The sequence below is a fragment of the Lemur catta genome, chromosome 11 (assembly GCF_020740605.2).
Source record: "Lemur catta isolate mLemCat1 chromosome 11, mLemCat1.pri, whole genome shotgun sequence".
Taxonomy (NCBI): Eukaryota; Metazoa; Chordata; class Mammalia; order Primates; family Lemuridae; genus Lemur; species Lemur catta.
In genome coordinates, this window is record NC_059138.1 from 76,442,900 (window position 1) to 76,584,085 (window position 141,186).

Here is a 141,186-nt window from a genome sequence, read left to right on the forward strand (position 1 = left end):
ATTTGGCCAGTAGGAGCCCTTATAAGTTGGGTAGTGTGTTCTTTTGACAGGTCCTCATCATTTTTTGAGCACTTCCTTATTAAATTATTCTTATTTGAATTTTTATTTTATTTCTTTTTTGTCACTCTCAACTGAACCTAATGCTAACCAGTATAATCATGAATGAGAGTAAAAGAAAAGGACAAGGGCTCTAAGGCTGCCTTCTTCAGCTCTGGCCCCAGGGGCCCAGCACTTTGCTTGCCAGGGGCCTGAAGTGGTCCGTGAAACAACCACCCCTAAGCCAGAGTTGAACTGGGAAGGCACAGGTTATTGCCTGCTCCAAATAGCCTTGTCTTTGCAAAGGACTTAGGCCAGGAAACCTGGGAGAAAAGAAATCCTATGACTGTTCTCAAGCCCTGCCTTAAGGCTGAGGGTACATCATGGTCTCTTTAGGGAGATTGAAACAGAAGGGAAAACCTCTAGGACCATCAGCTCAGGTGCATGGAGTCTGAACATTCACACAGCCAACCTGGAGAAAGGCACCCAAATCAAGCCATTGGAGCAAAGGACCCAGGTTTGTTCAGAGCTATGGACTAAGAGATCAGAGAACAAGGGGAGACGAAGAGCAAGTGGCAAAAGATTGAAAATTGTGAGCAGTAGGAGGCCTCCTTGGGGAGCACATAGAAAATGATAGTATTTGTGCAGCAGCTGGGGTGGATGGAGAAGACTGCCCATGGCAGTGACGGCCTGTGGTCTCTGGCCAGACAGGCTCCATTTAGCCACCCTGAGGCTTGAGAAGATTGAGATCCTACCATCAATTTGCAAGACGTCACTGTGGACTCTCTTGCTGGGAATCTCTAGTCCAGCAAACCCTGGAAGGAGAGACCACTGTCCTACAGTTGGGCTTTCACTGGGCACTGGTCCTCCTCACTCTGCCCTCCTCACTCTACACATATTCACCGTCTCACACAGCACTAAGTGCCCAAAAGAGGTTTCTCAGAGAAACACTGGGGATTAGAGAGGGAAATGCCTAGAGATTATGATGCAATCTGCCACGTTACACTGATGTCCTAAGGAGACTGCATAGTGTGGCACAATCGCTTCCCAAACATGATACTTGTGCTACTGGTGGTTGTAAGATGATTTTAGATGAATGCATACCTTTCAGGTTTGTGTTTGTTTTAATGTGTATTAGAGATTTAATAAGCACATCAAACCCAAGATTTTATGGATGTTACTGCTTGGGAATACTTTCCTTTTAAAATAAATTTTAAAACACGCATGTCTGTTTAAGAAAAATAGTACATAAGTAATAGTATAGGTGTTTGGGCTGAATTGTGTTCCCCTAAATTCCTATGTTGCAGTCCTAATGCCTAGTGCTTCAGAATGTGACTGTATTGGAGAAAGGTTCTTCAAAAAGGTAGTAAAGTTAAAATGAGGTCATTAGGGTGGGCCCTAATCCAATGTGACTGGTGTCCTTATAAGAAGAGACTAGGACACGGACAAATCTGGAGGGAAGGCCTTGTGAAGACACACGGCGAAGGTGGCCATCTATAAGCCAGGGAGAAAGGTCTAAGAAGATACAACCCTGCTGACACCTTGATCTTGGACTTCTAGCCTCCAGAACTGTGAGATAATAAATTTATTGTTTAAGCCACCCAGTCTGTGGTACTTTGTAAGCAGCCTTAGAAAACTAAGTGATGTGTGCGGATGTGGCATATTGTGAAGGCAGTACCCAGGCGACTGAGTATGGGAAAAGTGGTGCCGGGCAAAGACTGGGCCTGGCTAGAACCCCGGCGTTCCCAGTTCCTGGCTGTGTGGGCTTCAGCAACATCTTAGCCTTTCTGAATCTCAATATCCTGTTTTTAAGGCCAATAGTAACCGCCTTGCCAGGAAGTTGTAAGGATTAAAGGTGTGATAATGTGTGTAAAGCTCTTGAGCTCAATAAATGGCAGTCTCATTATGGGAAAGCAGGTACCGAGGGCACTTGTCCTTGAATTTCGGCACTCAGGAGACCGTCCTGGGCTTCCCTGCTCACAAAGCCCAGGCCAGACAAGGTCAGTCGGCCTTAGTGAGCCCAGAGGGGCTGTGGTGGTGCTAAGAGTTTAGCCTCTCCAAACAGGAGCATTCTTCTTTTATGTCTAGGGAAATGGAGACTTGGATTGGAGCAGTGACTAGTCCCAGGCCGCCCAGACGGCCAGGGCCCGAGACAGGCCCCGAGCCGGGAGCCCACCGCCAGGCCCCTGGGCTGCGCCGGCCCCTCGGCACCGCCTCCCGCTGGGAGGAGTCTGAAGCTGACTCCGCCCCGCTCCTGCCGCCGCGCAGCTCCTGGGAAGGGGCGGAGCTCCTGGAAAGGGGCGGAGCTCCCGAGGCAGAGCGCCGTCGCCACGGCAACGCGGCCATACTGGGCCAACCGACCGCAGGGCCCGGGGCTGCGTCCCAGCGTGGCCTCCTCGCGGCAGAGCTGGCGGCATGGACAACCTGTACGTGGAGGAGGTGGCCGCCTCCCTGGTCAGGGAGTTCCTCAGCAGAAAGGTAACGGATCGCCCCTTCCGAAGCCCGGCAGTCGCTGTAATTTTGGGGGTCCGTCTGCGGAGGGTTCCCCGGGAATCTTGTCACCTTCGGGGAGGGAGCCCTTTCCCTGCCTGTTCCAGAGATGCCCCAGAAGAGCGCCGCTTTCCCAGGGCAGGGGACTACGTTTCCCAGGAGCCATTTCTGCCCTCGTCATCGGCGCTTCCTCAGAGCGGGGCCGCGGCGCGGGGCCCGCCCTCCCCAGGGTGGCTCTCCCGGGCGGCGGCGCGGGGCGGGAGGGCGCGGGCCGGCCGGCCGGGCTGTTCCCGCGCGGGCGCACGGCGGGCGGGCCTCAGCCCAGCAACCCGAGACAGACGTCCCGCTAGGAAGGCACTGTCCCCAGGTGGAACCCGCAAGGCCCAGAGAAGTTTTTGACAGTCAGTCCCTTCAGTCATTTTAATCAAGTGGGGGTTCCAGTTGCATTAATTTTTGTTAGTAAGTTCTGTCGTCTTGTCCCAGGAGACGTTTCAAAGTGTTCACAAGTTGGAGAGGTACTTAGCTGTCATCTGGGGACGCGGTGAGAGAGGAGCTGGCTGGAGGTCCTGGGCATGATAGTTCAGGGGGAGCAGCCATGTGTTCATTCTGCACATAGTGACTGAGGGCTGTGCCCTGTGTGTCCTTGCCTTGTCATACTGGGCTGGGGCGATGGGCACTTGTCTGGGATGAAATCATACACAATTTTTTGAATGGAGGAGAAGGGAAGAACTTTAAAGTCAGATAGAGGGGGTTCAAATACTTGCTGTGAGTTTGCAGTGTGAGCTTGTGTATGTTACCCACTACCTCAATTTCCTTATCTGTAAAACAGGAAAAGTAAGACATACCCTTTGCAGATTTATAGTGAGGGTTAATAATAATATTCGGGCAGCTCCCAAGCATTGCGTCTGGCAGATAGACACAATGTGCACCTAGGTGTTTGACTTGTTACTGTTTTGAAAGTGTCTTTGTGTGCTTTTTATAATTTATTTTTATTCAACAAAATTTTAATACATCTGGCTTTGTCCTGTCTGCTCTATTTTTATGACTAATTGACCTTCCATCACCAAGTCCTGGCTGCATGTTGGATATCAGTGACACTTGGGAGGCTGACCAACACTATCATTTCTTTTAAGTCTGGGCCACTGAGGATGAGGGTTTCCTCATGCCCCTCCTGTCTTGAGTACAAATGAAATCCGAAGTCCTCACTGACATCCAAGGCTGTCCTATAGCTGGACCCCAGCTTACTATCCCAATCTCATTTCTAGCTTCTTCTACCTTTGCCCTGATTTATCCAGGCTTACCCCAAGTCTGTTTTCTACAAGAGATCTTCTGAGGTAACTCCTTTTGTCTGTGGTTCACTCATTGGAGCCTATGTTACAGTTCATACATCTGTGTGTCTCACCTACTAGACAAGGCCACAGAGCTGACCCCTAAACTGGGCGGCACCTTGGAGATGGCCTAGTTGTCCTGGCCACCTTTCCCTCCCATGTTTTATCTGAGCACACTAAGTTCCTGAGAGTAGAAAGGGGAGTTGCCCACAGTTACTGAGAAAGTCATGAAGAGCTGGGACTGTAGCCCAGGGTTACTGCTTTTCTCCTCACCATCTGTTCCAGGGCAGAGGCCATGTGCTCCCCACAGAACTTTGCACAGGCAGGTACCCAGCAGTCATAAGCAAGAGAGTTCTCACCATGGTGCTAGGAACCTTCTAGGTGCCTGTCCATTGTCTCAGATCCTCATAACAGTCTCAAAAGATAGGTACAAGTATTCCCTTAAGTGTAAAAAGGGAGACAAAGATCAAATATATGTATTTATTACAATGTCTAAAACTCAATTTCTGATGTCCTCTTCCTCCTACAACTTTCCCTACCTCAGTAAGTGGCATGTCTATTCTAATTGCTTGGGCCAAAAACTTCAGGTTCATTCTTGGCTTTTTTCCTTCTAGTGTACCCCATATCCGGTCCATCAGCAAATCTGTTGGTTTTACCATCAGAACACATAGAGAATGTAGCCACTTCTTACCACTTTTGTTGCAAGCATCCTGGTCCAAGCCAACCCTATTTTCATGTGAATTGTGAATTATTCAATAGTTTCCTAAATGGTTTCCAGGTGATCCTATAAAAATATGCAATCCAAGATGTTCCTCTTTTCAAATCCTCCAGTAGCCTCTCTCCCTCATTTCATTTTCCTTATCAGACTCTGTGTGACTTCTCTGACCTCCTCTTATGCTGTTTTCCCCTGGCCATGTGGCTCTAGATACACTGTCATCTTGCAGCTGCCACAGGGCTTTTGCACTTGCTGTTCCTTGCCTAGAATAGTTTTCCCCCAAGTGTCTGCAGGGCCTATTCCTTGGTTTCCCTCATGTCTGTGCTCCAATGTTACCTAATCAATGAAGCCTTTTCTGATCACCTTTTATAAAGTAGCAGCCCTTCCCTGCACCCCTCCTGGCTCTCTCTGTCTTCTTACCCTACTATGTATATTTTTTCCTGATAGCATGTTATACTTGTTGTCTTTTCCCCTATAGAATGTAAGCTTCATGGTGACTGGAACTTTGATCTCTTCATTCCTCTGCCTCTAGCAGCTGGGCTAGCGGACTAGTGGTTCTGTCCCTTCATTTCACAGATGGGGAAACCAGAAGACAGGAACAAGCACATGGATGATGCTCAACAAATAGCTGACTATCCAAAATGGTGCCCTTCCTCTTTGTTGTTGCTCTCCCCATTGTGTCTCCATAGTAGTGCATATTAGCAGCTGCCATACTATGTGCTTACGGATTCATTTATGATCTGCTTTCCCAACAAAATATCAACTCTTATTCCTTCTGTGTCTCCTGCATCTAGAACAGAGCCTGGCACATAGGAGGTGCATGACAAATGCTTGTTGAGTGAATGAAGTTTGAGTGCGCTGCATGGGGCTGAGGCCTGGCTGACTCTGGAGGGCATCCTTGTTCTCTATCCAAGTGGTTTTCAAATGCTGGTGTGCATTACACTCTTGGGGGGACATTGTTAAATGCACCAAGGCTTGCTAATTTGAACTATTGAGAGACATAAAGAGTTATCCATCAGAGAGGGACCCTCATTATACAGTGTTCCACATCACTTTGATTGTGGGAGAGCTTGGTTAAGTCCAGATGAAATGCAGATGGCTGCTTTTGAGCTCCTCTTCTCCTTCCAGTCTATGCTCCCTAATGCATCTAGTCTACCTTTTCTCCAACACACATGCGCATTTCTTTCTGTTCCTCTTTCCTAAGGCCTCCTTTTTCCTTTCTTTGATTCAAGACTGTGTTTATACTTTTTGTTTCCTAAATTGACTTTCTTACCTAAATTCAAACCCATAGGCAGTGGGTTTGTCTTATTTCCCCAGCAGTTGGAGCCTCCATAAAATTCTGAACACAAGGTTAGGGGAGAAGTTGAGGCCTGTCAAGGACTGGGGGTCTGGGATCCATCAAGAGCAAGGGACTCCCCCCACCAAGCTGAGCTGTTTGTGAGGCATCATCTCATCCTCCAGCCATTTGATGATCGCAGTGGCCTGGAGAGGTGGGCAGGCAGCACCTGCTGTGGTTGTTTTTCAAAGGAAGAAGCCAGGCTCTTGGGAATAGGAGCCTCCCCTACCCCACCTCATGTTGCATTGCCAGAGCATGTCTCCACTGGGCCTTGAACCTCAGTCTTTTGGCAGTTCAAGGTGGGATGATGGAAGGTGGCTTTGCTAGCAACTCAGCAAACAGTAAAACTAAGAGCTCCTGCGGGCCTGGGTCCTAGAGTCATGTACTCACAGGCTGGGATGGTTGGAAGCCCTTGCCCACTATGATTCCACTGTGTTACCTTGGGAAAGTCAACCCTCTCTCCTGGTTTCCCCATCTGAGAAATGAGAGGAATGAATATTGGCCTTTAGTTTACATTTTTTCTTTTATTTATTTTTAAAGCTTCCTATTCTGTGGCCAAACCCAGGGCTTTGTGTTGGCCTTGGGTGAGTCAATTACCTGAATTCACTCCATCTCTATGAAATGGGCTGACAACTATAGCTTAGCTCACAGGGTCATTGTTAGAATCAGAATAATAGTTGTGAAGGTGATGTCAAGTGTAAAGATTATGTAAAAATGAATTCTTAAGTCAGATCTTAAGCCTCAAAATATCCTTGTGAGGAAGACAGGGTAAGAATTATCATAATGAACATCAGTAACTTTTGTTTGTACTCTGCCTCAGAGAACAGAAGGTTTTGATTTAAACTGGTAAACAATGAGTCAGATTTCTCCCCTCAGGGCTTAAAGAAGACATGTGTGACCATGGACCAGGAACGCCCACGCTCTGATCTCAGCATAAACAGCAGAAATGATCTTCGCAAGGTTTTGCATCTTGAATTTCTGTACAAGGAGAACAAGGTACATGCTTTTTATGGTGTGGTGTGGAGTCCTGGAACTGAGTTTGGCAATGCCAAAGCAGTCATGGACTCTACCAGTGGCGGCAAGAGGCTTGGGGAGTGCCTGTGGTCAGAGAAAAGCAGACCCAGCCAAGTGCTGACAAATCCCAAGTGTGAGCTGGTTTTCAGCCTCAGTCAGCCGGTGCCGCCCATTGGTGTATGGCATGTGTGCGTGTGTGTGTGTGTGTGTGTGTGTGTGTGTGTGTGTGTGTGTGTGTGTGTGGTCCTTAGGCTCGTTTTGAACCAGAGCATGTGGCTGTGCTCAGCCTCTGATGGTTCTTCCCTGTGCTCCCTCCTCTGTACACAGGCTATTTTTAGTAAGGCCGTGCTTAAGAATATAGTATTCAGTTATAGTAAAATTTTCCATTCCCTGCCTACGTAAGATTTTCCTTCTTCAGTTCTGAGTAATACCTTAGTCTTGAGTCTACTGTGGCATATAATTCAGGCAGAAGTGGGAATTGGGTTCAGCTAACCCAGGTGCATTCATTGAAGTTGAGAAAACAATGGAACGGCACTTCCTCAAGTGGGAAAGGGAACTTCCCCGATCCCCCAGACCCCATCGCTCCTTACCTGCTCTTACAGGCTTTTGTGACATGCTGTAGTTTTCGTTTTTTTGTCTTTATCACATTGGCAGTAGGATATTTATGTGATTGTTTAATTATAGTATCTGCCTCCCCCACTACTTCGGATGTACAGAAGGCCAGGAATGGAGTCTTTTTTGTTCACTATTATATCCCCATACCTAATGTGTTGTCTGATGATATAGTGAGTAGTTAGTGTGTATTTGTGGAATAAATGAATGTATGACAGAATGAATGAATATATGAATGAATGAAGGTACAATTCTGACTTAATTGCTCTTTCCTTTATGAAAACAGAATCCTCTGATTTGACTAAAGAATGGGTTCTCCAGCAGATGTTGCTTTGTGGTTGGGCACAGTGTCAGAGCCAGAAAGAAAATGATCGATCATGTAGTTCAGCACTTATCACAATGCTAAAGTTAATAAAATGATATCTCAGGTAGAAGTTCAAAAATATGCAAAGCAGAGAAGGGGAGTTGCCCTGTTGCCGTGTTTGAAGTGGGAAAGAGGCAGTCCTACCTCAGTGCCCAGTTAAGCAGCTTTGATACTACTGATCTATCCCCCCCCACCAGACTCCCACACACTGGGGAGCGGGAAGCTGTGAGCCAGAGAAAACTGGGTATCCAAGGTATCATAGTCAGTTACAGGGTAGGGAGGAGGCTAGAACCAGGTGTTTCGAGTCTCAATCCTATTGCAGGAACAGTGGTCAAGCATATTTTAGGTGTAACCCATTTTCAAAATGAGATCTTTGAAGATTGAATTGGTATGGGGGTGGGACCAAGGCTATTTTTGAGACACCGGGAGGAACCTCATGGAAAACCATGCAAATGTGTGTCATAGGCTAGGGAGGAACTCAGGCTAGGCTTCCTTCAATGAAGTAAAGGATGGAATTTCTGGCAAACCTATAAACTTAAACCACCTGGCACCTGCAGGAGCACTCAGGTTGCCAGAAATTCTCATGCTCCCCTTTGAGGAGAAGCAGGCAGTGGCAGCCCGGTTAAATCCAATCAGAGGCTCACTAAAGACATCAAATAGATGACCTTTGTCTTCTGGGTCCTGGGGTGACTGTCAGGCACCTCCCTCTCCTGTGTGCACTCAGCTGAAGTCCTGTAGGAGGAAGACTCTTGACCCAGGCAGCAGATATTCTGTAATCCTCCATTTGCTGTATTTTAAGGCAGAAGAGTGGACTGTACATTTTAGGAAGATTTTGCGCAGAAAATAAGACAGCTACCCAGAAAATTCAATTAACTATTCTGGTTATATTGGGATTTTTATGGAAATTGTACCGTATCCAATTTCCCTGAAGTTCAAGTTATTTTTATTCCTTCATTGTAATACAGTCTCTCTAAGGTAACTGTCATCTTAAGATACTTAAGACATTTTCATTTTAATATGAAAATATAATTTGATTTATATAGTAGTTATTAGCTGTTATACAATGAATTCGAGCCTATATTTTATAGAAAAATGTACTTATTAGTCTATGATTGCATAGTAATTTTATCATTCACTCAGTACAAGGCTAGCGTGATTCTAGGAACGCCCTGCAATTTAATGTTAATATTTCTAGTAACTTGTTTTTCCCTCTTAGATATACAATAGATAAAAATGCCTATGTAAAATTGAAGTTTTGAAAAATGATATGTAGATTCATGTAAAGGCTGTGTCTATTGTGAGCCAAGTGATGTGAAAAGCACAAAATACAAATCAGCAACCCCGGGCCCTGCATCTCTCTTATTGAGAGAAAAAGCAAGAAGGCTGAAATAAATCATATTAATTATGTAATATTTCCCCCCCAACTCTCTTCATTGTAAATTTCACTTGGTCATAGACAAAATAGTTTTTGTTTTAGTCTCATTCTAAAAAAATAATAAAACCGTCCCTGATTTTGACTGTCTGATAAATCTGTTGAATTTGGTTATAGTCCATTGGCTGTGGGTCTTAGTCCTAGAGTTCTGTTGTAGATGAGGAGACTTGGCATGTCCTGAGGGCCTCCTCCGCCAGACTCCTTGTCAGATGCTTTGCTACTCTGATTGCAAAAGCATTGAATGCCCCACGTCTGGCTAGCCACAGCCCAGCAGAACCTAGGTGTTTCTGGGTGAGTTGGTTGGGGACTAACACATGGCTTGCTTGGTTCCTAAGGATTGCCTGTGGTTCATTGCTTGGATAGCTGTGTCGGTCCAAATTACTTGGGGGAATTTTAAAAGAAATCAGGGCTCCGATCTTTGCTATTTTGGCTTAGTAAGTCTCATGGAGTGTGAGAATCCGTATTTTAAAAAACCTCCAAAGGGAATATTTGGTGCAGGCAAGGCTGGAAAATACTGATACCATTTATTTCCAAAATGTGCTACTGAAGAATTCCACTTACCGTTTTTTTAAGGTTGGGCTGTAAGCTGCGTCACTCCTGACTGCCTCTCTATGCTCTTCACATGAACCTGCTGCCTCAGTTGTTTCTATAATTGTTGATGTCCAGTGTTGAATGCAGAGTCCTTAAACTACGAAAATATTCAGGCCCCAAATACTTATGAATCTGTAGGGTTAGTGTTCCCTACAAACTTAATTTTTTTTTAAATGAAAGGATATGTATTTTATAAAGTTATTCCTAGGAGCAAAAAGCCAGGAGGAAATTTGCTTGGGTGTTCCTCTGTTCATATCACATTTTATTTTATTATTTTATTTTATTGAAACAGGGTCTTGCTCTGTTGCTTGGGCTAGAGTGCAGTGACATCATCATAGCTCACTGCAACCTCAAACTCCTGGGCTCAAGCGATCCTCCTGCCTCAGCCTCCTGAGTAGGTGGGACTACAGGCACATGCCACCACGCCAGGCTAATTTTTATTTTTTGTACAGTCAGGGTCTTGTTATGTTGCTCAGGCTGTGTATAGCATTTTATAATAATTGTTTTTTGAATTACCTAACTCATGCATTGGATGCTAATTCTTTTAGGGTACAGATTTTGTCTGATCTCTCTGTCCCTACTCAGGATAGTACCTGACATATAACAGGCAGCCAGTGAACATTTGCTGAAAGCAGGTGTGAATGAGTAAGAAGTTGATAAGCTTATGTCAAAGATGTGGGGTAGCTGTCTTTTCTACCTTTCTCCTAAAGCTGTGTATAAGTTAATGATTTTGTTTTTCTCTCCTAATGATAGGCAAAGGAAAATCCTCTAAAAACAAACCTTGAACTCATTACAAGATATTTTCTGGATCACTTTGGAAATACAGCTAACAATTTTACTCCAGAAACCCCAATCCCTGCACTCTCAGTTCCAAAAAGAAATAACAAATTACCATTGAGATGTTCAGAGACCACGCTGGTAAATATATATGACCTTTCAGATGAAGATGCAGGATGGAGAATGTCATTGTCAGAAACAAGCAAAGCCAGGTATCTTTTCCCATTTACTCTGTGTATTAGTTTCCTATTGCTGACATAACAAATTACTATAAATTTAGTGGCTTATCAGCGCTTATCAGCCAGTGTTCTCTATGTGTGTGTGTACGTATATGTATACGTACATGTATGTGTATATAAAGAGGTTTATTTTAACGAGTTGGCTCATGTGATTATGAGGGTTTGCAAGTCTAAAATCTGTAGGGCAGGCTGGGAGCTCAGATAGGATTTTAATGTTACAATTGTGAAGAATAGTTCTTTGGGGAACCTCTTAAGGCCTTTAACTGATAAGATGAGGGCCACCCACGTCATTGAGGATAATCTGCCTTAGTTAAAGTCAACCGATTCTAAATGTTAATCACATTAACAAAATACCTTCATAGCAACATCTAGACTGATATTTGACTAAGCAACTGGGCACCATAGCCTAGCCAGGTTGACACGGAAAATGTAACCATCACAGTGGTGTAAAGCAACACGAATTTATTCTCTTACAGTTCTGGAGGTCAGAAGTCTAAAATCAGTCTCAGTGTGCTAAAGGCAAGACGTCAGCAGGGCCACGTCCTTCTGGAGGTTCTGAGGGGAAAGTCTACTTCCTTTCCTTTTTTAACTTCTAGAGACCACCTATGTTCCCTGTCTTATAGCCCTTTCTTCCATCCTAAAGCACATCACTTCAGCTCTGCTTGTGTCCTTACATCTCCTAACTTTACCACTAACTTTGATTCTCACGTCTCCTATTATAATAAGGACCCTTGTGATTACATTGGGCCCATCAGAGAATCCAGGATGATCTCCTCGTCTCAAGATTCTTGTTTAATCTCATCTACAAAATCCCTTTTACCATATAAGGTAACATTTTCACAGATCCCAGGTATCAGGGTGTGGACAACTTTGGGGCAGTCATTATTCGGCTTCTCACACTCTGTGTTTTCAAAATCTCTGTTGTGGAGCACTGTTACTTTCCTATAGGGGCCATGAGAACGGACTACTTTAGTGATGGAGAATACTTGTGATTAAAAACGTTTATTTTAAATTCCATGATTTGTAAGGTTCAGGGGCTTGCTTTATTTGATTTTCTTTAAAAGAGGGGTATAGTAATCTAAAAGGCAACAAAACACTGTAGAGATGGGAAAAATCTGAAAAATAAGGTCTTTTGAAATCTCAGGAAGAAAATGAATTGGCATTCTTGATTGAACATCTGTTATCTGGAGAACATTAAATTACAACTTTAATACACTGCATGTAGTCACCAATAGTGTGTTTAACTTCCTGGGAATGAGTATTTTCTTTGAGTTCTGTTAAAAAGCATTTCCTTTTCTGAGGGTAGCTGAAGCTCAGGGGAAGGGTGTCGAGCTGCCAAAAGGTGGGACCATTGCAACAGCTCAAGGCTTAAGCTGTGAAAGGTCTTAAGGGTGGTATGAAGAAGCTCCTCTTCCAGAGGTGCTTACTGCCTGGCTGGGAAATGAAATTATTCTGATACAATTAAAAAAGCAGCAAGGAAGCACTGGAAGCTCCTGAGTCCCACCCAGTTACTCCAGCCAAAAGCTTGGGGGTTCTCCTTGACTCCTCCTCACCTGTCATTTTCTGTGTCTGTGAGCTCTTCATCCCTAGTGATGCTAGACCCTTTCCCTATTTCCCTGCCCCAGTGGCAAGGGCCTCAGTTCACACTCCATCCTTTTTTCCTGGATAACTCCCATGGGCTCTTCCCTGCTCTTCAGGCCTCTGGTGATCTTCTCCTCGAATCTACCCTCGACCTAAGATAGTGTAAGCTTTCCACAAAACAAGTCTGGCCGTGCCGCTCTCCTGCTGAAAGACCTTCAGATGCTCCCTGTAGCTTTCAGGATAAAATCCAAACTCCTTAGGATAACCTGCAGACTCCCATGTGTGACAGCTCTCAGGTGTAACAGCTCCTGCTGTTCACCTGAGCATGTCCTGCCTTGCAGGCCTGTATGCTGGTGCCTGGGCCCTCACCTGGGTACCTCCTGCTTACTGATTCTCTCAGGCTCAAGTGCTGTCTTCACTGAGAGCCCTTCCAGATTTCCCCAGGCTGGCTTCCTTGACATGCCCCAATCACAGCATGCAGACTTCTTTCCCACACGTGACCTAGTGCTCGGTGAGCAGCTTGTCATAGAGTAGGTGTCAGTTCCCATTTATGCCAGAGCCCAGTGGTAGAAAATACCTGAGCCTGTGTCAGAGGAGTGCTGGCTTCTGAGCCATCACAGGTAAGATTCCCCTTCACCTGGGTCTCTTGCTTTGTCTCTTGTGCTCTCTTTTGCTTTCTCACTCCTTGCTTGCTCTCACTATTTCTCACCTTCTTTTGCCCTTTCTTGCTCTCTTACTTCCTCTCTTTCTCTCTCTCATACACACACATGCACTCCCCTCCCTCTCCAGGAAAAAAAGCCATTGGCACACCTGACACCAGCTTTACCCGAACAGTCAGGGAATGCCAAGCTTGCCACGAGTTTTATCCACCTCTCTCAGTGGTGTGCAGTAAGACTGGACTCAACGTATCCCATGATGGTACTGAGGGGTTATAGTTTTCCTTAATTGCTCTGGTCTGGATGCTCTTTAGACTTAAGGACTTAGATCCTCTGATTTTGTTTGCTTGTTTACTGGTATTATTTTGTAGGCTGGACCTACTCTGATACCAAAGTATTCTTTTCCTTTCATGATGAAGCACTGGCTGATTAGAAATCATCATATATGTATTAATGAGCTTGCTATGAATGCCTGTTTTATGAGGAATTTATTGTTGTGACTGATTCCTTTTGGGGATTTTGTTTTAATGGAAATATTCCTTTTTTTACAGACGTGACAGTCTTGATGGGGATGTACTTGGTAATTTTGTATCATCCAAAAAACCCTCACACAAAAGTAAGCCCATGCAGACAGCACCAGCTGGAAGCCCCACGGTGGCTTCTGCACGGGAGAAGACGGAAAGGCATCACTTGTCGGAGCCTTCCTTGGTTGTAAAGAGGATCGGAGAGAAGACCAGGCCAAAGTCTGGCCTGATTGTGCGAGGCATGATGGCCGGGCCAACCGCCAGCTCCTCACAGGTGGGGCTGATTCTCCTTCTGCTGTTCTGAGACTGGAGGGAGAGGACTGGGCCAGGCTTCAAGCACCCCTGGATTTATTTGGGGTGCCCCACAGCACAGCCCAAGAAGGGGGTATGTGTGGGGGGATGGGACCCCTGCCTCTGTCTTCTCCCTGGCTCTACTATAGTCAGTGACCCGTGGGGCCTGAAGCAGGCCTCATCTCCCTGCCCTCCATTTACCCATCTTGTCTATGAATTGGATGTCATGGTTTTATATACTTTTGCTGAGTGAGAACACACCTACCTAGCTTTGTCTTTGCAATTCAAGAGTGAAGGACCTATCCAAGTTTAGAGAATAACTTTTTTAAAAATTAAAATTATGATAGTTAAAAGGAAAGAGAAATCCCAATCCCTGTAGTTTTATTTGTTCTGCCTTTATTTTTTCTCTTTCAACAAAAAGCATTCTAAAAATTTAACATTGTTGATTTATAGTTTCTCCTAAACAAGGATCATGGTAGGGTTCCATCAGGCAGGAGGACTAAACCAAAGGAGAGGAAAAATGAAAAGGAGTTTGCAAAACAACAAACAAGCAGAAGAACAAAGCAAAATCTAACACCAAACTTAAAATGTAGTTAGTATTAGTCAAATCAGGGAGCCTAAGCAAACCAAAAATAGATTGTCTGTGTCCACAGCCAGCCACCTGCGCTCTCGCTTATCTGCCATATGTTTACCTGTGGGGGTAGTTGCTGGCACTGTTCTCTCAATTCATTCAGAGTTAGGACAGAAAGAAGTGGATTCTCTCCCTGCCTCTGCCTCCATCTTGTGGGATCTTTGGTCAAGGTTTTTATTTCTCTTGGCTGTGGTCTCTTGTTAGACCAGCTGTGTAAGACCCCTTGGGGCTCCAGGATTTCACTGTTCTTAAGATCATAGAGTCTTGGTGTCCAGATCAAGGAAGAAAGAGTCTGCTTGCCTCTGTGTGGCTTAGGCCACACCTTGATGTCATGTCCCATCCCAGATGTCTTGTTGTTGAAGGCGGACATTCATAAACAGTACTCTGTCCAGAAGAAAGGGCTAGAAAGGTGAAGAGTTTGGAGGAAATTAAAAGATTTGGAGATGTTTAATCTTGATAGAGGTTGGCAGAATGTAAGAGATCTCACATATGCAGGTAAGAATAGCCTACTTCCATATACAGACTAGCAATCTTGAGCTTAGTCTGTAAGCCCCCTGAGAACAGGGACTCTGTTGTGTTTATGTGTGGCATGTAGGTTGTGCTTTCTGGCCCTTCGCTGGATTGAGTGGTGTAGACTTGGCTCCATAGAGCACAACTGGCACCAGTGGGGGGAGGTTGGTATAGGAGCCCTCAGTTAATCAGAGCTACCCCAGCGGTGGAACAGGTGGTTTTGGAAGGGACTAGGCTAGTTGTACTAAGGAGAAGCTAGTACCGTATCTGCTGGGGACACTCTCAAGGGGCCCCTGGCTGATTGAGAGACTATATCAGCGGTTCTCAGACTTTTAAGTCTGAGGATCTCTTTGTACTCTTGAAATTATTGAAGAGCCCAGAGAACTTTTGTTTATGTGGGTTATATCTATTGATATTTACTGTATTAGAAATTAAAACTGAGAAATTAAAAAATATTTACTTACTAAATAATTAAAAATTATAGTAGTAAGCTCATTACATTTAACACAACATTTAAGTTTTTTTTTATCTTTTTAGAGATGAGGTCTTGCTGTGTCTCCCCAGCTGGCCTCAAACTTCCGGGCTCAAGCAACCTTCCTGCCTCAGCCTTCTGAGTAGCTGGGACTACAGGCATGTGCCACCACACCCGGCCTTACTACAACATATTTTTAATTAAAAATTAACTATATTTTCCAAAACAAAATATTAGTGGGATGAGTAGCATCGTTTTATATATTTTTTGCAAATCTCTTTAATGTCTGGCTTAGTAGAACACGGTTCAAACCTCATATTTGCTTCTGCATTCTGTCTACTACGATGTGGTGTTTTGGTTGAAGTGTATGAAGAAAATCTGTCTCATATAGCTAAGCAGTTGGAAAAGGGAAAAGTATTTTAATAGCCTTTTCAGAAAATTGTGGTGTTCTTTTTGATCCTAAGCCGACACTAGACAAGTTATAGTTTCTTAATGTAGGATCTTAAACCGTATCAATGAACTTTCTGTATTTTGCCAGTGTCCATTGGTTTGTATTGCACTCTGAATTTTTTACCTTGCGTGATTCAGTAACATGATGCATGGTCATTTGGAAAATATTGGTTACTGAGTTATATATTAATAGATCTTTCCAATGTGGATACATTTTATTATATAAAAAAAATCACATGAAAAAACTACATTCATTGATGTTACCACCCAATTCATCAGGAAAGTTTCTCAGCATTGCAGAGCCCTCTGGCTCATGGTAGCAGATACAAGTTTTCCAAAACTCTAAATTTACCTGACAGCTTGTATTTTATCACTGCAACTATATATCATCTGTTTTGCTTGAAGTGACAGGCTCAGTTGATTTTCAAGAAAACGCCTGCCAGATGCTCAAGCGTGAATAACTGCAGTTTGTCTGTCAGTGGTTCCATGGAGAACCCAGCAAGTTCACTCACAGCTGAGATGGTCGCATGCTGCCAGCCGCGTCCTCTGCACTCAGCACAGGCTTATGTGTACCCCCCCATGTGGTCACACACAGTATTGAAAGATGTGTGGAGTCTAGATTGAATAAAATCAATAATTTTCATGCTTTAGTATGGATATTGTTCAGTGAAATTAGCATTTTATTCATTTATTTTTATTGCAAGAATACCCCAAATACTAGTAAAGTTTGGTGCCACTGCCTTGATTCATGCCCAGGGCCAGCAGTTTTTCCCACTATTACTTTGCAAGCAAAGTAAACACAGTGAAAAAAGGCAAATCATGTCATTTTTATTACTATGAAAATAATTTCAAGTTCCCAAACAGGGCCTGGAAATTCCTAGGGATCAGTGGATCATCCTTTGAGAAGTGATGGACCAGATGATGCCAGGGTCCTCCCTACCATGACATCCTAATCATCAAGTGTGTGCAATTGAGACCCCCTTTGTAATCGTGGTATGAGGGAGGTGACTTGAACCTATTTTGCTGCCAAGGGCATTGCTGCAAACTGCTCCTTTTGGGTAATTGTTTTGGGAGGTAGGGTTTTTCCCTGGAGTATCTGAATTCTGTGAAGGATATTGAAGGATGAGTTGCTGTAGAATTTTGCTGTATTTTCTGGAAGGCATTTTGTAGGCCTTTGAGTATCTTGGCCATACTTATTGGTTGCTCAAGAGAAAAGTGCCAAGGATTGCTGGGTAGTTCATCATTTTTATTGCTAGATTAGCTCTTAAGGATGACTTAAGAGGCTGGACTCCCTGCAGCAGCTCTAGCTCCTCTAGCCAGAAGTTTGCGTCTCCTTGGGAATGGTGACTAATGTCTTCCTCATTCTGTGCAGGGGATGCCCTGGGTGGCCTTTGGAGGAGGTTTATAGTGCCCAGTAATTTCCTCTAGGCCGGAACACTACAAAATTAGCTTTCCTTATTTTAGACCAGGCTTTACTATTTGGTCCTGAATTATTTCTGAAAATGTTGAGAGGTCCAGAATTTTAAACCAAGGAAAAGCCCAGTAGGTCTGTTTTTGTTCCTCTTTCCACCCTCCACCCACCACTGATTAGTAACCATATGAGTTTCCATTTCGTCAACTAATCATTGAGCATAAGAGGCTATTTCGGTTGATTTCTTCTGGAATTACTTTATTTAAAAAATTAAGCAAATCTTGAGCGCTCACTAGTTATAGGCCCCTGGGATGGGAGTTGTGTGGACACCAGATATGAGTAAAGAATGGCTTCTGCCATTCCTGGTCTACCATCAGGAGGGGCTTAAGACCACATGTAAGTGGGGGCAGGGCAGACAAGTGCAGGAGTAGTGAGTGTTTGTTGACTGCTGCGACATGCCTGGCTCTGCGCTAGTGCCTTACTAGTGTCTAGTAAGGTGCTAGTGTCTCATTTAACCCTTACACAGCCTTGTGGGAGATAAGTACCACTGCCCCATTCTTCATCTGAAACCTTGGGGCCAGATGTGTTTTGGAATTTAGAATTCTTTTTTTTTTTTTTTGAGAAAGGAAGTACAGTGCGTGAACCACACATTATATAATGACTATAGTAGGGTTTGTGGTAGCATCCCGTAAGCAAAAGATATTACTATTTCTGCAGCTAAACATATGAATACTCACACTTTAAAGAGACTATAAGTAACCTTATAATAGTTAAAAAGAATTTGCCACGGGATTTCAAACGATACTTTCATTTTCAGAGGTTTTGGGATTTAGAAATGATAGTATTGGATTGTGGACTGGTTATATTACAGGTGAGGAAGTGAGGGGTAGAGCAGTTAAATCATTTGCCACAGGTGACACAGCTGGTGGGGTGCTGCAGGAATTAGAAACTGGAGTTTCTAACGTCTTTATCTGCCATGTGAACCTGCTGTCTGTGAAGGGTGTGAGGGAACGGCCGAGGCCCACTCCGGGGTTCACGCAGGGGGGTTGGTATCAGCTAAAGCTTCACAGAGGAGGGAGCATTTGAGTAGCACCTCAAAGAATAGGTAGCATTTTAAGGTAAGGAATTAGAGATGAGAAAAGCCATTCCTGGGGGAGGGAACATCATAGACAAATGCTTGAAGTGGGATCAAGTATTTTCCAGCTCCCCTAGAAGGGTCCTCACTGCCTTTGTCCTCGCCCTTTTAGGATTCTTTCCGCAGACGCTCTCTGAAGAGGTCCCCAGCCTTGAGCATGCAGCCCCAGGAGGAAGAGAGCCAGAAGGTGCCCGAGCTTGCCACCTGCACCTCAGCCTGTCCAGCCCCCCAGGACATCCCAGCTTCGAGCAATGGCTCCACCTCCAAGAGCCTCCTGGGTCAGCTAAGTGAACTGATCATAGAAAAGCAGAAAACCCCTCCCAGCAGCCCTTCCCGCCTGCCCAGCAGACAGCCGCCCCAGGGGGAGACGGCCAGGTGGAAAGGTCTTTCAGAGGACAGCCCAGCAGTGGACAGCACCACAGACACAGACAGGGCACCCTTGAAGTTCTACTTGCCTGGCGGGAGCTCCAGGATGACCCAGGAGAGGCTGGAGAGAGCGTTCAAACGGCAGGGCAGCCAGCCCCCGCCTGTCAGGTGAGCATGCTGTGCAAAACTGATGGCTTTTCTAAAAGAAGCGCCACCTCTCACATGTTGACCAGTTGCTAATAGCTTCCCCAGGGACTTCTTAGGTGCCTTGGTCTCTCATAGCAAGCCTGTGAGGTAGGCAACGTAGGGTTGATTATGGCCATCCGTGAAGAAAACTACCCAGGAAGAGCTGCAGGGGAGGTTTCCTTGCCCCATCTCACTTCCCAAAGCCAAGGAAAGCTTTAGCAGATAGTCGGAAACAAACCTGCAGGGACATGGCCAGGCAGCTGTGAATAAGAGATGTTCCCTATGGGGGGCCAGGGATACACTGATGAATCAGCTCCCACAAGGCTCCTTTTGGGCATATTTTTATTTATTTATTTTTTACCTTATCCTTGCTTTTATTCCTTCACAGTAGGCATTGATGATTCCTTAGTTGATTCATTTTTGAATATTAAACCAACCTTATGTTCCCGGAATAAACCCACCTTTGTTGTGATGTTTTTATATATCATTGCATTTGATTTATTAAAATTTCATGTATGGTTTCTGTGTAAAAGTTCATGAAGGAGATTGGCCGGCATATTTCCTTTCTTGCAACACACAGCCTGTCAGATTCTGGTACCTAGGTTATAACAAAAGTGCTCCCTCTTTCTCTATTCTCTTGAAGAGTTAGTGTAAGATTGGTGTTACTTCTTCCTTAAGTATTTGGAAGAATTTACTGGAGAAAACTTCTGAGCATTGAGCTGAAAGATTTCAAATTATATATTACAATGAAAAAATTATTTTAATTCAAATTTTCTATTTTTGTATCAGTTTTGGCAAGTTTTATTTGGAGTTTGACCATTTTATTTATATTTTGTTTGTCAGTATAAAATTGTGTAATTACATTATCCTTTTATCACTTTAACGTTTATAAGCTCTGCAGTGATGTCTCTGTTTCATTCCTGGTGTTGGTAATTTGTGTTCTCTCTCTCTCTCACTCTCTCTGTCTCTTGACTAGACTTGCTGGGAGTATATCAATTGTATAATATTTTCAAAGAACCAATATTTGGCTTTATATGTTTCCTATTTCATTGATTCTGCTCTTATTGTTTTCATTCTACTTGAGTTTAATTTGTTATTATTTTCTGGTTTATTGATATGGATCTTAACCTATTCTCAACTTTCTTCTTTGTTTTTTTTTTTTTTTTTTGAGACAGAGTCTCACTCTGTTGCCCCGGCTACAGTGAGTGCCGTGGCGTCAGCCTAGCTCACAGCAACCTCAAACTCCTGGACTCAAGCGATCCTTCTGCCTCAGCCTCCCGAGGAGTAGCTGGGACTACAAGCATGCACCACCATGCCCGGCTAATTTTTTCTATGTATATATTTTTAGCTGTCCATATAATTTCTTTATATTTTTTTTTTAGTAGAGACAGGGTTTCGCTCTTGCTCAGGCTGGTCTCGAACTCCTGAGCTCAAACAATCTGCCCAACTCAGCCTCCCAGAGTGCTAGGATTACAGGCATGAGCCACCACGCCCGGCCAACTTTCTTCTTTTTTAACACCTTTTAAAGCTACAGATTTCCTTCTAAGTAGTGCTTTGTCTGTATTCCGCAGGTTAATATGTTATATAATCGTATAATTTAGTTAAAATATTTTCTAATTCCATTGTGGTTTTTTTTTTTTTGACCCATGAGTTATTTAGCCATATATTGACTAATTCAAAACATTTGGGGTACATTTCTGATTGATTACCTTTTTGTTTTTGATTTCTAGCTTATTTCTACTCTGGTGATATATATGCTCTTTGTGATTTCAAACTCTTGATGTTTGTTGAAATTTTCTTATGGCCCAGTACATACTTAAAGCTTATCTCTTATAATCAGCATGTATTTGGAGTTTTTAATCTGATATTTTTTTTTATTTTAGTTACAGTAATTATGGTATTCACATTTTTCTTTTACTTGAAGAATTCCCTTTAGTATTTCTTCAGTAGGTGTGTTAAAATTTTTTTTCTAGTTTTTGTTTGGAAAGGTCTTTATTTTGCCGTTATTTTTAAAGGTATTTTTAATGGGTATAGAATTCTAAATTGGTGGCTTATCTTTTAGCACTTTAGACATGTCATTCCATTGCCTTAGGCTTTCAGCATCTTTGTTGGTAAGTCAGCTGACAGTTTTATTGTTACTCTTTTGAAGATAATGTATCTTTTTTTTTTTTTTTTAAATCTCTGGCTACATCCCTCTCACTCCCTAACCCTGCTAGCTTTTTAAAAGATTTTTTTTCTTCTTTGATAATGGTTTCACTACGATGTGCCTAAGTGTGGTTTTCTTTGATGATTCTGCTTGGGATATGTAGAGCTTTCTCTGGTGGTAGACTGATACCTTTTATCAGTTTTGAAAATTATTGTCTATTATCTTTTTAAGTATTGCTTTTGTCCCCATCTATTTTTTTGTCTCCTGGGACTCCAGTTACACATATTAATATAATAGATTTTTCATTATATTTGTGTTCTATAGTTTTTTGTATTTTTTTTTTCCTATTTTTTCCATCTTTCTCTTTCTCTGCTTCTATCTGGATATTTTCTCTTGGTCTGTCTTCCAGTTCGTGTTTTTTCTCTTCTATCATGACTAGTATGCTATTAAACCTATCTAATAAATTCTTAATTTCACTTATTTTGTTTTACCATTTTAGAATTTCTATTCCTTTTTAAAAATAGATTTTTTTGAATTCTTTATCTTTTTCTTAATTTTCTTAAGCATATTATCCACTGTCATTTTAAAGTCCCCATCTAGTAACTCTGATATCTGTATTACCTGTGAGTCGGTTGCTATTGTCTATTTTTCTTTTGAATTTTGATAATTTTGTCCTATTTCTTTGTATTTCTGGTAATTTCGATTGAATCCCAGGCATTGTATAATATGTAAATAATTGAATAGGTTCTGGTTAATGTTACCTTCCTCCAAATAGGATTTAATTTCCTTTTGATAGATATTAATCTCTTATTAGTTTTAGATTATGTAATTATCTTCTCTCATTCTGTTATTTATGTATCTAATAACTTTGTCCATTATGATCTTTGTTAAACTGATGTGCTTAATTTGGGTATAATCAAGCTTTTGTTTGGCACATGATTTATAGTTTTATAGTTCTTTTTATTAAGTTCTTTCTTCCTTTTGTTTCAATGACATTCTCCTATGTTTTTTTCCATTAACTTTGTAGGCTTAGCTTTCATATTTAGGTATTTAATCTTCTGTATTTTGGGGGATGAAAATATCTACTTTTGTTTTTCTGTGTATGGTAAGACAGTTTTCTTAGCACCATCTACTTTACAATCTGTTTTTTCCCCATTGATTTGTGAAGCTACCTTTTACTTTCTATTAAGTTCTCATATAGACATGGGCCTGTCTCTCAGCTCTCTACTGTGTTTCATTGGTATTTTTATCTATTTATTTATTTAATTAGTTTTTCCCCCCCTAAAACCACATGATCACACTTTTGATTATTATGGCCATCTCATTCTAGCTTAGTGTCTTGATAGGGCCAGTCTTCCTCCTTCCCTGTTCTTTTAGGGTTGGCATAGCTACATAAAGGTCTTTATTCTTTCTACAGGCCTTTTTCCTTGTTCACCCAACATGTCTAGCTTGTTTCTACATGAAGGATAATTGGCTTGTCCCCTTGCTGTAAAGGCACTGCTCCCAAATAATCTTAGGACCGTCTCTTTCTTGTCAGTCAGGCGTTCTGTACTCAGAGTAGTTTTCTTTGACTAACTTTACCTCTGCTCCCTCATGTCTATCCTGTTTTGTTATTTTCACTGCACCTATCATTACCTGAAATTCTTTTATTTATTCACTTATCTATTATTTGTCTTCCACAATAGATTATGAATCTCATGAGAGCAGGGAACTGTAGCTAGAATAGTACCAGCATACAGAAGACACTCAATGAATATTTGCTTAGTACTACTATTACTATTAAAAACAACCACAATAGCAATAGGAAGATCAATAAGCTTTTGATATTGGCCTTTTTTTGTGCAAAACATTATTCTAAGTATTTTGGGTAAAAGTTTGAAGCAGGAAATACTATTGTAACTCCCATTTTACAGATGAAGAAACTCACTCAGAGAAGTTACTTTCTTTACTCAAGTTTATGCATCTAGTAAGAGCCAGGGCAGGGATTTGAACCCAGGAAACTATCTCCAGAGTCTAGTGATGGAGCTTACCCTTCTATTGGGAAGAGGCAGCCCACAACAAAACAAGTAAATATATAACATATCTGAGGGTTATAAGTGCTATAAGGAAAAACAAATCATGAAAGGGTGATAGGGAGCCCTGTGGACAAGGCTGCTATTTTATAAAGGGATAGCCAGAGAAAACCTTTTAGGGAAGATGGAACTTCAGAGGAAATAGGGAACAAGCCCTTTGATCCTTGGGGGCAAATGCAAAGAGAGCAGCCGTGCACAGGCCCTGCAGAGGAAGCATGTTGCTGGCTGAGGCTGGAGTGGATGAGGGAGAAGAGGGAGTGAGAGAGGAAGAAAGAGCTCAGTCATGTAGGGTCTGGGAGGCTGCTGAATGCACTGGCTTTTACTCTAGAGATATGGGAGCCTTTGGAGGTTGAGCAGAGGTATACTGTGATCTCAGTTATGTTTTAACGGGATCCCTCTAGCTGCTGTTTTGAGAATAGATTCAAGGAAGCAAGTGCAGAAGCAGGGAGACCAGTTAGGAGGTGACTGCAGTAGTCTAGAAGAAAGCTGATGGTGGCTTGAATCATGGGCAATGAAGGTGGTGAGACATGATTTAGAATATATGCGTATGTAAATATATACAAACACACATATACAGTCATGAGTCACTTAACAATGGGGTATGTTCTGAGAAATGCATCATTAGGTGATTGCATCATTGTGGGAACATTGTAGAGTGTACTTACACAAACCTAAATGGTACAGCCTACTACACACCTAGCCTATGTGGTATAGCCCATTGCTCCTAGTATACAAACCTGTGCAGCATCTTACTGTACAGAATACTGTGGGTATTTGTAACAATAGTATTTGTGTATATAAACACATCTAAATGTAGAAAAGATACAGTAAAAATATGGTATTATGGTATTATAATCTTATGGGACCACCATTGTAGATGTGGTTCATCATTGACCAAAGCTGTATGACTGTATCTCACTGGGATTTGCCCATGGATTAGTTGTGCTGTATTAGAGAAAGAAAGGAGGCAAGGATAACTCCAAAGTTTTTTGGTTGAACAACTGTGAGAAGGGGGTTGCCTGTCCCTTAAATGAGGGAGACTGTGAGAGAAGCAGGTTTACTGTCGTCATTGGGCCACAGTTCATACCTCTGGTCTGCCGTAATGTTTTCCTTTAGTCTGTTGGTGTTACTTTGTTGACTGGCCTCCCTGTGACTGGTCAGGGATCATGTGCTTGGAGTCCACACATGTGAGCACTGAGCTGTCCTGTTGCTGTTGTTGTGATAGGACAATTCTCTTCAGGCCTGGGGGTCTTATTGAAGCTGTTAAGGGACTGTCTTTCACAGGGCTATTACTAGAGCTCAAGTTAGTAGGATTGCTCTAGCTACTGTTTGATGATAATAAAAGCAAGTTCCTGTCTTGCCTTTAAGTAGAGCACTTATATGTCCTATGCTTGCAGGTTGAATTCTGTCTTGATCAGATCTCTAGCCCTCTCTCGGCCTCTATGCTCTTGTCTGTAAGTGAAAGGGCTGGGTGTGCTACTCTTTAAGGGCTCTCCAGCCCTCCCTTCTACACATGGACTGGGGCATGCCTAGACCAGACTTCTAACTTATTTTGTGATCCAAGAATCACAGTCAATGCAGCTGACCTCTGAGGCTCATTTTGTGTAAATGATGAACATATGAACCAGGGCCCTGTGACTTTGGTGTCCCTCCTAGACTGTGGGCTCCTCTGAGCTCCTATAGACCATAGTAAAAGGATTTAGCAATCTGGAATCACCCCCAGCCCAGAGTATAAGGGTCTGCCATTAGAGGCCTGATGTCTGCTGTTCTTGGCTGCAGGGTTTTTTTTTTGTTTGTTTGTTTTGTTTTTGAGACAGAGTATTGCTCTGTTGCCCGGGCTAGAGTGCTGTGGCATCAGCCTAGCTCACAGCAACCTCAAACTTGTGGGTTCAAGCAATCCTTCTGCCGCAGCCTCCCGAGTAGCTGGGACTACAGGCATGTGCCACCATGCCCGGTTAATCTTTTTCTATATATATATTTTAGCTGTCCAGATCATTTCTTTCTATTTTTAGTAGAGATGGGGGGTGGGGAGGGGGGGGGTCTTGCTCTTGCTCAGGCTGGTCTTGAACTCCTGACCTTGAGCAATACTCCTGCCTCGGCCTCCCAGAGTGCTAGGATTATAGGCGTGAACCACCACGCCTGGCTGGCTGCAGGGTTTTGAACTGGAAGGTAGGCTGACTGGGGCAAAGTTAAAACCTGCCCCAGGTTAAACCCCTTTGCCTATTACTTGTTGCATGGTTTCTGTCTTAAGGTAGGTTCTCAGGAACAGTGGTTCTCAATCTGTGATCACTGGACCAGCAACATCCGCATCACCTGGGAACTTGTTAGAAACATAACTTGTCTGACCTGCTGAGTCAGAACTTTGGCAATGAAGCCCAGAAATCTGTATTTTAACAAGCCCTCCAGGTGATGTGATGCATGCCAGGGGTTGGGAGCCAGTGCCCTAGAAGCCAAGCCTAAGATAGAGATTCAGGTGTATGTAATTTATTGGGCCATGCTCTCAGGAGAAGGAGAGTGAGAAAGGTACAGGTGGACAGGGGAAGGAGCCAAAGGACATGGGGTCTCAGCCTGAATCCATGGGGAGATCTGGAGCATGAATTAACTCAGAGTTAGTCTCAAGCAAGGGGGTGGGCTTTTTGTACCTCTCTGTCAGTCACAGGCTATGAACTGCCCGTTCTGGAGTGGGGCTGTCAGTGTGCAACCTCCTAGGTGAGTTTGGTGTACAGCATTTCTCCAGAAAAGGGTGTATCTGTGAGCCCTTAGGAGCCAACATGGGTGCAACTGTCCAGGGTATCTGGAAGGGAGAATAGTGGCTTCCCTGCCAGTTCTCATGGCTCCTTCACACTCACCCAGCTCCCAGGTGCTACAGTAAAAATAAACAAGCTGCAAAGCCTGTCCATGGACATCACCTTTGGTGCCTAGGATCACTGGTAAGGCAGGCCAGGCAGGGATCTTTTACAGGTGGGGGCAGGAACAAAGCTGTCTTTAGGCTCACAGCCAGCCTCCGCATCGGGACACCTGCAGCCCTGTTGGCAGGGGCACCACGTTGACCCATCACTGGCTTCGCAGCTGCTGGGTCATGTCCCATCGTATCAATCAGATAGGAGGTGTCTCTTGATACCCTCTTGGTGTCCCAGCCCTGCTAGGTAGGGCCTGGGGATGCCCATGAATGAGACAGCTCCCTGCTTCTGGAAGCCCAGGGCCTCCTGGGAGGCCCTGTGTAGTTGGGTGCTAGGTTGTGGCCCTGATAGAGGAATGGAAATTCAGGGAGAAGTTAAGGGATGCTGTTGAGAGGGCAGGAGGGCCCTGGGCTTGAAGAGGCAATGTTTAATGCAAAAGACTTCATGGTGAACCAGTGACATTGGGTGGAGGCAGGATGGCTGTGATTTTAGATCCAGGGGATGATTAACCGGCCTTGTTCTGCTGTTGGTCTCTGCAGCCTCCAGACAGCCATGGCTCCAAAGCCTTGGTGACTCTGCCTTTATGTTGACACCAGTAGTCTCCTCTGACATTGGAGCTGCCTGGCAGAGTGTTTTGGGTTTTACAGAAGAAAGAACAGTAGGTGGCAGCAGATCACAACTCTGTTGTCAGTGCTCACAACTCCAGCTATACTGTTTGGTTGCCCTCTTTGGGCGTTCAGCAGACACTCACCAGGCCCTTACTGACAGTGTTTCATAAACACTCTAGGGGAGAGAGATGAGTGCATCTTAAACCCTCCCGAGGGCTCCAATTCCTTTGGGGCCCCCACCTCAGGAGCAGAGGCCGCCAACACACAGATGCCTGTCTGTATCCTGAGAGGGAATGAATAATGCCAGCTGGGGCTTGGTGGAGGCTTAGCGGAGGATGGGGCATTTGTGGCTTATTGACTGTTCCCCATATCTGAGCATCCTGGGCCTGACAACATCTGCATTTCAGGTGACGAATAATGGGTAGAATTTTCATTTTAACTTGACTTTGCACATTATTTGGACTTTACATCAGACACTCGAAGTTCACAATTGGCTGGCTCTTGAGACATACACATACCCAGTTGCTTTCCAGCATTCCGGTCGTCCTACATGAATAGGTGGCCTCCCTAGGGCTCTTGCACTGGTTTGGCCTCACATTCATAACCTATTCTGGGGACCCCTCTCCTGTGGTGGGTGTGGCTGCCCTCCACACCTGCCAGTGATGCCCTGTGCTCAGCCAGTTCTCTTCCCCAACTCTCAGCCTGGTGGTCAAATTTTACCCTATATGTGTGCCCACAGTCCACAGAAGAACACCATTTCTCTCTGCTTCTGAATGCTGGCCTCCCTATAGTAGGCACAGGACATCACATGAGAAGCAGCTCCAGTGCATCTTACATTACAGGCCATCCCAAGCCCTCCAAAAATGGGGTTGGATGGCCTACACCTGTGTGGTTATTAAAGCTCCCAGGTACCTTCAGTTCCAGGGTTTCAAAGTCTTTGATCTGATTCATCTCCTAGGGAAAATAGACTTCCCCGTGACTTGGATTTCCTTTGAGATCAAGAAAGTGTAGCTAAAGAGGGGAGAGTGTGTCTACACATCTCCTTGGAAGGGAAGATGAATGATTTCATCTTGTCAATCTGTGGACATCAGTGTGGCAGCTCTGAGATCGCCTTTGGACCACACCTGGGCCCTTGCCAGCTCCACCCTAGGTCCTGAGTCCTGGCATTCAGGCTGGGAGGCTGTTCCATGCAGGGAAGGGGCATCTGTTGGATGGAAGGAAGCTGTTGAGGCTCTGAGATAATTTTTGGAGATGAGTGTGAGAGAGCAGGAGTGGTATTATGGAGATTCTCTTCTTTTCTGGATACCTTTTGTCTCACTCCAAGATGCTTGTCTATTGCTCTGCTAGCTATATTTTAGCAGGTCCTGGCTTCCAAAACCCAAAGAAAGTCCTAGACAGAGGTCAACAGGACCAGGACAAAGGTGAGGAAGGTGAGGCATCTAGGATGCAAAATTTAAGGAGCTACTCACTTTTTAGGCTGTTCTACTGCATGAACCTGAAAAAGAGTGCCTCCTGAAATTTTGCACCCTGTGTTCCTTGCTCACTTCACCCTAGTCCTGGCCTGGTCAGCAGAGTCTGGCTGCTTCTCTTCTGTTCCCTCAGTATCATGAACAATCCTCAATATAGAATAATGATTTCATAACTCATCTTTACGTCTGTGAACTCCTTGGGGACTGGAATGGGGCCTTGCTTCTTTGTCTTTACCCAGCTGTATCCCTGGACCTGGCAATAATAAATGTTGAGCAAATGAGAGAATGCACTTAGCAGGGAGAATGGAAGGGAAAATTATGCTAATCTGTCTGGGATAGTATCACGAAACTTAAACTGATAATCTTTAATAGAACTGGAACAGTTCAAACTTTATCTTCAATTTGGTTGTTGGCATTCATTAACTCACTCAGTATTTTTTTTGTTGATACATTAATTTAACCAACTAATCAACCAACCAATCATCTATCTAGCCAGCCAATCAACCAACCAACCAACCAACCAACCAATCAACCAACCAACCAACCAGCCATCTGACTGACTGACCAACCAACCAACTAACCAGACAATCAATTGACTGACTAATTGACCAACCAACCAACCAGCCAACCCAGCCAACTAACTAGCCATCTGACTAATTGACCAACCAACCAACTAACCAGTCATTTAACCAACCAATCAACCAACCAACCAAACCAAGTAACTCACCCACCCAACTATGATGCCACATGTTTAAGTCATCTGGAATGTTGCCTTCCTCAGAAAGTCTTTCCTGATCTCTTCCCTGTACTTATACTTGGACATGATCCCCTTCTCATATGTCTCATGTGTATGTCACACTGGAGAGAGTGAGAGACAGGCTACCTTGTTCCTCCTGCTGGACTGTCAGCTGCCTGAGTATGGGGGTGAGTTGTCTGTGACCCTACTTCCTTCAATTTTGTTCAGAATTGTTCCAATAAATAGTAGTGGAAGTGAATTATTGGCTTTGCTGGGAGTTGGGTGGGAGGGGGGGAAGAGTAAAGTCTGGGGTCTTTCCTTCACTCCAGAAATTCATAGAAGAGCAGAATTAGTGATTTAGCAAATAGGAAAAGTTGCCTAAAAATATCAGGTCATATCTGCCCCAGGGGCCAGGTGGATGGTGCTAAATGAGATCCATAGCATCTTAGAGGAGAGGAAGGGGCTTCTGGATGAGGCTGGGCTGAGCTAAGCCTTGAAGGCTAAGTGGGTTTGAATAGCCCAATCCGGGGCCATTCTTATTCTTCAGATCTTATTGCTGTGCTTGGAACATACTCATCACTCTTCTCTACCTTCTTCCAAGCCTGAGATTTTTTTGGGAAAAGTTTGCTGGTGTCCCTAGGGTCTCTCTCATTCCTAAAGACTGAAGCAGCTCTTTTGTTTTTCCTCAGCCTTTTTTTTCTAGGGCCTGCATTGGATTCTGCTGCCTCTGTAGACATTTTTAGATGATAATGCACTTATGGTGGGTCATGGAGAGAAAGCCTAAGTGCATAGCTCCCCTAAGGATTGGAAAAGGGCATTGATTTAGGGAAAAGAGGGACGTCCTTATTCTACCCTGAGTTAACTGATAGGCTGGATGCCTTGGGGCCTGAGGTAGAGAGAGCTGAAGTTTGGAGTGGACGGACACCTACCCTCATGATTCTCTGTCTGGTTTTCTCAGATGGTGGCTGTGGGATGGAATTATGCGTGACTTTCAGAGCTGATGTCTCTACCTTGGAAAGATGGCCTTTGATGCTGAGTTCTGTTAGGGATATTTTGGGCAGAGTTCTTCAAATCACAAAGATGACCTGCCAGTGTGGCTTCCTGTAAAGCTAGATTCCATGTGTGCCTCATTCCAGAAAATTCTACTTTGTTTTCTCTGTTCATTCCACAAGAAGTTACTAAAGCCATGGGATTTCTTTCATTTCCTGTTGAGGCCGGTTTTGCGGTCATAGGTCCCTCAGAAGTGGAGCTTTTTCCCAATAGAGTAAACAGTTTTTGATCTCAATCTAAATACCTGGTATTTAGTTTTATTCAATTCAACAAAGCATTTTTAGAGTGCCTCTTGCTTGCTTGAATGGTGTTGGGGAGAGAGATGCTGAAGATGAGGTTCTTGCCCCCAAGAGGCTGAGACATCCCTACATATGTGTACAACAAGATTAAAAAGAAAAAAAGACAAACGTGACAAGGGGACCTGGCAGAGTGCCATAGAGATGGAGTCTATTGTTTCAGCTGTTGATATTTATTGAGTACTTACTATCTGATAGGCCCCATTGTAGGAGCTTTAGACATAGTACCTCATTTAATCCTGATGACAACACCAGGAGGGTTATTGGATCCATTTATAGGTGGGGAAACTGAGGTACAGAATGACCAACTGGTCTAAGTTCATGTAGGCCATCTGCTTCTAGGGGCCCTAGTCCTAAGCATTATCCTTGGCTGCTGTTGGGGGAAGAGGACTGCTGAGGAGCTGGCATTAGCAAGGACTTAGCAGTTTGATTTGATAATCCAGGGAGTGGAAGAATCCCAAGCCAAGGAACTGGTGTAAGCAATGGCAAAGAGGCAGGCAAATTGGTGTAGCTGGAATGTAGGGAATGTGTGAGGGCCAGGAGGAGAGGGACTGAAGGCCCAGACAGGTGCCTTGAGAGCCAAACTTTCTCCTCTGGGCAATAGAGAGGGACGGAAAGTTTTCTTGCATTTTGTTTATGTGGTTTTTTTTTAACCAGGTGGAGCTGTGTTTCAGGAAGCTTAGTCCAGGGGCCCAACAGGACTGAGCAAGGTGATTGGCAGCAGCCCTGGCCTAGGAGGCAGTGGGCTCTGGCCTGACTGTGCCAGAGGGGCAAGGAGCCAGGGGTCTGAGGAGTAGGTAGGATCCACCGGACATGGTGTGCAAGGAGGGCTGGGGACTGCAGGGCTGGGAACTGGAGGCTGGGGAAGCTAGGCATGCAGTTAGCAAGGATGGGGCCATGTGACGGGGGAGGTGCTGGCTGGGTCAGGAAGCAGATGGGCAGTCTGTTTCTGGACACATCCCATGGAGTTGTGGTTTCAACAGTCCAGAGTGGGGCAGAAATGCAGGCCCTGGAGAATGTGCGCCAAGAGGTTGGGAGGAAAGGTGTTTGGGAGGGGCTGGCATGGGCCAAAAGCTGAAGTCCTTGGAGGGGTGGACATTGCCAAGAGGGTCTGGAAAGGCACCAAGATCTGAACCCTGCAGTGAGAGACCCATGTTTGTGGTATGGGGTGGGGCAGGGAAGGGAGTAGTCAGAGCAGAAGGAGGACTGGGGTGCCCAGCCCCACCCAGATGAGGGAGGAGACCGTCTCCAGGAGGCAGGAGGGTGGCAGCTTTGGACCCTTAGGAGAGGCTGGGAAGGTGACTGGGCCTGGTGAGGGGGCTTCCCCAGGTGGCTTTGGAGAGAGCTCCCTGCACAGAGTGCTCAGGACAGCAAGTCGACTGTAATGTGTTGAGGAGTGGAAAGGGTGAGGACACATGCCGAGCAGGGAGCGTTTTGAAAGAAATTTAGAGGTAAAGGGTGCATAGGGACAGGGTGGCAGCTCAGGAGGGTAGAGTGTTAAGGATTAGGGTCCTTTTTTTCAGGATGCCCGAGATGCAAGCATGTTTGCAAGCCAAGGGCTGGGTGCCAGCGGCAGAGAGGAAGAATTCATCATTCATGGAGCCTTGGCGGTGGGGGGCGGGGTGTGCTTGGGTGGGGCCCAGGAGGGGGGGCAGCTCCAACAATAACCAGAGTCATTTTCTGCCATACTCCATGACGAGAACTGATGTCTGTAATGATGGGCCTGGGGCATTACAAGTTCCCAACGTGCCTTTTAAATCTCCAGTGAAAGAGTCAATTCTGCTCAGCAAAGTTTGTGAGTAACTTGAAATTTATTCCAATTAAGCAAAGCTTTGTTAAGTTACTGAGAACTGCTATTTGGGAAACATTGCATTTTATTGTATTCTGAGACTTTGAAACTTGGCTCACCATCTGTAACACATTTAGTAACTCTTAGCATGGTGAGGTTGAAAGTGCCTCAGATTTAGAATTGAACAGATTTTGGGTTCAAATCCCAGCTCTGCCATATACTCACAGAGTGACCTTGAGCAAAAAAATTTTTAACCTCTTTGCAGCTTAGTTTCTTCATCTAAAACATGGGATGATAATACTACCTTTATAAGGTTGTTATGAGGAATAAATAAAATAACGTATATAAAATATTTGGTCTACAATGTTTACTTTAATAAATATTAGCTTTTCTCTTCTGCCATTTGGTTAGCCCAAACACCTGTTTCTTAAAAAATAGATGGATATATTCCTGAATAGATAGGAATTTTGTGAGATGGATGGGAAGTCAGGTTAGAGTCAGATTATGGAAGATTGTGACAAAGAGAAATGTTCAGGTGCATTGTAAGGTCCGTGGCCAAGGGAAGTGAAGAGGGAGTGTGCCCTGAGTTGCTGGGCTCCTCTGACCCTGGGCAAGTCGTTCCCATGGAGCTAGGCATATAGTAGGCCCTCCGGAACATCTGTGGATTGAATGAATTTCAAGCATTCAATTTGAAGCATTCCTCCTTTTTGCAGGAGTCTAGGTCCATTTGAAAGCTCTGGTGCTTGATGCAGATATGCCCTCTCACCCTCTTCTCTTCCAGACGTTCTTTCCGGGCCAGGCCTGGACAGTGGGTTGGCACGATGGCCTGCCATTGCCTGGGCCCATGTGGCTGTGGTCCTCCATCTCACTACTTCAGCCTTGGGCCCAGGGTTTTATTAGATTCTGTGAAGCATAAAGACAAATGGAAAGTCTAAGAGAAGAGGATGGCATTCCTATAAGAGATGATGTTGCTTCCTTTGGTCCCAGTGTCACTTTGTTCAGCCTTTCTCCCTTCGAATAAAATTTCTATTGCATGAGAAGAAAAGAAAAGCAAGCAAACTGAAAAAGTCCTGGGTAGAAACCAAGACCAAGTACTCTGCCACCTTCTGAGGACTGGAGGCTGTTGTGTAAGGCTTAGAGCCAAGTTTATCATTTCATGTCCACCTCCTCACAGAGCAATGACACATGGAGTGATTATGTTCCAAAAGCTGCTATAGGAAGGGCATATGAACTTATAAGGGCACTTTGACAGTTGTCTAGGATTAACCCCTGGAGCTGCTTAGGAAATTCCTTCACACCACAGACTTGTACCACCCAGTGTCTCCCCAACTCCCCCTCAGCTCCCTAACAAATCTCAAGGCACTTTCTAGCCTAGACATGAACAATCAGATATCCTTAAATTCAATACACTCCTATGAGTGTATTAAAGGAAGAAAAGAGAAGTTGAAAGTATCCATTTTAGATCAAAAACAAAAGCATATCTGGCCCATTTAATATTAATAAAGATATTAGAACTGATTTCTTCTTCTTCCTTTTTTTTTTTTTTAAAAAAAGAAAATAACTCCAAAAGGGCACATGTACCAGATGTGAGGATCTGGGAGAGCTTAGACAAAGATCCTGGTTTTAAAAAGTGTTGTCATACAAATAAACCCCATATGGATTAGGCAGGATAACATCCTTGTTCTTAGGCGATGCAGGCTGAAGTATTTAGGGGTGGTGTGTCATGATGTTTACAACTTGCTTTCAGATGGTTCAGCAAAAAGGAAAAAAAACTGTGTGTGTTTATGTGTGTGCGTGTGTGTGTGTGTGTGTGTGTATACATATTGAGAGAGAGAAAACACATAAGGCAATTGTTAACAGTTTGTCCCTATAAGTGAAGGGTATACACTGGTGTGAATTCTATTCTTTCAGTTTTCCTATTGGTTTAACATTTTTCAAAATAAAAAGAGAAAGTGCAAGCACACAGAATGGATAGGAAAAATGAATAGAATCCATCTCTTATCTCTGAATAAGGATCATAAAGAAGTGTAACCAGATCACAGTGTGTCATTAAATGCTGGAATCTGGGTGAGGTGATTGTGTAAAACACAAGGCTAGCTCAAGAAATGCCTAGGGAATACCCCAATGTGGTTGACGAATTCGTCGTCATGTATGGGCATCCTTTGAACTCCAGGGGACCAGTGGTTATAGAAACAACAGATTGTACTTATTTTGCAGATGCATAGAAAGCAGGCTCTTTCCATGTTACCATGGTGGGCACTGGGAAGCTGATTGCGCCCTCCTTTACCATCATATCCCCTCCCACCCTGCCAGGAATGGAATCTTCTCCCAACCTTCTGGTTGTTCTTTTGAAACCCCTGATCCTTTGGTTACACCCACAGTCACGAGGCTCAACATGACATTTCCAACAGGAGACTGCCCGACGTGGGTCCAGCTGTTTCTGATGGTTTTATATTTGTTCTGGAAAAAGCTCCAGATACCTTTGGTCAGAGAGAGCTCTTCCTGTCGGCTGCATCGCTGGGGCGGTTTCTCACCCACTTGATCCAGAAGGGGCTGCAGTCTGTAGGTCCCTGCACATCTGAACCACCGAGGACAGAGATGATGGCAGGAGGGTGCAGCCTGAAGAAGCAAGGACTTGAGGGGATTTTGGAGGGGGTATTCTTTCAGCCTCATGTCTGTGTTAGATTCAGATCCTTAAAAACCAGAGAAACCAGAGTCTTGCCAAAGGGCTTCATTCTGCCTCTGTAGAAGTTTCACTATTAAGCAGAAAAGGGATTGTACTGCTTTGATATTTTTTCCCCACTCTTAAAAACTCAGGTGAAATATCGTTACTTCTTAAGGATCTGGGAGGGAAACTTGCGCTGTGTTATAATGTTAAATCCCCGTATCCTGACTTCTGTGTGAGGTGGGCATTGTGTTCATGGGCTTTGGGGCACATGGAAAGTTTCAGCACAGATTTTCCACCCTTGAGTGGCTGGATTCTCAGCCACAGCGCCGTTCCTCTGTGCATACCTCCACCTACTGGGCCTCCCACCCATGAGACACACCTGTGCTGAATGGGAGCCCTCATAGAGGCAGGTGGTGGTAACCCCAGGGGAGCAGGGAGGTATGGGACGCATAGTCTGGTACCCATGGACCCTCACAACCTATTTCCAGGGAAAATGCCTGCCAGGAGAGGCACAGGGGGCTGCCTGGGTGGCTCAGGAACACAGCTAATTTTAGCCCAGGGCATGCTTGTCCTGATTTGGGGCTGGCTCACTCATGGAAATTCCACAGCTCTCTGGTTTTATGTGTATGAGTGGTGTAATGCTCAAAGTTTGCAAAGCTAACTTGGTTTAAAGCAATGTGTTTTTTTCTCTTTCTTCTAAGAAATGCCCAGGAAACAGTCATTCCTCTGTGCTTTTGGAGTAGGTCAAAATTTCCTGGAGATTTCTTTGTCGTGATGGGACAGTGTGGGTTGGAAGGAAGCTTTAGGAGCCAGTCTTGACTTAGCCTTTCTCTGTCCAAACTAGGGCAGGACAGAGAATCACAGGGTCTCTGCATCCAAGGAAACATTGTGTCATCCATTTGGTGTAATGGGTCATAGACTCTGAAGATTCAGGGGTCAGGAAAAGAAATTAATTAAAAAAAACCCTGGAGGACTAACCTCAGGTTCAGAGGCAGATCCAGATGTTGTGAGCCTGAAACTTACATGATCCAAGTGGCCTCTTTAAGAGAAAGCATATAAAAGTATCTCATTTTTGCAAGTTTTCTGAAAATACAAGATCCATGTGAACACATTTCTAGGGCCTCTTGGAAGGGACGGTCCCTGAAGCTTAAGCTCCATTAACTTCATGGTAAATCAGACACTAGGTTATTATTATTATTTTTGCTGGCTAAGTAAGTATATTAAAATAATTTTGTGAAATTTCAAAAAATTGAGATAGACATAATATTGAAATAAAACGCTAATCTTTAAAATGAACAAATTAAGCTTTGCTAAACATTTCACTGTGTTGTTTTTTGTTTTCCTCATGTCACTATGGTATATGTCAAGGACTAGTTTGTGGTGGACAAGTGACAATTTCTGAGCCTCAGTGTCCTCATTTGTAAATGTAGGGCTAAAAAGTCTTTATGCTGCTTTTTACATAGGACTTTTACAAGAATTTAATTTTGAGGAAGTAGAAGGTGCTGCCCAAATAAATAATTATTATTGTAAGGACAAAACTATGGAACATTTAGAACTCTTAGAGCATCACAGAAAGGGAAATCAAAACCCAGGGAAGGTGAATATTTGCCCAAGGCCTCTTGGAGAAAAGCATAAGCTCTAAAAGTTAGTGTTAAGTGTAGGCCTCCTTACCTTTCCACAGGTAAATGAACCCATATTTCTTTCTTTTCAAATGGCTATGAAGTTAGACTTGGATGCAGACAGTGCTGTTTCAGACATGCTGCTCGTGGCTCTTTTATGAACGCTTAGGTAGGAGAATATTTTGTGAGTTCAGAATGAAAATATTTTATCCTAGAAGTTGTTTTAAGCCACCCTTTGGTATATTTAACCAAACAGAGCCTAAGTGGATTTAATATTTGATGGGACTTGGAGAAAGACGACCTCTCTCATTGGTGCAGTGCACCTCCCTGGGCCTGTTTATTGGCCTTCATTAGGACAGTAATGGGCAGGATTGCCGCCCCAAAGTGGCATCTCCCAGCAGCTAAGTAAACATCTCCATGCAGCTTTTTAATCCACTTTGGAAACTGGCAGCAGCTCTTTTAGGCAGCCTGTCAGAACCTTCTCTTTTACAACCCAGGGATGACTTTAGAATCCCCAAGACTGTCGAGGCAATCTTTTCCATCCTGGGCTCTCACACCAGCCTCGGGCAGGCAGGGCTGGGACCTTTGGCTCAGGTAGAGCCATCCCCTTGGGTCCTCAAGCCACTGGGGAGGGAGATCGGGCTGGCAGGGAGCCCTAATCAGAGGCAGCCTTAGTGATCCTGCCTGCTGGGCGTGCTCGTTGGGGCCCTGCTCGCACCTGGGACGTCGTGGTGTGAGCCGGGCGCCCCATCACGTCTCCGGCACTGGCCCTGGTCACTGGGCTCATCCAGCATCTTGTGGTGGGTGGGTTTGGTCTGCTGGTGAGTGTAGGGTGGAGGTGAGACCAAGATGAAGGGAGATTGTGGGTGAGCAACATTTTGCTTGGTGAACTGTATATCTGAGGTGAAGTGGTTGCTCAGTGAATTTGGCCATGTTGCAGAGACGTGCTCCGTAAAGATCACTCTTCCCTCAAGAAGACATTTTTCCTTCCCTGGAGTAACATTATCTCTACCCACCCTTTCATTGCCTGGAGAGCAACACCTGCCTTTTGGCACCAGTCACCTTTTGGAGCTGAGCTCAGCCACGCCCAGGGAACATCAGCCTGAGAGGGCAGGGGGATATGAACTGAGAGGGCCACAAAGTCCTGCTGGTGTGTGTCCCCCTGAGGGAAAGGCAATCTGTCCTAATGGGTTTTGGGTCTTGAGAAAATGCAGTCAGTGTCTCTAATATTCAACGTGGGGTAGATGAAAATCAACAGAGATGAGTCTGGAGCCTCAAATTCTAGTTATGGCTTTGACTACTATCCAGGAGAGCTCTGTCCCCAACTGCCACCCATACGGCTGCAGGATTAGACTTCATGGTCTGGATTAAACTTTTCAGCCCTTCTAGCTGGATGAGCTGTATCTAGGTGAACTCTGAGTACTCCTTAGCTTCCAGAGGGAACCTCCCTTTAATACCAGTTGTATACCAAAGTCTTATGTCAAATTGGAAAAATGGGAAAATAATCTGAGGGAAGGTCACATCTAGTACAGTTTTGTTTTGCAAACTGTGTGCCCCTGAAAGAACCTTCTGAAGCTGAAACCAGGGTAAATTTCTTCTGTTCCTGGAATGTTCCAGAATCCAGCCTGACTCAGGGAATAGATATACAGGAAGGAGAAATGTTTAACTTGATTTAGGATCTTGCTCTTGCTCTGTATACATCTTGTCAAAGGAGTGTGCCAAGGCCTGTCCGGAGGGACGCATATGGAAAGAGACTTAAGCTGAGAAATCATCACCCCCAAAGAACAATGGCTTGGGAGGCTGGAGTACAGCATGTGTTCTCTCCAGCCACACAGCCTGGGCCCGATGGCTTCTCTAGGAGGATGCAGGGCCATCAGTGCCCCCCTCATCTATCCTCACTGGGTGATCCCTATCTTTGTCCAATCTTCGTCATCATGGGCCCGGATGAGAGAGACTTGGGTAAGCAGCCCAATTCCCAATGAAGGGTTTCACTGGTTTCAGGAAGATAATTTATTTGGGTTGAATTGTTAAGACAGATTGTTTTCGCAGTATTCCAAGTAGAGAGCTTTCTCACAGGAAATGTTATCCCAGCAATTCGAGTCAGGTTTTCCACATCCTTAAGAGGAAAGAAAAGACACAGGAAAAAAAATATTCCTTTTATATGTTAAAGGTCAACCATTTGAGAACTGGCTACTACAGGGTATAAAACTGAGATCTGTTAAAGTTGCTACACATTGTGATGGTTAGTGCACATGATGACTTTTTGATAACCCAACCCTCATGTTCTTTATAGCTTAATTTTAAAAACTCCTGTCCATCTGGTGGCCAAGGGAGGTGGAGGAAGCCCCTGCAGAGGCTTCTACACCTCCTGTCCAACTGAGCCCTGGGGCGGTAAAGACACCGGAGAAACTCCCTTCCTCTCCCCAGAGCTTGGTTACCTCGTCTGTAACAACAAAGGTTATGCCGGGCCATGTCTAAGCGCCATCCAAGTCTAACCGCAATTCTGTACAACGTCTTTACTAGGGGAGCTTGGCTGAGGCTCTGTAGGAAGCCAAAGAGGAACAGAGAGCAGGAAAGTGAAAAGAAAAAATGTTTTTTTCTATGGAAAGCCTAGGGTTTTTTTTTGTTTTTGTTTTTGTTTTAGCATTTTCATTTTTTTTTTAAAAAAGGTCTTTTTATATCAGCTTGTCCTCAAGGATCTGACTCACAAAGGCTTACTGCTTCTCTAGCCAGTTCAGTCTTTAATGAGAGCCACTTAAGTGCAAAGTCATTGCTGGAAAAGCAGAGAAAGAGCACTGCACAGCTGCTCCCAGAGGGTGCCTCCAAGGTGTCTGCTACACACACACACACACACACACACGCACACATGCATGCACGCACGCACGCGTGGCCAAGAAGCACCTGGGGTTGGGGATGGCTGGGTCAGAAGAGCCAAAGCCCAGAATTTCTAGATATCATGGTCCTTATAGCCTCTCAAAGATGATTCCGGCAAAAGGGAAGTTGAGACTAGAGGCAATTAGTCTATTGCCAGGTGATGCCAATCTTCCCTGCCATGAGCTTGTCTGTCCAGTTTCTAAATGTCCACCTACATCTGAGCAACTCTGCTTCATGATCATCTAACCCTCTTGTTCATTCTACAGTGATGTTATGTTTCAAGAGGGATAGTGGCGTGGCAAGAGTGCAGAATCCTGAGTCAGGAAAGGACTCTGGCTCCAGGGTTGTCGGTTTCACTTGTGTCATTGCACTGCCTCTAGTGTATGTCCAGTATAGTGTTGAGTACTTGTGGGATGCTGGACATCCTCATCTTGTTACTGACTCTAGCAGGGGTGCTTCCAATGCCTCAGGGTTAGGTAGGATGTTCTGTAGGATTTAAATATATGTATATTAAGTAAAGGAAAACCTTTTTCCTCCCTTGGTCTTGCTAAGAGTTTTGTTTTTTCTTTTTTAGAAACGGTACTTATTTTTATCAAGTGCCTTTTCTGCATCTATTTAGATTATTTTACATTTTTTATCGCTAAGCTGTTGATGTGAGTGATACTATTAGATTTCCTACTTTAAAAATATTGTTGCATTTTTACTTGGTCATGGTTTTCCTAAAACTCATGGTTAATGCAGTTGTCTATTTCATATTTTTATACTTTATGTTTGTAAGTGTTAGGTTTTTGAAATTAAGGTTATACTAGCCTCATTAATTATTATCATCATCTTAGCTAACACATAACAATTACTGTGTGTAGGGTACTATTCCCAGTACTTGATATATTAACTCATTTAATTCTTACAGCACTCTTTTGAGGGAGGACTATTATCAACTCCATTTCATAGATGAAGAATCTGAAGCACAAAGAAGCTGGAAACTTGCCTCCCCTGCACACAGTTTTAGTGGTGCCCTGGGATTCATAGGCAGGATGGGTGGTTCCAGAGTCTGAGTGCACTATATTTGGGAATGTAAATTGGGGAGATGTTCCTGTATTTGGTGGAACACATCAGTAAAACTATTTGAGTATATGTGTTTGTTGGAATGGGAAATGGGGGTGAATTTTAAACTAATGATTTTTAAAAATGGTAATAGTTTCAGATTTTCTGTTCATTCTTGAGTCAATTTTAGGACTTTTCTAGAAAATGATCCAGTCTGTCAGTTCATACTCTTTTCTTCTTACTGAAAAAATTCTGTTCTCAATGTTTAGTTTTATCCTTCCTTTTCACTCCTAGTATTGTTTATTTATACTTTCTTTATCAAGTTTTCCAAAGGTTTGCCTTTTTTTAATCTTTTCAAAGAACCAGTTTTGAGAGTTGTTGAATCTATTTATTGTTTTTAATTTCATTAACTTTTTAATCTTATGTTTATTTTCCCTCCTTCTTACTTTCTGTTGGTTTACTTTGCTGTTCTCTTTTGCAGTTGTATGCTTAGTTCTTTGGTTTTCATTGTTCCACAACAATAGGTGCCTTTATGCTATACATTTCCTTCTATGTCCTACTTTAACTGCGTCCTAGAAGATTTTATAAGTTGTTAACCACTTTAAAATATTTTCTAATTTCTATAATTATTTCTTTAAAATCTACTAACACATGGGTTCTTTTCTTAGAGTGTAAGAAGTTATCTCCCTATCATTGAATTCTTTAATTTTATTTGTTAGCGATCAAAAACATAGTTTGGAATCTTTTAAGACATTATTTGTGGCCTGCTATTTCATCAATTCTTATAAATATGCCATGTGTGCTTGACAAAAATATATATTATTTAATAGTTGTTTTAGATCAAGCATGTTATTTTTATCCTCAAATCTTCTTTATTCTTATTAATGTCTTTTTTCTGCTTGATCTATTAGTTGCTGAGAGAGTGTTAAAATTTTCTGTTATGCTCATGCATTGGATAACTTCTCCTTGCAGTTCTGTCAAATTTTTGGCGATATATTTTGAAGCTCTGCTGTTAGGGACATAGAGAGATTCAGGATGGCTAAATTTTCCTGTTGAATTTTTCCTTTTGTTATTCCATAATAAGTAGGTTTATCACTAATAATCCTTTTTATTAAAAAGTCTATTTTTATCTGATAGTATTTAGCTATATCAGCTTTTAAATCGCAGGTTTACAAGTGTTATGTTTTTCCTGTGTTTTACTGTTAAGATTTTGTGTTACATGTCTCTTGAAACAATATATAGCTAATTTAAAAAATTCAATCTTTGTCTTTCAATTGGCAAGTTTTTTTTTTTATTTCAGCATATTATGGGGGTACAAAAGTTTAGGTTATGTATATTGCCCATTCCCCCCACCCCCGCCCCGAATCAGAGCTTCAAGCGTGTCCATTCCCCAGATGGTGCGCATCGCACTCATTATATAGGTGTACACCCATCCCCTCCCCACCCCCTACATCTGCCCGACACCCAATTGGTGTTATTCCCAAATGTGCACTTAGGTGATGATCAGGGAAACCAATTTGCTGGTGAGTACATGTGGTGCTTATTTTTCCATTCTTGGGATACTTCATTTAGTAGAATGGGTTCCAACTCTATTCAGGAGAACATAAGAGATTCTGTATCACCATTATTTCTTATAGCTGAATAATGCTCCATGGTATATATATAACACATTTTACTAATCCACTCATGTATTAATGGGCATTTGGGTTGTTTCCACATCTTTGTGATTGTGAATTGTGCTGCTATAAACATTCGGGTGCAGATGTCTTTTTTATAGAATGTCTTTTGTTCTTTTGGGTAGATGCCCAATAATGGGATTGCTGGATCAAATGGTAGGTCTACCTGTTTTGTTCTTATTGCTTAAAATTGCTTTTGCTAAATGGGGTCTTCTCTGGTTCCATACAAAGCGTAAAATTATTTTTTCTGTATCTGTGAAAAATGATGTTGGTAATTTATTAGGGATTGCATTGAATCTGTAGATCACTTTGGGTAGTATAGACATTTTAACAATGTTGATTCTTCCGATCCACGAGCATGGTATGGTTTTCCACCTGTTTACATGCTCTATGATTTCCTTCCTCAGTGTTTCATAGTTCTCCCTGTAGAGATCTTTTACCTCCTTAGTTAAATGTATTCCTAGGTACTTTATTTTCTTTGTTGCTATTGTGAAGGCTACTGAGTCTTTGATTTGGTTCTCAGTTTGACTGTTATTGGCATGTATGAATGCCTCTGATTTGTGTGTATTGATTTTGTATCCTGAGACTCTGCTGAATTCATTTATCAGTTCCAGTAGTCTCTTGGTTGAATCCTTGGGGTTTTCTAGATATAATGTCATATCATCAGCAAAGAATGAGAGTTTGATCTCTTCTGTCCCCATTTGGACACCTTTGATTCTGCTCTCTTGCCTGGTTGCACTTGCAAGGACTTTGAAACTGGCAAGTTTAATTTATTTACATTTAAAATAATTTCTGATTTACTTGAATTTATTTGTTCTGTTATATTTTATACTTTTGTTTTGCCACACTTTATTTCTTTTTTCCTCTTTCTTTTTTTTTTCTTTTTAAATTAACCATTTAAGGTGAAAAATTCAGTGGCATTTAGTTCCTTCACAGTGATGTATAACCACCACCTCTATTTAGTTCTAAAACATTTTCATCTCACCAAAGTAAAAATCCCTTACTCATTAAACAGTTTCTCTCCAACCCCTCAGCCCCTGGCAATTACCAATCTGTGATATTTCACATAAATGGAATCATATAATATGTGCACTTTTGTGTCAGGCTTCTTTAACTTAGCATAAAGCCTTGTCCACATTGTCACGTGTATCTCTACTTCATTCCTTTTTGTGACAGAATATCATTCCATTGTATGGATGTATAGCATTTTGTTTATCTACTCATTTGTTGATGGACATGAGTTGTTTCCACCTTTTGGCTATTGTGTATAATGCTGCTATGACTACTTGTGTACATGTATTTGAGCCCTGTTTTCAATTCTTCAGGATTATTATACCTAAGAGTGGAATTGCAAGATCATTTGCTAATTCTTTTTTTTAACTTTTTGAGGATCTTTGAGACTATTTTCCACAGTAGCACTTCTTGAGAATTAACTGAAATGTATTTTTTCTTTTTCTCTTTTCTGATGTAGAAATTATATGTTACATTTTTATTATTTTAGTGGTTACTTGAATTTTTTTTTGTTTCAGCTTATTATGGAGGTACAAAAGCTCAGGTTATATATATTGCCCGTGTCCCGCCCATCCCCCTGAGTCAGAGCCTCAAGCGTGTCCATTCCCCAGACAGTGCGCATGGTACTCACCATGTAGTCATACCTCCATCCCCTCCCCCCAAACCCCACCTCCCTGAGTCAGCACCTTCAAACATGGCCATACCCCAGACGGTGCACAATACACTCATCATGTAGGCATACACCCATCCCCTCCCCTTACCCCCTGCCTCAGTCTGATATCCAGTTGGTATCATTCCCCAGTGTGCATTTAGGTGATGATCAGGGAAACCAATTTTCTGGTGAGTACATGTGATGCTGGTTTTTCCATTCTTGGGATACTTCACTTAATATAATGGGTTCCAACTCTCTCCAGGAGAACCAAAGAGGTGTCGTATCACCATTATTTCTTATAGCTGAGTAATACTCCATGGTGTACATATACCACAATTTACTAATCCATTCGTGAATTGATGGGCATTTGGGTTGTTTCCACATCTTTGCAATTGTGATTTGTGCTGCTATAACCATTCGGGTGCAGGTGTCTTTTTTATATAATGACTTTTGTTCTTCTGGGTAGATGCCCAATAATGGGATTGCTGGATCGAATGGTAGGTCTACTTGAATCTGTTTAAGGTATCTCCATATTGTTTTCCATAGGGGTTGCACTAGTTTACAGTCCCACCAGCAGTGTATGAGTGTTCCTGTCTCTCTGCATCCACGCCACATGTATTGTTTTGGGACTTTTTGATAAAGGCCATTCTCACTGGGGTTAAGTGGTATCTCATTGTGGTTTTGATTTGCATTTCTCTGATTTTTAATCATAATTTAAGTTGAATCAATCTACCCCCTCAACAATGTGAGATTTTAGAAATCTTTAACTCTGATGATCATTTCCCCTTGCCATGTTCCCTGTTTATTATTGTCTAGCATTTTAGTTTCACTTTGTTTTTAACTACTCCCAAATTATTTGCTACTTACTAAAAGTAAAATTCAGTTGTTATTTTTATTGTTTTCATTGCCAATTCTCATTTAGGTTTATCTAATGTTGACTGGTTTCTTTTTTTCCTGAAATGAGTCCTTTAGTAGTTCATTCAGTGAAGGTCTGTGATAGTAAACTTTTTTAGTCTTTGTCTGAAAATGTCGTCATTTTGTTCTTACTTTTAATAATATTTTAGCTGGGAATTTTAAAGTTGACAGTTATTTTCCTGTAGCACTTTGAACATGTTATTTCATTGTCTTCTGCCCTTAATTATTGCTATTGAGAAGTTTGCTGTTAATTGTTTATAGGTAATCTACCTTTTCTCTAAGATTTTTCTTATTGTCTTTGGTAATCTGGTAGTTTTAATATGACATGTCTAGGTGTGCATTTATTTTTACATGTCCCATTTGAAGGTCATTATGTTTCTGTGAGGATTCATGTCTAGAAAATTCTTGGCAATTATCTTTTCAATTATTTTTTTCCCACATTCTCTTTATTCTTTCTTTCTGGAACTGCTTTTAGATGTATATTGGACTTTAAAATTTTTTCCTCCATGTCTCTTCTTTGCTCTTTCATATGTTTTATCTCTCCTGATTGAATTGCATTCTGGGTAATATCATCTGATAGCTCTTAGTAATTAATTATCTCTTCATTATATCTAATCTACTGTTTAAGCTTACCAAAAGTTTTTTCCCAACTTTAAAGAAGTTCAAACCTGTGGAAAAGTTGAAAGAATAGTACAATGACCATCTATATACCCTTCACCTAGATTCAGCAATTGGCATGATTTTGTCACATTTGTTTGCTCTCCTCTCCCCTTGCCCAATACAGCTTATATGTGTATATATATGTGTATATATACACACATATTTTTTGATGATCCCTTTGAAAGTAAAATTCAGATACCATGGCATTTCACTTCTATATATTTCAGCTTGCATCTCCTAAGAACAAGAACATTCTTCTACACAACCACAGCACCATTATCACACCCAAGAAATTTCACACTGGTTCAATGGCACTAGCTAACATATAGCCCATAATCAAGTTTCTCCCAAATGTCCCCCAAATGTTCTTTTAGACTTTATTTTTTTCAATCCAGTATCCATTCAAGGCTCACTCATTGTATTGGTTGACATCCCTCTCTAGACTATTTCAATCTCAAATAGTTTCAGTTTTTTCGTTTTTCATGAAGAGCATAGGGTTGTTGTCTTAAGAATGCCCACATTCTAGATTTGTTGGTTTGTTTCATTATTAGGTTTACCTTAAGCATGTTTTTTGGCAAGGACAATATATAGATGATATTGTATGCTTCCCATTACATCACATCAGGGGCACATAATGTTGGTTTGTTTTCTTTTTGGTGATGCTAAGTTGGATCACTCTGTTAAGGTGGTGTATGTTAATCCATCATCGTAAATATAACTTTCTCTTTTGCAATTAATAAGTAATCTGTGACCTTTAGACCATATGAATATCCTATTCCTCAAAAACTTTTCATCCAGTGGTATTATCATCCCTTGATGATCATTTCCCATATAAATGATTAAATTGGAGTGTGTAAAATGATGATTTTCCAAATTTATCATTCCTTCTACACTTATTGACAGTGTTCTGTAAAGAACTTTTCCATTCTTTCTCTCTCTCTCACTCTCCCTCCCTTCTTCCTTTTTTTCCCCCTTCCTCCTTCAGTAGGAAACTCAGGGTTTTTTTCAGTTTAATGTATTATCCATCACCATCATTATGTGCCCATAAATTTCTTATTTCAGTGATTGGATTTACTCTTCAAAACTGCCCATAGTTTTTTCATAGTATCTTGTTCTTTGGATTTTCATTCCTTTAAAAACAAGTTTCACTAATCTCTCTCATTTATAGTCTTTTTTAGATTGTTGTTCTGTTATCTCAAGTTCTTGAGAGTCCTATTTGCTGTGTCTGGTTATTTTCATTCATGGTGAATCATTTTCTCATTTGTGTTTAAGAGTTTTTTTTTATTTTGAGCGTATATTCAGTGGGACTTAAAAAAAAAAATCTCTCTCTTCCAGGGAATCTTGTGTGAACTGGTTCATAGAAGTGCTTTACCAGATAATTTTACATTGCTTTGGTGAGGTGTGCTGGAGTGTCTTTGCCATGGAAAAAATTTATGTAAATTTTAATATTCTAGATTCTTGTGCCATGTGAGTGTAGTCACTTTGAACTCCATTGATACTGCGTTCTGATGTTTCATCAAATATATAGTAAGTGTCTTAGTCTGTTTTCTGTTGCTTATAATGGAATACCTGAAACTAGGTAATTTATAAAGAAACAAAATTTATTTCCTACAGTTTTAGAGCTGGGGAGTCCATGGTTGTGGGGGTACTTCTGGTGAGGGCCTTCTTGAGTCCTGAGGTGGTGTAGAGCATCACATGGTGAGAGGGTTGAGTGTGCTAGTTCAGGTCTCTCTTCGTTTTCTTATAAAGCCACCAGTCCCACTCCCATGACAACCTATTAATCCATTGACCCATTAACCCATGAATAGACTGATCCATTCATGAGAGCAGGGCCCATCTGACTCAATCACCCCTTAAAGGCCCCACCTCTCATTACTGCCACATTGGGAATTAAATTTTAATGTGAGCTATAGAGGGGACAAATACTCATATCATAGCAGTAAGTGATTCGTATCTTTATTCTCATGAGGGAACTCATAACTAATTTAGTTGAGTATCCAGTACCAAACATAAAGAATGAGCATCTCTTCTTCTCCGTTTTGATATGAGAGATGGTGAACTATTTCTAAGAGTGTTGGGATGCGTAAGCAATAAAGTGTCTTCAAGAATACATGACAGGGCGCTTTGGTCCTCTCAGAGCCCCTGTACCTAATCATGTCCCACAGAGAGTAGAGACGCTCAGACTCTCCCCATGGTACAGATGAGGGACCTGATGCCACAGAGGGTAAGTGACTTGCTCAAGATCACATAGAGGAGGGGAGAGCAGAGACAAGAACCCAGGTCTTTGGGTGGCTTTTTCCACCAAGACAAGGATTCAGTTATTCAGGGATTGAGTCCTGGGTCCCTTGGAGCCCTGAACACCAGCAGTGCCCTGGCCTTTGCCTCTCTCCGTGGGGCACGAGAGGAGCTGCAGGGGGAGGTGGAGGCCTCAGACTGGGCAGGCAAGCTGGGGGTCTGCCACCTGGCCCCCACAGATGTATTAGTTGCACATTTTGACACATGTCTCTGTGTTATCTGAACAATCACACTTTGAAAAAGTGTTTTGAATCTCTTGATTTATCTTTTTGTCATTGTTGTTCATAATAGTTTTCACTCAAAGGCAAGAACATGCTTTTAAACTGACCTTTTAAACTTTTTAATGCTTATGCCACAAAGGGACACATGAAAGGAACAATAAGTACATTCTCTATGTGTAGCATATTTGAAGTCTCCCGTGGTGATGAGATCTATGAGAAACAGGCACAAAGCATCTGAGCCGGGCTCTTGCAGCTGATGGATGGCCCTCTGTGTGGCTGTCTCATGATTGTGGAAAGAGGCTCAGCTGTACCCTACCCAGTGGGGAAAATCATCTCCACCCTCTCACCATGGCTCGTGGCCACCTGCCTGCCCTCAGAAGCCAAGGGTACAACTTGGGAGGTTTGGACTTTGTGCCATGGTTTGCAGGAAGCCATGGAGGTTTCTGAGCAGGGGAAGGATGCATGAGATAGAGGAAGGAGCAGAGTACAGCATTTGAAGCCAGTGGCCTGGGTTTGAGTCTTCGCTCAGGCATTTTAAAGTTGTGTGACCTTGTGAAAGTCACCTAGCTTCTGTGAGAGTCCCTCTGGCATTCAGGACCCACTTATGGAACACTGGCTAGATGCTGGACACCAGGACACAGAGGAGACCAAGAAAGTCTTGCAGTTCTTTCTTCCTCCTTGGTTATCATTCTTACAATAGTATTTGTTTATCATTGCTGCTATAACAGATTACCACAAATTTAGTGGCTTAAAACAACATGAATTTATTATCTTGCAATTCTGGAGGGCTGAAGTCCAAAATCAGTTACACTGGGCTAAAGTCACGGTGTTGGCAGGGCTAGTTCTTTTTGGAGGATCCAGGAGAAAATATGTTTCTTTGCCTTTTTCACCTTCTAGTCCCCACCTATATTCCTTGTCTGTGGGACCTTCCTCCATCTGCAAAGTGTATCTGTCACTCCAGTCTCTGCCTCTGTTATCACATTGCCTTCTCTTCTCCTGTGTCATATTTCCTTCTGCCTCCCTCTTATGAGGGCCTGTGCGATTACATTGGTCCTATTTGAATAATCCAGGATAATTTCCCCATCTGAAGGTCCTTCACTTGATCCCGTTTGAAAAATCCCTTTTGCCATATAAAGTAACATTACAGGTTCCAGGACTTAGGGCGTGGATGTCTTTGGGGGCCATTACTCAGCCTGCCATACCATGTCTTATTGTAGTTTATGTCTGGTCTCTTCTGGGCAAGGAAATAGGTTTGCCAGATAGCCCCATACATGTGCTGGGTGAGCGAGCGAATGAGTAAAGAAATGAATGAATGCATTCTTTGGAGTTGAGAAGAAGGTAACATTCTGATTGGGCTTTATAGGGTGAGTATGAGTTTGCCAAAGGGTAGTCCAGACGGAGTGAGCAGCTTATAAAAAGGTATAGAGGCGTGGGCTGAGACGTTCAGCGTGGAGGAAATGCTGGTGGAGTCTGACGCCCAGGATGAGATGAGGCTGGGCAGTAGGTGGCCAGGTCACGGGGAGCCTTGTAGGATACCCTAATGGACCTGGATTTTATTTTTATAAGGAAGCAGCATGTGTGGTAGTTATTGCCGTTGTCTTTGTAGTCTTTGCCTGCGTTTAAATTCCTATGCTGTGTAACCTTGGGAAAATTACTAAACCTCTTTGAGACTCGGTGAAATAACTGCTTCATAAAGCTGTTCTGAGAATCAGGTGACTTTTGAGGCTTGCAGAGCACTTAGCACAGTGCCTGAAACAGTCAAAGGAGCCAGAAAGAGTTTATTGTTATTGCTGTTAATTTGATAAATGTGATTATTATTGTTGATGGTGATGAGGGGGAACATTTGAAGAATTTCAGCCAACCAGCAGTGTCATGGTCAGACTTGTTTTCTAAAAAGATGACTTAGATAGCCACGTGAAGATGCTGAGGGATAGCTCACACTCTGGGGGTTAGGAAACCAGTTAGAAGGCTTTAAAATAATCTAGGTGAGAGAAGAAGAGGCAGAAAGCCGAGGTGAGTTCAGAAGAGACTCAGGGACTCAGGATGTTGGAGAGATGTTTCTGCTTCTGCTGTTCTCTGCTTGAAATTGTTCAAGGGGGATTTTAGAGGACATCTAGTACCAGAGTCTTGGTCCTTGCTTTTTAGACAGGGACACTGAGACACAGCGAGGGGAAGGTGCCTTGTCTTAGTCTCCAGATATAGCAGTGACAGAAGGGGTTGACAGAGTAGAGCTCAGGTCCTCAGCCTTTTGTTGCAGAGCAGGGGTGAGGGGGTGAAGGTGGGATGGGAGAAGTAAGGCTAGGAGAGGCTTCTGATAAAAGGGGCCGGGGATTGTGCTCCTACACAGCCCCGACATTGACTGCCCCTTCCATATGCCTCTAACCACCCCTCTATGCCTTCACTCCTCTTTCCAGCTCATGCTTCACCAAGCCCCCAGAGAATGCCGGTAGAATCCTGGTAGTGTCAGGGCCGAGGGATTTTGTGGTTTTGAATTGAGGAAAATGGCTTGACTGAGTAGGGAGGATATGTGGAGGGGAGGGCTGCCTGGGAGAGGGGGATGGAACTCTGTGTTCTAGCACTAGCAGAGGAGACCCGGTGTCTGCAGAAGTACGTGCTCACCGGCTTGGGACTGTGTGTCCTCCGCAGTCGTCCATTCACGCCCCTTCATACATCTTCAGCAGGAAACCAATTCAATAGAGCACATCGTGGCAAGATTACGATTGTTACTTCAATCATATCTTAGCCTGCAAGGATGTTGGAGGAAAAGATATTTCAATGCCACGTTCAAAAGAGCTGTCATTTTTTAACATAGTAAAAGGGTTTCGGAGAGTGATGTAATATTGTTATTTTTAATGTATTCTTTTTTCAAAACGATATGACTTTAGTTCAGATCGATGCATGCTGGAGGAAAGAAAAAATCTAAAGAGAGCTAAAATGCAGGTGGCCCATTTTAAGAAAGTTCTGCATGCACGTCCCTGAATTTACAAATCAGAATCACAGGGCAATTTTTTCAGCTAACAGAAGGATACAGAGCAGGTTTCTTTAAATACCTTGGTGCATTTCAGAGCTTTCTTATAAATGGCTATTGATGGCTTGAGAAGACAGCTGGGAGAGAGGAAATAAACAAACAAAAAAACCCCATAGAGATGAGATGAAAAAATTCTGTGCAATGATTACAAGAACTTGATTTATTTTTGTATGTGTTTCCTAGCAGTATCTCAGTGACATCAGTGAGACAGGCTTACATTCAGTGTCAAACTACAGAGTTTACCATCTTATATTGGCTGGTGTGTGTGGCTTGTCATCAAAACACAGAATTGACAGGCACCGTGGGGCCATTTGGTCTCAACCCCTCTGAAACCTGTGGCCAAGAGAGGAGGAGTGCCCTGTTCAAGGCACACACAGAGAGGCAGGGCCAGAGCTAGAGAAACTTGTCTCCTGAATCCCCACCCAACACTCCTTCCAGTCTTCTCTGCTGTTTGTACTCTGGTACATTGACATTTTCTTTTTTCCAGGAAAAATCAGTTGCTGGCATCTCACAAGGCGGATGGTGAGCTGGGTGCCCTACAGCTTGGTAGGTGCCGTGGGTGCCTCTGTGTTGTGCCCATCAAGGCCCAGGGGGTCCTTGTTGGCGCTGTGTGGGAGGTGGTGGTGGGGGGGCTCCTTTTCTCCCACCTGGCCTCAGTGAGTATAGCAAGTTTCTCTCTTTTTTGTTGGTGTCTTCTACTGCCTGTCTTTCCTGAGAAATAAGAAGTCTGCTCATTTCTGGATCCACACTGCGGGGCTGGAGAAGACCTTCCTGCATTTGGAGTTTCTTTTAGGCCTTCTAGAACCTATTAAGGTCTCCAAAAGACAGTTCTCAGTGAGAATATTAGTATAGCTCTGCCTGGGAAGGTCCATCCTTTTTAAAAGTTTATCAACATATTATTGAGGTATAAAATGCAAACATTGAAGTGTACCAAGTCTGAAGACCTTAAATGTTCAGCTCTGTGCATTTCTGCTTAATGTGTCCAGCTATGTAACTAACTGCTCTCCAAGATCAAGATAGAGAACATTTCCTTCCACTCTTTAGTCTTGAAGCAACTTTTTTTTTTCTCTATTTTTTTTGTAATTCTCTACTCCCCATAGACTGATGTGCTTGCAGGGCTTGGCAAAAGCAGCTGTATATTGAAGATGTCCAGTCCAAGGATTGGATGCGAAAGGATGAGGCTTAAGTAGTCCTGTCATTTGCTCTTCTTCTGGAAGCCAGCAGTTTACCTGTTGGACCATTTTGGCAGACAAGAGCTGTTCATATGCTTTTCTTCTCCCTTTGAAGCACCCCCTTTTAAACTAAAGGAAAAAAGCCATGCCCCCCTTTAGAAGTTCCATGTGTGATACTTGCAGTCTGACAGTTTGCTTTGATGAAGTTGAAAGAGAGGGACAGGTCTCTGGACAGTGGAGGTAGGGGTTTGTTTACTCTGTGTAACTCCTTAGAGGTAATGAATCTTGAGAGTTTTAATCACCAGAATGGCTAGTGGGGATTGTTCGGCCTACGTAGGAGCCAGGAAGCGCTGGCATCTGAAGCCTTTCTGTGTAGCACCGCACTTTGAAATTTTCCAATGAATCCACTTGTGTTTGGTCACAAAGCAAAGCAGCTCCCAACCTTCTGAACCCAGAAAGCTTCTACTGGAAGGAAGGCTTTTAGCAATTCTCAGAAGCCAGCTGTTTGAAGTGTGTGTGGGGGTGGGGGTTGTGAGTGTGCGCACATGTGTGTGCATGTTTTCCAGAGGGAGGCCAACCCCCTCTTTGCTAGTGGCTCAGCTAATGATTTAGAAAAGGAGGAGGAGAAGGATAAGGGACCCTGGAACCCAGTCCCTGAGAGAACGTAATGAAAGAGAGAAGAGGAAAGAGAGGACTTGGGGAGGAGGCGGTGTAGAAACAAGGAATTGAATTCGGTTGGAGGAACAGCACTTCCTTTTCCATCCCAATTCATTTTACTTTGATTCAATTCAGCAAACTTTTGTTAGCAGTTACCTGCTAGGGCATATGCAAGGCTGTGTTGAAAGCAGACAAGGTGAATCAAAGGTGGCCTAGCCTTTTTGGAGGGCAGGGTTGGGTGGAACAAAGGGAGAAACGTGTCCTCCCACAGCATCACACGAAGCAGGTGCCCAGCAGTGCTTAACTGCTTCAAGAGATAGATGTGTAAGCAAAGTTCTGTGGTGGGTTCCGGAAGTTTCCACAGTGAGTTGGCATTTAGGCTGGACTTTGAAGGATGAGCAAGGTCTTGCCAAATAGAGATGTGGAAGGAACCACATGAGCCTGGAGTGTTCGAGAGAGAGATTGGCTGGGGGTGACTGGCCTACAAGGGAAGGTCCTGGGGTCAGTGGAAGATGAGGCTGGGGGCAAGGCTGGGCCAGGGCAAGGATGATTTTGAGTGCTGTGCTAAAGAGCTGGGCTGTAAGTCATTGGGCAGTAAGGAGCCCTGGAAGATTCGGTGCTAGTGAGGAGGATATCCAGGCATGCATTCAGGGGCTACATCTAGATTTGGGTGTAGAATGGATTTTAGAGGTATGAGCCTGGATGTTGGGAGACAACTGGTGAGGGGGCTCTGGAAATAGTCCAGAGAAGGGTGATGAGAACCCCATTACCTGGGAAATCCTGTGGGTATTTCAGGGCCCTCCTCAAGTGTTGCCTCTAATGGGAAGCGTCCCTGACCCATTATGACCCTCTTCCCTTCTGTTCTTAAAACCCTTGAACTATTTCAGCACTATTGTGTTATATTACAATTTGTTTTGGGGCTCTGTCTTCCCCACTGGGCAGTGAACTCCGTGAATGCAGGGGTGGTGCTGTAGTCATCTCGGGACCTCCTCTGTCTCACGTTGTTCCTAATATATCATGGATGTTCAATGAAGCACTTGATAAGCAAATAGAAAAATAATGACATATTCCTGTAACAGTGGAGAGAGAAAGGTGGGGGTGGGGGGACAGATATGAGACATTCTGGAGGCAGGATAATCCAGAGGCTGGGGTGGCTTGGCAGGTGGGAGAGGGCTGAGGTTTCAGCCTGGGGCACTGGTTGGGGGGTAGAGGAGAGGTGGAATAGAGGAGAGCACCCCTGGAGGGATGCCAAATTTCTGGTCTTGGGCACTTCTAGAAGATGTCTTGTGGTCAGTGAGAGATACTGCACAGGCTCCTAGAAAAGAGCTATATGGGTTGTTCTCCCTATAGAATCCATAGGTGAACATCATTCCTCTTGGTATCTTTGACTCTCTCTTGAAATGAAATGCAATTATTAATACTCTGTGTCTGTGTATGTGTATTTGTGTATTTTTTTTTTTTTCTTCTTTCTCCAAAGAGTACATAAAATGGTATGGGAAACAAAACTCCTTGCTTCTTTTCAACCAGACATTTATACCAGGACCTTAAAAATAGCATTCTGAAACCACTGGCATTTGCTAACAGTTTTGTCTGCATGGCCAACATGTCATTCTGGAGCATTTTGTTTTTCCCTTGCATGGCGGTCGCACCACATCTGGGCCTGAGGCCTGCTTTGTGGTCCTAAACCAACTCCCTGCACTGGGATCAATTCCTCCCTGTAGAAGCCAAGGGAGGCTTCCTCCTTCTGGGGGCCCCCCACTGTCCTGTGTTCCACCTGGTCTTCTTCATCTGGGCCCCCAGCCTCTATTCCCAGGCTTACTTTGTGGGGCACAGGCAGAGCATGTTTTAGGCCTGGCTCCCTCCCTGACAACCTCAGACTAAACTGAAATCTCCACATAGGCTCCACACTTCCATGACCTTCTGTCCCCATAAGCAGCCATTCTCTTATGATTAATCTATATCTTTTTCTTGTCTATGTTCTTGCTAAATGTGTAGTGTTGTTTTGTGTGCATGTATTTTTACTTGATGTAAATAGTATTGTGTTATATATCTCATTTGGTTTCTGACTTTTTCTACCCAGCACCATGTTTTTAAGCTCCATTCATGTTGCTGGGTGAACATCTGGTTTTATTTCAAGTTATTTGTGTGAAGCCATGGTCACAGGGTAGGTTTTTCAGAGACCCTAACTAAGAAGGATTCTCATTTAAATTCAGATTCTTACTTAAATTCCATACTTTTTTTTCTGGCCAAAGGTAATTCTGTCTGCGTATTCAGTAGGATCAAGTCTCTAGGAGTTTGCCTTGTGCTGTGGCTGGTTCTCCTCCAGGGGAAAAAAGGAGGCTGTAGAATAAGATATAACGTGTGTGTCCAGGGAATGTTGGGTTTTGATACCACGCTCCACTCAAACAGGCCCACTCTGGTAGACTCCTCTTGGGAGCCAAATTCATGGAGCCAAGGCCTTAGCTACTCTCTGGAGTCCACTCTGCCCAGATGTGCCAGCGCCATTGCCTTGGCATTGTGTTTTCTTGGGTCCTTCACCTGAGTGTTCCGGGGAGTGCAGTGGCCGTGGGTATAGTGGCGAGGGTGCCTCGGCCAGCTGGGAAGTCACAGGCTGGTGCTACCAAAGACTCAGGTGGGACCCTCTCTGAGCCCAGTTGCCCTGTGTTAGTTCATTTGAGTTGCTATAAAGGAAGTACCTGAGGCTGGGTCATTTATAAAGAAAAGAGGTTCATTTGGCTCACAGTTCTATAGGCTGCACAAGAAACATCGTCCCAGCATCTGCTTTTGGTGAGGATTTCAGGGAGCTTCCAATCAGGGTGAAAGGCGAAGGTGGAACAGATGTGTCACATGGCAAAAGAAGGAGCAAGACAGGGAGGAGGTGGGGCCAGGCTCTTTTAAACAACCAGCTCTCTTGTGAACTAATAAAGCGAGAACTCACTCATTATCATGGTGAGAACACCAAGCCATTTGTGAGGGATCCACCTGCCATGACCCAGACACCTTCCACCAGGCCCCACCTCCAACACTGGGGACCAAATCTCTTATCATGCTCCAACTGTGGGATGGCTACATCTGGAATATGGCTTAGTGTTTCTTCTGGAGGTTCAGGGGAGGCAGGATGGCAGAGTGTCTAGGAGTTGCCTGAGTTTTTACTCTGTCTTTGCCACTTTTCATTTGCTGACTTGGGGCCAGTTACTTAATTCTTCTAAGCCTCAGTTTTCTCATCTGTAAATAGGGTAATTATCCCTTTGTAAGGCTGTCGAGGGGGTTACATGATAAAATCCAGGTGGTCAATAAATGTAAGCTACAATAGTGATGATATGCTATTATTATTATTTTATTAGGCATGGTTACATTTTCTTTTCTAATTCATGTTTGTCCTCTTCATGTTTGTCCTTAGGAGGATGAACTTGCTTATCATGCCCATGTTTTTTGTGAGCAATGTGTCTGAGCTAGGCTTTTCTGGGCCTAGCTCAGTGGCTTAGGCCCTAGGCACTTGTTTCACTGCACGTCCATGTGTGGAACTTTCTAGTGGGCCAATAGCTAAGTCCTGCCCAACAGCAACCTCGTGGCATGAACAGAGAGGGGTCATGACAGGAGTAAGGTCTGTCTCATTCTGCTTTCCTGGGAGCCCCAAAGCAGAGCTGGGGTGAATGGTGGAGGAGCCCTCCTTTCTCTAAGCCTTCTCCAAAATTATCTATGCTCACAGTGCTCAATCACTTCATAGTCTGTTCTCTGTGAGGCATAACGGGGGGCTCACATGTCCATGGTTTTCTTTCAGAGGATGTGGAGGATGATATGGTAAGGGAAGAAGTCATCCTATGCCCAGTCCCATCAATACTCAAGCTGCAGACAGAGTCAAAGCCAATCGACCTCTTAGTAGCAAAGGTAGGTGTCAACTTAAACGTGTAAGAGACTCCCATGTTCAAAGTGTCTTGATACGAATTGATGAGGATGATGCGATTTTGATCTTCCTGGCTTAATCCATCTCATTGTAATCTCTTGGTCATTGTTGAAATGGAAATTTGGGTGTGATGCATAAGAAAACCTGAACCAACAGTGTGGAAAACTGTGTTCCAGTCCTGGCAGCTCCCTTTCTCTCTCCAAGACAAAAGTGAGGGAGGAGGGTATACTCCCCCCATGCAAACACTGCAGGACCCAGTTATTTTACTGGCCCAGAGCTGCTGTACCTCATCCCTACTGGCCATGGCCAGGGTGGCCTCACCCTCCCTGTGGTCAGAGGTTCCTGTGGGATGGAATGTCACTCTTGCTTTCCTCCCCTGGCCTTCAACCGGGATCCAGGAGGAAAAATAAAATTCCTGGGAACACAGCTGACCTCCTCTTCTACCTTTTGCATATTTACTCTGCACACTGATCAAAAAATAAAAGATTTTTGTAGAGGTTTTGTCCTTTCCCTCCCTTCTCCCTTCCCTCTCTCCTTCTCCCTCCCCTCTCTCCTTCTCCCTTCTCCCCCCTCCCCTCTCCTTCTCCTCCCTCTTTTGAAGCCACAGAGGGTCAGACACATTTAAATGGCCCCAAACCTGGTAGTAGGTGCTCTAGCCTTCCATAGCCACAGGGCCGTGATGGCCAGAGTGCTCCCATTTGGGGAAGGGCCCTTAGAGGCTCCTCAAGATCACCCAGCAGTAGCATCTCCAAAAGCAGCTGGAAAAAGTGAGGCCCACAGTGGGAAAATGAGAGCCCTGGGCCCTTGGCCTTGAGGGCAAGTGGAGTCCAGGTTTCCAGGCTCTGTCGACCATTCTGTGCCTGGCTGGGAGCTGTCATTCGGTAGGTAAGAGAATGGAGATGGGGTTCAGCCAGAAAACTGAAGTCTGCAGTTTCTAGGCTCTCAGGAAACTCAGGTCAAATACATGGATGATTATAATTGGCACAAGGAGGGGAACCAGGCCTTGACAGATGAATGCATGCATCCTCTCTCTTGTGTGCCACCAGCCCACATTTTGATGGCACGTGGACAAATGCTTCTGTCACAGAGATTTTCCTTACACTTAATAAAAAAAAAAAAAAAAAGAACTGATTCTAGTGGAAAATAATCTGAGTCTGTAGGAAAGGTCTGACACAAAGAGGGGGTGCAAAGAGGTGGCTACAGAATCTGCCTCTTGGTCTTGGGGCTCACTTGAGGCTTCAGAGACCCCCTCAGATGTAAAACCATGGCAGAGAGAGAGGGCAGGCCCGCCAGGAAGAGCTGGCAGGAGAGGCTCTGCCTTCCCACTGAGGGCCTGTCAGTGGGGAAGGGATTGACCGTTTCTGAGGCTCTGTGGGTGGTGTTTAGGTTAATGGGAGACGAACAGTGAGCTTGTTAGCAGCTAGAAATCTGGAGAAGACGAAGCTGTAGAAAAATGGAGGAGCTGCCTTGGCAGGCAGTGGGAATCCCTTCTTGGGCGGTTGGGGTGCTCAGACAGGGTTTGTGGGGCTTCATAGAGGGGATTCTTACATGTGATAAAGGGTTGTACTAGAGCAGGAGTCAGCACGCTTTTCTGTGAAGGGCTAGATAGTAGATTTTTGGCTTTGTTGACCACGCGATCTTTGCTGCAGTGATTCACCTCTGCCCTTGTGCTTTAAAAGCAGCCATAGACAATATGTAAACAAATGGGCATTGCTGTATGCCAGTAAAACTTTATTTACAAAAGAGTGGGGGGAGTGGATTTGGCCTGTGAATCATAGTTTGCTAACCCTGTACTAGAGCAGTGGTTCTCAACCCTGGCTGCACAGTGGAATCATAGGGGGACGTATAAAACTATTGATACTGGACTCTCATCCCCTGCAATTCAGATTTAATTGGCCTGGCATGTTGCCTGAGCATCAGGATGATTTTAAAGGGCTTCCTAGGTGATTATAATGTGAGGTTGGGTTTGAAAACCTCTAGTTTTTCCTGTGGAGGATCAGAGGAGCTCCAAGATCCTTTGAAAAACTAAAATTTTGTGTTTCAAGGTCTCTGTAAGGAGCCTACAAAGATTTTGGCTCACGTCAGCACAGGCTGGTTTGGTTTAAAGATATTCCATAGGTAATACCCTCAGGGTTGAGTTTCTGTTTCCTCAAATATGAGAAGAATGGGCTTGTAAAATAAAAAGAAAAGAGATAACCCTGTTAGAAAATGTACGGCTGTTAGAATTCAAGACCAACTCCTGTGGGAATATTCACACCGAGCATTGTATTGTTTGCTTTTAAAACAACCAATAAAACTCTCTCTTCTTTTCCTAGGAAATAAAGACCCTTCTGTTTGGTTCCAACTTTTGCTGTTTCAATGAAGAATGGAAACTTCAGAGTTTTTCCTTTAACAACACAGCCTCGTTAAAGTACGGCATTGTGCAGAAGAAGGCAGGTTGCTCTTAAGTTTCCCAGTGCCCTTTCTGCCAGGTATCTCATGGAGTGGTGAGGGTGCCTCTCAGTTTGGTCAGTCCTTCAGGCATTAGCTGGGCTATCCTGGGCCAGCCAACCCCATACATGCTGAGTTGTCACTGGGCACAGCCATACTTCTTGTGTGGCTCGTGGAACAAGAGCTGGGGAACAAGACCCTCTGCTTTGCACATGGATTTAAGGAGCACTTTCTGTGAGTGGTGCATGATGCTGGGATGTTTAGACAGGGGGAAGAAGGAGGCCCTGAGTCTGGTTGGGGGCATTGGAGGGGCCTTCTTAGGCTGAACATCAAGAAATGAACAGGATTTTTCAGGTGGAGCTAGAGAAAGGGCACTCCAGATAGGTGGCAGCATGAATGAAGGGGAGGCTGTATGAAAGTCTAGGGGCTACAGGAAAAAACAAAAGGATGAAGTATGTGGAGCAGGTGCTTGAAGAGGAGGATGTGATAGAAGCCGGGCAAATGTAGGTTAATGGTGGCAGGCTTTGAATGTGGCTTGCATACATTTCCCAAGTTATACTCATTAAGGGCCCGAAGATATGTTAAATGTAGGATCTAAGAATCAGCAAATGAACAGGGCAGCCAGGTTCCATTTCTCAAGTCCCAGGAGCCTTCCTGCCCCATGCTATCTGAGGAAGAGCCCTAAGACCACCAGTTTCTGACCTTCCCTCACGTAGCCAAGCTGAGCCCATCTTCTTGTGCCCCCACCTCCTTCTCTGACAGTCCCTGAACCTGGATGGGCACTGTTTGTGCTGTTTTGTCCCACTGGCCTTTGCTGATGTGTCCTGGGGGCCAGGCCCTGTGCTAGGCCCTATGATGCCTACAGGGGTGGGCTCCTCAGGGAGCCTTTGCACTGAAGGGTAGGAGGGAGAGAGATACGCCTAATGGGGTGCTGAGGCAGGCCACAAGCTGGGCATAAGAGAGCTCACATAAGTGTAGGCTGCTGAAAGGCTAACTGGCAGCTGAGATGAGCAGGGAAAGCTTCCTGGAGGAGGAGGCCTTTAGGATTGGCCTCAAAGGCTGAGTAGGCAATTAATACCCTCAGCCTATGGACATAGAAACATTTCCCTAGGTGCAGGGAAATCTATGGTGATGTCCTGAGCTTCACACCTGACTGGTCCTGAAGGGTCACTTTTCTCCCAACACACATTGCATATCAGCCTCTTTTTTTAGGGTAGGCACTGGGGCCTTGTCACCCCCTCTCTGTGACTCGGGATCAGTGCATTATGGAAGCAATTGCTACGTCAAAGACAACGTGAGGGCCAAGCCACATAGCGGGGGCCTCGTGATCTGTAACCTGTGGGCAGGGGTTCCTGGGCCAGTTCTCACTGGCAGTAACACATATCATTCTTTGCAGGGTGGTCCCTGTGGGGTCCTGGCAGCTGTCCAAGGCAGTGTCCTACAAAAACTCCTGTTTGAAGGAGATAGCAGAGCCAACTGTGCTCGGTAAGTCAGTGCTCCTTCTGGCGATATCTTCTTTTCCCAGCGCTTCTCCATAGCGTCCAGAAAAAACAAGCAAGGAAGTGTGTGTGTTCCCTGATATTTCCTGTCTTCTGCAGGTCAAGAAAGGAAAGGGTGATGGCAGCTGGTCAGGGCCTGTGCTGACCAGTGTTAAATGGACCTGTGTACACTTGTTTCTAAAAACAGGGAGGGCTGGTCGTTGGTGCTCCATGTGGTAAGGGGCTGCTGGAATGGTATTGAAACCAAGTCCACCCCGTCAGAAGGCAAGCTGCCTGAATCTCTTCCACCCCTACATCAACCTGCTGACCCTTTGACTAAGTCCAGGCCTCTACCCCCTCCCCACACTGTCTCCTCTCTGCCAACAGCCGTGACTAACATTCCAGGCAGCCTCACAGTACACTGCTTCCACTCCCTGCAGCCATTCATTTTCACACAGTGTTCGCACTGGGTGCCTCGTTCTCATTCTCGTTCGTTCAGTATGCATTCCTGGAACCTCTTTGTGCAGGCACAAGTGACATAGGGGAAAATAAGATGCGTGTTTTCTCCAGAAATGCTCTGTGAGGTTGAGAGACAGATAGAGAACCATAATCCTACACCATAGTTGGTGCCGTGATGAAAGTCTTGGCAAGGTGCTGGCCAGGGCTGCAGGCTGGCAAGGCTTCCCTGAGGAGGCATCCTGCTTCCCTTCCCTGCCCAAGTGCCCAGTTACCAGCTTGTGCTGGTCGCCCTTGGAGTTGTAGAACTTCAGTCATTTGCTCTTTTTTCTTTTACACTTCTAGTTGAAATATCACATACATACAGAACAGTGCGCTACTCATATGTATTCTGCTTAATGAATGATCACAAAACCACCATGAACTTATGTTCATCATAGCTGTGAACTTATTACCTAGATCAAGAAAGAAAATTCTTCAGTACTCCAATCCTCCTGCTCCTGCCTAGTAGGTACCCCCATTCTTCTTTCTAAAGTTATATTACTAATTAAATGGATTTTTAAAACCATAGCTCAATTCCTGAACTATATTGAAAGGTATTTATTCTTTGTCACAAGCATTTCAGAGCCTTTTTTAAAAAAGCCTAGGTGTTACCAAGACAACAAGGCCCCTTCCCCACGTGCTCATGTTCAGACTCCGGGGAGACAGTGTTCACTAGGAGAACGTCTAGCCAAGCTTAGTCCACAAATGAAGCACATTCACCAGCATAGATGATTTTGCCTTAGACAAGGTACAAGTGAAGGTAGCTTTTCCTGCTTGGCATCTTACAATTTTTCTAATGGTTTTACCGAATAATAATCAAGTTATTTTCTCTCAAACCACAAGGTGCTAACCATAAACACAACAACATAACATTTCCACAGCAAGATCTCACTCACCTTGTCCTTATTCTTTTCTTTGCTCCCCTCCTCTTCACACCTGGATCTACCCGCAGTCCTCTTGTCTGATCAGGGTTGTTCCCCACTGCCTGTTCTGGAAGTTCTGCCCAGCAGCATGCTAGGAGGTTTGAGTTTAACGTTGTGGCAGAGACCCTGCCATCGGCTCTCCCTAGTGGGGTCAACACAGTCTTCTGTGCCTAGGAACACTCCTGACTGGGTAGAACTTGCTAAGTGAGAGACCTCTGGCTGTCCTCAGAGGGTGCAGGGATTCTGAGCACATATGGACCACCTGCCTATGTTCCTCCCTTGCATTGAACAAAAGCATGCAGAGCATACTTACCAAGTTCTTAGTGGTATATGCGGCTGAACAAGACGGATATAGCCTTGCCCTCCTGGCACCAACAGTTGAACAGGAAAACATATGGATGGGCAGTTATAAGTTAAAAGGGGCATGCAGGATGCTAAGAGTTCGCTGGGACACAAAAGGATCAGGGCAGGCTTTCTGGAGGGGCGACATTTCAATCTTACTGAGATCTGAAGGATGATCAGAACCCCTGATCACCTTCATGCACATTCTTGCACACTCCTGTTCCGCACTTCCTAGCAAATATCCTCAAACTCCTTGCTGGGCCCACAGGCCTGTGTGCTCAGGCACTCTGCCTGCTGGCTCCTCCCACTGCTCAGAGGCCATGGCTTCATGGAGGCCTTTCACTGACCTCCCCAGTTAAGATAAACCCAAGCCCTGCCTCTAATAACTCCACTCCTAATTGGTGCTCTTGTTCATTGGTGTCGCTACCTGTCCATGTCTTCCCCCTGTCCCCAGAGCACAAGCCCCATGAGAATGGGGCCTGCTTGGGCTGTCTGGTTTGCAGCTGGATCTCTGGCATCCAGCCCAGTGCCTAGTCTGCAGAAGAGGCCCTTAGAATTTTTGTTGAATGAACGCATGGACAAATGAATGAGTTATCCAGACAAACAGGGAGGGGAGGCAGAATGGTATTCCAGTAAAGAGAACAAGATGTCCAAGGCCTGAGGGCAGAGAGAGGAGTGAAGGGTTGCCTGGGGTGGCCAGGGCAGCGTTTGGAGGGGCAGGGTGGGACCTGGGGCGGTAGATGGGTCAGGGCCATGCTGCCAGAGGGGCCCTGGGCACTGCCAGTTTCTCAAGTCGAGTCTTGGCCTTGGCCCTTGTGGGAGATGCGGTGTCTCATAACCCATTTCAGTCCAATGCCCCTTCAGAGTTGCTTTTCCACTCCAGTTTTGGACTTCTGGGGGAAGTTGTGGATGATTTCCCAACAGTCAGGAGGAAGTTTTTCAGTTGCTTCCAGGAAGGGCTGATTCTACTCAGGCCACAAGTAGAATGTCACCCACCGCACCCCCCTAAGGGGATGTGAGAGCTTTTGTATCTCCCAGGCCACACCCTTGGGGGCAGAGTTCTGTTCTCCACGCCAGAGAGGACAGCCAGGGCTTGAAAGGCAGAAAGCCTTCCAGATTGGGATCCCAAGGCGGGCTCTGGGTAGAAAGAAAACTGTGCCAAGCTATGGGGAGTGAGGTTCTCCACCTCCCGTTGTCAGCCAGGCAGGCTCTTGCCAAGCGATGACTGAGGCCCTCATTTGTATTGACAGGTATCTGTTTAAGCACATATTAGTTTTGCCAGGGCTCTGCTGGGGGGAAGGGAGCAGGAGGAAATGCAGCTTGGCCCTCGGTAGTGCCCTGTCTGCTAGGACCCTGTGAGAGGAGCTGGGCTAGCCTGAGTGAAGTCTCTCAGGGGCCAGTTCTGTGTGTGTCTGCAGTCCAGGGATGACGGGGCTGGGCTGTGGGTGTGGGAGGGGAGGAGGAGGAGAGAAGCAGCAGCTGCTGGCCTGCTGGGGGTTATGTTATGGGCAAGGGTGTGCCTGGTGGGAGCAGCCCGACTCTGCAGGGGAGGCTGCCTGGCTGGACCAGAGGAGGTCTGTGCCACGGCCAGGAGAGCTCAGCCTGCTGGTGAGGGCTGCCTTCTCCAAGGAGCCTGGAAGGATTCGTGGTGTAGGAGAGTGACCTCTCCTTTCTTTGGAGCCCTGCAACTCTGGGTGGTGCTTGTAATTGCCCCCTCTTGCACCTCCACCCCCTGCTGCCCCCAGCATAACGGTGCTGTGCCATGCAGGTGGAGCCATAGCAGGCTGGCTTTCTGCTCCCGCAGACCTCATGGCAGGCCTGAGGAGCCCGTTATTTATACTCAGCTGAGAGGGAGGAGTGGAGAGCTGGGCTTGGTCACCGGGGCTCTCGGAAAAAACCTGAGGGGACTTAGGAAGAGGTGTCTCAGCGTGATAAGCTGAGGAGGTCCCAGAGACCCTCTCCCCTGACCCCAGCGAGGACACCCCTCCTCCTGGTGGTAGGTGTACCGTGGGCCACAGGCACCAGGTGCCCTCCCCACCCTTCCCATCCTGAGTTTCCTCCTCCCACTCCCTGGACCTGCCTCAGGGGCTGTAGGTAGATAGGGAGTGGGGAGGGAGAACCCTCCCAGGGACAGGTGAGGGCTTGGGTCAAGCAAAGACCAGGGGAGCGAGGGGCCCGTGCTTGAGGCCAAGAGAAGAGAAGGCGGGTGGAGTGTGTGTTGCTGCTTTGCCGAGGCCCTGCAAGTCAGAGGCCACAGCAAGTCCTCCTTGCCAAGTGGGTGGGGTCTAGCCTGTAGGTGTTGGTGCCCAGGTGGGAGGGGAGGTGGAGGGTGCTGAAGAGAGCACTGGACCGGGTCGGGACCTGGAGTACAGTCCTGGGTGGGGGAGCAGGACCTCACTTTCTTCATCTGTGAAACAGGAATAGTACTCTCTGGCCTGCCTAAATTGGACTCAGTAAGAAAGTATGAAGTCCTTTGTAAATATCTTCAAGGACTGTGCAAGAAAGCAGTACCATCAAACTCAGCCTGCCATGGTACAGATGGGGAAACTGAGGCCCAGAGAGGGGAAGATGCTTGCTCAGGGTCGCACCTGGCATCCCTGGCAGGGTTGAGACTGGCACATGATGTCTGTCTGTCACACCAGTGCTGCTGTGCCCTGCAAGAGACAGGGAGCAATGGGGGTCCTGGGAGGCCAGAGGGGCCACTGCAGCGGAGGCTGAGGGCCGTGAGTTTTAGACACCCCATCGCTGGACACCCATTCAGACTCTTAGTGACCAAGGGGTGGCTCTGTTCATGAAGGGCTTCTCAGCAGCACCTCCCTTTTGCCCTACTTTAGAACAAAATCAGTGCAGACGAGTATGGAGAGTAACATAGCAAACAGCTGGGGAGCCCCTGCCTCCCGTTGGCCGAGGGAAACACTTGGTCTTTTCAGGAACCACCCTCAGTCCCCAGCTCCTCTGGTTTCATTGACTTATTTATACATTTTTTATGTCGGTTGATTGGGTTATTGACGTTCTTGTACTGGCTGTCTGTGCTTGGTTGGGTGTGAAACTTTACCATCCCTTTTGACTCTGAAATTCCAGGATTCCATAAATGATCCAGCTTTAAAAAAACCAAGGCGAGCGCTTCTGTTCTCTTCAGGAACACCACGACGACCCACATGCCATGCATCTGCAGCTGGCGAGCTCTAGGCCCCCGGAAAGCTCAGGACCTGTGTGCCCTGAGCCCTGTACATTCCTCCTTCCCCCCATGCTGGGTCTGGAGGCCCCCTCCTCAAACTTCCCCACAGCTGACAGGGACATAGTTCTGTGAAAGCAGAAGGAGGATGGGCTCGCATCCTCCAGGGAAGTCATGCTGAAATAAAGGCTTCTTGGCAGCGGCAGTGTTTTTTCTGCAGGGCTGTCTGGCTTCATTAAGACTCATTCCATCAGGCCAGCAGCCGGCCTCTCCTCAGTCGGGAAGGACAGAGCTAGGTGGCAGGACTCGGTGTTTTTCCACTTGAGAAGGGAAGAGATGATGAGTTCTTATTCATCCTCAAGGACTGGAGAGAGCCATGGACCAGGAGGGGCCCCCAGAGGCTGGTGCAGATCTGAGAGTCGGAGGTCTAGAGAAGTCCTCATCAAATTTTCACTTTCCTTCTGGAATTGGGCAGTTTGAGGCCAGAGGAGGAGGGGCCCTTGCCCAGAGCCCCCACGAACAGTGGTAGCAGACCCAGGCTTGGAGTCCAGGTCCTGTGGCCCAGACCAGCCTTCTTCCCACCCCTCCCATAGCTGTTGACCCTGAGAAGGAGCAGAAGGGGTGGAGTAACCCGCCTGTGCTCATTGCCAGCTCCTCCCTGAATTGTCTGTAGACTCAGTTCACATGGGCACATCAGAGTGGACAGGTGAGGCTATTTTGAGATAATTAGGGTAGAAACACCTCTTTAATCTGAAACATTTGGATAATTCAGGCAAAAGCAGGATGTATTACTCCCCAAGATAATTTATTCCCTCCATCCCTAGATAAATGTCTTTATCCTGAACTTCTCCTATGAAGAATTTGACTTTTTTTTTTTTTTTTTTTTGAGACTGCGTCTCACTCTATTGCTGGGCTAGAGTGCAGTGGTACCATCATAGCTCACTGTAGCCTCAAACTCCTGGGCTCAAGTGATTCTCCTGCCTCAGCCTCCCGAGTAACTGGGACTACAGGTGCACGCTACCATGCCTGCCTAACATTTTTTTTTATTTTTTGTAGAAACAGGGCCTCACCATGTTGCCCAGGCTGGTCTTGAACTCCTGGCCTTAAGAGATCCTCCCACCTTGGCCTCCCAAGCTTCTGGGATTACAGGCGTGAGTCACCACACCTGGCCTGGAATTTGATGCTTAAAGAAACTTCTCTTGGTTTAAGGGCCTGGCCAGGTGCCAGCCTCCTGGGAGGAGTTTGGCAGACATGTGTCTGACTGATCAGGCAGTGCAGGACCTGACTGTCATCGGGGTTCCACTTGTGAAGGCAGGCACTAAGCCCCCTGGTGAAGCTCAAGTCTGGGTGACTCAGGTACACAGTGCTTTCCTCTGTTGTCATCTTGGGGCTCTTGAGCAGCCACACAGCCCTGTCTACACTGGGGCAAGTTAAATGACAGAATGCCAAGGCCAGAATGATGCTTAAGGGACCTCTGACCCGTTGCCCGCATTTGTAGGTGTGCAGAGAAGTGAAGGCCAGGGAGGGCAGGGGCTTCCCCAAAACCTGTGAGCCAGGAATGCAGCCCAGGCCTCTTAGTTGTCTGGCCATTGCACTTTCCCATCTCTGCTGTGTTTTCTGGAAAGCTGTGTCTCAAAAGAGAAAGCTGGAGAAGGCCCAGGGAGGGATGGAGAGACTGGCAGAGTTACTAACCAGAAGCCAGTCGAAAGAATGAGGACTTATGCATAGAGGATGTGGAGGTTTAGAGGGGCTCTAAGCAGAGCCTGTGAGATGGGGAGCCAGGTCAGGCCTAGGAGCAAGATGTCTTGATTCTGTTGCACAGTGCTGAAAAGACAGGATCGAAGGAAAGGGGATATTAGTTCCTAAAACCAAGTGCCCAAGACAATTGGTTCTACTTCCCCAAGTTCTCCTTCCTTCTTCAATGGTTATTTTTTCCAGTTTTTACTAACTATATATGTTGGCTTTTAAAATCTTATTTGTTACTATACTGAGAAGCTTCCAACTGAGGATTATCTGCTTCAGTAAGTTAGCGTGGAACACAGCGTTTGAAAGTTGTCTCCTTAATTCCAAATACAGAGCTTTTCCAGCGTTTAAATGTTCTAGGCAGAGAATACAACCCAGGCATAATTTTGCACAGATCCTACCCCTGTTAAGGGTTTTAACTGGGGAGCACTGGTCATACTTGTGGTGCAGGAAGACCCTCCCAAGCCCCTGCTCCCCCTACCCTGTGAGTATGTGCAGTGGAGATTGGAAAGGGGGCGAGATGCAGCAGAAATGGTGGGACCCTGGCTGTAGCAGCTCAGCTGAGAGCAGGACATTCTGATCCAGTACAGGGGTGGGGGAGGATGGGAGGGAGGTACTCAGGATGTACCAGTGGCCCGGCGTGGCCCTCATTTGGATGAGGGCAGGGCATGAAACGAGCCGTGTGGGGTGATGGAGTCCACATTTGTGGGTTCTGAGTCCAAAGAGATAAGCATCCAGTCTTTCCTCCTTTATCTGACAAGGTCTGCTTTCCAGACCCTCCCCCCCTGCCGTCCTTGATGTGGCCTCTCTTGAAACCTAGAGCAATGTTTTTTCACCGTTGTTTTCATAGTGAATGGTGACCTCGGCCAGCGCTCCCAATAGCTCGGGTGTCCGGTTTGGTGATGACATGATTAACTATTTCCTCCAAGGAACACGATGGGCTTCCTGAGTCTACAGAAGTATCAGGCAGTCTACTGTCTTATTTTCTTAAAGTGCTTGAGTGCATGTTGCTTGTCTCATTGCATTTGAAGGGTTTCCAGTGTCTGGGGCTTAGTGTCACTTTCTTATCAGATGTTGGGCCTCATGGCCCAAGTGAGGACTTAATGTTTTCATAAAGGCAATAGTGATTGGTACCATCGAACATTTCACCATATGCCAGGCACTGGGCCATCGACCTTACAAACATCATCTCGTTTAAAGCCATGAGGGAGGTGCAATTGTCATTGCCAGTTTACAGATGGGGAAACTGAGGGACCGCAGTGCTTATTGCCTCTCATCTTGAAGTCATTGGACCACAACAGCCTGGGCGTAGATTGCTGGCTCTGTGTCCCAGGCCCTGGGCAGTGACCACATGTTGCCCAGCACGGTGGGCTATGCCCTGGTCTCTTGGTTTCCTTTCTTCTGCCCTGGAGAGGAGGGACATAGCTCAGCATGGGGCTCAGGTATTATTCGGTGATTGAAAGATTGAAAACACAGAACCCCCTCCTCTGTATTCCTTTGAGCCCCACAGGGTTTTCATCAAGACCTTTCTTTTATTAGGAAGAAAGACTCACTCAAGCTAGCTTTTGTGTGAATTTTTTAAAAATTCACAGGATCTAGGGGCAGGCAAGAAATCTAGCCCTAAGGAGCCCTGGAAATGTGAAATGGAAAGAAATGTCTGTATCTGGCTATTTCCCTTCTTTCCTCTTGTTCACTTCATACACCAGGCACCTCTTAGTTACCATTTTTATTGCAAGAGAGCTGCCTGCCATTTTCAATACTGCTCACTGCCTGACCGCCTTAAACCCTTTGCTCCCAAGACTGCATCATGGCACTCTGTCCTCACTCTGCCCCTGCCTCTTTGACCCTGTCCCCACTTCTCCTGACACCTCAGAGTTCCACAGGGTTCCGTCCTTGGCGGCTACTTCTGCCCTTCCTCTTCCTCCCTCTGGGAAATCTGTACCCAGCCCCAACTCCTGTGCTGGGCTTTCAATGTGTCCAACAGGTTTACCTGGGGATCTGCATGCACCTCAAGCTCAGTAAGTCTGAAGTGCAGCTCATCATATGCCACCACTAGCCCCCTCCACCTAGCCACACACTCCTTATGTCAGTTAGTGGCTCCACTGTGCGCCCACTGAAAATACAGAGGTTGTCATTGAATCCTTCGTATCCCTCCTCCCCGCTCCCTGGATCTAAGTATCCAGCAAGTCCAGCTGTTGACCCGTCAGCACCTGGGAGTGAAGAGCCTGTACAAGCTGGTGTCTCCAGGGGCCCAGATATGGGCATGCCACAGCCAAGGCAGGGCAGTGCCCTGCAATTGCCTGAGATGGCAGCCTTCTGAGCATGCCTGGCTTGGGCCTCCTGCACCCTATCCGAACTCACGGGCCCCACCAAGCCTCTGGAGCTCCTTTGCTCCTGTGGGCACTTTCCTTAGCTTCCTCCTCCTCCTCCTCCAGCCTTGCCTGGGGCCCTCCCTGCAGGCTCCTCCCTGAACTCTCAGCTGCAGAGCCCCTCCTTCCCAGGCTCTGCCTTGGAGTCCCTGGGCTGCAAGTGGCCCCTTCATAGGGCTGGAAGGTCTCAGCCTTGTGTCCCCATGAGCCTAAAAGCATTCCTTTTCTTGTCCTCAGGGGGCTGCAGCCTTCAGATGCCCACAGGACCCGTTGCCTCACCCTGGCCATTGCGGACATTGTGTGGCGGGCTGGGGGCCGAGAGAGAGCTGTGGTCACACTGTAAGTTGTTTGGAGGGCTCTGTTGCTACTGCTCAACTTCTGTTGGCATGGTGGCAGGCAAGCTGGCTGTGTGTGTTCTTGTCCTTGGGGCCTAAGGACCATATCTGCATGCCCTCCAGTACCCAGCCCTGTGCCACATGCTGGGACGGGCCCAAGAGTCAGCCCTGGATTGGGGGAGGCGCCCAGGCCCTCCACGTGGCTGTGATGCCCTCCCTGGGCTCCAGTTCTCATCTTGAAAGGGCGGTCATGTCTGCCTGCCTTCCTCCTGGGGCACCCTGGGTAACCCCTCTGACCCTAGCAGCCAGGTCCCCTCTATATTTCTCTGATCTGAAGGCCTCAAAAAATAGCCCTCAGGTTGAGCCAGTAGTGAGTGACTCTACCGTACTGCTCTTCCCAGTCCCCAGAGCATGCTCCCATTTGCTCTGTCCCTTGGTCCCCATTCTATAGAGGAGGTGACTCAGAGAGGTGAGCTGGAGCCTGGGTCCTGGACTCCATCGCCCCCGACCAGTGTGGTCTTTCCCTGCTGCCTCTGTCCTACCCCGCATAACCCACATAGATGGTGCGCTGGCTTCCAGCCTGACCTGTCACAGTGGGGGCATCACTTTGTCCCAGCTGTGTGGCTAAGCGTTAGTAAAGGAGGTAACTTTTGGGGCCAAGGCCCACACTTTGGAGGGTACATTGGTCACCATAGCATAGTGCTTAAGAGAAGGGAACCTTAGAGGCAGACTCTCGACCTGGTTGCTTATTGGCTGTGTGACCTTAAGCAATTTACTTAACCTCTCTGTGCCTCATCTATTTACTCATTTGCAAAATGGGGATGACAATAATGATAACTTAATAGGGTGATTATAAGAACTAAATGAGTCAATATAAAGAAATGCTATGTAATAAATATAATATCAGTTTAAATCATTTTATTAGTATAAACAGATGATAATAATAAATGTGCTTGCTTAGGACAATATCTGGCATATATTTAGTACTAACCCTGGCTCTTAGATCTGCAGGGCAGCCCTGAGAGCAGATGAGGCAGGAATTCAGTTTCTCCCTGTCTTACACATTAGGAAGCAGAAGCCCAGAGAGGGAGAGGGACAGTGTCTGGTCCAAGGCTACACAGCAGCTAATGGCACAGTGGGCCGCAAACCCAAACCCTCCTCCTAGCCCCTGCTGCATTGGGCTGCGCACCCACCGGGCGCTGTGTCAAAGATGCTGACAGCATGGCGATAGGGGGTCTCAGGACAAAGGTCCGAGTTCCTCAAGTCAGTGAAAATGACAGGCAAGGCAGCATTCCTCAGTCTGGAAATAAATTTGTCATTTGTGGGTGACAGTCAGACTTCCTACCGCCCGGGCTTGGGTTTGGTTATTCCAAGCTCTCCCTCTGCTGTCTTCTTTCCTTTGTTTTTTTTTTTTTTTCTACCCTGCTAGCAGAGTTCTCCTAGCGGGTGAGTTCAAAGTGGGGGAAAATGAGAAACCCTTGGCTCCGTTCTTTGCTCTGGAGCCACTTTCTTATTTGTCCTCATTTAATGACACATGTGGTTTCACCCTGGCTGGAGGGCACAGCTTCTCTCTATGTGCAGGACTCATGCACCTTCCTTTCCTTTTTAGGGCTTCGGGAACACAGCAGTTCAGTCCAACTGGGAAATACAAAGCAGATGGAGTCTTAGAAACAGTACGGCTTTCTGGAAAATTATCACGCAACCTTTGGCTTTGTGTGGGGACTGTCTCCTTTCATATAAGTAAATCCTTCCCTAGCTGGGGATGGGCTGGCCCTCCCTACAGCCCAGGCCCACAGAATCCTTGTCCTGGCATGGGGGTGGGCGCAGATGTCGGGTGGTTTTGGGATGGGCTCTTGCCAGAGCTGGCTTTGTGGCCAAAATGCCAACTGGCTCCCTGTCACCTTGCGGGTGCAGAGCTGCAGTTCCACCAGCAGTCTGTACATCATGCCTTTTGGCTAAGCCCCAGCCTTTTCTCTGTCCTTCTTCATATTTCTTTAGCATCTTCCCTAGGATTGTCATGGGAGGATGTTGGGATGGGGGTGGGATGGAGAGGGAGAAGAAGTTAGGAAGTGGGGAGGAACTCGATAGCATGCAGCACTGGCCATAAAACCAGACCCAAGTAATACAAAGTGAGGGAAAAAATGAGAGACATACACTTTTGTATTTTTGAAAATATGAAAACAGTGAAGTTTTTCAGCCGCCTCTTGCCACCTCTTCACTGAGAATTTTTGCTTTAATAGTTTCATTTGACCTACGTTTTAGGCACGTGTGGCCTTGTGACCCTAATTAAGGATCTCACATTGTTGGATGTTTTTCTAAAAGTGTTTTTTCCTGGCCTGCCTGAGAAAGCAAAGGAGACTCATAACCGCTGCTTCCCATTGGGCTCAGGATACGGCCTGTTGGGCTTTGACTTGGCCTGGCTGTTGTGATTTGGATGTGGCACCCGCCCGACACGCCCTGACCCCCAGCCTCTTCTCAGATGTCAATGACTAGCCCGTGGGGGTGCAGCCCTGCCCTGTTGGGGCAATGCCTGATGCTGGATCCTTTGCTTTGGTCCCACGATGTCTGGAATCCTAAGGTCTCTCAAGGCAGGCCCAGGGCTGCTGCAGGGCAGACTTACCCCGGAGACCCCAGCTGTGCTGGGCCAGCCTTTCAGTTGCACACAGGTGTGAGTGTGCCGCTCAGCCCGGCCCTGGAGGACGCTGCTGTCTGATGCAGGGACATTCCCAAGTGGGGTTTTGTAGTGACTGAAGCCAGGGTGGCAGGAGCTAATCCAGGAGGGGCTCCATCCACGGGGGCTTGGGCAACTCATGCTGTGTGTTTGTTTCTTCTCAGCTCACACTCCACAGTTTGACCTGCTATGAGGAGCTGGTGACTTTTCTTCAACAAAGCATTCATCAGGTATGAACAGTGGTTTATTGTTATAGGCGGTGCATCACTAGCCTTCTGATTGCATTGTGGAAGGGGTGCTAGTGCACTGGAACTGTCTTTTCCCCTTCTCCCAGGAGGAGGCAGAGAGGCTGGGAAAGGGCTGATACTGGCCCCTAAGTGGTGGGCTGAGGGCACGAGGGTGATTTTGGCTGGAGAAGAGTGGACTTGGTGGCAAGGAGTCCAGTCTCTGCCATTGCATCCTTGAGGGCTGGCCATGGAGACAAGCTCAGGGAGCAGCCGTAGCTGCGGCTGCAGAAAGCAGAGCTGGGCCGGGTGGGGTTAGAACGAAGGGGAAGGAGCTTGTAGACAGTGGTCACGAGAGCTCTCTGTCCCAGCGGAAGCAGCTGCCTCTGAAAATCATGAACTCTTAGTCAGCAGAGTGAGTCTAGGCCTGGCGGCGGTGGTGGTGGTGGTGGGGTGTGACGAGAAAGTGGCTTCTCAAGCTGGGTTAGAGGGCTTGGCAGTGTTGATGGAGACCCGACCCTGCTTGGCGTCCCTGGGGAGGCAGGGCTAGTCTAGGCTGGGACTCGGAGCCCCCAGTCTGCTGGGGGAGCGCTGTACATCCACTCCAGGCTGTAGGCCGGGGACAGACAGCGTCAGAGTCAAAGGGCTCCAGGAGTTCAGGGTAGGGCTGTGGCATCACAGGCTTTGTGGAGAGGGGATTGCACATCCCAGGGGTACACAACATGGTTCCTAGAGCCAGTCAGCCTGGCTTGGGATCTAGGTTTACCCTGTAGTAGCTCTGTGACCTTGGGCAACTTACTTAGTAGCTCTGTACCTCAGTTTCCTCATCTGCAAATGGTGGATAATAATACTGGTACCTCCCTCAGAGCACTGTGCAGAGTGCCTACAATAGCTGTGCTTTGGTGTTCTCAGGGATTGCTGGCTTCTGCTGTGGGTGTTACGCTTGCCACTGTCACGATGATTTAAGGGTAGCCTTGAGGTAGGTTAGTGGTAGACATGTGGAAATGGGGGGAAAGCCTCATAGTGAGACGGGGGAGGTAGGGGAAGTGGGGGGGGTGCTGTGCAGAGTGAGCAAGGCCAGGAGGCCCATGATGTGATCTCTGAGATCCCCAGCTGCAAGGCCTCATGATTCTGATGTCTGTGTGTCAGGATCAAAGCAAAGAATGAGCATTTGCTTTCTCTCCTAGGGTGTGGGCAAACCTCTGGGCCTCTCCTTGGCCTTTCCTTCAGGCTTCTGGGTGTGGGATCTGCTCTTTTATGCCCTGGGGAAGGCACTGGAGGATTTGGTGGTCAACTGAGAGGGTGGGAGAACTTGCTGGATGTGGGACCAGGCCTAAAGCTCCTGCCACTGGAATACCCTCCCCCAGCACTTTCCCCAAAGACCCTGAGGGCCTGGCATAGCTCTGGGAAGTGCCCAGGTCCTGGCAGCACCAGGTGTCCCTTGGGTAGGAAACAGGGCCTGCCCAGAGAACAGGGGAGGCAGGTGTGAGGTCACTGGAGGTGCCAATCCTGAAGTCCTTTCATCCTAGGGCTCTTACCTCTCACGAAGACTCAGCCCATGGAGGGCCCCAGGGCCAGGCACACAGGCACAGATTAGGATGACTCCCTTTCCGCATGGGTTGCTCTGTCCAGCCTGCTGAGGGGGTGAGTGGGAGGGGAGCCCTGCACTGGCTGTCACTTGCTCCCTGTCCCTAGCTCTCTCTGGTTCTTCCTCAGAATAATCCAGCGGGCTGTCTGCTGATGCTGTGTGTTCACCGCTTGGCCCAGGGTGGCCAGAGGCCTGGAACAGGGGCTTGGGAACCTCCTCAGGCTTATTCCTTAGTCACATGTGCCCTTGGGAAAGTCACTGGGCTTCAGTTTTCTCATCCAGAGAATGGAATATACAGCAGTTATCAGATAACTTCCAGCTCCTCACCCTCTAACTGTGGTTATCAAAGAAGAACCTTAAACATATGGGGAAGCATGTTTTCTAAATCAAGTACCAGCCAATCTGAATCAGCAGAAAGGAGACCTACTAGTAAGTTCAGAACGTGTGAAAATACGGCAGTCCGTGTGAGAGACAGGCAGAGCCTGATGGTGTCCGTGTGCAGGACTTCAGCAGGGTGGCCAGGACTGAGGGCACCTGTGCCACACAGGTGAGCAGAGCATGAAGCCACCACGTCCAGGGAAGGGAAGTAACCGGTGAGGCTGCTAGGAGCCCAGGGAGGGGCCTGAGGGTGATTGCTCAAGTGACCCAAGGTTCTGAGGCTTGTCTCTGCCCACTGATGGCCCTGGGTGGCCCCTCGGCGCCAGGGCCTCTGTAGGCTTGCCTGTAAGGTGGGGCCTCCCGCTTGGCCTGTACCCCTGGGTTTCAGTGAGGCCTAAGCAAGACAGTGACTGTGAGAGGGGTTCAGAGAGTGGGGTCTGCTGCAGGGCGAGGGGGCTGCCTTTTTTCAGTAAGGCCTGTGGACTCGAAGCAATCCCCCTCCTCGCCTGGCTTTGGTCGTTGGTATAGAGGGTCACCATTTACCCTCCTCACTCTGGAAGGCAGTGTTTTCTTCCTGCACTTTAATTTGTTTTGCTGGAAGCAGTTGAGCTGCCTCAGCACTGCCCTCACCAAATTCATTTTTCATGGCCTGGGCCTAAGAGGGGTTCCTCGTGCCAGGCCTGGAAATGCATACTGAGCCATCTCTGCCCAAAATAAATAGCCTCCTTGCCGTGTTTTCATTACCACTCACGCTCTGGGCGAGGTGTCTGGCAGGCCCCTGGCCAGCTCAGGGATGCCTCTGCCTGCCATTGGAGTTCCTTGGTGGGCTCAGTTCTCTCAGAGCCTCAGAGCAGTGCTGGAAGAATGGCCCCTTCTTCCTAAGTGGCACCAGACATTTTTCCGGACCCTAACAGTGGTTTCCGGCCCAGTTGCCTTGTCTGAGCTCGCCTTTCAATGCAGGCACGTTGCCCTGTGGTCTCAGTGTCTTGGCAGCTTGAATTTGATGAGATAATTTTAATAAAAGTTTTAAAAAACAAAATGGAATATTGGCACAATTCAGTTGTGTTCTGGCTAGAGCAAGAAGCTCCAAGCAGAGTTCACTTCTCCACCCTCTGCAGAGGGGCACGTCCAGGACTCAGGGTGAGGTCTTCTTGAGGGTGACTAGGGGAAATTCTGGCACAAAGAGTAATAATAGTTAAATTTACAGAGAGAGCTGGGGCTTGCCACAGGCTTCTGTGTTCATTAGGTCATTGCAGTCTGACAAGTAGGTGGGCATTACAAGCATGGCACAAGGGGAAACAGACCAAGAAAGTACCATGCTTCCCCAAGACAATGTGTAAGTCCATGGCAGAAGTAGGCATTCCAGAGGGCAAAACTGAGACCAAGAAGCCTTTGTGACATCCCCCAGGGGAAATGAAAGTCGTGACAGAGTAAGTAGGCTTTTTATGGAAGGGAGAACAAGGCAACATGCAATTCTGTAGCAGAGCTGTGATAAGGGGCTGGTGGCCTAAGTCCTCCCGGGCTTGTGCCCTCTGTATGGGGACATCAACATTTGCAATTGTCAGAGCACTTCCACAGACATTGTCTCATAGAATGTACACCATGTGCCAAGGAAATTGGCCAGATGGGTCCTCACAGGCCTTGTTTCGCAAATGGGGAAGCCGAGGGCAACAGAAGTGAAAGTAACTGGCCTGAGATTGCAGGATTAAGATGAGCTTGATTTAAGATTATTGTTGATTCATTCATTCCATTTCTACTTCCACAGAAAGGACTTGAAGTTGCTTGTTAAAAAAAAAAAAACACACATCCTCGGGGCTCTTCTCTGCTGCCGCATAGTCAGCTTGCGCTCTCCTGCCTTTGGGCCTTTGCATGTGTTTCTCCTCTTGCCTGAAGCAGCATTCTCTTTTCTTCTGGTTTCTGCTTCTCCCTTGGGTATCTGTAAGACACCGTTTTCTCCGGAAAGCCTTCCTTGGCACTCCCTTCTTCCCTCCCTCCCCAAGCTCTAAGTCTGTGTTGAAGGCCTTTCCTGTGTGTTTCCAGAGGAGCCTGCATTTCTATCATGGCAGAGCCCCTTCCCTACCCTTTACAAGTTGCTTATTTTTTCTTCTCTGAGTTAACTTCCCCAAGAGGACAGATCCATGACCACCTTGTTTACAAGTACAGCCTTAGCAAGGAACATCCTCTTGGTACAGAAATTTCACTCAGTAATTTTTTGTTAATAACTAATTGAATTACTGGATAAAACTAAAGATTATATTTTGAGAAAAAGAAAGAATAATTTTCTATCAAGAGCTTGAGCTGCAAGCTCTGATAACACACTGGAACACCATATATGGCTCTGAGCTTCCTGGCAGCCAAGGCAAAAATGGAAATATGGTAAGTTATAAAATTCTCAGGAGAAAAAAGCTTTTTTTTCTGGTTTTAAGTTCAAAAAGAAGTTAATTATACACAAGGAACACTGACTATTGTAATAGGCAGCATCTTCAACCACAGTTTATTGTACCCACAATGGGATGGTGGATGGTAAGGCCTGAACACTGACTTGCAGTTGAGGAATGTTTTTCCAGGGAGCAAAAGTGGTTTATCCCAGTAGGCTGTGGCCTGTTGGGCTCACTGGACAGGTGGGCTCAGTGCAGAGCCAGCATCATACTAACAGCTAACACAGGTGCCAGACCCTGTTCTAAGTGCTTTACAAGGATTAACTCATGTAATCTTCACAACCTGATGAGGGTAGGTACTATGATTATTATCCGTGTTTTATAGATGAGAAGACTGAGGACAGAGGAGTTAAGGAATGTACCCATGTTCACATGTTCACATAGCTAGGAGTAGGACAGCCAGGATTTAAACCCAGGCAGCCAGGCCCCACCCAGGACATGGGCTCCAGACCAGGGTTGGGACCAGGGGAGAAGAGTAAGGCACTCACTTTGGGTGCAGAATTTAAGGGGGTGCCAAAAAATTCAAATCAGCGTAAATGACATTTTAAAAAAATCAAAATTAAAACATCTATGATGAAAAAAATATTAAAACTTTAAAAAAAGGTACGCACTTGTACTGCCCACTTGACTTGCCTCACCCTGATCTCGACTCTGCTCCAAACCTGCTCTCTGCCGCTCTCAGCATAGCGTGGTTCTTCAGAGTAAGGGATCAGGAATTCCATGGAGCCCCCTGGAACCCCACTGTGCCACCTACAGGCTGTGACCTCTGGCAGGCCACTCAGTGTCTGAGCCTCAGTCCGTTACAGAGTAGGGGGCAGGAATAGCAGCACTTCCCCCAGGTCTGGTGGCGTATTCAGTGTGGTAATGCCCAGGACACATTTGCACATACGGGGCCTGCCACTACCTCTGCCGTGACCCCTGCATCACCAGCACTCTGCCCCATCATCACTCAGGCTGGCACACCCCCATCCTTTAGGGGGTCTTCCCTGAGGCCACCTGGCAGCCTCCAGGGTGGGCTGGAGGCAGAGGCTCAGGCCAGGCTGCTCCCTGGGGTGCAGCCTCCACAGAGGGGTCAGGGCTGAGAGGAGGGAGGTGCGGACTGGATGGAGCTCATTCCTCTCTCCCCTTGCCAGTTCGAAGTGGGCCCCTACGGATGCATCCTGCTCACTCTGTCTGCCATCCTGTCCAGGTCCGTGGAGCTGTGAGTATCTTCCTCCCTCAACTTCCCCGGGGCCAGGCTGGTCTGTCTTGTTCACTGCCCCCTCCCCAGAGCCCCTGCCAGTGCTTGGCACGTGGCAGGTGCTCAGTGAATGTTGTGGAAAGGATGAATGAAGCAGCAGAGCAGAGCAAAGGAAAGTTGGCTGGTGGAGGAGAGAGAGCAGTCGCATTCTGTGTATGCCTGTCTGGGGCTACCTTCCCTGTGGTCCCTCTACGTGTGCAGGGGGCAACCTGAGAGGCACCCTCAAAGAGCTTGCATGGGACTTCAGTATGTGCATACTGAAGCATTCCTGGGGACTCCTTTGGGACACACAGTTGAGGCTAAAACCCAGGAGATGACCAAGGGCACAGGGCGGGGAGGACTTGCTGTAGACCAAGGCAGTCCTGCAGCTGCAAGGATGAGGCTGGCATCCAGGGCCAGCTCTGGAGAGGTGAGTGGGCAGGTGGCTGGGAGGCTTTGCAGGCAGGAGAGGTGGCAAGGCTGCTTGTCCTTATCTCCTCTGCTGCACCCCTGTGGGCAGGTCCTGGCTTTGACCCCGCACATCCTGGTCAAATGTGGCCCCCTAGGCCACCCTAGAGCTGGAGTTCTTCCATAAAGCTCATTCCCTGGGAGCTTTCTAGGCCTCTTGTCTATATCTGTCACCTGGGCATTATGTCACCAGGGAGCGTAACAGATGAATAAAACATGAATAGTTGTGGAAAGTAAAATTGATTGTCCCATTCACTTCCAAGCAGAGGATAGAGCCCTGAGGGCGTGGAGTGGGGGCGTGGAGTGCATCTTACTTTGGAGAGTGCTTGGTGGGGAAGATTTGGGAACGACTTTCAGCGGGTGGCCCCTGGAAAGGGGACACAGAACGAGTAGCTTTGTGGTGCCCAGGCTGGGGAGGCCCCAGCAGAGAGAGATGCTCACTCCCCAACCCTGGCCGGCCCCATGCCTGTTTCCAGGGGCCTCTGCTGTGGGTGGGAGGAGGACAGCAGGGGATCCGCCGCCTCCTGCGCCGGCCTGCCTGCTGCTTGCCGCTACTGACCTTATTAAATGTGTGCGTGCACACAGTGCTTCCTAATGGCATTTTTCTTCTAATCCTGCCACAATGATATGATTCATTCCTGGCACGGGCTCACGTGCATGAAGACATAAGCTGCACTGCCTTCTTCCAGGCCTGTGTTTGCTAATCCCCAGACTGACAGGGTTGGGTGGGGTTCTCCGGGTCTCACTGAGGGGAAGCTGTGCTCTCAGGAGGGCCAGGAGTGGTGATGCCTGCCTCAGCTTCCCTATCTGTACAGGGGGCCCTCTGGCTCTGGGGGCCTAGGACTCTGCTCACATATGTCTGCTCCAGTGGTCACTAGGGCAGCCTGGGAGCAGGGCACCCTGTTACACGCGTGCTCCTGTGTGTAGCCCTCTCCCTCTGAAAGGGAGGGGCTTTAGGGCCCCGTCTCTAGGCCACTCTTCACGTTGTGCAGAGCTGGAGGAGTAGGGCTGCCTCTGCCCCCTCCCCCCCTAGCCAGCCAAGCCTGGCACCTGTGGGGCACTGGTGTGGGGAAGGCTGCCCCTCCAGGTCTGCACAGCCTCATGCTGATGGGCCTGAAGTCACAGCCCTGCCAACACATATGCACACACACGTACACGGATACACACAGACACATACATAGACTTAGAGATATACATGACACATCCACAGATGCACACACACGGATATACAGACACACACATGGACACATACGTGTACACAGACACACACAGTCCAGCTGTTCCCCCAGAGCACCTGAGGCCCTTCCCTGGGTCCTATAGGCAGATGGTCTCTAGGATCCCTGGGGCAGCTTGGAACAGCCTGGCCTCTGCTTCCCAGAGGACCCAATAGAGACCCGTGTGGTGTTGGAGACAGGCTGGCAGGGCATGAGTCAGGCTTTGTCCTACCCCTGTGGTCTCCTCTTACCCTCTCCTCAGAAGACAATAGAGAGGAAGTTCTCATAGGCTGTAGGAATGATAGCAACCAGCATTTGTGATGCTTCCTGTGTGCCCAAGCCTTCGCCTTAGCATTTCACATGTGGAGCTCATTGAGTCTCCATGGCAACCCTACTATGTGGGCACTGTTATGATCACTGTTACCATCCCTGCTCTTCCGATGAGGAATCAAGGTTTGGAGAAGTGAGTAGTTTGCCCCAAGGTTATATAGCAAGTAAAAGTGGTAGCCCCGGGCTCCACCCAGGCACTCTGGCCCCAGAGCAGGCTCTTTTGGTTTGCTGTTTAAAAACTTGAACTTGTGAATGAGACAGACTTGGTTTTAGGCCTGACTCTATTTCTAAGCTGGAGTTCCTGCCTCTGTAAAACGGAAGTGATAATTCGCAACTCACAAGATGCAGCTGTGCTTAGCACAGCTCCTGGTGGGTGCAAGCCTTGAATAATGGCTGCTGCTAGTCCAAGCTCATTCCAGCCGTGCTCGGATGCCTCTGTGCCCCTTCCTGCCTTTTCTTGCCCTCAGTCCTGGCTTGGTGCCCGGTGGTGGAGACCATGTTGCCACCTCAGTAGACACAACCACAGGGATGTCCCTCAATTCCCAATGGGGCTTCTGCAGTGACATTCACCCTTGGCAGATGCTTCTTGATAGCCAGCGAGCTCCCTGAGCACGGAGTGCCGCTGCTGAGTGGGCCATGAGAAGGGCAGATGGGGCTCCACCCCCCCCACCCCACCTGCGGGCGTGTAGTTCAGAGGTGTACAACTCTCTAATTGGATCAAGTCCAAGAAAACTTGGTCAGACTGAGGGCTTCAGGAGAGGCACAGGGCAGGCCTCTGGGGGCCCACTCCCAATGCACACTCCCTCCTGATTGCTGCTTTCCCATTGGGCTGCGGAGATGTGGACATCTGAGTAGAGCTGATTCCTCCTCCCCTGGGGGGGAAAGACAGGACTGACAGGACGGGAACAGCCCGGGCAGTCGTGGTGCTGCCCAGATCCTGTGAGACAGTCACACTGAAATTATTTCAAATAACACGTTAGCATTCCTGGCATTTGCGAGGGTGCCCGTGAAGATGTCCTCTTGCCTTCTGAAGGGACCCCCTAGAACCGCACAGCCCCCTCACGTGTCAGTCATCACCCTGCACTCAGCGGTGCTCCCCTCACCCCCAGCACCTCTGACTTCTGCTCTCCAGAGGGATGCCAGGGATGAAGGTTTGCTGTGATTCGCTGGGCAGTGATAACAGCCCTGGGACTGGGAAACCCGCCTCCTGCCTGCTTTCTCAGGGTTAGCAGCTGGAAAGGCCTTTATGGACATTTGGACATGCAGGTGCAAGTGTCACCCAGCTCAGGTGCCATTAGGCCTGTCCAGGGAAGCCCAGCAGGGTGGCAAGTCTCAGGAAAGCATGTACTTATTGGCCATAACATAGCATCAGGAGACCTGGGTCCCCAACTCAGCTCAGCTGCCCATAGCTGTGTGGCTGACCCAGCCTGTGCCGTAGGTTCTTTATCTTACAGACGGCCTTGGGCTAGTGCTTTTTAAATTTTTTTTGTAGGAAATGAAATCTGATTTTTTTTTTCCCCAAAGAAACTTTATTCCAAAGTTCACTGTGTAAAATAAAGCAGATGTAGCAGACCGACTTTGACTAGAGCAGCAGAGGTGGGAAGGGGAGACCCCTGCTGCCCCTCCCCCACCTCCCAATCTGGCACCCATACCTGCCCCCCAGCATGGCCCCTGAGACCCCTCTTTGGAGCAGCCCCAGCTCTGCAAACGCAGCTTGAAAACCTCAGCACCAGACGATCGCCAAGGGCCTTCCTGCTCTGGGGTTCAGATTCAGCTTTGCCAAAGAATCCTTTGATGCCGTTTCAGGGTGATCTGTTACTACTTTGGGCAGTTGAAAACATGTCCTGGTAGCCTGAAGATATAACAGAGTCTCTAAGATCAAATGTTCAGCTGGGGAGGAGCAGAGTCGTGGGCTGGGAAAACCCACCCCAGTTCTTTACAACCACAGAGTGTGTACGTGTGCATTTGCGGTGGTATCACAGTGGCATATGTGTGGATGGGAGAGATCCGTGAGACTCCGTGTCTGGGTGCAAAATGATGTGGGTGTTGGTGGTTGCGTTTGAGATTGTGCGAAGGGTGACTTGTGTACGTGGGCCTGATGGTGACGTGTGATAGGGCATGGTGGTCCCTCCTGGCAAGGGCTCTCTGACTCAGGCCTGGGCACTGGAGGGCTTTCTCCTGCAGCCCAGAGGCTGCCCTCACACCAAGTCAATGCCTTCTGTCTGTTGGCTGTTCCTGCCCAGAGCAGAGGCCTGGGTGAGGACGCCATGGGCAGATGAAAACCCAGCTGGGTGCAGCCGACCACTGCCTGGCCACTTCACCCTCAGAGGCCCCAAGAGCATCAAGAAACAGGCCTTTGAGGTTTGTTTACCCCAGGCTGTGTGCAAAGCCTTGTGAAGCTTTTATTTTTTCCCACTTGATTTTTAAGCCATTTATTTTCTTTTCTGAGATCTCAAGTTGCTTACAGTAAATCTCATGCAGCATTTCATGCTCGCCTAGCTCTGCTTCCTGAACCACATGGCTAGAACTTTCCCCAGGGAGCCCTCACAAGCCCCAGGGATGCTCAAGGTCCTGGGCTTGGGCCTACCTGTGAGCCAGGCCTGGGCAGCACAGTGCACGGGCTGCTCCTGCCCCTTGGTGGAGCACAGGCTGGGCTGATGTGGTGGGAGAGACAGCTTGTGGAGGAAACCTTCTCATGCAGTAGACCCTTGGCCTTCATCACAGCAACTTCAACTGCCCAAAGGCAATCTTGAAAATCCAGAAGAAGGGGTAGTTTGTCATTCACTGAAGTAGTATTTGAACGGCACAAGCCAGGTACTGAGAACAAGGGGACGACACTGGGCGGGATCCACTGTGGTGACTCTGTTGTTCTTTGTAACTCTCCCCAAGAGATTAACAGCAGTAGCAACAACAAAACAGTTTCTTTCTTTGTGACAATAGCCCTGAAACTAAAGCCAACCATGAGCGTTGGCTGCAAAGGCAAGTGACAGAAGCTCACTTCCTAGCCAGTGTAAGCAGAAAACAAAGCTGCCCATCAGGAGTGGCTGGATCCAGGACCCCAGACTCTGTCTTCGGGACTTGGTGTCCTTCCTTCTGTCTCTTCACTCTTTGTTCTTCCAGCCCAGCTGTGTTCTCAGGAGGGCCCTCTGGCATGGTGGGCTCAAGGGAGCCCTCTCTCCAACAGCTCAGCCTGCCAGGTGCTGGGCACCTGTTCCGGCTTGGTCACCGTGGCCAGGCCTGGGCTGCCCCATCACATGTATGTGGACATGGGGCATCCCCAGAAGGCAGTCACAGCTCATAGAGGCCCACCACCCTGGCTAGGAAAGGGATGGGCCAGAGTCGGGAAACAGAATTGTGGCATGTATCAGAGAACAGAAGCACAGATGTGGGTTTGGTTGTGGGCAATAGAGAAAAGAGATCACAAACTTTCTGTTCTGGCACGTATAGGCAGCGCTCACCCAGTGTGGGCCCAGCTGAGGGAAACTGTGTGGGTAGGTGGTTAGTGGGGTGAGGACATGAACAGGGGCTGTTCTTGTTGAGATCCATGTTCTTGGTGGTTCCAGATGTGCTGTTCTGAACGGGAGGGGATCCGTAGGATGCTTGTCTGCTTTCTTGGGACTCCGCTGAAACTCTTCCAGCCCAGAATAGTGTGGTGTGAACAGAACCACCCAGATCAGGAACTCCGGCCCCTGAGCCTCTACCTCCACACGGACAACCCTGGCTTCGTGGCTCCCTTGCCCTCTCACCTGGACAGGTGGTTAGGGCCCTTCCCTGATGTGCTAAGATCTTTTGACTATGCCTGGGAAACAGGAGAGGAACTTCCTCAAAAAACTCCAACTCAACTTTAACACTGATTCAGATTAGGGTAGAGGCCACACTAATGAACTCTTTCAGCAAAAATGTCTAAAGAGACCAAGACGATGGGTGGAAGGTGTACCCAAAGGGCTTGTGGGCACCTGTGCCATTGGAAATAGTGGACACTCCACCCAGACTCACTCCCTTCCACTGGCGTTTTCTCTCCCTGGTCCCTTCCCTGGCAACCAGCTGCCCCTCTGCCCCCAGGCCCCCCCACAGGCGACAGAGATCTGTCCTATGGATCTCTGCCTAGCCAGATCTCTGCCTGTGGGTACTCTGTGAGACTCCCTGACCCTGAGGAAGGCCAAGTTTGGAGGCTCAGCCGGAGGTGGAAGAGAGAGGGAGAGGGTCCTTGTGCCACCCTGGGCCTTTGTGGTCTTGTGGCAGCTTGAGGGACAGGCCCACAGGCCTGGGGCCACCATCTCATTATAGTTGTGCGGACTTTGAGACATGAAGAGTGAGCTGACAGCATTGCCCAGTCTCCTGGCTCTCAGTGCAAGACCCTGTGCCTGCCTCTCATTCCTTAGGCTGGGGAGGGAGTGACAGGTCTGCTTGGCTGTGTTTGCTGACATGGAGAAGTGGGAAAATGAGGTCCCCAGATAGGTCCATACCAAACTGGGTGGCCATCTGCCCCATCCTCCCTCTGAGTTTGGCTGGCATGATCTAGGCTAAAGCAAGCCGACTCTGCCCGGACCAGGCCCCCCGCAGCTGCTGAGATGGCATGTCACAGCCAGTGAGCTGTGAGAGTGGTCGTTCTGCCCATGGACACTGAGTCTGTGGGCTGGATGGGAGGGGCCCACCTCCTACAGCAGAGAAGGGGGCCTAGGCCCAGGACACACTGGGGTTGGTGGCAGAGTGAAAGGTCTCCTGACCCTTGGTTCCATGTGCGTCTCCTACCCCTATCCTCTGAGCCAGGGACCATACCTCCTGGGTCTTGAAGGGCTCAGGTACCCAGATAAAGGGTACAGGCTTTCTTGGAAGAGTCTTCTGTGTCAGGCCAGCCTCACTTCCACCTGCCTGTGCACATCTCCTGGGATCCAGATTCTGGAAGCTCATCCACCAGGGCCTTCCTCACACACAGCTTCACCTGGGATAGGTGTGGCCAAGCTCATGTAATTTAAGAGGCACAATTGCCGTGCAGCTGCAGGGTCTAGAGCCCAGTTCTAGCCCTCAAAGTCTGTTTTTTGAGGCAGGCACATGAAAATCAGTTGGTGGGTGGTACCCTTAGGAAGAGAAGGAGCAGAGGAGTGACGGGGCATTTCTGTCCCTGGGGAAAGGGAGGTTATAGAGGAGGTGACATTTGCCAGGGCTCTGAGGAATGAACAGGAAGGGTTTTGGCAGGCAGCAAGAGCAAAGTGGGCAAAGGCCCCTGGGGTCTGGTTGGCAGGGAAGGTGCTGGCCATGGTGGGGGGAGATGGTGGGTGGCAAGGCAGCAGATGGCTTGGGAAGGGCTTTGCCCAGCTGCTGAGGGGCTGGGCTCCTGCTTTCTCTTCCTTCTTCCAGGCAGGTCCCCTCTTTCTCCATCCTGCAGAGCTTTCTACCAGCTTCCACTGCCTCCTGAGTCCCATCCTGGCCCCTTCTTCACTGCCTGGGAACGGAAACATCACCGATCGCTCTAGCCCATGGAACTCTCTGCAGTTTGCAAGGCCGTTTTATGGCCTAGTCCCTTATTGCAAGCACCCTTTGAGGTGGTTATTGTTACCCCCATGAGGGGATGACACACTGGAGGCTCAGAGATAGAAAGCAGTTTGCTGAAGGTCACACAGCATGGGTGGTAGGGGGGGCCCGACACCTGTTTGTTCTGACTCATTGTCCACTCCCTCTTAGCCTTTCTGGGAAAACAGTCCACTCTATCCAACTCTTTTCAGATATAGACTTCACAGCTGTATTTTGACTGTGTGGAGGTCTCAGTTTATTCTGAGTTGTTGGCCATGATACGGATGGTTGAGATTGCGGGAATCATGACCTCTCAGTCATTGTTTTTCATTGTTATTATTGTTGTTATAGTAGGAAAAAGGAAGTGACATTTACTGAATGCCAAATGCTTTATATAGTTCATCTCATTCAGTTCCCACAGCAATCTTTAATAGAAGGCAGCACACATTGTCATATCTATATTGCAAGTGGGAAAACTGAGGCTCACAGAGGGAAATAACCTGTAAGCGGCAGCACTTGGATTTGAACCCAGGGCTCCCAGACTTTAGAGCCCAGGTTCTCTTAGTTGTGCCACAGCTACCCTTTCACTGTTGATGATGTGCTTAAAAGTCAATAGAAGTCCCACCAGAGGGCTGTTATCTCTGAAGGTCACTGCAGTGGGTGGGGGAAGTGCAGGTCACACTGCGTGTGAGGGCGCAGTCTCTGGGAGGGACGGGCAGGAGCTGGCCCAGTGGGAGGTGGCTCCTTCAGGGCCTGCTGCCCTTGTGGTCAGGTAGAGGACGGGTGGCTGGTCAGGTCCTCCCAGGTGAATTACTACCTCTTTTAGGCTTGGTGTTTGAATAGCAGAGTCATGGACTGGACATACTTGTTCACATCCCAGGTGGTCCCTAGAGATTTCTTGCTCCAGTCCTCTGATTTTATAAATGAGAACACAGGCTGAGAGAGAGGTAGGGACTTGCCCAAGGTTATTCGCCATTTAGGGGCTGAGTGGGCGTTGGTTTGGGGTGAACAGCTGTGATATGTAGATTGGGACCATGTCTCTAGGCCACTTTGACAATTTTCCTTCTTACTCAGAAACTTCTGTGCCAGAGGCCCAGATTCACCTGGGGAGGCCTTTAGGTGAAGGGACAAGCTGCACTAGGGCTGATGGGAACTGGGGTGGGCCTCAGGGCTCCCCAGCCTGCCTGGAACTGGCTGGCCAGGCTGACCATCACATTCCAGGCCACGGCAGACACTGTGTGATGTTGGTGCTGGGGACACAGTCCTGGCCCTGCTGACTCAGTGTGATTACAAAACCACAAGTCCCTTCTCTCGGGGCCTCAGTTTCCCCATCAGTAAAATGGAGGTGGTGGTCTTGTTCTCTTGGCCTCACAAGGCTTTCAGGAGAAAGTGTCCAAGACTTTACAGATTCGAGGCTCATACTTTGTCAGCCTGCTCAGTGACAGAGCCCCTGCCCCTTCTGAGATGTGTGACAAAGAGCCGGTGGAGAAAGGCGTCAGAGATCCAGGCCCAACTTTAAGCCCTGAATCTAGGCCAATGTCGGTCACTAGCTTTTGGCCAGTTGTCTTATGTCTCTGGGCTTCTGCGTATCAGATTTCATTTGAAGAATGGGCTCTGAGTCTGAAAAATGTTGGAGGCTACTTGCATTAGTTTCTTAGGGGCTGCCATAACAAAGCACTACAGACAGGGCTCAAACAACGGACACTTATTTCTCACAGTTCTGGAGGCTGGAAGTCCTAGACCAAGGTGCCAACAGGGTTGTTGCCTTCTGAGGCCTCTCTCCTGGGCTTGCAGGTGGCCACCTTTTTGCTGCATCCTCACATGGTCTTTCCCCTGTGAGTGTGCATCCCTGGTGTCCCTTTGTGTCCAGGTTTCCTCTTCATACAAGGACACCAGTCAGATTAGATCAGAGCCCACCCTAATGGCCTCATTTCAACTTAACCACCCGTTAAAAGGTTCTATTTGCAAATACACGTTCTGAGGTACTGAGGGTTGGGATTTTAACCTTTGAGGGGACACAGTTCAGCCCATTACACCTCTCATCTTATCCAAGACCCTTGTGTTGCAGAAGGAGAGAGAGAGACCCACAGAGGAGAGAGGTTTGCAGCCACACGGCAGGCTCGGGGTAGAACCTGGGTCTGGTGACAGCCCTGCCATGTGAATTGCCTTCTCTCCGGGTAGAGCCGAGCTGTTGTTCCCCTGCTCAAGGACTCCTCACACTCAGTTCTCCAGGGAATTCCCCTAGAGGGAGGTCTGGGCATCTAGATTTGCCAAAGTTGTAAATCTCTTAAGCCATAAGCCGCTCCTTGGCGTCTCCTGAATGCCCTAATGTGAAATGCAGATGTTCCTCCCTTTTAAGATCCCAGTGCACTTCTGAATTTCCCATCGTGTTTGCACCTAAGGATGCAATTACCATTTCCTCCCATTGTCCTTTCTGCTTGTCCCTCTGCTCCCAGCTGACGCAGGCTCAAGCCCGCTGGGTGAACACGAGGCTGTGAGCTTATGAAGATCGGTTACTGCTTCTGAAAGCTTCGGGTGGCTCGGGGCCAGTGATGCTTATCGGTACCCTCAGGACTCCTTTGAGGTTATTTTCTTCTCTTCAGAAGATGCTTGTATATGCTGCGGAGAGCGTTTCCATCAATTCTTCTGCCTGAGTTTGTGCCAGCCGAGCGCTGTGCTGTGCCATGAGTCACTCCCCAGTGGCTCCTTCTCAGGCCTGCTGGACTATCTGTGGTGGGCGAGCCTCAAAGGCCCTTCCCAGAGGACCCCAAGCCTTAGGGGTTCACTGCAGACCCGATGATGCTAACCTCAGCCCGTCTTCTCATTTGGACCATAAACCTTCCCCATTTGGCCATGGTTATTAAAAACCACAAGAAAGTTTTCCCTGCAAGTATCATAGAGCTTGAGTTTCCTAACTTATTTTGGAAGAAGACAGAGACCAGGGCATGTGGTTTAGGTTTGTGGGCTTAAGGCAGATCTTAGATTTAAAGCATAAATTGAGACCATATTTCTCTTCTCTTTCACTAAAAGGAAAAATAAATGTTCTGATTGCTAAGCCCTTTGTACCCCTGGGACACCTCTCTAAGTCCTACACCTGGCCTCTCTGCAGTGTGCGTGAAGGAAGGCGGCCAGGCCCTGGGCACAGTGCTGGGTGGGTGGTGTGCCCCTCAGGGCTGCGTGTGCCCCCAGAGCATGTATCCCCCACACCCCCATACGTGTCCAGGGCATGTACCCCCCAGGACCACATGTGTTCTATTCCCAGGACATGTACTGCCCCAGAACTGTGTGCCCCCAGGGTTGTATGCAGCAGTGGAGGGGGCTCACCTCACCCCGCTGAAGCCCACCTCTCTGAGCTTCTTTGCACGTCTATGCAATAGAGATAGTACTGTGTACTTTGCTGGCAGGTAGGGGGACTGGAGGGTTGAAATTGTCTCCACTGTGCATGGTCAGTAGAGAGTAGCTCCTTTACTGTCCATTCCTTACGGGGCTCTGTTTGCCACCAATGCTTTCATCTCCCAGAGGAATTTACTTTGGGGTAGCTAAAAGGAAAACTGTGCTAAGAGTAGACTTTTCAGCATGGCAACAAGCCAGGAAGGAGGGTGTGAGACTCAGGAAGGACTTTTTGCCTCCTGGTGCTTATCACCTCACCTCTCCATGTGACAGGGCCCCTGCTGACTGGGACACCCTGAATTGTTCTGGTCCCTAGCACTGCCCTAGAAATCCATTCCCTTAAGTTTGAAGAATTTCTTCTGGCAGAGGATCTTTTTACCAGGTGGCTTTTGAGGGACCCCATTCCAAGAGTGGAGCCACAGTGGTAACCTTGGGAGGGCATAACCTCAGAGACTGGCTGCCCGAGTTCCCCGCCAGCCCCATCACCCATGAGCTGAGCACCCTTGGGCTAGGCTGTCTCTTCTCTGAGCCTGGGTTTTCTCAGGCTCAACGAGGTTTTGAGGAATAGTGTGTACACAGTGCTTGGAGCAAAAGCTGTGCTCAGGCGGTGGCAGTTATTATTTTTGAATTCAAGGCGGCATTAGAGTCCATTCCTCCCATTTAACAGACTGGCAGACTGAGGCCCAGAGATAGAAGAGGATTCCCCAGTCCCCCCATTGGTAGCAATGGGCGGGATATGAATTCAGGACATTGGATTCCAAACCCAGGGGCTGCCAGCTGTGTCACACCCAGTCACTGTTCCCCAGTGTGGACAGAAGACTGGTGAGGCCAGAGAGTGCAGTGAGCTCTACTCAAGGAGTCCTGGGCCCCAGCTGCCATCCTTCTGGGTGGGAGCCTCCAGGAGGGCACAGACACACAGCATTCAGTTTCCCACCAAATCTGGAATCCTGGGCCTCAGCCTGGTCCCTGAGGGGAACGCCAGGTCACCCGGTAAGGGTTGCCCAGGTGGCCTGGTCGGGCGGAAGTGTACTAACACTGCTGCTTCTTGTGTTTTCCAGCATCCGCCAGGACTTGGATGTTCCCACCAACCATCTGATTGGGGCACACGGGTACTGCACACAGGTCAGGGGCACCGTGGGGCCCAGGGGCAAGGGTGGTTCTTCCCCTTCCTCTGTTACTCCCTCCTTTCTTAGCCGCTGCCAACACCCTCCAAGCAGCTTTTACCTGCCCACCTGTGGTGGGCTCCACCAGCATGTCGTGGAGACCTAGGAAGAGAACACAGTTTAGCTTCTGTTTCTGGAGAGCTTGCTGCACACTGCTCGTGTGCTCAGGGCTGCGGGGATGCAAAAGAGGCTGATGCCGACCCAAGTGCTGCATAGCCTGTAGCCCAGGACACAGGGAGCAATGCCCCAGGCATGGGCTGGGGGACCCTGGGTCCACCTGGGGAGATGACAGCTCTGGCACCCTTTATGTTTGCACAGGATGGTGTCTTTACAGCAGCCCTTCCCACTGCATCTTTACAAAGGGGCCCTCCAGTGGCTTCATAGGGGCAGGGAAGACCCTGAGCACAGTTGCTTGTCATCGACGCTCCCAGTCACCCAGGGGACACCAGGGAAGGGACCTGTTAAAGATGCTGTCTAGTGAGCATCAAAACCGAGAGCTAAATCCTACGCCTGGTCTCTCTCCATGCCTTTCTCTCCCTGCCATGGCCTCCCAGAGTAGGCATATAGGCCACAGGGAAATCTGACCCTCCGTGGATAGAGGGGCCAAAATGTGTAGCATGGCTAGGCTGGACAGAGCTGCACAGTCTTCCAGGCTCAACTGAGGACCCAGTTGTCCTGGGGGTCCTGGCTCACTACCTGGGCACCATGTAGGGACAAGCTTGGGGCCTGTGGCTTGTCCAGAGCACCCATAGAGGGACTGTGGGGTTGGCTGCTACCTGTCTTCTTAGAGGAAGGCCTTGTGGGGAGTGGCTGCTCTTCTGGCTGCCTGGAGTGGCCCCGCTGTCACTCTGGGTGCCTGTGTGCTCTGTGGGAGCTTCCCCTCGTGGAGGGCAGAGAGTGGTGCTGCCTAGGAGTGGGCAGTCAAGCAGGGTGCAGAGGATGCCAGACCAGAGCGGTGGCCTGGGTTCCAAGCCCTGTTCTGTCTTATCCACAGAATAAGCTAGGACAATCTTTCTGCCCTCCCTGAGCTTCAGTTTCCTCATTTGTAGAGGAGGCATTTGGACTAAACCAGGGCTTCTTAAACTGTGATGTGCACATGAATCCCCTGGGGGTCTTGCTGAAGAGCAGGCTCAGATTCAGTGGGTCTGGGCTGCGGCCTGAGATTCTGAATTTCTAATAGGCTCCCCAGGGAGGACCATACTGCCGGTCCATGGACCACACTTGAAGTAGCAAGGGACTAGATGGCTGCTAAGCTTTGCCACTGTGTGGCTTTTGAGTCTGGGGCAGGGAGAGCTCCTGGTGCCCCTTCTCCCCGATCTCAAGCAGGCTTCCTACTATGAGGAAGGTTTTAGATACACCTCAGATTCTGGAGTAGGGTTCTTTTTTCCCTTTAAAACCTGATGGGAAAACTCTAACCTGCCTGAAAAAATCTGTGCCTTTCTTAGCAGCCATTGCCCTGAGGTGCAGTATCTTAGAGCAGACATTTCCTGCAAATTCTTTTCTCATTTCCTCTGCAAGGACACAATGAGGCCCCCTCTGTATCTCCCTCCAATAGGGGACCCTCTGTGGCCATCAGAGGTGGCCTCTTTTACTGTCACTGGAGCAGGGGTGTTGGTGTTAACAGAGGGATTTATTAACCCCGGATGTCGTTTTCACAATTCAGGGGAAAACACTTCTATAAACTCTACCCTCCAGAGTTTATACTTGGGGAAGTGCTGTTCTGGCCTTTCCTGCATGCCTTGGGAGAGATGCCTGCCTGCTTGCCTCACGGGCAATGCCAGCCCTGGCAGAAGGCGGGCAAGACAGGGACCTGCCTGCCCTAGTGCTGGGGCTGGGCTCGCTGGAATCCTTCCTAAGTGGATCCTAAGAGGCCACCCTTCATCTTGAATCTGTGTCTAAGCAGATGGTACCATGAGGGTGACAAGGTAGGGGGAGAAGGAAGCAACATCAGACAGGGAGCCAGAAGGTGTGGGTGGAAGTTCAGCTCTGTCTTCAATTGGCTGTGGGGCTTGTGCAAATCCCTTCTTGCCTGTGAGCCTCAATTTCTCCATTTCTAACAGTAGGTTGGACCCTTGGGTGCCCTGCATAAGGAAGGGACCTTCCAGCCACAGTGGTCCACCCTGATGCGGAAGGTACAGGTTGAAGGTGACCTCCAGAGAAACAGTGCTCCACATGCCACCATCTGTGGTTTCCAGGGTCAGCATGCTTGTTGGCTTGCCAGGTGTGCAGCGTGAGTCACAGGACCATCAAATACCTGATGCCCCACAGCAAGACAAAGTCAGAGACTGAGCTAGAACCCAGATTTGGGCTTCCTGCCTCCACCTCCCTCCTCTATTCTTCCTGCTCCCTGAAGTACCTTCCTGTACTCTCCCACCCCCTATTAAAACTCACTGGTTAAGTCCGAATAAGGCCTGGAGTTTGGTTATTGGTGCGGTACCATGGTCAGTTTCCTGGCTGAGATAATGTGCTGTGGTTATGTAAGATGTTATCGTTGGGGGAAGCTGGGTGAAGGGTACACAGGAACTCTCTGTACTATTTTTATAACTTCTTTTGAATCTAAAGTTATTTCAAAATAAAAAAGTTTATTGAAAAAATACCATCCTTCAAGACCCACCCAAATGTCACTTCTCCACAAAGCATCCCTGACTTGGTCATGTGCTCTTGCACCCATCTGAGCCCCAGAGTGCTTTGTGCGCCCATTTTGGTATCGCCAGTCACATCCTGCATTGGGCTTCAATGTGCAGGCGCATACCTGACCCCCCAGTCTAGACTGAAATGCCCCAGGTCAGGAGCCATGTCTCACCCTCCCACCAGGCCCCCACAACCCAGGGCATAGGACAGAGTCCTGTGTACAGTAGGTGTCCACTGAATGCTTGTGGCATAAAGATGGATGGGGGCCTAGAGTCACTATGATGAGAAAAGTTGGCAACTTTCCACCAGGGCTTGTGGGAAAATTAAAGTAACAACCTCCTCTGATTTGGGACTCTCTCCCTCTTTGCTTTCCTTCCTTCTCCATTCTTTTCTCTTGCTCCCAATCTCCCTTCCACGCTTTCAGTAGCTGATGAGTGACTTGACAAGCCTTTCCTCTTTTTGTCACCTACAGGAACTTGTCAATCTGCTCCTGACCGGGAAAGCCGTTTCCAATGTTTTCAACGATGTGGTTGAGCTGGATTCCGGGGACGGGAACATCACACTTCTCAGAGGCATTGCTGCACGCAGTGATATTGGCTTCTTATCTCTCTTTGAGCACTACAACGTGTGCCAGGTACACAGATGCTCATGTTCTCTACAAACGGAGGAGCCTGGCTTCCTAGGACCAGTGAGGAGGGAAATGGGGAGGAAAGCTGGACTCCAGTTCCCAGAGCTGGGAATGGAATGGAATTCGGGTCCAGTCTGAATCACAGAGAGTTTGAGAATAAGCACAGCTTTCCTGCCATCAAACACAGGCACATAATTCAGACCCAAAGCCAGCTGATACTATGTTCTGGGAAAGATTGTTTATGAAGGATTTTTAGGGATTTATAGTGTGATTGTGGGTCATAGTGGCTGCAGCTGGGGTGTGTGTGTGTGTGTGTGTGTGTGTGTGTGTGTGTGTGTGTGTGTGTGTTGGGGTGGGGGTCCTTCCTAACGGACAGGAGCTTGAGGTCTTAGGCCTTGTATTAGTTTCCTAGGACTGCCACAGCAAAGTACCAGAAACTGGGTGGCTTGAAACAACAGAATCTTAGAAGGCTAGAAGTTCAAGGTCAAGGTGTGTCCATAGGGCCATGGTCTCTGTGAAGCTCATAGGGGGAATCATTCCCTGCCTCTTCAGTGTTTGGTGTCTTCTGGCAGTCCTTGGTGTTCCTTGGCTTATACATGTATCACTTCAGTCTCTGCCTCCAACTGTTTTCACCTGGCCTTTTCTCCCTGTGTCTTTTCTTGTAAGGACCTCGGTCATATTGGATTAAGGGCCCACTCTACTCCGGTATGACCTCATCTTTTTTTTTTTTTTTTGAGACAGTGTCTGTCTCGTTCTGGGTAGAGTGCAGTGGTGTCATCTTAGCTTACTACAACCTCAAACTCCTGGGCTCGAGCAATCCTCCTGAGTAGCTGGAACTACAAGTACATGTCACCACACCCGGCTGTTTTTTTTCTAGTTTTAGTAGAGACAGGGTCTTGCTCTTGCTCAGGCTAGTCTCAAACTCCTGAGCTCAAGCGATACTCCCGCCTCAGCCTCCTAGAGTGCTGGGGTTACAGGTGTGATCTGTACATGGTGTGAGCCACTGTGCTCAGCCTACCTCATCTTAGCTATATTTTTAACAACCCTATATCCAAATAAGGTCCCATTCTGAGCTACTGGGGCTAGGATAGTGTGTCTTTTGGGGGTACAATTCTACCCCTAAGAGGCCTCACTAGGCCTATTTGCTGGGGTATGGGCTCTGCCTCCTCTCTCACTGCAGCTGGGGTCTCAGGAAGGAACAGGCCCCCAGTTGAAGCTGGACAGGGCAAGGTTACGGTGCCTTTGGGGAATGTGAGCAAGGGTTGAGCAGAGCTGGGCAGAGGAGCACTGGACCAGCCTTCTCCCTCCAGCTGCCACAGAACCTTCTCTTAGCCTGGATTTTCATGGCTTTTAGAGTCCACTGTTCCGTGGTTGATTATACAGAAAAGGTAGTCCTGAGGGATAGCAGGAGCTCTTTATGCGGTGGCTACAAAGATAATTGGAGGGTCTGGACAAGGCCTCATTCTTCATGTATCCCCAGAACCAGGATGCGGAGACTGACTTATCGGGGGCAATTAGATAGCGCTAGGCAAATGCATTTGCAGGGTGGAAGGGGACTGGGGTTTTAAGCCAGGGCTCAGTTTCATCTGCCCTTCCCATGTGATCACATATTCAGGTGTGCTGTCCCTTGCTAATGAACCACGTGGTATGGCGCCATCCCCAGAGCAGAGGATACACCCCCCACCCTCAGCGCACAGAAAGCAGACTTGTGGGTTCCAGAGACTTGGGGAGAAAAGAATGAGAGCAGCTCCTTCCAGATTGTGCTGGTGTCAGGAGGGAGCCCAGGAATGAGGCTGGTGAGAAGCACCAGGGCTCTCGAGCACCAGACCCTGGGTGTTCTCCGAAAGTATTCAGCCTGAAATTCCACGGGCTGGGAGAGGTAACCTTGGCCAGGCTCACGGAATTCCCAGGCTCACCAGGAGCCCTGGTTTCATTCTTGAGTGGAGGGCGTTGGTCAAAAAGTAAACTATTTCTTCTTTGTCTGTGGAGGGTAATTGATGGGAGATCAGTCAGGGTCATCCTTCACTTGGAATAAAAGGACTGTTGAAGAATTTCAGGTCCTACAATGATCTCCTCCTCCCCGTGCACTTCTTGGATCCACGTAGACCCTATTTGCTGTTCTATGCTTGGCTGAGGACTGAGAGTTTTTTCTCCCTGCTGTGAGAGGGTACTTTCCTCTTCTGCCTTGCAACTTGCAAGCTTGCTAAGGAAGGAACCCCGGCCTCCTGTCCTGCTCCGTGAGCTCGCTGAGGGCTGGGCTTCAGCCTCCACCTTCCCCTGGCAGCTCAGACCAAGCTTTCCCCTCCTTTAATACTACCTACTGTCCCTCTGTCCCCGAGCCCCTCGAGCCCTACACAATTAGCTACATTGGATATAGAAGGAGTCCAAGGGGGTTCAGTGCCAAGCCCAGACCTGGACTCAGAGCCAGGGCCCTCCACTGGGCAGCACAGACACGGCCACAGGGAAGATCTGGCATCTGGGACAGCCTGGGCCACGACATCCACAGCAGGGCTGTGCACTCACGTGGGAGGTGACAGGAGCCCCTCGCTCACAGCCTATCTCTGTAGCCTGTGGCTAGGACCTGGGGTTCTGGGGCCCTCACTGAGTCTGTTGTGGGGAGGAGGCCCAACCCATAAGTGCGCTTCCCAGATGACCCACACTCAGGGTGTGCCTGGGGGAAACAGAAAACTCTTGGGCCGGAGACACTCGCCGTCTGCCGTAAGTAACTGGCCTCACAGCCTAGCTTGGCTGTGTCCTATGGGACTTCTGTGGGCTATTTGTGACCCTACCAGGCTGGTCTTGCCCTTCTTACTTCCACCCTACTCCCTCTGTCCCAGAGCCAGGCTCACCAGTGTGGGCTGGACTGCATTGTAGACTGCAGTTGGAAGGCCATGCCCCTCCAGGCTCATGGGTGGGGGCAATGCTGACCAGGCCAAGAAGGATGGGGTAGGCCCAGGAGTTTAACCTCAGCACTTCTCCCATGACCTTCAGGGCATGTTCGTTGCTGTCTTCCCCAAGTTGTTTCTCAAGTCTGACCCCTTTTACCCTGGTCCAAACCACCAGCATCACTGGTTTGAACACCTGTGACAGTCCAGTAGATTTCAGCTTCTGCCCCCACCCCTTCCCATCCTGTCCCTTCACTGAAGCCAGCATGATCTTGAAAAACCTAGATCCAATCATATCATTCCTCTGCTCAGTACCCTTCAGTGGTTTTCCAATCCTCCGAGGCAGTTGTGAGCTGAATTCTGTCTTCCTAAAATTCATATATTGAAGTCCTAACATATGAATTTTTTGTAGTCCTATCTCAGAATGTAACTGTATTTGGAGGAATGGTCTTTAAGGAGAAGATTAAGGTAAAATGAGGTCACTAGGGTGGGACCTAATCCAGTATGACTGCTGTTATCATAATAAGAGGAGATTAGGATACAGACACACACAGGGAAGACCAGCGTGAAGGCACAGGGAAAAGGCAGCCATCTACACGCTAAGGAGGGAGGCCTTAAGAAACAACCCTGACAGCACCTTGATGTCAGACTTCTAGCCTCCAGGATGGTGAGGAAATTAATTTCTGTTGTGTAAGCCATCTAGTTTGTGGCATTTGTTATGGCAGCCCAAGCAAACCAATACAGAGAGTAGAATCCAAAACTTCCATGACCTACAAGGCCCTACCAGACCTGTGCCCACTTCCTCTCTCATGTCAGCCCACCACACTCTCTCCCTCAGGCTCTGCACTTTGCCACACTTTCCTGCTCTCAGCTTCTTTCCCACCTCCGGCCTTTGCACATGCAGTATCCTCCACCTGCCCAGCTTTTGCCTCTCGTCACGTTTTGCATTAAATGTTATTAACACTTCTTAAAAGGAGGCCTTTCCTGTCCTCATCACTCTATTGAAGTAGGTGTCTCTTCTCGTGGTCCCTCCCCACCTTGTCATTCTCCATCAGATTATCTTCATTCTTTATTCCATGGACCTCTTCTTGGTCCTAAGCATCATATTTTATCACTTTTGAGATGCAGACTTTCCTCACATTTGAACATTTCTAAAATTTTGATGCATTCTTACAGTCAGTGGTGTGTCAGACTTTGTCAGCTTTCTTAATTTCTTAGTGTTACAAAAAATAATGGTGAATCTAATGGCATCTTAGATGTGATGAGGTGCGGTGCAAATGTATTTGTATGATTATTTGATTACTCTCTGTCATCTGCATTCATCTGGTAAACTCCAAGGACAAGACTGTTCTTGTTTCCTTCAGTGCTGTGTCCCCATTGCTTAGAATGGTGCTAGGGACAAAAGGTATAAATCATATTGAATGAGTGTTGTCCTTAGAAACAACACACCATAACTGCCTGCCATTAAATGTTGACACTTTTATTTTATTTTTAATTAATTAATTAATATAGTTTTTGAGACAGAGTCTCACTCTGTTACCTGGGCTAGAGTGCAATAGTGTCATCATAGTTCACTGTAACCTCAAATTCCTGGACTCAGGCAAGCCACCCAAGTAGCTAGGACTATAGGTGTGCACTACCATGCCCAGCTAATTTTTCTGTTTTTTGTAGAGATGGGGTCTTGCTCTTGCTCAGGCTGGTCTCAAACTCCTGCCCTCAGGTGATCTCCTGCCTTGACCTCCCAGAGTGTTAGGATTACAGGCGTGAGGCAGCACACCTGGCCTGACCCTTTTTTTTTTTCCTATTTTTTTTATTTCAGTATATTACAGGGGTACAAATATTCAGGTTACATATATTGCCTTTGCCCCACCAAGTCAGCTTCAAGCATGTCCATCCCCCAGATGGTGCACACTGCACCCATTAGGTGTGAATATACCTATCCCCCTCCTCCCGCTTCCCACCTGCCCAACACCTGATAAATGTTACTACTATATGGGCACACAAGTGTTGACCAGTTAATACCAATTTGATGGTGAGTACATGTGGTGCTTGTTTTTCCATTCTTGTGATACTTCACTTAGTAGAATGGGCTCCAGTTCCATCCAGGATAATACAAGGGGTGCTAGATCACCATTGTTTTTTGTGGCTGAGTAGAACTCCATGGTATACATATACCACATTTTATTAATCCACTCATGTATTGGTGGGCACTTGGGTTGTTTCCACATCTTTGCAATTGTGAATTGTGCTGCTATAAACATTCTAGTGCAGATGTCTTTTTTATAGAATGTCTTTTTTTCCTTTGGGTAGATGGCCAGTAATGGGACTGCTGGATCAAATGGTAGTTAGTTCTACCTGTAGCTCTTTGAGGTACCTCCCTATGAACTTTCCACAGAGGTTGTACTAGTTTGCAGTCCCACCAGCAGTGTATGAGTGTTCCTATTTCTCCACATCCATGCCAACATTTATCGTTTTGGCACTTTTTGATAAAGGCCATTCTCACTGGAGTTAAGTGATATCTCACTGTAGTTTCGATTTGCATTTCCCTGATGATTAGAGATGTTGAGCATTTTTTCATGTTTGGCCATTAGTCTATCTTCTTTTGAAAAGTTTCTGTTCATGTCCTTTGCCCACTTTTTGACAGGGTTGTTTGATTTTTTCTTGCTGATTTTCCTGAGTTCTATATAGATTCTAGTTATCAGCCCTTTATCAGATGTGTAACATGAGAATATTTTCTCCCATTCTGTAGGTTGTCTGTTCACTCTCATGAGAGTTGCCTTGGCTATACAGAAGCTTTTTAATTTCATCAGGTCCCATTTATTTATTTTTGTTGTTACTGTGTTTGCCTTTGGGGTCTTCTTCATAAATTCTTTGCCTAGCCCAATGTCTGTAAGAGTTATTCCAACATTTTCTTCTAGAATTCTTATAGTTTCATGCCTTAGATTTCAGTCTTTTACCCACCATGAGTTGATTTTTATGAGAGGTGAGAGGTGCGGATGCTGTTTCAGTCTTATACATGTGGCTATTGAATTTTCTCAGCACCATTTATTGAATAAGGATTCTTTTCTCCAGTGTATGTTTTTGTCTGCTTTGTTAAAGATTAGATGGCTATATGAGGATGGTTTTATATCTGGGGGTTCTCAGTTCTGTTCCATTGGTCTGTGTCTCTGTTCTTGTGCCGGTATCATGCTGTTTAAGTTACTATAGCCTTGTAGTACAGCTTGAAGTCTGGTAAATTGATGCCTTCCAATTTGTTCTTTTTGCTTAAGATTGCTTTTGCTAAACGGGGTCTTCTCTTGTTCCATACGAAGCATAGAATTATTTTTTCTTGATCTGCGAAAAATGATGTTGGTATTTTAATAGGGATTGCATTGAATCTGTAGATCACTTTGGGTAATATAGACATTTTAACAATGTTAATTCTGCCAACCCAAGAGCATGGTATGGTTTCTCACCTGTTTCAGTCCTCTGCAATTTCCTTCCTCAGTGTTTTGTAGTTCTCCCTGTAGAGGTCTTTTACCTCCTTAGTTAAATATATTCCTAGATATTTTATTTTCTTTGTTGCTATTGTGAAGAGTATTGAGTCTTTGATTTGGTTCTCAGTCTGACTGTTATTAGTATATAGGAATGCTACTAATTTCTGTACATTTTGTAACCTGAGACTTTGCTGAATTTGCTTATCAATTCCAGTAGTCTCATGGCTGAATCTTTAGGGTTTTCTAAATATAAGACCATATCGTGAGCAAAGAGCTATAGTTTGACATTTTCTGTCCCCATTTGGATGCCCTTGATTTCCTTCTCTTGTCTGATTGCTCTGGCTAGGATTTCTAGCACTATGTTGAATAGAAGTGGTGACAGAGGGCAACCTTGTCTGATTCCAGTTCTAAGCAGGAATGCTTTCAATTTTTGCTTGTTCAGTATGATGTTGGCAGTGGGTTTGTGATATATGGCTTTTATCATTTTGAGGTAAGTCTATGCCTATTTTGTTAAGCGTTCTTATCATAAAAGGGTGCTGAATTTTGTTGAATGCTTTTTCTGTGTCTATTCAGAGGATCATATGGTCTTTGTTTTGGTTTCATTTATGTGGTGAATTACTTTTATAGATTTGCATATGTTGAACCATCCTACATCTCTGGGATGAAGCCCACTTGGTTGTGATGGATTATTTTTTTGATAAGCACCTGAATTCAGTTTGCTAGGATTTTTGTTGAGAATTTTTACATCTGTATTCATAAGGGATATTGGTCTGTAGTTTTCTTTTTTTGTTGCACCCTTTCCTGGTTTTGGTATCAGGGAGATGGTGGCTTCATAAAACATGTTGGGGAGGATTACTTCCTTCTCGATGTTGTGGAATAATTTCTGCAGGATAGGCACCAGTTCTTCTTTGTAGGTCTGGTAAAATTTGGGTGTGGAACCATCTGGTGTGGCACTTTTCTTTTTAGGAAGGTTTTGTATTGCTGCTTCAATTTCGGTACTTGATATTGGTCTGTTCAGGAATTCTATTTCTTCCTGATTGAACCTAGGGAGGCTGTGTGTTTCTAAGAATTTGTCCATTTCCTCCACATTTTCAAGTTTATGTGCACAGAGGTTTTTATAGTATTCATAGATGACACTTTGTATTTCTGTGGTATTAGTTGTAATTTCTCCTTTTTCATTCCTGTGGAGCTTATTAGAGTCCTCTCTTTTCTACTTCTCATTAATCTAGCAAGAGGCCTGTCAATTTTGTTTATTTTTTCAAAGCACCAACCTTTTGTTTTGTTAATCTTTTGTATAGTTTTTTTATTACCAATTTCATTTAGTTCTGCTCTGATCTTTGTTATTTCTTTTCTTATGCTGGGTGTGGGGTCAGTTTGCTCTGAGTGGAGCTGCAGAGAGAGACAACTCCCTGTGCATAGTAGAAACACCAGGAAGGGGAAGTGGGTAGAGATGCTGGGACATCTTACTATGCCCTGCCCATCCGTCCACCTGCCCACCCCTGGGCCAGGGATGAAGCATTTTTGCAGGGTCATGTGCCAGTATTTCTTTCGTCAGGAGGATTAAGGGCCACATGCAGGTCATACTTTTCCAGTTCTTTGAGACAATTCATTAGATTGTTGATTTATGATCTTTCTGTCTTTTGGATGTAGGCATTTATGGATATAAATTTTCCTCTCAGGACTGCTTTAGCTGGGTCCCACAGATTTTGATTTCTGTCTCCTTTATCATTTAGTTCAAAGAATCTTTTGATTTTCACCCAATAATCTTTAGCCCAATAATCGTTCAGCAGAAGATTGTTTAGTTTCCAAGACTTTGTGTAGAGATGAGAGTTTCTGTTGGAGTTGATTTCTAATTTTATTCTACTGTGGTCTGAGAAGATGCATGGAATAATTTCTATTTTTAAAAATTTTTTTGAGACATGCTTTGTGGCCTAGGACATGGTCAATCTTAGAAAATGTCCCATGAGCTAATGAGAAAAACATATTTTCAGTGACTTTTGGGTTCAGAATGAAATGTCAGTGAGGCCCACTTGTTCTAGAGGTCTGCTTAAGTCCATTGTTTCTTTGTTTATTTTATGTTTGGAGGATCTGTCCTGTTCTGTTAGAGGGGTGTTGATATCCCTGGCTATTATACTGTTGCTATTTGTCATTTTGTTTAGATCAAATAGGATTTGCTTTATGAATCTGGGTGCACCTGAGTTAGGTGCATAAATATTTAGAATTATTATGTCTTCTTGTTGAATTGTACCCTTCACCATTATATAGTGACCACCTTTGTCTTTCATTACTTTTGTTGATGTGAAGACTAAGATATCTGAAATCAGAATTGCTGTGCCACCTTTCTTTTGGCTTCCGTTTGCATGAAATATTGTTTGCCATCCCTTCACCTTGGGTCTGAAAGCATCCTTGTGGGTTAGATGTGTTTCCTGAAGACAGCAGATACTTGGCTTATATATATTTATGCATTCGGCCATCCTGTGTCTCTTTAGTGGGCAGTTCAAGCCATTCACATGTATTGAAAGAATTGATAAATAGAACAGATTTCTGTTCATCCTGTTGAGTTGAACTTTGTTGCTTTGTTTTCTTTCTTGAGCCATTGTGGTATCTTGGCCTTTGACCTTTAGCTTTTGGATGATTTTACATTGGTGAGTGTTTATTGTGCTGATCTGTGTGTAATAGAGTTCTGAGTACTTCCTGGAGGGCAAGTCCTGTCTTGATGAATTCCCTCAGTCTTTGCTTGTATGAGAAGGTCTTTATTTCTTCTTCATATAAGACACTTGGTTTTGCAGGGTACAAGATTCTAGGCTGGGCATTATTCTGTTTGAGAAGAGTGATAATGGGGCCTGAGTCTCTTCTGGCTTATAAGGTCTCAGTTGAGTATGATGGGTTGAGTCTGCAGTTAGTCTGATGGATTTTCCTTTGTAGGTTACCTGCCTCTTTCGCCTTACAACTTGTAGGAGGGCCTCTTTTGTGGTTATTTTGGCCAGTCTGATGACTATGTGATGTGGTGTCTTCCTGTTTGCAATGAATCTCCCAGGAATCCTTTGAGCTTCTTGTACTGGAATATCTAGATTTTTAGCAAGGCCTGGGAAAATTTCCTCCATTATATCCTCAAATAGTTTATCTAACCCTTGTGTATTTTCTTCTTCACCCCCTGGTATGCCTGACCCTCTTAAATTAGTGTTTCTAATCTTGTGGTCCATGGATGGCTTTAGGTCATTCATAACCTCCCCAGAAGTTTAAGAATCACCATAAAAGGTAATCTCTAATGGGGCATGTTCAGCCACCAGGAGAAACCCTCAGACGGTGCTGGAGGAAAGGTGTCCCCCCGCCCCCCCCCCCCTCCCCGCTTCACACCTTGCTCCAAGCCTTTGGTCGCTCAAGAATTCAAAGGAAGTGAATTTCATCTCCGGAAAATGTCACCTACTTGGAAAGGGCCTCCTGAATGAGAAAACTCATTTATAAGCTCTCTGGGCAGCTATTTTGCCCTTAATCTTTTGACTATTATTTATGTATGGCAAGCTGCCCTTTTGTGCCTCTGATGGAAAATTCATGGTGGCTGACTGTGCAAAGGCCTGCTCCCTGATTGGCTTTGGGGCTCTTTCCCTGCCGTGGATGAGCACTAGATCCTGGCTTCAGGGTTCCCTGTCCCAGGCAATGCCCTCAACAGAAAAGCCTCTTTCTGGCATGGAATGGAAGCCAAGTGTGCAATGGGGTTGGTTTAGGCACACCTAGCCGTATCCTTTAAGACATCTAATTCCCCCACACCCCACCAGGAAGTGAGCTGTGCAATCTGCTTTCATGTCACACAGGGCTGGGGTGAGGCCCTGGTGGTGAGGGGGAGGGGCGCTTCGACACTAAGAAAGGGTTGAGCAAGATGTAAAGATCATCCTCCTGCCCTCTAGAGGAGGTGGCTTCCCATGGGCAGGCATTTCACTGGGGACCTGGTTCAGGGTCTTCTGAGTACAGCCCCTCTGTCCAAGACACCTCCAGCCCAGAATCAGCTCCTAGGCAGGAGCTGCCTGACTACACTTCTGTGACAGCCCTGGAGAAAGTATGCCCTTCTCCCCACTGGAAAAATAATTCCCATTCTTTCTTTAATCCACAGGCTCTGGCTGTAAATACCTGAGCATGCAAACATCTCCCTGGGGCTGGTGGGGATTAGGCCAGAATCAGCCTGGCCCATGGCATGTACATAGCCAAATAACCCAGGGCCCAGGCTGGGGAGAACCATGCCCCAGGAAGTCACAGGGGACAGGGAGAGTGCGTAGAGGGCCAGGCATTCAGGGCTTGGTCACTCTCCCCATTGCAGGCAAGACACTAGCAATGTGCTGAGGGCCCTGATGTTTATTCCAAGGTACTTGTCTCCCCCAAACACCTTTGTACTATGAAATTTGCCTGCTGGAAACTTCTTAGGGACTCCCTCATCAGAAAGTTCACGTGCCTTACCTTGGTACTTCCTCAGCCTTATCCTCCCCTGCACCCTTCCTGAATGCCACTCTGTACCCTGAACTTCTCTGGCCATTCATTCTGGCACCCCCTACAGACTGCTCACTAGATCTTTATTCCTGGCTCCCTATGGCTCCAATCCTACCTGTCTTCATGGTGTGGTTCTAGCTTAAGTCCTGCTTCATCCACGAGGACCTGGGCTCTTGGCTGTAAGTAAGGGTAGTCTGGCGTGAAAGAGGCAGGGGAAGGCGTCATGGTGAGACAGTGATGTCCTGTGGTCTAGGTGGGCAGGCACTTAATAATGTGCCCCCTGGGAGCTGCAAGGAGGAAGTTATCCCTGTTCCCTGATTGGGTGATCTGGGAGATGCAGGCTCTCCAAGGAGAGGCAAGCTCCAGACTGATGGGCAGAGAATACAAAGGCACGATTGATGAGCTGGATTAGTTTGAGGGGGCTGGGAAGAATTGGTTAGGAGGTCATTGTTGTGATCCAGGTTGGGGGTGGTGAGTAAACCTGAGGAGAGGTCTGAGAGGCTCGGGGTTGAGGAGCTTTTGAATGCAGAATGGGCAGCACCGGGAACTCCTAGGTGTGGGGGCTGAAGGGGAGGGGTGACGCCGGGTCTGAGGTCTGTGTGGCAGAGGCTCCGCAAGCAGCAGCAGGCAGGGGTGGCAGGGCAGGGGCGGCTCTGGGAAACAGGCCTGTGGTCTGGGTAGCGTGAGGGTTCCCAGCATCAGACACAAACGTGATCCTCAGCAAGGCCTCTCCGAGGTCAGCCCTGCCTTAGGTTGGACAGAAGATGCCCTGACTTCTTTCCTGCGGACAGCACGTTGTATCAGGCCTCTCCCTCCATCCAGGTCGGCTGCTTCCTGAAGACGCCGAGGTTTCCCATCTGGGTGGTGTGCAGCGAGAGCCACTTCAGCGTCCTCTTCAGCCTGCAGCAGGAGCTCCTGTGTGACTGGAGGACCGAGAGGCTCTTCGACCTGTACTACTATGACGGCCTGGCCAACCAGCAGGAACAGATCCGGCTGACCGTCGGTGCGGCACCTGCCCCCCATTCCCCAGGCGTCCTCAGGGAACCCGGCCTTAACATGCCCCCTCGGGACAGTCAGGGAATAGTGCAGACTTGAGTGTCGGGACTTGGGGATCAGAGAGCGAATGTTAGCAAGGACCTCCTACAGGAGGGGGCCAGGGCTGGGCCTTGAGCGGTAGACGGCACCAGGTGTAAGGTGAGGTTGAGACTGCATGGTAAGGAGCCCCAAATATGATGCTGACAAGTTTGGATTTATTCTTCAGGCAGTAGGGAGCCATGAAAAGATGAGATCAGATGTGTTTTTACAAAGAATATTGTGGTAGCTGAAGCAGGCACTGGAGGTGAGGGACCAGCGAGTTGTCCAGGGGAGACCAATACCAGGCAGGAGAGCGGATCCAGTGGACATGGAGAGGAGAGGACAGGTACTAGAAGGGTTGGGCCTCAGGAGTTAGGGTTGTCCATGCTGACCTCAGGGTGAGTGCAGGGCCCTAGTTGATGTGTGTCTGCCTCTCCCTCCTCTCCAGATACCACCCAGACCGTCCCTGAGGACAGAGATAATGACCTTGTCCCACCCCTCGAGCTCTGCATCAGAACCAAGTGAGTCCGGCCCCTCTCTGGCTTTGACCCCAGTGAATGGCTGGGGGTGCAGTGGTTGGAGTGGCCAGGCCTGCAGGAGGGAGGATGGGTTCCTGGACTGCCCTGAGAGGGGTGTGGTTAGTTGAGGTTCCCCACAGATTGGAAAGATGCAGTGCTGGGGGCTTGCATAATTTCTCTGTCTGGTCACTGGGGCCCATGTGCAGGAGCATGTACTCTGCAGAGGTGACATGTCTTCAGACAGCATCTGAGGATGTCCCCATGGGGGGGTGGGGGGTAAGTGGGTGTCTCTTGAGGCCCGTCCTCCCTCAAGGACGCAGCAGCCAGATGCGGTAAGTGCCATTAGGCCAGACGGAGCAGGATGGGAAGGTGCGAAGGCCTGGCCAGCCAGGGTGTGGAGGGAGGTGGCCCCTGGAGCAGCAGCACCCTCTGCATGGGGGGCAGGTGGGAGGAGCAGCCTCCGCCACTCTGAACACTGAGCAGAGGTGTCCGTAGCCTCAGAGCCAGGCGGGGGCCTTGACACCTCTGACCCAGCCCCTCTGTGTGTAAGGGGACGCTGAGGCGCAGGCCACTGGAGGGAGTGCTCAGTCCACGGGGCTCGCTTCCCTTGGGAGTGCTCTGAGCAGGCCAGGCCGGGCCAGCACTCTGGAGGGCCGGTGGGGCCGTAGCTGTCAGGAGTGCCTGGCACGCTCCATCAGGCCCTTCATGAAGCCTCTGGGTCAGGACATGGGCCAGTGTGCAGCGGGAGGAGATGCCAGGAGGCAGGAGACCTGGGCCCTAGGGCCTTCTGGAGAAGCAGTGGGCCTTGCAGCCTTTGGGAGTGCAGGTTCTGTGGACTGGCTGCCTGGGTTTGAAGCCAGGCTCTGCCACTTTCTAGTGTGAGCCACTGGTCCTCACCTATCTGTAACTCACTTTGTCATCTGTAAAACAGGGATAAGGGCAGTCCCTAGCTCACCAGTTTTTGTGATGAGTGCCTGGGACATTACCAAGTGCCCCTCAGTGTTAGCTCTCGTTATTGTCTCAACCCCTCGTGATTGGCTGTGACCTCCGCAGACTCTCCGTGTCCCTATGTGGGACGTGGTTGGGGTTGAGGTGGGGCGATGTGGATGATGGCTGAGGTCCTGTAGCGCCGACTGCCTGAGATCCAGGTGGCACCCTCGGAGCTTAGGGTTGCTGCCCACCTGCAGTCAAGCGAGCCTGTGCGTGGAGCTGCAGAGAGAGAACTCCCTGTGCGGAGTGGAAACACCAGGAAGGGGAAGTGGGAGGGGATGCGGGGACATCCTCACTATGCCCCGCCCATCCGTCCACCTGCCCGCCCCTGGGCCAGGGATGAAGCGTTCCTGCGGGGTCATGTGCCGGTATTTCTTTCGTCGGGAGGATTAAGGGCACATGCAGGTCACTTTCCTTTCATGTACAAAGGGCCACTCATTCAAAGTGATGAGAGAAGAGCGGCAATGGAGAAAGAGGCAACGCTGGCCTTGGCATTTGTGCAGGACGGCGTGGGAGGCCACAGGGCATCCTTCCTGCAGGTGGGCCTGCCAAGCAGGGCTCTGAGTGCACCCTGGGCACAGCCTCTGCCTCCAGACCCCTGGCACCCTTATTGAAGGCTTCTCAGGGAGTGGCCCCCCACTCTGAAACCTCCACGTCTCCTTCTGCAGTAGCTCCTCTTTCCCCCAAAGCCATTTGGCTGCATGACTCACCAGGCGCTCCCAGCGTGGGCCCAGGATTGGACTTCTTGGGCTCAGTCCCAACAGGCAGTCATTTGACAATGACTCAGGGCTCTGGCCTGTCCCCGAGGCAGCCCCTGGCCCAGAGCTGGCATGCCATGGAGTGACAGTCCGAGTGCAGGCATGGGCCTGAAGCTCCTCTTCCTCTTCTGTTGGCTGTGCCATTCCCGGACTTCCCTCCCCTGCCCCATGGCCATGTGCCAGCAGGTGACAGTGAGGAGATGTGGGGAAGTGCAGAGGCTCTGTGTGTTGGGGAGTGGGCTCTCGGCCTCTCCTCAAGCAGTGCTCGCCGGTGCTTGCTATAGATGGAAAATTATCACATTTGCACAGCACATAGGGCTAGAGACACCTGGCCTGGGGACTCCAGTCATCCCAGAGCCCGCCCAGCTCCCTGGTGGCTGAGTCCCCTCTATCTATTTGTGGCTCACCCATCACAAAGGCTTGCTCCAGAGCAGTGGTCCTCAAGCTTTAGGGGCTTCAGAATCATCTGAAGAACATGTGAAAACATGGATCGCTGGGCCCCACTCCCAGCAATTCTGGTTCAGGAAGGGGCCTGAGAATTTGCATTTCTAAGGAGTTCCAGGTGCTACTGATGCGTGTGTGCCTCTGGGGACCACAGTTTGAGAACCGTGGTTCTAGTGACTGGGGAGGGCCATGCCTGCACCTCCTCCGACCTGGCTGCCTTGTGAGAGTGAGGTATCGAGTGAGGCGCTGTCCCTTCAGCGTTAGGCCTGCGGTAAAGCACTAGGCCAAGGTGCTTTCCTCTGGGCTCCCCTGCACTCCTCCATGAGTGTTCCTAATGCCAGCTGCATGTTCTGCTCCTCCATCACTCCCCCGTCATGGTGGGCCCACCTGGGCAGTTAACATGGTGAGGCTTTCCCAGTGTTATTCCTGGAAAAGCTGAGTGGGTGAGTGAAGACTGGTAACACTGGGCCTCCCCATGGCCCCTCAGAAAATATGCTACTGTAGCGGGAAACAGCGGCCCGGCCTCCTGGAATCCTATTCCAAGGGGTTGGATGACAAAGGCTTTGCATTTTGTTTTCATCCCAGATTCTCAAACAGCTCAAAGGGAGAAACTTGGGAAAGTGGCCTGCAAGGTCAGTGAGGACCCATGGGAGGTGGGTCCTGCCCCTTGGGGGGTAGGTGCTGCTGTCTGTAGGAAGAACCTGCCTTGTCAGGAAGAGGGTATGCGTGGTGCCATGGCCTGAGCTCAGGTCCTTAAGGAGGCTGGGGTCAGGCCCCAAGTCCCGGTGAGATGCAGCTGTGCGCCTTGGCCATCTTATCCATCCCGCTGTACGGGCAGGCAGCAGGCAGACCAACCTGGTGGGCAGCTGGGGTTTCCCTCCTATCACATCAGTGCTCCTTGGACCTCTGGGCTGGACTCCATGGAAGAAACAGCTGGACAGGACTTTGTTCCTGCTCTGTGAGAGTTCACAGTCAACTAGAAGTCAAGTTCAGAATGAACGCTGTTCTAATCCAGGGAAGGAGGCACTGCCTACCCTTAAACCCAGCTGTTGTCCTGCAAGAACCCAGACTCACACCTGACCCAGCACAGGACACAGCATATACTTAGCTGTCTGGCAGCTCACTTGGATGCACAGAATGGCCCTTAGACACCATCTGGTGTAGCCCCTTCCTCTACAGATGGAGAGATGGGGGTCTCCAGCATGGAGGTCTGCACCCCGGCCATGCCTTGAGTCATGAGCAGCTCAGGGACTGGAGCTTACGCCCTTGTTGTCCTGGCCCAGTGGAAGGTCACTGAGCGGGCACTGTGACTTCTTGTCACTTGGCTTTGTTGCCACGGTGACATTGCACAAGTCCAGACTGCCGGTTTTGCCTTTGGAGAAGAGCATCCTAATTCGAACCATCCCTGGGTCCCCATGTGACATATCTCTCGGCTTCAGAGAGTCTCCTGTTACCTTTGGGTGTGTCAGGAATGTGGGGTCTGTCCCCACCCCTCCCCCTGCTGTTCTCTAACCACCGCAGCAAGAACCAACTCATTTATGGGCATTTTCAACCAAGGCACATGCAGTGACCTCTCTCATGCTTCCAGCCTAGCTAGAGTGGGAGAAAATGAAACAGTTGTCAGCAGTCCAGAGAAAAGAGGAAAGAACTCATAACCCGGGCCTGAGGCACAGATGTTTCTGTTTGGAGGCTCAGACAAGAAATTGAAAATGTAATTCCAGCTGGGAATGGTGCCTCTGAGGGTCTGGGGCAGAGCACCCACCTCCTCAGCTGTCCCTCCACCCGCCTGAGGTGCCTCCTGCTCAGCTTTTGTGCTGACACCTCTCTGTTCCCTGGGTACCCCCACTGCCCCAGCTGTGCCCCCAGCCCTTCTCTTCAGATGCCCAGCTGCCCACACACACCTGCCCTGCACTGGCTCTGCAGTCGTCACACTGTGAGCTCCAGAAGGTCTGGCTCTGCTGTGGGGCTCAGTTTCCCTCTCTGTTGATTGGGTGTAACAATCCCCGAGCTGTTGTGAGGTGGAGAGAAGAGCTGCAGAAACTCTTCGAGGACCAGAAGGGGTTCTGCACGTGTGCTGGGGGAGGAGAAAGAATCAGGTGGTGGCAAGTTGGGTAAGAGCTTGGGAGGAGGCAGAAAGGAGGGGGCAAGAGGCAGGGGCCGTGGGTCCTGGGCAGGACGTTGTGAAGTGTGAATGGAGACCAGGGTCTCTGCCGGGTGCCTGGGGGTGGGGGAGGAGCAGCTGGCGTGGAGGGGCGTGTTCATGCAGCAGCACCTCTCACCCCCATGCTTCAGGCGTGAGTGAGACCCACTCTGCCCTGGAGCCTGGCCTGGGTGCTGAGGGGCACGGCAGGTGGCCTGACAGTCAGAAGGCTTCTGCAAGGAAGAATCCTGGATCCGATCCTGAAGGATGGCGGGCAGGGGAGGGCACAGCATGGGTTAAGGCCCACAGGTGAGGGCTAGCCCAGGCGGCTCATCCCAGAGCAACTCCTGGTTCCGAATGGCTGCAGCACAGGAACAGAAACTTGCATACAGGGCTATTTGTCTGGAAATTCAAAGTGAGCAAGAGGAGTCCCTGGATATATTTCTGCCAGTTAGGAGCTTTGAAACCAGGCCTACCCTCTTCTCTTTGCTGACAAAGCTCTGTCAGGCTCTTTTCCCCCATGCAATGCACCAGTCTCATCAGCACTGGAAACCTGTTGAGGCAGGTATCCGCTCCTGTTGCAGTGATTCCCCGCATCATTTTTGGCCTTGATTTGCCACTCCATGATATCGAGTTGACTTGAGCTCCAGGGACCATGGCATTTTCACAGAGTAGGTAGTTCCCAGCAGGGGTTGATTTTGCATGCCTGGGTTATTTGGCAACGTCTGGGGACATTTTTAGTTGTCACAGCCAAGGGGAGGGTGCTAAGCATCCTACTATGCACAGAACAGCCCCCACAAGAAAGAACTTCCCAGCCCAAATGCCCAAGGTGCGGAGGGGAGAAACCCTGCTCTAAGCTGTCATGCTGTCAGCTGCCTCCTGAATTAGGCCAGGGCTTTGATGCTGCGGCTCCTGCCACACTCAGAAGCAGTTCCATTTCGTTCCTTCCCTTTCTCTGCCTGTCCCTAGTTGTTGATTGCGTATGCAGAGCTCTTCTTTCTTGTCCTTGTAATTGACTCAGACATTCAGAACCATTCCAACTGGGGAACGATTCATCCCCTATAAAAGGATAACATCCGTAATATCTTAGCTCCTTCCATTTTTAAAATGTTTCTGCTTTGATTTCCTTTTGTAATTGTGAACTGCTTCTCTCTGGTGCTTCCAGTACTCCCCCTGCATTTGCACCTGGTGGCTGGGATGTGGACGGTTGATTAGGTCTGTAAAAAGCCTCAAAACCAAACACAAACCCAACAGCCTGACAGTGAGGTGTGACGCGGATGTTGTAGCAGATGAGTATGACTCACCCTGCACTGAAGCATTTGCCAGGATCTGTGAGTTTTGCAAACTGGGAGCTCATAGGAGAAACTTGAGTCAGAGTGGGGAGGGTAAAGGGTTGGAGGGTTAGAGAGGGACTGGGTGAAGGGCCCTGGGGACCAGGCTGAGGGCGGGAATGTCCCTCTCCTTCCTGCCTCCCTTCTGCCATCCTCTGGACATCTAGATTCAAGATGTGTTCTTAGTGTCCAAGATGTCAATGCTTACCTACAAATCTTAATAGTACAATAAAAGCTTTTTAATGACACACTTCAAAGCTGCAAGATGATGAGCAGAGAAAGAAAATTGAAAATCTCAAATAGCGTGGTAGGATCAATTAAACCCTCATTGTGTTGCTGCAGATTGTTAAAGTACCATTAACCCAGTAGATGCAATAGATCAGCCCAGCCCCTAGAACTGGGGCTCAGCACACTCCTTCCCAGCACGTCTTACCTCCAGAACCTGCTCAGCTGTGTGAGTCAGAGCAGTGGCCATTTTCCTTGCTAGTTGGACTTTTGTTATCTGAAACTAATATGTGTCCATTAACAGGAACCTCTTCGTCCTTCCAAGCATTCTGTGGGGAAATGCAACTGTGTTGCTTTGAGAGAACCTGTTCACACCCTTCTTGTTGCAGCTCCAATCTCAGGGTACTGGACTTTCTGATGCAGATGTACAGTTAAAGAGAGAAAGCTTCTTTTTTCCCTTCTGTGTGACGGTTAGGATTTTGACTTTAGTCCTGACAAAAAACTGCAGGTTTGGAAAACAAGATGTCTGCTCTCACCTAAACCCCACACTTTGGAAAGCATTTATAAACCCCAGTCTCAAACGCTGCTCTAGTACTGCTGTTGAGATACGCAAGATCTGTTTTCTAGTTCATGTATAGTCTTAGGATATACATGTATGTACAATATACCTCATGCCAGATTTGGCATAAATACGCCATCTGCTATAAATGGGATTCCTCTGAGTTGTTTTTGGAAAATTAGTGCCATGTATTAAAATCAAGTGTTAGGAAATTTCATAGTCTCATTACAATAACTTTTATTTTGCAACTGAACTATCATTAAATTGTATCTAACCTTGGACTGCAATTTAATTATTCTCAGTGCTTCTTAAGGTAAAGTAATTTTTTTAAAAACCTGTGTGTTAACTGCGGTGCTCACAGCCCATCACCGTTCCCAAGGCTCCAGGTAAAGCCCAGAATCCTCACAAGGCCCTGCCGGCTCCCAGCCCCTGCCGCACCTCTCTGCCGTCTTTCTGGGCTCCAGCCGCTGGGCCTCCTTCCGCGCTTTAGACGCTCCAGGATTTCTCCGAATCTGGGTCTGCACGCGCGCCTCTGGCGTGTCAGCGTCAGGCACTGCTGGAAAGCCGCTGTGTGAGGGTCACTCGCAGCACAGTGCCCTGCAGTGCCAGGCGCAAAGTAGGTTGTGGCCCAAAGGAATGAACCATTTGCCGCCTCTGCCTTCTCTGGTGCCTCCGAGGGCCCTGGGTATGTCTGTGTTTCGTAAGGGACTGGTGTGTGGGCTTGTGTGTGAGTGTGGAGGGGCGACGCGGGCAGCGTGGAACCTGAAACCCTCAAAGCCTCCGAGACAAAGGCCTCAGTAAGTGGGGGCAAGCGGTGGGCCCCTCTCTGGGCGCCTGAAGCTCTAACTCTTTCTCTTGTCCCTCTGCCCTTAGGTGGAAGGGGGCGCTGGTGAACTGGAACGGCTCAGACCCCATCCTGTGACCCTTAGCTGTGGGTAAGCCCTGTGGCTCCACTGCTCATCACTGGGGCGACAGCTGGACCCCAGGCCTCAGGGGCAAGTCTCTGAGAAGAGCGTCGCCCCCTTCTGGGCCAGCAGCGCTGCAGAAGCATGCACAGCCTCCCTGCACCTTCCGTGAAGGGCACACCCGAGACCACGATGAGGGGCCCAGTGTGCTGCTGTGTCCCCTCCCAAAGACCGAGTGGTGACTGCTGAGGACCGGAAGGAGGCCACCGGGATCTCTGCTGCCTTTTGTCTGCATCCCTCCTTGCTCCCCTTGGGCCGTCCCTTCAACAAGGCCTCTGATGCTGTTGCCCCGGGGACCTTGGGTGCTCATTTCTGGTAGTTGACTTTCTATAAAACAAGAGTCAAACCCATGCTGATGGCCGAGACTTATTTGTTCTGTTGCTCCAAAGGGAATGCAGGATCTGTGCTGATCACAGTTGGGGTGGACATTGTGATGCGTGGAGGGGCCCCCGGGCTCAGGAGACCCTCAGGCTAAGACGTCTCCTAGCGGATCTCTGTGGGCCAGTGATGCCCTCTGGTCCAGTGCTGTCCCTGTCTGGGTTTCCTGCCCTGTCCTGCCTCCCACTGGATTGGCGCAGGTCTGAGCACCAGGTACGTCGGCTGTGCTGTCCAGGAGCAGCTCAGGGCCCCAGGGAGCCCACTGTCTCTCTGAGGCCCTATGAGGATGGAGGTAGACCTGGAGGGTGGGCTGGGCCTGGCCGGGTGGAAGTGGGGAAAAGAGCCTTCCAGGCAGGGGCCTCTTGGCCAGGGTGGGTGTGGCAGGCAATAGGATGGGGATGAACAGGGGGACCAGAGGTAGTTTCCCTGTGTGGCTGTAGGGGACAAGTGGGGGAGAACTGACTGAAAATGTGGGTGGGCAGAGCCCGTGGAGCCCCTCACATTCCCGAGCAAAGATGGGGTAGGTTGGAATGGGAAAAATGCCATCATCCCATGATGACTTGTGGAGGGAAAATCGTAGTCTGAGCCTCATTCACTCCATTCATTTCTGTCCTACTGGAAGGAATGTGAGAAAGTGTAGAAATGCAGTGGGAGGCTGGTAAAGGAGAGAGAGTGAGTGAGTTGTGTCAAAACCGAAGTGAAGGACTCCTCTGTGTGGTTCGCAAGAACAGGACGGAATGGAGGAGCCCAGAGGCAGAGCGCTAGCCTCTAGGAGTTCCCGTCACGTGGCTGTCCACGTGAGAAGCTCTGAACAACATAATGGCAAAGCCCTGAGGAGCTGCCATCCCCACGCCAACCCTGCCTGTGCCCGGCGAGCACTGTGGCTGTGTGGAGGTGGGTGTTTACACACGGGGCCAGGGCACGCGTTCCTGATGTGTCTGCCTTGGCCCGGGGAGAGCCTAGGAGAGTCGCGAACACTGGACAGCAGCCTGTCCCCAGCCTCCGCGCGCCCCACTGGGCTCAGGATGGATGCAAGCAGCTCGCGGCTGTGCTCCCTCTGTCTGCAGTGCCGGCTAAAAGGAGAGCCCTTCTTCTTAGCTACCAGGCACGCAGGAGATGAAACTGGCATTTGGTGGTGACAACTAGAGAGCTTGTCTTGTGTTCCTGTGGACAGGGCACGTGTAGTGGCCTGACTGTCAGTCTTTGGGGAGAGGCAGGGAGGAGCCAGCCAGGCCAGCAGGGAAAGGGAGGGCAGGACTTCTTTGTCCGGGCTGTGCTGAGGCCCCTGGGGTTTGCTGTGTAAACTCCAGCAGCCACTCACAGCAGGCTCCCAGCAGAAACGCTTCCTATATACCCCTGAAATGTTTATGCATTTGTTTTCCTTGGCCAGGAACAGGCCGCCCCAGCTGAACGCCTGGGCAGAGGAAGTCGGTTTCCCTGCGGCGGCCTTGTTTATCAGCCGGGGAAGGAAAAGTGTCTTTTCAATGAAACTCACTTAACCTCCTGACCAGAGTCCCTTTGGCAGGGCTGGAGAAAACAGACTATTCCCAGTGTTGCTCGAGATAGACCAGTTCCAACAAATTACAAAAGCGCTTTTCTAGAAGCCAAGACGCAGGTACACACACAGTTTGGCATCTCTGGGTTTTCCTGGAAGGGAGATGAGCAAAGCCCGGCACTGCTCTCCCCAGACCCGGAGCTGCAGTGAGTCCACGGGAACAGCATGCAGGCCCACGCCCCTCACACGCGGTGCTTTCCCCCTGGGCTGCAGAGTTTTCCGGGGAGACGTGGGTAGGCTTCAGAGGGGCCAGAGCCCCCCAGGTTACATTAAAGCTTCCCCTTCCCCTTCAGGGGCCTTTTTGCCCCAGGAGTCCTCCCAGACCCCAAGCTGCCTCTGGCTGTTCCCAGGAGATTTGGGGGGGGCGTGTGGAGAGGAAGCTCTCCCCCTTCTGGGTGTTGCAGTGTGGCCCCCGACAGGGCGCACAGGGCGTGCTGGTTCCTCCCCTTGTAAGGGGACCTCCCATGACAGGGATCTCCGGAGCTGGTGCTCCATCCTCCAACGGCTGCTCCTGGCAGCTCCCCGAGCGTCTGCCAGCCTCCCCTACCCCCCTTTAGAAGTCCTGAATCTTCCTTCTGCAGAATCCACACTTGAACCATGCAAAGCACCATCTTTACCCCCCAAATCCGGGAGGTCAGACTTTCCCCACTCGTTCTTTCTGCCTGCTCTGCCCCCTCAGAGTTTGGGGTCATCCCTGTGAGTGTGTCCCACACCTCGGGGGCACCCAGCAGCGTTTTTGAAGCCTCTCTCCCTTGGCTGCAGGAGTGGAGATGCACCTCCTCCTCTCCCACGGCTGGGGGTGGCGGCGGCTCCGCACCCTGACGCTTCTCTCCAAAGACGTCCTCACTAGCACTGGCCTCTTCAGCCGCCTTCACCGCCTGTCGTGGCTGAGCAGGCGGGATGGCCAGTGCTGGCCAAACTATTTGCACCACTCTGGTAGTTCTGCATAGAGGCAGCACAGGTAAGAAGAGCGATTTCCAGAACTACAAGGGTCAGAGCTGGGCCAGAGCCTGGGGGGTCATTGGGGGACATCCTAGGGCAGGGGTGAGTCCAGATTCCACCTGGCCGCTCCCAGGGTCTCCGTGTCTGAGCCCAAAGGGAAGACCAGGATGGGACTGGGACCCAGCCCATCCGAAGCACCAGCCCCGTCCTCCGCCGCCCGGGAGGGCCAAGGCTGGTGAAGGGCCAGGTCTGCAAGAGCCTTCCACAGGCCCTCAGCCCTGCTAAGCAAGTGACGGCAACAGTAGGACTTGCCTGCGCTAGTCTACAGTTGCTACTCAAAGTCTGGTCCTGAGACCAGCAGCAGCAGCAGCGTCTCCTGAGGGCTTCTTAGAGATGCAGAATCTTGGGCTCTGCTCCAGGAGTACCGGGTCAGTCTGCACTTCAACAAATCCTCAGCTGAATCAGAGGTCAAGTTTCGGAAGCTCTGCTCTAGGGCTTGTGACTTTTGTGGGGAGACAGTGGAAACGCATATGCAGTCCCCATAAAGAGGCACTGCAGGGAGGTGCAAGACAGGCACCTTGTGCCCGTGTGTGGAAGGAGCACCCATCCCACTGCTTTGTACCTATGTGGCCTCGAGCGCTTGACTTCGGCTCTCTGGGCCTGTTTGCTCATCTGTAAAATTACAACCTCATAGAGTGGGAGTGAGGATTAAGTGAGTTAGTACATCGTGAAGTGCTTAGAACAGGGCCTGGCACATCACAAGGACTCATTAATTGTTGGCTTTTAAATTGGGGGCATCTAAACTGGACCTTGGCGGACGAGCAGGGTTTCGACAAGTGCAGAAGTGGATGGAAGATCATTCTAGCTGAAAGGAACAGTGAGAGCAGAGACCAGGAACGTCCATGATGTCTGCAGGTGTCCTCTGGGGTGACCAGAGCAGGGGGGGCCACAGGTCTGGCAGCGGGGGCGAAGCACAGTGAAGGCCTCTGGCTATGGGCTGGGGCTGGGCATCTTCCCGGGAGAGGAGAACTGCTTGGAGCGCCGCCGCAGACCTCTGTCCCCGACGGGGAGGCTGAGGGGCAACTGCGGTGCTGCCAGCGGAGGCAGTGCGTGTGGAGAGGCAGGCAGGGGATGGCCGTGAAAGATGGCCGATGGCCTGTGCTACTGGAGGCCCCGTGGACGAGCCTTAAGGTGGCCACTGAGCCCTTATTAGGGGGTCCTACAAGTTGCGGAGGCTGCCAGGCTGCCAAGTCTATTTGCAGGTATTTCTCTCCACCCACCAGAATCCTCCCTACTCCCTAATCTCACCCTAATCCTCAGGGGCTGTGGGAGCCGTAATTACCAGGCAAAAATGCCAAGCATTTGTGATAATGGAGATTGCTTAATGCAAACTCCAGGACGAGGGGTGGGCTGGCAGGTGGGTGGGTGAGTGGGGCGGGCAGGCCGCCGTAGTCATGCAGAACGCTGCCAGCGCCCGCAGGCTGGGCAGGGGTGTGAGCTCCCAGAAGACCCGTTATGCACAGAGAGGGCTCGGGACCCCACGTTCGGGGGCTCAGTGGTCACCAAAGCCTTTCTTGCCTTTCCTTTTCATGCCATCTTGTGGTGCTTCATCCGATTCTCCTGCCCGTATGCCCACACAGTACCCATCCTGTGTCCTTCACGGAAGTTGCTGAAGGCTTTGCAATACAGGTGGAGAAACTGAGGCCAAGACAGTAATCCTTAGTTAAGAGCCCTCCTGGGGCGTTTCTCTTTCACAGGGGTCTCTTGGAGGTCAGACACCAGGTAGTCTTGGGGCAGGATGGGTAAATCTCCTAGGGGCTGGGGGTGGGGGACTCCAGCCTGCCTCTGCCCTTCTTCCTGCTTCCCTTCCTGCCCCACGCTCCACCCCCCCAGATCCCAGTCGCTGCTTCTGCAGCGAGCCCCTGCTGCTGCCCAAAGCCTGCCCTAGTGATCTTTCGTGCACCTGGTACCCGCCCTCTGGCTCCCCAGGTCCCTCTGTCAAATCCAACCCTCCCCACAAGGCCAGCTCTAAGGCACCTCCTCTAAGAAGCCCTCCTGGACTACCCAGCTGAAAGCGCAAACCCCACCCTCCGAATGCCCACAGGACTCAGTCAGCACCTCTTTCACAGCCCAGATCCTAGTCGGGGCAGGGGGCTGTTGGTCATCTGGCCACAGGTTTCTGCTATTGTCACTCACACACACACACACACACACACACACACACACACACGCACACACACACACGCACACACCGCTCCAGTGCTGTTTCCTTACCCCTAGGCCTGGGGCTCCTCCCTCCCTCCTCCTGCTACGTACCTGTCCCATCCTGGGGACTAAACCCAAGGTCCACCCTGCCACACCTGCCCACTCCCCGAAGCGCCGCCTCCAGGCAGGCAGCCTCGGCAGCTGGCTGGGTGGGGAGGAGCTGCCCGAGGTCTCCAAACCGTTGGTTCCGGGTGTGGTTTTGAGATTAAAGCTGGCGCCTTTCCTGCGGCCCTTGATAAGGGTGAGCCAGGGTGCTTATCTGGCCTTTTCTGTTTTAAGGCCTGTTGACATCTGTGAGGTTCAGCGAAGTCCCACCTCCCCGCGGAGCCCTCAGAGCCTTGGTGATAAGTACACTCGCCCTCCTCCCTGCGGCCTGCTCGGGCGCCCGGTGTTGCCCTCCCAGGGCACTTGGGGCACTCATGGTCAGCGCTGTCCCTGGGCCCGCCCCGGCCCGCCCAGCTCAGGGACTGCACCTGAGGGGTGCTATTAATAATTATATCATGACGTTATGTAAACAGAGACTGCCGTGCTCGGGAAGCTCAGTCTAAGGGACGATTGTTCTGTTATTGATTGTGCTCCCATCATTCTTCCTTCAAACTTCCTAGCTCGGATCCCGCTTGGATTTTAGCTGGGGCGTAGAGCTCAGAGGAGGGAACCTGTGTGTCCGGAGCAGGTGGGGAGGCTTTTTGGAGGGGAAGGATTGAAGCTGGACCCTGGAGGAGAGCAGGTGGGGAGGAGGGATAGGGGCTGGACTGTCAGGGGCAAGGGGGCCTGGGAGTCTGGGGGTGGCAGGAAGGTCAAGGATGTCAGGGCTGTGTCCTGAAGGGCTTTGAATGTCAGGCTAAGGAGCATGAGCTGTGAGCACTAGGGAGCCATGTAGGGTTTCAGAGCAGGGAAGTGGTGGACCCAAGCTGTTTCTGAAGACTGATATGGCAATGATGGGGAGAGTAGATCAGAGGGAAGATGCTGACTTCTGAGCTGGGGCCGTGGAGAGGAGGGCAGGCGGGGGATATTCAGCCTGGGGAGCCACGTCGGGGGGCCCACGGACCTGCACCCAGGTCCCCTCTCTCCTCCCTGCTTCCTGGCAGGCAGGTCTCGGCCTCCAGCAGCTGTTCTCTGTCTATCCTTCTGTTGGCACTGGTGGCAGCAGCCCTCCCGGAGCAGTCTTTACAAAACATCCCTGCCGCATGATGAAGGCTTCCCCCTCCCGCCTGCCTTGGCAAACCATGAAGAAGGGGCCTCAATGTGAGGAAGTGCCCGCGCCTTTGTTCTGGCTCCGGCCATGGCTGGACCCACTGCCCATTGTTTTCCATGCCGCTGGTGACCTTGGGCAGCTGGACGGGACTGGCTGGCTCCCTTGGGCCTGGCCACCTCCAAGTCCACTGTGGAAGACAGCCAGGCTGGCAGGATGGTTTCAGTCCCTCCGTGGCCTTGAGCAGGGCTCCTGCCCGTGGGGAGATGCAGGTTCCCCATCTGTGTTCTCAGGGTCTGGGACCCCAGCTCTGGCCATGTGGGGTCTCAGTGGGCGCCGTGGAAACTGCCCAGGAATCTCTATCAGGGAGGAAGGCAAGTTCCCAGCCCCCGGATGCAGACCCACACCTCCTCTGTCTGCTGGGCCTGTGGGTCGGAGCCCAAGTCTGCCTGCTGTTCTCTCTCAGGGTTTGGGGAATCCTCGCTGCATCTGCCACGGTGTGCGCTGTGAGCAGAGGGGCCTGGCGGGAGGGCGGAGTGGTCATGAGCTTGTGCCTGGAGTTTGGCTGCCCAGGTTTAGATCTTAGCTCCAACCTCTCAGTTGTGTCACTTTCGTAAAGTTACAAAACAAACAAATAACCCCCCTGAGCCTCAGTTTCCCTATCTGTAAAATGGGAATAATAACAGCACAGACCTCACAAGGTTGGTGTGAAGATGAAGTGCAAAGTACCCAGAACAGGGCCTGGCACCCAGTAAGTGCCCAGTAGGTGCTGGCTCTTTCGCTGCGAGCTGGAGGGAAGGGTGCAGGGATTGGGGCAGGGCCACCTCACTGAGGTTCAAGAAGTGTGACCATGTGGAATGTCATGACAGAGTGAGGCCAACAGGGCCTTATCTGTGCATTGACCTAGGGGAGGTCAGCCCCTGTCCCCATTACCTCCCCAAACCCTCGCTGGGAGGCCAGTCCCTGCCCTCCTTTCCCGGCTCTCCCCAGACCCCAGAGCTGCTCCCGGGCCAGCTGGATAAATGCCTTCCTGTCTGGTTGCCCCCCAGGCCATTCCTCCCCACTCTGGGCTTTGGTCCCCTGCTTGTGAAAGGTGGTTGGGCAAGGTGTCCCTGTGTAGCTGCTGGGCCCACATTCTCAGCAGTGACCTCTCCTGAGACTGAGACCAAGGGCCACAGGGGCGGGCACCATGTACAGCCCCTGAGGGGCCTGGCACACAAACCTCCCCGGGATGGAGAAGGAGACTGAGTCTCAGACAGCCGGGTACTCGCCCGGGGCCCGAGGTTGACACACGGCAGAGGCCCGAGTCCCCCCTCTGTGCTCCCTGCCTCCTGGAGGACTTGCTGGGACGCTGGAGGGCCCCCAAGCCGGGCAGAGGAGAGGGTGGGGCTTCCTGGAGCCCCTCCTCTCCTATCTCCCCTATTTCCTGAGACTTTGGGGGTTCTGGAAATAATCTGTGAGTGTCCTGGTTTCTATACCCGTGCGCTATTGTGTGGGGCCCAGCCTTTCCTTCCATTCAGACGTCTCCCCGTGTGAGCAGCGCAGAGAGAGGGATGGGTGGGCGCCCCTGTCTGGCCGGCCCAGCGCCTCCCGCGAGCCCTGCTTCCTACGGCCCCCAAGCCCTCACGGAAAGTGCCAAGCGCATTTTCCTTCTTTCCCACTAAGGCAGACACACCTTGGGTTTATTTGTCTAAGGATTTTCCACTTCCTTTTCTGGAAAGTCGTCAGGGTCCTGCCTGTTGCTTTCACCACAGAGGAGGCCGGGAGGAGAGGCCTGTGTCCCCCGGCAGGGTGAGTGGGGAAGGCTGAGGACCCAGGAGCGTGGGGCCCAGCTGCGCTCGCCCTGACACCCCCTCAGGCTGCAGTGACGCACAAGGCCGCTGGGGTGGCCTGTCACAAGAACGAACGTGTTCTACTCGTGAAGAACCCCGGGCTGCGCAGTGAGGCTGCCCGGGCCTCTCCTCTCCCTGCCCTGCCCACGCTGCGCCCAGTCACCTTCAGCGGCCTGACTGCCCGAGCCCTGGTTCAGGCCCCGCTCCCACATGGACAGGCCTGGGCGGGTGGGGACTCCTGAGGGCAGAGCCTCCATCCTCCCCACCGCTGCACCCCCAGCCCGGGAGTGTTCCCGAGGCAGGGTCCAGGCCTCCTCGTCTGCAGGACCAGGGAGGGAAAGCAGGGAATCCGCGTGGCTCCAGGCTGTGGAGAGAAGACAGGCTCCCACCAGGACATCCTGGGGCGAATCGGTGGCAGGGGGGTGGCATGCCATCCCACCTCCACCAGCCTCTGTCTGAGGCTCAGAGCTGGCTGTGGGGAGAGGGGCAGTGAGGGAACGTCTGCTGCCCCTCCCATGGCTGGAAGCCCACCCCTCTCTGCTTGGACCTTCCTCTCCCCAAACCACCTCCCTTCCTTTATATAAACAGGTCTATCTGCCATGTCCCCTCCTCCAGGAAGCCCTTCCTGATTACTGGGCAGAGGTGGGGCTCTTCCGCTGCCCAGAGATCCATCTTGCCCCTTCCTGTGGCTCAGGCCTGGATCCCAGCTGCTCTCTCCCTGAACACCCAGGGCTGCACGGTGGCCCATCACTGCTCCAGCTTCCCCTCCGGTGGCTCGGGTGCTTGGGTCAGCTAGTGTCTGAGCCAGTGAGTGGTGAAAGGGTGTTCTCCTACGGGCACTGACGCTGGCGCTAACCCAGGCAGGGCACCGGGGCTGCTGTTTCATCTGCATCATGACTCTGCATCTGGGAATTACCCTATTGAGGTGTCCAGTCTGAGTCCTTCCCATAGAAAGCCCTGCTGTGCTCCTAAAACACAGTCTGCTTTTCAAATCTCCTGACAGTAAGATCTGCTCGATTAGTTCCCTGGGCAGCCAGCATCAGAGAAGAGAATTTCTGTTGGTGACAGGCAGCTATCTTTGTTATCTTAGAGTAAGAGTCGATAAACACTTCTTTCCTTTCTTGCCCTGACTTCCAGGAAGCTCAGATGGAAAGTGATGCTCAGTGGCATCTCTCTCTGGTACCACGAGCAGCTTCCTCCCTGTGTTTGGTTTTAGTTTCGCTAGACTGTGATTAGGAATTTTTCTCGTGATTCGGCCCCTTACTGCTCAAGGTGTGCTCCTGGGCCCAGCAGCATCGGCATCACCTGGGAGCTTGTTAGAAATGCAGAATCTCGGCCCCGCCTGGACCTGCTGCATCAGAACCTGCATGTTAACAGGATCCCGAGGGATTCAGGTTCACGTTAAAGTCTGACAAGCACCGACGGGGTCCTCAAATGCTTTTGGAACAGACATGAAAGGTGCAGAAGTGAGACCTGTGCTGCTTCTCCCTCCTACCCTGACCTCCCCACCGAAAGCCTCCCCTGCAGCTCTGCCCGAGCCTGACCCCACCCTTCAAGCCCCACCCTTCAGAGCCACCCCTTGCTCTGATTTAGCCGCTCAGTTCTGCTCTCTGGCGGGGTCAGCTTACCGAGGGGTGTGGGAGGGGAGCCCTGTTTGTGTGTGGCCTGCAGGGATGATGGGGACCCTCCGGGCGCTGGCTGGCTGCCCCCTTAAGGACCAAAGTGACCCTCCTATGGTGCTGGGCTCTCAGCAGTGAGTGGGGACATCATGGTGTAGCCCAGGCCCCGGGTGCCACAGGAGGGGGCAGGAGCCCGAGAGGCCTACAGACCTGGGGGTGCTCTGCCCGGGGAGCAGCAGCCCCGGGAGGTGGGTCCTCGGTCCGTGCTCCTGCCCCAGAGGGCTGTCTCCGGGTGGAGGGCGCAGAGCACGCGTGATCCACGGCCCGCAGGGCAGCGCTGGGGAGGGGCCGTGCCCCGGAAGCCACAGGTAAGGGGCTGTCCTGGGCGGGTAGGCTGCCCGAGAAAACAAGGAGGGACACGGGGCAGCACCCAGCTAGAGGGGCAGGGCCTCTGGCAGGGCTTCCTCAGGGCATTCCTGGATCTGCTGGTGTGTGATCTTAGGCAGCGTTTGTGATCTCTCAGGTCCCCAGGGTCTATGATTCAAAGCCCTGCGTCCTCCTGGAAGGCTTCTGTGCTTCTCCTGCCCTCACCAGTCAGCTCTTCCCCACCCCTGCTCGTAACCTTGCCCTGAGCTCTTCTCTGGTCGCCTGTGCTTGTGAGCCTGGGCCCCACCAGCCTGGGGACCCGGGGCCTGGGCTGCCTCCGCTGACCACGGGTCCTCAGGCAGGCGGGGTGGGGTCAGGGGAGAGCAGGGCAGGCCCGTGATGCAGGCCTGGCGGGTCCCTCTGCCCTGGCTGGCTCTGGAAGTGGCCACTCCTAGGGCCTCTGGTTCTCCAGTACAGAGGGCATGGGGAGGGCATCCCGCCGCCCCAAGCTGCAGCCAGCGCTGTGGTTATCCTTCTTCACATGCCTGGGCCCGGCCCGGGCAGCCTCAGGGTCACCGTGAGGGACCTGGGCTTCCTGAGTTCCAGACCCTGCGGCCCTGGCCCCTCCGGCCCTGGCTCTCCAAAGGACCCTGTGATGCGAGCCCGGAGTGGGCGCGTGCAGGGAGGGAGGGGCAGCAGGTCCTCCCTGGTCTGCTGTGTGCTCTGCTAGGTGCCGCTCTGCTGTTGGGGGGCGAAGCGGGGCAGGCTGAGACTGGTTCCCTGTGTATGTCACTGGGGAAGTCACTTTGGCCCAAGGCCTCAGGGTACCTTGGTGCAATGGGGTCTTTGACCTGAAGGCCCTGCTGCCCTGGCGACAGGAGGGCCCTGGAGGGGGGTGTAAAGGGGCCCTGTGAGGTGGCTTCCCAGGACCTGTGGGCAGTGTCACAGAGCAGGAGGTGCATGTGCTGGGGTGGGCCTGCGGCTCTGGGGGCTGAGGAGCCAGGGGCCCGGGGCAGGGGACCATGTCATCGTTTTCTCATTAGGCGAGACAGCGATCCGCCCGTGTGAGACGATCTTGCTGGCCCTGTGGGCTCCAGGAATGTTGGCTTCACATGAATAGACCTTCCAGACGGACCACAGGGGGAGGGGCCCTGCCCACCCTCCCAGGCCTTGCACCACCAGCCCCCGACCACGACATCTTAGGAGGTGGAAGGGCGAAAGAGGGTGGTCCACAGCTGGGCCTGCCACGCCTGCTCCGTGGGGGCCAGCACACCTCTCCTGACGCTGCCTGGTGGGCCGGCGACGGCTGGTTCTACTCGGCTTTGAAAACCTCCCGGAGCTGCCCGGCACACTGAGCCTGCCCCCACCTGGCTGTGAGCAGAGAGCTGGGTCAGGCCTGGTCCCCACCACCGCCCAGGGCACAGGGTGCCGTCTGGAGATAAAGACACTAGGACATGCATAGCGAAGTAGTGTCCCCAGGAGTGGGACCACGAGGCAATGCAGTCACAGAAATGCCCATAGCTCCTCTCCTCCACCATTGAAACTCAGCTCGCGGTAAGGAGATGAGGGTGGTCCCAGGTGACGAGCAGCACAGGTGGCAACAGCTGTGAGCACTGAGAAGGGCCAGGGAGACGGGGTGTAGGGGCCCCAGGGAGCAGGGGCCACAGGGTGCGTGGCAGAGGGATTCACAGGTGGGAGGGGTTAGTGACCACCATGTGCATTACTTGGTGTGTGTGCATGCATGCGTGTGTTTGGGACACATGTATTTTTGTGGGTGTACAACACATGTGATGCACCACATGTGTGTTCATGTGTGCACACTGTTTCCATGCATGTGCATGCGTGTGTAAGCATGTGTTTGTGTGAGTGTGGACATGCACCCTCAGAGCAGGAGGAAGGGACGACTAGGCCCTACTGCGGCCCACTAGGCAGGTGTTGTGGCTTGGAGGGCAGGCGAGAGGGTTAGGGACACAAGCCCCAGCCGAGGCTTGTTGCAGGGCTGAGTCCGAGCGCAGCCGAACTCGTGCTTGTGCTGGTCCCTGCCCGCCCTGTGCGCTGCCGGCTGGCGGGGGGCGGGGGGGGGGGGGGCGGCGGCCGTGGTGGTGTCAGGGCCACGTTATGGCTTCTGGGGGCCCCAGGTTCTTTTGCCTTCATGGGCCCCTTGCTCCATACAGAAAGATATTGGAAATCAGGTTTTGCAACCGCATTGGCATAAAGACGAACACGTTAATCCTGGGAGTGAGGAGGTGGTGTGAGCACCTTGAAAGCGGAATTTCACTAGAGCTCTGGTGCCCGCCGGCACCTAAGCAGTTCCGCCGTCGGGCCCTTGAGGGAACTGAGGCTGTCCCCGGCAAGGCACCTGCTCCTTCCGCTGGAACTTGCTCGGCTGTGCGTGCCGGAAACACCGAAGAAGAGGCTAGAGGGGCTCTGGCCCTTGGAAGCACCTGGCTTGCTCTGGCAGCAGGATCCAGGGCAGGCGAGGACACCCGGAAGATGTGACTGCCTGCAAGGTGGCAGGAGCAGCATTGGCCGCCTTGGTGGTTCTTAGGCGGAGCCGGCCGGAGCCAAGGAAGAAGCAGCGGCAGAGCCAGTGGGAGCCGGGAGAGGGTGGGGCCCAACAGCAGGGGCCAGACAGCCTGGGCGCAACCTGGGCAGGGAGACGCTGCCAGACAGCCTGGAGTCCCTGCCTGGGGGACTCACTGCGAACTCCTCCCAGGGACACCGGCTGGGCGTGAGGGGTGTGGGGCTCAGGGCAGCAGGATGCCCCAGAGTCCCGGGGTGGTTCAGGGCCCTCAGTGTTGATGGAGGGGTCCATGTGCCTCTACATTGGCCCTGTTTGGAGACATGAAAGTGTCAAGTCCTGGGGCGCTGGGGATCGGGAGGCGGCTCTCCTGCGGACACTGTGGCCGCCCAGGCCTCTTGGCTCCTGGTCAGGGAGGGCACTTTCCTGAGTTGTTGCTGGAGTCTGAGGAGGTGGGGGCCTTGTCAACCAGAGCAGGGAAGGGGAAGAGGAAGGGTGTGGCCAGCAGACCAGGCCAGGTAGGACCAGAGACTGTACTCCACCCTGACCCACCAAGAGACCCTGGGGCATGTTACCTTTCCTCTCTGAGCCTCAGTTTCCACAAGCACAAAATGAGGGCATCACATCCAATGCCATCTGACCCCTGTCTCCCAGTCTTGATGCTTTATAACCTACCAAGGCCAAGATCAGAGGTTTCTGAGGGAGCCCAGGGAAGGTGGAGCAGAATGGGAAGCTGCAGGGGTGGCCGGGCCCAGGGGAGAGGAGGAGTCCAGTGGGAAGGGCTCCCAAACCACGAGCACACCACACTTCCTTCCTGGGCCCCACAGCGCCGAGGCTGCTCCAGGCAGAGCCCTCGTCCTGCCCTGCCCTCCCCAAGGGCGTGGGCTGGCAGCCCAGCACAAATGCCACCACCAGCTTTTTCTGCACCTAAGGCATCCCCGCCCTCCCGGGCCAGCAGGGATTCCCCACCCGCAGGGCAGGGCTGGGGAAAATGTGACTTCACTCCTTCGAGGACGACCATCTGCAGTCCCAGCAGAGTTGCCGTGGAACTGGAGGCAGCCCTGTCTTCTCAGGGCGCCCTGATTCAGGTCCGGGAGCTCAGCCCGACTCTTGAATCTCTTCTATCCCGGGATGTGGTACCTCAAACCTTCCTATCCCTCAGCTGGGCTAAGGGCCATTTTTTTCCATCCTGTCTCTGTGGCTCATCCCCTGTGGTATCAAGCAGGGGCTGTTGCTGGCGAGTTGATGATAAAACATCAAAACAGAAAATCCTGCTTTCCAGAAATAGGGGCACCCGCCCCCCTCCCAGGCCAGCAGGGAGGGGTGAGGGTGGGGCAGGGCCGGGAGAGAAGTGCATGGGACGCAGCAGCCTAGAAAATTGCTAAACTGTTCCGCCCCTGGTGAATCACCGGTGGCCCGCTAAATCCGGTTCTGATTTAAGAGAGATCCTGTGACCCCGAGCTACCCAGAGAGTTATCTGTCAGACAGGGAGGAATTCACAGGCTTTGAGAGGTGGGTGCCCATCTCGCAGGGGTGGGGGACCTGTGGCCTCGAGGCAACATGTGGCCTTCTAGGTCCTTAAGTGTGGCCTTTTGACTGAATCCAAATTTTACAGAACAAATCCTTTTATTAAAAGGGGTGCAGCAGAGAAAGATGAAGCTTTTCTTGCCTCCTTTGGTGCTTAAAAAAGAACAAGCTTGAAATTAGAAGGTGACAGGTTCCCCACCCCTGCCAGATGCTTTGTGGATCAGCCCCGCCACGCCCAGCCCTGTGCTCGGCTCTGCTGGGGACGCAGCCTGCAGGGAAGCAGATGCCCAGGCCCTGCCTTCAGGGCCGGGCCTTACGCCACGGACAACACAGGGACACCAGTCCTGGGGGGAGAGAGGTGCTCCGGGGAGGAGGGGTGAGGCTGGTGTGGCTGGGAGGGAGGATGAGGGCGCCGTGGTAGGAGGAAGAGTGTGGATGCCAACACCCAGCCCGGTGCACCGGCTGCACGGGAGCCTGGGCTGCTGTCTGGAACGGGAAGGGGTGCGTGGCGAGGGCCTTGCAGGGCATCGCAGGGGGAGCAGGCCCTGGGGCAATCCCATCTCCTTTGTGGGTCTCTGTGCTCCAGGCCTGGGTACCCCCTTGGCTCCCCCAGGCTTGGAGGGGACCTGGCCTTGCTTCGCTCGAAGGATGACTCCAGACTGACACTGAGGCTGGCCTCCTGTGGGGACAGGCCTGTCAGGGTGGCCCGAGAGCCAGGGCCCGCAGGTCAGAGTCGGGAGAGGGACGGAAGCAGATGGCCGGGGGAGGAGGTTTGCAAAGGAGCTGGAGCCGCTGGGCAGTTGGGCGGGAGTCCTGGGGAAGGGTGTTCTCGATTCCTGCCACCCCCTCTCCGGCACCCTCAGGGGCCTGTCTGCCCCCCTCCATCAGTGCTCTCTGCCCCAGGCCTGGAAAGCCTAAGCGATTCCAGAAAATTCACCCGGGCTGTGGGAAGGTGATGGTGACGGTGACTAGACGGTCAGGACTGTCCGTGTCCGAGTCCCTGCCACCCCACACTCCGTCTTCCCAGTAGCCCTCCCGGACAGAATGAAGTCATTGTTTCCCACACTCGGCCTGTGGGTGGGAAATCCCTGCTGGGCCCAGAGGCAGGGTCCTTTCCCCCGCGGCCCCTCTGCCCTGCACCTCGCAGGAGCTTCTGGCTAGTGACAGCCTTGGCCACGCCCGAGGCGGACCCTTAGCCACTCCCCTCCAGACAGAGCCTCAAGTCCTCCCACTGGATCCCTGAGGAGACGGGCCCAGACGGCCCTGGGAACAGCCGGCTCTAACTGGAACGTGGGTCTCCTGGGCACGTCAGGAAGGAGGCACATCTGGAAAAGCGTTTGGGCGACGGTTGCCGCCAGCAGGGCCAGACAGCGCCCAGGCCAGAGAGGCCTCAAGCCCCGCCCAGGGCTCAGGAGCTGGGGTGGGGACGGCGGCCTGGGGACTCTGGAGGCTGCGCCAGTGACACCGTCCATGGAGAGGTGTGGGAGCCAACAGAGGGTGAGGGGACAGCGTCCGCCGACTCAGGACGCACTGGAGGCGAGCTGGGATGGACACAGCCCCTGCCTCGCGGAGCAAGCTCCCTGGGCTGGCGGGGGGCTCTGGCCGCCCTCGCAGCTTCTCTGTGCGCCCACTCTTAGCCCGGCGCCTCCTTTCCACCCTCATGCCCCTGCCAATTATGCAGGGACGTGGCAGCGTTGCCCTCACGCCCCCCCCCCCGCCCTTCCTGGCACCTCTTAGGGCCTGCAGCTGAGCCCTTGTACTTGTTTCTGGGCCAAGAGACCTGGGGTTTCTCTCTGGTAACCAAGTCTATTGGGGGCCCTTCCTGACAGGTGGGCAGAGAACCAGTTTTGGCCTCTGGGGTTGGGTGGTCCTGGGTTCTAAATCCTGCCTCTGCCTTTCCTTGGCAAATCACTATCTGAGCCTTCCAGGGTTGTGGGAAGACAGGCCTCGGCCAGATGCTGTTTCCCTCCCTCCTTCCTTCTCCGGTCGGCCTGGATTTGGGGCAGACCAGGGAGAAGGAGGTGGAGGGGTTGGCAGCCTTCCTGCGCCTGGGGCCGCGGCAGCCACCTTGCCCCCTTTCCCATCCAGATGGTCAGGCATGGCCACAGAGGCCGCTCGGCATGGGGAGATGGCGGGCAAGTGAGGTCCCCATTAGCATTCCTGGCGAAGCTTGCATTCTGGTGGCGCCTCCTGGTGACGGCAATGCCTTCATCCAAAGGAATGGAGCCATATGGTGGCATTAAGGCAGAGGCCTCACCGGCAAGGGGGAGGGGGCAGGAGATATAGGGGGTGGCAGGGTGGTGCCCTGAGGACCCCCATACCATCCTGAGATTGGTGAGCACCTGATTGGCGTGGGCAAAAGTGCTTTGCCTCACCTGTTACCCCGGGTCCCCTGCCTCTTGCCCTGCGCCAGGGCAAGGTGGCTTCTTCCGAGTGCACACTCACACTCACACACACTCCACAGTCACGCTCAGCCAGAGTGTCCTCACGGAGCCTGCAGGCCACATGCTGGGAGGAAGCTCCGTGAGGACAGGGAGCTGGTCTGTCTGGTCCGCAGCTGTCCCACGTACCCAGAGCAATGTCTGCCACGTGACACACGCTGAGCACATATTTGCTGGATAAATTAGGAAGTTCCAGGTCACTCTCCCCACAGTAGCACACCACGTACCCTCAGCTGTGTGGCGGACGCCGACCTGTGAACACTGTCAGGGACACTCGGATGCACACAGGCCCTTATTCCTGCCTCTGCCCGGTGCACGGCCACACCAGCCTGAGTACAGCCTGGGGCCAGCTCTCCCCCTGCCACTGTCCTCAAGTGCTCTCGGCAGGGTCTCAGTACCTGCCATCCTCCAAACTTAGCACCAAGCAGAACAGCGTGGGGACAGGTGTGGGCCCTGTCACGATCCAGGAAGCCCAGGGGAGGAGCAAGATGGCACGTGTGTCCCTCGGTAGACACGGTCTGGGGGAGACAGCCCAGGAGCCCTCAGCCTGAAGGGAAGTGGTGCTGTCCCAGAAGACCACAGCCCGAGGGCGCCACAGCGCACCCCGCAGGGGCCCGGGCTGCAGGAGGACAGGGCTGTCATCCGGGCCCCAGTGCCAGGGAATCCCGGCCCTGCAGAGAGAGCTCTGGTCGGAGGGCCTCAGGAATGGACCCGAGAACTCTGCCTGTGGGCCCGTGTCACCGCCAGGGCACAGGGCCAGGAGCCAGGGGCATGAGGGAGCCCCCAGGCATGCCATGCTGAGCCGGGGCTGCCCAGGGTGAAGGATGTGGAGGAGGCTCTGGGAAGTGGCCCAGCGGGGCCAGCTCCCTCTCTCGGGTGGTTAATAAGGCACCAATTACCCCTGGCCACCCAGGCTCCCTGGCCAGGCAGGGCCCACCGGCCACCACGTTGACACCTGCCTCGGTCCCTCTGTGTCCCATACGCCCAGGCACGTAGGTGAAGGCAGCTCCCCCCCCTCCAGGTGGCCTCCTGCTCCCGGCAAGCAAGCACCAGGCTCAGCCCCCCGGCAGCTCTCCCCGAGGGTGGGAGGTGGGGGCCAGTGTCATTGTCCTCAGGATGGCCCCCGACAGGAGGCACAGGACCCACGTGTTCACCCTGCCCTGCCCCGGCATATTAGAACTCAGAGTCCTTTCCCCCGTGGGGCCTCAGTTTCCCACCTATAAATGGGCGAGGCCAACACTCCCGAGTAGGACTGTGGTGGGCCAGGCAGGAGGTGGGAGGAGAGGGACCCAGAGCACCCAGGCCCTTCCAGCAGGCCACAGGGGGGCCCTTCCTGCGGGGCCGGCCCTTCCAACACGCTCCGCACAGCAGGCCAGGTGGCATCCTGGCCCCGAGGTCCAGATCCCTACTGCGAGTCGGCTGCCCTGAGCCCCTGGGCCAGAGAGGCCGGGCGTCTCCCCCGGCTGGGGACTTGTTGCGGTCCTCCCTGTGCCTCCCCTCTCCCTGTTCATCTCCCCTTTTCCGCCTCTTGGCTCTGGCTCCAGTCCTGTCTCCTCTTTTAGTGTCCTCTTCACCCTCCGGGCTCTTCCGTCTCTGTCTCTTGGCCCCGCCTGTCTCGCTGTCTCTGGCTGGGGATCTGTCTCTTTCTGTCACTTCCACTTCCGCTCTGATTCCATTCCCTGCTCCTCTTTCGCTCTCTCTGCCTGTCTCACTGTGTCTTCTCCTCCCCTCTGTTTGTGTCTCTCTGTCTCCCTGTTTCTCTCCTGCTCACCTCCTCCCTGCTCTCCTCTCCTCCCAGCCCCAGGTGGGCTCCTCTCCTCCCGTCTCCCGGACCGGCCAGCATGTCTGCCTCTGAGAGCAAAGTCTTCTTCCCCGCTTGGTCCAAATTGCTCCCGAGAAGTTTGAGGGCTCCTAGGGTGGGGGCTCCCCAGTGCCCTGCCTGTCTCAGCACGCAGGGTGGCCCACAGACGAGCTCTCTGCACCTCCGTGCCCTCATCGCTGAGGTGGGGCATAGGCTGGTGGGGCGGGGGCTCTGGGACATCCCCAAAGTGCCGAGCACTGGCCAGCCTGGGCTGGGGTGTGGGAGGCCCAGACTGCCCCTCTGGTCCCCTGGGCCGGTGGACTCGAGACTCACGCCGCTCTGCGGTGGGATGGGACCCCGGGGCAGGCAGGATCACGGCGCCTGTCTCCAGCCAGGGCAACGTCCACCCTCCGAGTCCAGCCCGTCCACCCGCCCCCTCTGGAGTGCCTGGCTCTGCCCTTGGGCACCCCCTGGGCTTAGCACACGGGGCGGGGACACCTGGATTTCTCTGGCCCCCTGAGCGGGGCCAGCTTGGAGGAATTTCCCAAAGCCTATTAGAGCACGGGCTGCCTCCCGCCTGCCTCCCCGGGCTGGGCAGGGCTGAGGGCGGAGGGAGAGAGCGAGGGAGGGGGAGAGGAGGAAGAAAAAAAGTTGGCAGGCCGACAGCAGAGCCGTGTCTGCATCCATCCCGAGAGGAGGCCCGTGCGGCGTGGGGCGGGCCGGGCGCGAGGAGAGGCCTTCCTCCCTTTGTGCTCCCCCCGCCCCCCCCCTGGGCCTATAAATAGGCCCAGCCCAGGCTGTGGCTCAGCCCGCGGAGGGAGTTGAGCACCAGGCAGCAGTCTCCAGCCAAGCCCCCTGCCAGCATGGCCAGCGAGTTCAAGAAGAAGCTCTTCTGGAGGGCGGTGGTGGCCGAGTTCCTGGCCATGACCCTCTTCATCTTCATCAGCATCGGCTCTGCCCTGGGCTTCAACTACCCGGTGGGGAGCAACCAGACTGCGGTCCAGGACAACGTGAAGGTGTCGCTGGCCTTCGGGCTGAGCATCGCCACGCTGGCCCAGAGCGTGGGCCACATCAGTGGTGCCCACCTCAACCCGGCCGTCACGCTGGGGCTGCTGCTCAGCTGCCAGATCAGCATCCTCCGGGCCTTCATGTACATCCTGGCCCAGTGCGTGGGGGCCATCGTCGCCACCGCCATCCTCTCGGGCATCACCTCCTCCTTGCCCATGAACTCGCTCGGCCGCAACGACGTGAGTGGGGTGGCCCCAGGCTTGGGGGTTCTGGAGTGGTGCTGAGAGGGCACTGGTCCCATCCTCTGCCCATTGTGCAGATGGGCTCACTGAGGAACAGAGAGGACGAGAGGTTGCCGGAGGTCATGTAGACAGGTGGGGTCAGAGTTGGGGCTGGAACTCGGCTATGTCTGCAGCCCAGAGCCTGTTTCCTGCCAGGCACTGGGGGCAGCTGAGATCCAGAGAATAATGGTCTTGCCAACGTCCCCTGTGGGGCATGTGTTGTGGGGAGTAAGCTGTGGAGGCAGCTAACGTGTGGGGCAGCAGCTTGCAGCCCTTGGCGGTAGTTTCTCGACACTCCCCAGCCCTGCCCGCGCGGCCAGCGCTCTGCTCCTGCAGCTGTGCACCCGGGGGAAAGTTTGCCACCGTCCCAGCCACCCTGCACCAGATGCCCGGCGTGTCTGCGGCCAGTTCTGCCAGTGTGTGCACAGGACTCCCTCTCAAGCCGCCCGGGCCTCCAGGCAGCCCCCCACGTTCACACAGGTTCCCAAAGAAACTGCCCCCCAGGAATCAAGAAAAAAAGTCCCCTCCCAGTCCTTGGCCCCTGGGAGTGGGGCAGAGATAAGGGTGCGAAAGCGCTTGCTGGAGCTGCTCCAGGTGGTTTTCCTGGATTACAGTGTGGGCTGGGGGCGAGGGCTGGGCCCGCTTCCGGGCATGAGAGGCATGGCGTCTGCTTGTGCGTGTGAAGGGGTGTGGGCGCGTGTGCCGGCACGGGTCTCTGGGCTCGTGTGAACTGTGTGCACGTTTGTGCTGCCATGTGAGGGTGTGGGGGGCGAGTGTGTAACCGCATGTGCCCACTGCTCCTGGCTGGAGTGGGGTCTGGGCTGGGGTCACTAATGACAAGCAGATGTTGGCGACTGGGTGGCAGCTGCTAAAACGAATTCCTCCTGGGCCGCTTAGCACAGCTAATTGGCCGTTGGCGGCAGCTGCCTGCTGTCACAGACCTGGGCTTTTCCAGCTCCTCGGCCAAGTGCAAGCTCAGACTGTGCTTGGGCCACAACAGGGGGCAATTTGGCCTGAGAGGCTGGGTATGGCTTGGAGGAGGTCTCAGAGGGCCCAAGGGACAGGCAAGCAGGCTTGGGGACGTCCTCTCAGGGAGGGAGCGAGGCAAAGGAGCAGAGGGGAGGAATCGGTTCTAGAGACACGAGGCTGGCGGGGCCCTGGCAGGGCAGGCAGGTGTGGGGACGGTGCCAGAGCCTGAGAGGGCCCCTTAGGTTTGGCAGTGGTGATTACAGCCGGTGTCCTCTCCTGTCCCAGCCGAAGTTCAGATCCTGGGGATGGCAGCGAGGGAGGCCAGGTGAAGGTCTGGTGCAGAGGGCAGCTGGCATGGCCCTGCTGAGGGACTTAGCACTTCTTGTGTCACAGTGACACCTCACCCAGCCTCCTTTGGAGCCAACCTCTGCTCAGCCTGAGATTGAAGATTAGCCCCGTGGGCTGCAGTTTAGACTTTAGCCGGGAAGATGTGGCTGCAGTGGTTGTAAGGAGCAGAGCTCAGGCAGGCCACATCCCTGGCCCTGGGTCTCAGTCTCTTCAGTGGGGCAGAGCTGGTGGCCTCAGGGGACTCCACTGGGTAGGGTCAAGTTCACATTGGGGTTTGGCTGGGCACGATGAGGGCGGGGAAGGGTTCCCCCAGGGGACAGGTTGAGACTCCCAGGCCTTCTGGCCCCATCTTAAGGGACAGACCCTGTGCACCTGCCGGCAAAGGCTTTGCACCCTCTGCTATGGGCATCCCAGGCAGAGGCGGGCGGGCGGGGCCCCTTCAGTGCCATCTGGATCTGGCCACACCCTGCTCTGGTGCCCCGTTCCTTCCCTGGCCTCCATTTTCCAGAGTCACCCTGATATCTGGGCCGGGCAGGGCAGGTTGCAGAAGGGGGAGAAAGAGGAGCAGCCTAGTGTGGGGCCAGCCCCGGGCCGGGGGCAGGTGCAGGGTTCAAGGGTGTCTGCTGCTGGCTCCTAGCCCTGCCCCCGCTAGCGGCTTACTTTGTTGCCTCGGGCTTATCACCCGTCCCTGGGACTGGCTGAGAGGCCCCCGAGGGCAGGCCCAGGAGGGAGCTAGGCAGTGTGGGGGCTCGGGCACCACCCTGTGCAGACAACGGAGGGCTGGGGTTCAGGAGCACAGCCTGGGCCTAGAAACAGAGAAGGTGCCCCCCAAAAGAGCTCCTGTCAGATGCTGGCCCTGGGCTGTGAAGGAGCCTGGGGGTGGCCTCGGGGCCGCAGGAGGGGGAGGGGAGAGTCTGGGCAGCAGGCCACACACTCTCGCAGCCCCTTGGGCCCTGGGCCCCACCCTGGACAAAACCTGGGTGGGGCACGTTGTTGGCATGGAGATTTCCAAGGAAAATAGGGAAAGAAGTGGCAGGAAGCGGTTGGGGTGAGTCAGGGGGTGTCCCCCAGGGACATGGAGGGGACAACTTTCTCCTGACTGAGTCAGGGCTCAGCGTACACCCTGGAGAGACCGTGGGCCTCCCTCAGCCTGCAGGGTCCTGGCTGATTCTAAAAGCCAAACCCCAATTTTGGCCAAGGATGAGAGGTTCTGAGGCTGGAGTGGGCACTTGGGCCTGTGACATCACACAACGGCCCTGGCATGTGTGGCCCGAGGTCCCACCTGTGAGATAGGGACACGGCAGGGCGGGGCTGGGCTCTGGGAAGCCTGGACGCTGGTGGACTGGAGTCCTGGCAGGTGCTGGCTTTTCTCATTCCCCTGCTCTGGGGCTCGCTCCCTCTCCCCCGGGCCTGCTGGGGGCGAGGGCAGGGCTGAGTCAGCCCCGGAGATAAGCCCTGCACAGCTGCCTGGAAATGGGGCAGGAGGCAGGTGTGATAAGAGGTGTCAGGGTGGGCCAGGAACTTCTGAACTTGACGGATGGGAGAGCTGGGAAGGCTTCAGGGAGGAGGTGCCACAAGAGCCTGAATGTCGGAACTCTGGAGACGGAAGGGGCTTCCGGGCAGAGGGACTGTGTGAGCACAGGCGAGGAGGCAGCGGGGACCATGGCCCGGGAGTGTCAGGTGTGGCCAGACTGGGGAGTCACGGTGGGAGGGTGGGGCTCTGAGTCTGTGATTTCAGCCCCCAGGGGGCTCAGGCAGAGGAACCTCATTTTGGGGTCTCCTCTCAGCCCTGCTGATTCAGGGCTGACTGCTGGAGAAATGCTTCTACCTGCAGCAGCAGCAGGGGCCTGACCCCAGCCCTAAATCTCCTCCTTCCCCAGTTTCCAGGGCCTCGGTTTCCCCAACCACAGAGGGAGAGGCCCGTCCATGCCAGCAGTTCTTCCGGGGGCCCTGCCACCTCCCCCAGAGCTCAGAGGTGGGCTGGGGAAAGGGGAGGCAGAGTTTCCGATGTCCCTGCCCAGCCCGGCCTGCCCAGGGAGGGGCTGGGGGCTGGCTGGTGGTGCCACAGCTGGGACATGTAATTACTGTTTCCAGCCAGAGCCAGATGAGGGGGAGGGCACAGAGAGAGCTTTGCGGTGGAGGCTCCCTCGCCACGGAAAATTCTGAGGCTGTTTCCCCCATTAGAACCCTCCGAGCAGCCCAGCCAGTCCGAGGGCGCCCCTTCCCCGGCCAGGACACTTGGCGCTGACCAGGGCTTGCCCTGGGGACACGCATCTGTCTGAGGAGCGATGCTCTGAGAGAGGACAGGACACACTGAGGGGACTCACCCCACCCCACCCCCAGGCCAGAGTCTCCTCTCACACCTCGTGCCCCCCCCACACCCTTCCAGCAGTGCAGGTGGGGCCGCTAGCTCATTGCAAGACAGTTCCACGCAGTCCTCCCCAGCCTGACTTCAGGGCCCAGAAGGTGCTCCCCATTTCCTCTAGGGGCCCCGCCAGGCAGGGGCCCTGGTCCCTGCTCCTCGGAAGCACCAATGGGTCTGGGGTCCATGGAGTGGCTGGGATCTAGAGGTGTGGGCAGAAAGATGCTGTCCATGATCCCCACACGTAGCCACGGACTGTCCCTGGGCACCAGAGGGGCTCCTTGTCCAGTGGAATGGTGCCCAGGGGGTCAGCGAGGGGCTGTCTTCACTCAGCCAAGGAGCTACAGTTCGGGGACCCAGCACACCCTGAGGCTGGAACCCCTAACTCAAAAGATGACAGAAAGGGCTGGAAAATGTCCCTAGCCTTTTTAGCAGTTTCGGTGCCTGAAATCTCACCATGCAGGCCCCCTGAGAGGCAGATTTCTGCTTCGTAATGAAGGATTTTTTCTTTTTAGTAGAGAAGGGGCTGCCTCCGAGTCAATAAGCTCGCTGTCGTTAGGGGTGTGCAGGTAGAAGCTCTCTGGTGGGGAGGCTGCCCTGGGGGCGCCTGGCCTGCCGGGGTGCAGCGGGGTGGCTGGGAGGTTCTGTGACTCAGGCTTTGTGCCATGCTGAGACCAGCAGCTCCGATGGCCCTGTGAGGGTCCCGCATTTAGGTTTCTGGATCCTGTCCCGGAGAGTGACGGCTCAGTGACAGGCAGGGAGGGATTCTGGGGACTTTCTGAGGCTAGAATTTGGGCCAAGGCCTCCATTTTACAGATGGGGAAACTGAGGCCCACAGAGGCATGGAGGCTTGTCAAGGTGGCACAGTGGGTATGTCAGAGCAGGACCACGCCCCCAGCCGTCTGCTTCCTAGCTCTTGACCGTTGCTGCGGCTCCAAAGTGCACACACACAGTGCACAAACAACACGCACACACACGTGCTCACATGGGGGGCGGAACACGCACAGGACACAGAGCACATTCTCAAGACTGGGTGGTCCCACTCGGGCCCTGGAACCCCGGGAGGGTGGGGTAGGGGTTGCTCAGAGCCTCTTCCTTTCCCTGCCCTGGAGTAAGGAAAAGAGGGAGGGAGGGAAGGAGGAAGCCAGTGCTTTGTGTATTGTTTCTTGTCAGGAAGAAGAATGGCTCTGGGAGCAAATAAAGGGCTCTTTGAGACCTGCTGTTCTCACTCCAGGGGGCTCCTTCCCTTCTCCTCCTCCTCCACTCTCCAGCCAGGAGCGGCACCTGTGTGGGTGTGTGACACACGGGGACATGGTGACACACTCAGAAATGCCACCAGACACAGCGATGCAAACACACAGCACAGCCTTGCAGGGCCTCGTGCCGCAGTGAGAGCTGCTGCCCGAGTTGTGGCTCTGCCCGGGGACGGCCGAGGCCGCTTGGCCAGCACCTGATCAGTTCGTCTAAATGGCCCACAGGGGATTAAAAAGCGTGTATATGCTCTCATTCTGGGTTTTTCATATTTCCCTTAAATGAAGCTTGTTAATTATGTGGTTCAAATCTGCCGTGTTCATGTTACTGGTATTTTTTGATTGCTTCATTCTGTTGGCTTTAAGGGAGGATTGTGAAAATCTCTCACTCTGATAGTGGGGTGATCGATTCTCCTTGTAATTCTGTCAATGTTTGCCTCATTAATTTTAGGCTATATTGTTTGGTGCGTACAGGCTGGGGATTTTTGTAGTCCTTTTATAGATTTTTTAAAAAATTTAGTTATTGTGTAATAAACCGTTTAAGGTCTGTCTAACAAAAAAGAGAGAGAGTCACCCCTGGACATATGTGGCCATCCAGATACAGCCGACACTGATCTAAAAGACACACAGAGGCACACATGTGAACACCCATGGAGGAGTGACATGCTGAGGCCCAGGAAGGTCCCCCCAGTACCGAGTGCTGAGTCCTAGAGGCACTGGGGCGGGTGGGGCAGGCCTCAGTGTCTCCTGTCCCCTGTCCCTCAAGAGTGAATGCTCAGAGCCTCAGCAGGGCCCACCTCTGGAGCCGGCAGCTCCCCAAGGGTGGGCTGCCAGGGTGCCCAGGCCAAGTCAGGGGACCTGGGCCTTGGAAGTTACTCTGGTTGGCCTGCCCATGGGCCGCAAGGAGGGTTCAGAGCCCATTGCCTGGAGAGGTCAGCCCTGGCTGCCCTAGAGCTTGAGACACGCTGGCAGACATAGAGCCACCTTCTGCCAGCTCCCCAGCCCATGCTGGGAACAGCCCGGGGAGGCCTGTCAGTGCAGGGTGGCATAGACTGTGGGACAAAGATCCTGGCTGTGCTGTCCCCTCCCTGGGCCTCGGCCTCCTCGTCTGTCACCTTACCGAGCGTTTGCACAGGCTCCCCTGTGAGGCCCCCAGAAGCTAATGACCGGCCCGTCGTCTCCCAGCTAGGAAGGGAATAAAGGAGTCTGGGTCCAGAGAGCTTCTCTGGAGCCAGGCTGCCTCTAGCGAGGGTGGGATTCTAGAAAATTGGCATTCTCTGCCACTTCTGTCACCACGCGGTGAGCCTCCCTGCAGAGGTGTGGGCAGGGGACAGTGGTGGTCCCCCATCCTGTGCTTGCTGGGCTCCCAGGTCAGGAGGAGACGAGGCGCCCGCACAGGCCGCAGGAGATTCCTTTCCTGCAAGACGCACAGACCGTTCAACGGGGCACAGCGGGGCGGGGGCAGAAGTTAATTCCAGCCAGGGATCCAGGAGCGGGTAGGGTCTGAGCAGTGGGCTTAAATGGATTCCGTATGCAAATAGAGCTTATGTCTTTGATTGTTGTGGATTTTATATAGCTTACACTTGTATTCACAAAACTGTTACTTTTTTTTTTTTTTTTGGGGGTCTCAATAGGTGAAACATAAGACCTGGGCCAGGCGAAACTACCTGGGGATAGGCAAACGTATTTTTTTCATTAACACGTGACCACAACTGGGATTGGCCCTATTTAAGCAATTTTTTAAAATTTAATGGGTTGTAAATAGCAAAATAAATTTCGAATTTTTTACCTGCTCTTTCCTGGGCATTAAGTTTCAATAGGCCTTATCTGTCACTTCTAATTGTGAACTATCAAGTTTTTCCAGATGTGAGTAATGCAAGTGTATGTCAAAGGAAGGTTGGCAGTAGGTGCCGAAGCAATTCAGGGAGGCTTGCTGGTGGTGGTGTGGTGGTGGCAGGTACTGGAGTGGAAAGTTATCGGCCCACATGGTTCTCAGCGGCCAGCAAGAGGGTACATTCCTGAGTTCCCAGGGCAGATGGCTGTCCCCTCCCCTTCCCAAGGACCCTGAGCACTGAGCCTGGAACTGTGACCCTCTGCTCTGTTCCGTGCCTTGGGGTAGCGGCTGGGACGCTCAGATGTGGTTAAGAACCAGAGCGGGAGATGAGCCGCCCTGGCCGTATCTGTGAGAAGGGCGGGGTGGGGGTGGAAGGAGTCTGAGGCAGGAGCCACTTACAGGGATGGCCCCTTAATCAGCCAGGAAGGGCTGGTTTCGGGCCTGCTGCCAGCTAGCTATTAGGGCGGCCCTGGAGATCAGAGGAGAGAGGAGAAGGAGCCGTGAGCTTCCGAGGGCACAGACACATCGGCGTGGGCCTCACAGGTGTGAGGGGGCGGCCATCAGTGCCAGCCCCATCGCAGCCTCGCCTCCATCCAGCCCGTCCCAACCCGGCAGGCCTGGGCCCGCAGCTCAGCTACCCTCCCTCTCATCTGCACACCCCTGTGCAGGCAGGGCCTCTCCCCTTCTGCCTGTCCCCAGCCCTGTGCATGCCATGAGAAAGCACCAGGACAAGAGCCACGACTGCCTGATCCCTCCTGCCTCTGCAACCCCTTCCATGTGCCCCAGACAGCTCCCCATTGCCTTCGAACGTCCCAGCTGCTCTGGAGAGTGGCCAGCGACAGTTATATCCACTATGCAGATGGAGAAAATGAGGACCAGAGAGGGGACAGGCCACGCCCATGGTGCCAGCAAGTAGAAGAGTCAAGACCTGAACACAGGCCTTCTGCCTCCCCAGCCCACCTTTGGGGCAGAAAGAGAACCGGGCATTTGCCAGAGGGCTGGCAGACCTAAGGGGACGCAGCTCTGGGGTCACCAGGACAGGCCCGGAGCTGGGGCTGCAAGGCAGGGGAGGGGATGTGAGTCATTTCGTGTAACC

At 50.1% G+C, this 141,186-nt stretch overlaps 2 protein-coding genes across 5 annotated transcripts in view; both read left to right on the plus strand.

Annotated features, from left to right (window-relative positions):
• The first annotated feature begins 2,362 nt into the window (after window positions 1–2,362).
• MINDY4 (MINDY lysine 48 deubiquitinase 4) lies at window positions 2,363–113,949 on the plus strand. 4 transcript variants are annotated; one of them, XM_045565148.1, is made up of 18 exons: window positions 2,363–2,514; window positions 6,782–6,901; window positions 10,672–10,907; window positions 13,723–13,969; window positions 18,708–19,129; window positions 51,364–51,422; window positions 56,487–56,593; window positions 58,925–59,041; window positions 60,436–60,524; window positions 69,805–69,906; window positions 71,512–71,575; window positions 72,738–72,803; window positions 78,335–78,402; window positions 90,392–90,455; window positions 93,600–93,761; window positions 105,418–105,598; window positions 106,118–106,190; window positions 113,508–113,949. In XM_045565148.1, exons 1-18 carry the CDS (start codon window positions 2,452–2,454, stop codon window positions 113,554–113,556), a joined length of 2,289 nt encoding a protein of 762 aa, XP_045421104.1. In that variant the 5' UTR covers window positions 2,363–2,451; the 3' UTR covers window positions 113,557–113,949. The 4 variants fall into 4 exon arrangements, with proteins under 4 accessions (XP_045421104.1, XP_045421105.1, XP_045421106.1 ...); XM_045565149.1 differs by having other exon boundaries at window positions 2,375–2,514; window positions 78,335–78,390; XM_045565150.1 differs by lacking the exon at window positions 6,782–6,901 and having other exon boundaries at window positions 2,375–2,514.
• Window positions 113,950–132,724: 18,775 nt separating this feature from the next.
• Window positions 132,725–141,186, plus strand: part of AQP1 (aquaporin 1 (Colton blood group)) — a 13,374-nt gene continuing 4,912 nt past the window's right edge. The window contains exon 1 of the mRNA XM_045565152.1: window positions 132,725–133,285. Coding sequence (XP_045421108.1) covers window positions 132,902–133,285 — 384 coding nt within the window. The 5' untranslated portion in view covers window positions 132,725–132,901. The remainder of the gene's footprint in view (window positions 133,286–141,186) is intronic.

Bases quoted from the DNA above. Each gene is read 5' to 3' on its own strand.
- MINDY4 (XM_045565148.1), top strand. From the start codon at position 2,452: ATGGACAACCTGTACGTGGAGGAGGTGGCCGCCTCCCTGGTCAGGGAG. The intron at 60,525-69,804 runs GTAAGTCAGTGC...TCTTGTCCTCAG, and splicing joins AGCAGAGCCAACTGTGCTCG to GGGGCTGCAGCCTTCAGATG. The intron at 71,576-72,737 runs GTACGGCTTTCT...GTTTCTTCTCAG, and splicing joins CAGATGGAGTCTTAGAAACA to CTCACACTCCACAGTTTGAC.